Source organism: Hermetia illucens, chromosome 1, assembly GCF_905115235.1.
Source record: "Hermetia illucens chromosome 1, iHerIll2.2.curated.20191125, whole genome shotgun sequence".
NCBI lineage: Eukaryota > Metazoa > Arthropoda > Insecta > Diptera > Stratiomyidae > Hermetia > Hermetia illucens.
Genome location: NC_051849.1, coordinates 169,486,820 through 169,608,715, shown reverse-complemented (window position 1 = coordinate 169,608,715; position 121,896 = coordinate 169,486,820). Strand labels below are relative to the sequence as shown.

Sequence of the window (121,896 nt, the reverse complement as noted above, 5' to 3'; positions counted from 1 at the left end):
TCGAAGGATTTTAGGACTTTTTTCAAAGATTAAAATTACGCATTTTATTCTATATAAAATACGCTACGCTAAGATTAAAAATACATAAATGAACGAAGAACTTTGAGCACGTTTTTTCCGGCACTGTACGCCTATAAATGTGTCTTCAAACTATTCCAGCTCAAACCCACAATGGGCGCCATTTAATAATATCATTAAGTTGTCGCATTTTCCTTCTTTGGGTGTCGAGCGAATTCTTCTTAGAAGCTGAGTTAGGTTTCGTTAAAGTATTCTATCTTTTGCAAAGTGTCATCATCAGTTCTCATCGCAAATCAGTTGAACGTTGCGTTAAGGCTCGGTTTTCCCAGAATAATATTCATATATGTAAATATGGACATAAACACATACTAATTGGAGTTATTCATGAAATATAATCGTTGCTTCCATTATAAAAACATTTATTAGATGCAATTTCCATTTCATGTGCATATCCAGTGTCTGCATAAACTAACTAGAATCAAATTTGCAAACAATTATGTGTGCGAAGGATCATCTGCATTTGTGACAAGAGTTCCTGGAAAAAGATACGGGAATAGAGTCGCTGGCGGTTGCATATTAATGTGGAATATGTCCACGCCAGTATATTGATTATCATGGAAGAAGCTACTAGTTCGATCCTCAGCTGTTAGATTGGCTCTCAATTACCGGAAGCTGTTTGGGTCATCCTCTCTAAATAAGGCAATGCGCTATCATTCCTGTTTTCGAGCCTATCATAATGACTTCGTCATCGATCATGGAATGTAAGTTCCCATTGTGCATTGGCGATGACTACGGATACGGATGCTTGAATGAAAGTGGTAGCCGCCCAAGGAGCGGCTATTTAAAAGATGATGATGACGTGTGTTGTTGAGAAAACATCTTGTCTGAGTAATAAGTAATCACCAAGACCCAGCGCGGTTCTACTTGGGTCGTTTCATCGCACTTGGGGCACCCATTCAGGCAGTCTCAGACTACAAATCGACTTGAGAACGTCGTCGCAGTCGTAGCGTGGTTTTGTCGCACGAACCGCGACTTCACGGTACAGATCTCTTGTTGCCGGCTACAAGATCGAACGTATTTATCTCGTGGAAAGCATCCCAGCATCTTGAGAAGAAATTTCGTTTTTCTTGGTCAGCCAGTCTTAAGAAAATTTAGATCGGTCTCGTTGGTGTTCACGTCGGAGCGGATCAGATCACTTTGATCACGTGTTCGGAATTGTTAAAATGAATTAACCGTTGCCGCTTAAAAATAAATTCTAATTAAACTTTGCGTACTCGTATGATCGCGATGTAGGTGAAAAAAAACTCCTGACGGTCGCTAAGTCGTTAACCTCGCGGTGCATGTTCTTCTAGCTTGTCACAAGTAGATAGATAAGACTATGCAAAGTTTTAATTGCATCTGTGCATTTTTATCTCAACATAAAGGTGAACAATTTGGCCTCTCGAGAGTCGACGAAAAGTTGCAAAGATCGATCCCACTATAGATGAGTTTGTGAAACAAAGCCTGTGCACAGGCAATTTAATTGCACCGACAAGTTAATTAATCGCACTTGCATACAAGAAGTGCATCCCGTTTTTACCAGTTTTTGAATGAATGTGGTTAACCACCAAACGACCACCAGTGATGTCATTGGTCGTACAGAATAACTTTTCTCTTTAGTGTTGATTGAAACTCGGCTACTGGATGTGCGAAACTGAAACCGCGAAAATACTTTGGGAATTACTTCCTACCTGTCCTTTTGGTGAGATTCCAGCCCTTTCTGGGTCAGCCGTTGGGACAAGATTCTTATTGCAATTGCGGACCAGCACAACGGGATCGTTTAAGACTGTCAGGGAAGGCCATTAACCTGTTTGGAAAGGCGGGATATTTTCTTTTACTTCCGGGAGCCAAACTGTTGATATCAGTGTTTTACATCCTCAGCCTTTCCTTGTGTAAAGTGAAAAAGAGGTGCGGTAGGGCATGATGGAAAATAACTAGAGGAGTCACGCTTGTTTCCAGGGAAAACGGACGAGTGTGATATAATGTAATGTATCCCGTAGGAAGGTAAATGCACGATAAAGGCAAAGGAAAGTATTTTCGTTTTTCCTTACTCTACTTGAAAGTGCTCGAAACAAAGGTTTTGAATCGTTCAGGCATTAAGTGCAATTCTACGACATTTCGTATATTTTTCTATTCGTTCGTTAGGTGTGTGTTTTTGTATACAAGTGATGTGAAATCCTTACGAGGTTAAGCGGGCTATAAAAACCATTCGAGCATCTAGAAACGGGTTGACGCCAACAACATGAATTCCTTTTACAAACGTTTCAGCCTGTGCAGTGTTTTATGGTATCTGAAAGTGAAATCGTGTAACATGAACCCTTTCCTACGATTACATGTTCTCTAGACGAAAAGAAGGATATTGCACTTACTACCATATACCCGACCGCCTTTTTAGTATTACGGACATAAAATCAGAACGCTGAAAGGAGACATAGATTGTACGTGTAAGAAGTTCGGTAAGGAAAATTCTATAAAATATTGCATCATTCATAACATATTTGAGAAAGTAACAAAGAGATCAGAGCATTCAAGTATCTGATCGGTGTGAAATGATATTTATAGTCATGTCGCTTCTTTGTAACAAAAGTGTGCACATGCAGATTCAACAAAGAAAAAACCCTTTCTCCATGAAAGAATCTTTTATTTTACTTTAATTTTATGTACACATTTCGGGAACTAGTTTTCCCTGATTATGACTGGCCCGAAAAAGTGATTACTTGCTCTCAAAGTGAAGTATCTGCAAGGTTTTAAGTTTTTAACTTAAACAAAGTCATTCTAGTGACTATTTTGAAGTCTCTAACTGTGTCAGTTTTACCTATATATTACTGTGTTTTAAAGGCGTACTCTGCCTATCGTAGATATTAAGTAGAAAGTTTATATAAAATGATACCGCAGGCTGATACTCCGACCCTGTCAATGAGGGCCAATAGTATACTTTTACCCCTACGTATGATGAAACAAACTAGAATTATTAGACTTAAAAAAATTGCCAATTTCTATAATTTATTGCTCATAGGCTAGCACCTCCTAACCGCCTCTTAAATTCTGATATAGTTTTCGGCTATTTTTTAGGCTCAATAAAGATACCAAGTTGTGGTTGTTGTTCTTGTTTTAGTAGAAGGTGAAATAGGAAGGTTATTGTAAATTTTCATTATCATAGAACAATGTGCTGTTGTGAGTCTTCAGAATGTTTCGAATAATACCCACTATGCTTCTTATTCCTTAAGAGTCATTTTTCGTCAACGGTGAAATAAAGCCGCGGCGTCCGGTCTGGGTAAGGAATTCGAGTTATTCCAGTTTTGCACCGAGGTCGGCCAATTCGATATCTCTAATAGCTGGCTGGGGTCGTGACCTACGCCACCACAATATGTCAGGCAAGGTCTGCTGCGTTTTCTTTTAATACCATAGATATTGACCTTATAGAATTCTCGGACTGGATTACCTTGATCCATATGAGCTAAGTGATCCAACAACTGCATCCTATTTAGCCTGATTTTCACCACAATACGGTCGTATGCATTTCGGTGAACTTCTACTCAGGTTGCTCATCTAATACAGAACACAATAGGATCTTACAAGCGCTGTTTCCTGGCGAGGCTGAGTGTCGAAAATTTATTTAATTCGAGCGAACAGTGTTCAATAAGGGACACTTCGACGAAAATTGCGTGTCTCTGGCTATTTAGCGCTACTTTTTTTTTACCTTTTGTTGCGTTCGCAAGCGGAGTCAACTCGTCGTAATCGGTTGCGCCATCTTATTTTATTAAAGGCCTGATCTGGATGTAGTCGTGAAGCCTTCAAATCACCATGCAACCTGTCAAGTTACCGTTGTTTCGGCCGGCTTTTTGATCGCTTACCATTGAGTTCGATTCAGACCAATATTAGAAAGTGAACTCACCCACCAAAACCAAGTGACTGTGGAGAACCTCCTTGTGGTGGCACTAGGAAACGTTGTACTCACTTTGGTGTGCTAACCATAATGCAGTAGTCGAATGCTTCATAGCCTAATTAGGGCGATCAGACTCAAGTCTGCATGGGGACCCATCTGAAGTTGCTTCACTCACAAAACTTTACCAGGGGTATAATAGTACCTTGGGAACCGGGATAGCTACTGAATTCCCATGTTTCAGGAGAAATTCTGGAGCACGTGAATTCAGCGCGGTAGGTGGTAGCTTTATGGGGGCTGTGTTATTGCAGTTCAACATGGGTGCGGTAGAGATTTAGATGGGTCTTGCATCTAACAGTGTGAATAAACTGAGCCGCACACTCAGCATGGACTAGTACCGTTGTGCTTGTCCCAACTGGCCCCTGATTGTAGTCACAAAATCAATCCGTGGGATTAAGTTCACTGGACAGATGCTCGCGTAAACCTCACAGAGAGAGTAACTATCAAGACGCGTCTCTTGGAATTTTTCCACGATCGGTGCAACCTCATATCGATTGCTGATATCCTCATTTCGGATATGATTAAGGCGTGTTATGCCACAAGTCCAATGCAACATCTTCGTCTCCATTACCATAAGACGCCGTTCATTGTCTCAGAACCATAGAGGGTGGAGGATATTGCAGTATACTTTAGATTTAAGACGTTCGTTTACACGTCGATCATAATGAAAGCCAGTTGTGTAATTCCATTTCATCCATATTGCGTTAATACGTGAAGTAATTTCATTTCGCAGTGCATAGGGCGCAAGACGTTGGATATCCCTTATGAAAATGTCCATAACCAGAACAACGAGGAGTGGTAAGAGAACGCTTCCTTGATGAACACCGAAAAAGACACGAAGCGGTTTTGATACAACCGCCATACTTCGAACTTTACTTTTCGCATGATGGTAGAGCAACTGGACCCAGCGCACGAGTTCCTCTGTTGCTAGATGTTGCCATAGGGCATACCAAATGAGTTCGTGCGACATACAGTCAAATGCCTTCTCAAGATTCAGAAATGCAATGTAAAGAAGGCAATATTTCTCACGGTATTTCTCCATGGGTAACCACGCAGCGTGTATTGCGTCACAAGTTCCACAGTTCTTGGCAAACCCTGCTTTCGGTCTGTCGCGGGACCTGTCACTAAGAGAGATTAGGTAGGAGTTAACGTATAGTGGAATAACTCCAACTTTACTTAATTTATCCATTTCCGTAATCTCAGCACTTTATGTTTGTTTTACTGAGGATAGTACAAAGCACGTTGTCCAAAACCCTCCTCCTTTATCTGGGTTTGGGACCATCGTAGTATGTAAATAACTTGGCGGATTTGGTTATTTAGCGCTACTAAGTAAGAGTAACGTTTTGAAGAGGCTCTTATGATGCAAAGGGAATGAAAGATTGAAACAATTCTTTGACTCTATTTTATGGAATGTAATATGGGATGCTTGGCACTCGCATTGCGGAGTAGGTAAGAGTCAACGGCCAAACTGTGCCGGGTGCAGTAAAAGACGAGGTGTCAACGTCATAATTATAATAATAATCGTTGGCGCAACAATCTATATTAGATCAGGGCCTTGAAGTGTGTTAGAGCACTTCATTCAAGACCGAAACGGTACACTACAGTACACTGTCGGAGGCAATGCGGTCAGCATTGCGCTCATGTAAGGTAGGCAAAATACACTGTCGGACCTCTTCCACAAGGTTACTAACTAAAATACCTTTTCCTCCAACTGTATTTTTCATCCCAAAGCCGTTTTCACATTATTTCAGGGCGGTTCCCTTTCTTAGGTCTGTCGTGCCTATCCATTCGAATCTAACTCATTAACCATTAACCCATGTCTAGGTTTACGCTTGTCGTCAAGACTTCTAAAACTTTGATGTCTCCGTAAGGGCTGGACTTTCCAGTTTCACCATCTGCAATGTCGTGCCATCAGTCTTGGTTCATGGCTAATTCTAAATTGTCTGTCTGTCTGTCTGTCACACGCACTTTTTTTCAAAATGGCTAAACAGCTCCAAAAAAAAAATTGGTGGGTATATGGGAACTATAAAATCCCACGCATTCGGTGAGTGACATAAATTTTAAGGTTTAAAGAGGCCCTCCCCAAACATGGAAAGGGAGGATGTAAAAAATTGGTCATGTCGGGTATCAAATGAAAGGTCTAGTACTTTCTTGAATCTGATATTAGTTTTGACATGAATTGTAAAGTGCGCGAGTAAGAAGTCAAAATGTACACACTTAAGGTGAGACAGGACTCATTTTTGAAAATCACCTAACCCAAAAAGCCGAAAAAAATCAGAAAGGTGCGCTTATATGAAATCCAGGCCTCAAAATATATTCCATTGCGATATCTGCTCAAATAAACTTATGAATAATATATTACCAACTTTTAGAAATCGACTGAAAAACCCCCCTAAGATTTATCCTAAGAGTACTAAATTTTGCATCCAGGACAGTATTGCGCATACGTATGCTAAGTTTCATGTAAATCCGGCTATTAGTGTCAAAGTTATAGCATTTTCATTTTTTTGTGATTAATTAACTGTATCCTAAGCCATGCAAATAAGATGCTGACATCATAATTAATGAGAATAATTGACGAGTGAAATATTAAAATTCCATTCATGAAGAATCTACTTCTCCCCAGCCTTTTTTAAGGTTTTGTGCAGAACCGAAACGGAAGAAAAAAATCAGAAACGAAAAACCAACAACATCAAATGCCACTGGTCAAATGAGAACACTAAAAATATAAGGCTACAACGTTGATAGCATTGATAATTTCTCCTATCTAAATCACAACCAATAACAGCTATGACCACGAAATGCGTGCAAAGTTATTGCCAGCCAACAGAGCCTATTTCGGCTAACAAAAACTGTCCCGCTCAAAACTTTTCACCATACCTCTTACCGTACAAGAAAATGATCTTACCAGTCCTTATTTGTTCTTTGGAGACCTGGGTTTTTAGCAAGAAAAATTGCGAACTCTTGACCGCGTTCGAGAGACGAATCCTCCGAAAAATTGTTGGCTCCTTACATGAGGGTGGACGATTCCGCAACCTCTATAATGATGAAATTTATGAGCGATACCACGACCGTCTGATTGTGGATAAAATCCGACTCAACAAGTTACGGTGGGTGGATCACCTAAACAGTTGTGGTGAAGATGATCCGGCCCCGAATGTCTAAATGAGTAATAATATTTATGGTAGAAACAGAAGCCAATTTAGCAGTCTTGCCCCAAATGTGGAAATGCGATTATCTTAACACGAAAATCAAATTAAATTTTTTTTGTGGTAATGTTGTTCCTGTACTCGTACGCACTGTGATCGGTAGTGGATAAGCCCCACATAAAGGAGGAGCGACAAATGCTTTGCTGGCGATGCAATGGAACCTAATCTCCCAAGATGGCAGCGAGTGGGTCAGCTCAAGAGTACTTGATGTAGAACAGTAGAGGAGAAGTGCGGGCCTTTCAGAAAATCGGTGGTGGAAACGCATTTCAGCGATCCATGAGCAATGGCGCGTGGGCGTGGTTGTGTGGACACCCCAACAAAAGGTAAATCGCAACTATATGTATGTATACGTCGCCCTTGCAACCAAAAATTTCATCCTTGCACTGTCCTGGTGAGACCTCAAATGCAAGTCACTTTATCACTTAAGCAAGTCTTCGTATGTGGTGTCCGGATAGCTCAGTGGTTAGAGCACAAGGCTGTCGTACGGAAAGCCACGGTTCAAATCTCATTGGTGGTAGTGGAACTTGTATCGTGATTTGACGTCGGATACCAGTTAGCTCAGCTGCGAATGAGTACCTGAGTCAAATCAGGGTAATAACCTCGGGTAAGCGCAATGCTGACCACATTGCCTCCTACAGGGTACTGTAATCTCGCTCGTCTCAACTGTAGGCATATGATGGGTAGATGCTATCTCGGTGACCGCAATAACAACAGTGCAAGGCTTCTGGCCTCGAAAAAGACTTGAATCGGATGCTAGCTTCTCCTCGATTATTTGTTGCGATTGCCTCTATCTGTAGGGAAGGGAGCATCGGCCTCAAATTCATTCCTTTATTTTTTGCCGTAAAACATCGTTAAGGGCGACAAAAATATACCCCAACAGTCTCTTAATCTTAAAGAAGAAAGGCCTCGTCTGTAGTGTGATACATGTGTGCTCTCTTCTGGTCGAAAGACCAAAAAGACTAAAACAACCATTGAACAAGTTAGAAGGCCGATCAGTAAAGAAAAGGTTGGTCTCCGACTTAGATTTAGAGAAAGCGGTAAGGAGAGGTACAAAGGTAAGTTTCCAGTTGGACGGGTAATTGCAATCTTCATATCTACATCAATAGATGGAACGTCAAAGCTTCGAACAATATATACACCTTGGCTGCACTGTTTTTTTTCGTTAATTGTGGGGGTCCAAATCTGATACACGACAATTTTGCATTTCCTTTTTCTTACAATATCTAACAATGCATCCCAATCAATGCTAAGCTGAAGCTATTCCCCTTTAATGCAAGGTAAAAGAAAGTGACCCCCACTGACAATACCGCCAGCAGAAGCTCCCGGTTTTTCTTAAGTTTTGTTTATGTTGTACCCTTTAGGTACTCTCACCCAAAATATCATCACACCAAAGACTATAGCGGCGTGCCGGCCAGATATCCCGGTACATCTCAAAATATTTACGGCTTGGAGATACCTACCGGTGGAGGATTAAAAGGGAGTTTCACGTCATCCGAAATACCACCATTGGTGCTTGGTCGGTAGATAATTAAAGCACTGAAAAAGGAATCCATTTCAGATTAGTCGAGCTTCCTTTCCATAAGAAAGGACAAATGTCGTAGTTTGGATGCTTTCCGCTTTGGGTTTGTTATACCATAATACAGACAGCGTGATTATATAAGGACGCCATGCTATAACATGGTTGCCTACCTAAAGGTCTACCAATTTGATATAGAATAAGGCTTCTTCAGAACTCGATCTCACAAGCTACTATACTGAAATAAATTTAAACTTTAGGTGAAGCCATAATTACAACTTTCAGTCAAATATTCAGTGCTGCAATCGGTAATAATTACTAAAATGAATCCCTAAAAGTAAGAACAGATAACCCTTTTACGGTTCATTTTTTAATTCATAGCACATAGTCAAATGTTAAACTTAAGAATTTTAATCAGCATAAAATCCACTATGTGGTGCAATAGTTTGATTCATGCATTCTATCAAGTTCAGCCGGGTCGATAATTATTCCACTTTCTTTGCTTGTCGTAGATAAGAACGTATTGTCTAGTCCGCTTAGCGACTTCCCAGAAGAGAATGCTTGAAGTTGGTGATAATCTATACATTTGAATGTACATTTTATAGATGCCTATAATTAGACTAAATATAGATTGATATAATAATTTATTATTCCATTTTTATCTTTTCAGAAGCTCATCTCATTCAGAAGAACCATATAGTGTGGCAATATCGGACTATGTCATGCCCTCGAAGAAATCATCACTTACTTCTTTTCTATTGTCTCTTCGTGCTTGTTCACGTTCAGCAAACTGTTAACTCGTTGCAGAATGGATACCACCGACGTCCGGTGGACACACATCATCGCTACGGACACAACCCACTACCGCCAAGATATTTTGAAGAAGGAGTAAAAGTCGAAAACCCTAGGCGAGGGGATCATATGATAAATGGAGCAAGCGAAGAGCAACAAGAACACCATTATCGCCATCAACACTATCGTCAGTTGCATCACCGCCAACAGCCAAGTGCAAGTATAAATTCATTAGGAAGTGACGAATTGCAGGGATCCCATTCTGTGTCACCTTCGCAGAAGAAACTGCATCTACGTTCCAAGAGTAGGAGGATCGTGGAGGCTGTACATGCCTTCCAGGCCTCTTCGACTCCTCGTCCAGCCTCGTTGCATGGACATAACCCACATAATCGCTATCATCCCCATCATCAACCGCCGCAGAGTCATCAAACTCCTTACCATCCTATGCATCACCAGACACCTAGGCCTCGACCGGACAATAGCCTCGAGTCGCGTAGAAAGTCATTACCGTGGGCAGTGAATCGTCATCGGGGATCGAGTGTCATCAACGGCTTTGCCACAGCCTCGCCTCCAATTACAAAAGCGATACCCACAACCAGCCATAGTGTACCAAGCCTTACCTATCCTAAGGGCGGTAGCGAGGGAGCAAGTCCTCAGCGAAAGCATTCTCATTCGAAACACTTGGATGCGACGGAAGATGATGACAATGATAGCTATGATGACGACTACTACGACTATGAGGAGGATAATGGCAACGATGACGACAATGAAGACGATGATGACAATGGGCATGCAAATGAATATGCGAATGCCTATGGCGGCATGGATGCAGGTTTCGATGCACACGGATATGCGGAGCCAACAAAAAGTGCAGTGGAAGGATTCGCAACAAACGACGAGAACTCGTCTTATGCGCTCCATGAGAACACAATGGATTACGACGACTATGTGAGTAAAAGAATGGAAATGAGTACCTTAATTTTTGCTTTCTATGTATATTAATGTTGATACAGGGTGATGTGATAACTTGATCCTTGCCGGCAGCATTTCGTTTTCTTGTGGTCTTGGCTTTATCCACTTTTACAGGCACAATTTTCATTTTGCAAATCGGGAATTGGAATTTAAATGAACTTTTTATATTAAAATTGACAGGGATGAAAGGAATACAATTGCCCTGGAATATTATGACTAGAAATAGTTTATAATGTAAAATTCGAAAGGACGTCTAGGAGGGACTTTATGGTACTCATTACATTAATTCTGGCTGATGTGAATTCATACTTTATATGCATATTAAAAATGCAACAAAGCTGTTTCCCTTGGTCTATTTAAATGACGATAACTGGCAGCAAAAGATTTCGCCAAAACGCCTTTTGACGGAAGTCGTTTTTATTGTAAATATCCTAGAAAAAATGAAAACAAGCCGGAACCTGGAAGCTCTGCGCTTCAGATGTGAAAGGCTTTGTTGACTTCCGTTAGACATTTCGATATCCAATTCCATGTGGTACTGACATATTATCTCTAAAGGACTCCCAATTTGACGCAAAAGAGGCAGCTTTGACCAACGGTAACTCTGTTAACAATAGTAAAGATTTCCACTAAACTTTCCAGTACCACTTAGTAGGTTACTTCATATTAAAGCCTATATTAGTGCAAAGAATGAACTTAAGAGAGTTTCTCGGTAAATTTTGAAAGTATATTAGATGCGCAAGTAAGTTTTTTTTATAAAAATGCAACTTTATTGTGAAAAAATAGTTACATGCAAATCACTGAAAGGATTGCCCATCGCTAGCAACAATTTTTCCCTATCTTTCTGGCAGAGTTCGAATCTCTTATGTCAACGACAAAAGTGTTCGTTTTTGAAGCTATTCGGATCTGGCCGATCGGCCAGACGATGTGCCATCGAACGGAATAAGTTATAATTGAACGATGCAATATCTGGGGAATATGGCGGGTGGGGTTGGACCCGACCGGACCTCGGCTGTGTCTCTGCTCGCATTATTACCGCATTATGACCGTTCTCGCTCAACTTAGTCGCATTAATTAGAGTCGATACCATTCCTCAGTGATATTTTCGTTCGGTTTCAACACCTCATAGTAAATATTATAACACCAAGCAGGTCCCACGAAATCAATACCATAACCTTGCAGCGTGTTTATTCGAAAGAGCCGATGACGTAGTAACATGACGGGGCAGTCCACATGATTTTCTTTTCTTTGGGTTGTTGTAATGAATCCATTTTTCATCACCCGTCACGACGCAGTGATGAAAACCCTTCCTTTTTCATGGATCCTTCCTTTCGGTTTGGCATGGATCCTAATCGAATAATTCCTCCAATTACAAGGCTTCGAAGACTTCCTTCCTTCACGTAGACAGTCATCAACATCGAAATCACCGTCTCTAAAGCGACGGAAGCAATCACCTAGAGCATAATTTCTGTAAACTTTTTGTAAAGCTCGATGCGCACCAGCCGCCGTTTTTTTTTCAACGAAATAAGAAAAATAATGCTTTCCGCATATGACTATTATTTGGCACAAAACCAGACATTTTCACACAACTAAAATGTATGACGAAACCATGAAATCACTAATATGATAAATCGGTTTATTTGACATTTATCTCAGCTTGGTCCATAGCGTTTCAAATATGTCAAAATCAACCAGTACTTACCGCTCGAGGCATCTGCTGACAAACGACGAGAACTTGATTGCACACCTAATATTAATATACTATTATTAATTCCATTGGAACAGATATCGATATGGAGGGTGTTTTGGAGCCTAGATATCGTATGTCATGTTGTGTCATGATTTTTTCAGTTTTTTGTAATGGGTAGTTTCTGAGAATGACACCTTAATGACCCCTCACTCTTACGTTTTGAAATTGTCTTCAAAAGTAAGACCTGATTCGAAAAGTATTAATTGAGACCTTTCATTTCATATGAGTGAAAAATTGTACTCTCCCTCTTTTGTGGGGGGAGCGGGGGGGAGAGGGGCACCCCCCTTGGATTCAACGTAGAATAATGTTACTCACTGCATGCGTCTGCGTTCACAGTTGCCACCTTTCCATCCAATTTCATATCAATAGGTGTGACGTATTCTGAGAAGAATGCGTGTGACAAATGGACAGACAGTAAACCGATTTTAATGTGGTTGTGTTTTCAACAAATCCTTAAAAAAAATTAAAAAGCTTTCAATTTCATTACCAAATAAGTACTTCACTTTTAATAATCTAGATCCAATAAAACCCGCGGAAGTCAAATTCATGCCAGAGGTGATTACCGAGTTATACAATTGAGGAAGTACAAGTAGTCTCTATAGTCGGCTGGCGATGTATTTATCCGTTTTTAATGGCTATTTTTGAGAAGATCCTACCTTAGAATGGCCCAAATTCTGAGCGTATCTATCAGCACTTCTACGGCCAGTGCTGAAATTTATGAAGTTAAAAAAGTCGCAATTGTCCCCTCAGCGGAATATGTTTAAATTGCCACATTGTCCTTAGGTCCTTAAAATTCAAGGAGCTCTATTTATTGTAGTTGGATATGTGGTCTGATTATATTATTAAATTTGGTGGTTTGTATTTCATTACGGGGTTTCGATAAATAGGTCCAGTTTCTCCTCGCAATCTATTGTAATGATCACTTCTTGTTATACGACCGTCGTGGTGTATGGATTATAAGGTGTTGCTGCATCGTTATTCATTAACAACCTATGCTGAATTTTCGACCTCAACTTATTCTAATACGAAATTTTTCAGGTGACAAACTGCCATTTTCGCCTCAGAAATATTCAAAACGAAACATCAACCTATCCTAACTAACGCGCTACTTACCACCAGGGTTGAATGGCAGCCATATATGTATAACGTGGTACTTAAAAATATCAAAGTATACCGTGACATGCACAATAATATTTTGAATAATAGCAGTAGCAAAAAAATGATCCCGCTTTCTTTAGGACGCAGAAACTTACCTCTCCTTCTTCTTTAGCTTTTGTACCGTTCAGAAACGGGGTGACTCGTCCTCATCAGCTGCGCAATTTTTCTCAGTCAGAGGCCTGATCTGGGTGCAGTCGCCAGGCTTTCAAGTCAGCATCCAGCGTACCAAGCCACCATTGACATCATTGTTTCGGCTGGCTTTTGGTCGTTTTCCATTGATTTCGATGTGCAGGCCAATTTTGGCAACTGAATTCTGATTAGCGCGAATTACGTGACCATACCATAGAAGATGCCTCCTTTGCAATTTTTCCACGATCGAATCAATCCCATATGGATCGCGGATATCCTCATTTGGAATGTGATCATGGGGTGTTATACCGCTGGTCCAACATAACATCTTCGTCTCCATTACCGCGAGACGCCGTTCATTGTCCTTTATAGTCAGCCAACAACCAAAACAATAGAGGGCGACAACGCGGACGAAACTGCAGTAAATATTGGATTTGAGATAATCTGATAATTAAATCATTCAGTTCTGGCATTCAGGTCGTTGCGACCAGTCGTCAAAAATTCTGTTTTATTCAGATTTAATCATCATTCGATTTTTGAACAATTTGCTTGAGATCAGCTTTGCTAGATATTTGGAAAACATCATCCGCATAAACCAGTGTATAGAGCGATGGGTGTTGGATGTCCCGTGTGTCTATAGCAAGAGTAAAGGGGAGTGGTGTGAGGCGCTTTCTTGATGAACACCAACCAAGAAGCGGTTTTAATACACCCCCCACATTTCGAACTTTACTTTTCGGATCGTAGTCGAGCAATTTAACCCAGCGGACGCGTACTTGGTTTCGCCGTAGGACATACCAGATAAGTTCGTGGCACACGGTTAAATGCCCTCTCTATATCCAGAAATCCAATATAAGAAGGGCGATGTTTGTCACGGTGTTTCTTCATGAGTAACCGCGCGGTCTGTATTGCGTTAGAAGCTCCACAGTTGTTGACAAATGCGCACAGATCTCGGGAAAGCTTGAACCCTTTTATAGTGTACTACTTAGGGTGGAATAACAAGCTCTACTATACCGCAAATTTGTGTTATAAGTCGATGATGCGAAGATCGAATAAATGAATAAAACAATTTCTCCAAAGATTTAAAAACGAACGTGGGGGATCATAGTTTAAGGTATTTTGTCATCTGCAGCCAGTAAAATGAAAGCGACATTTGAAGCTGAAATAGGTTATTTCGAAGAAGCGCACATTATTCATTTATTTATTTAAGAAATCAATAAACATAGAGAATCCAAATAAGTATTTCCTCTAGAAGGGAAGGCAGTTGGATTACGCTTAAAGCTATAATAGGAAGAAGAGTCCAATGGACCAGTTACAATCCGTTATATCATTGTCTCTGAATCAGGAGTGGAAATATAGTTCTAGCTGCGAACATTTCTACACTACGCGTGCTATTTTAAACCGTGGAGTATGCGATTTAAATTCTGGTTTGCGGTTTGGTTGAACATGTGTGTTACGCATTTCGAAATGCCAAGGCTGCACCCAGGCTCGTAGAAAGGAAATCTAGACCCTGGATTAAAGTGATTGGAAAAAATTGAGATCGTAGTGAACATTATATTGGTCTGAGGTGAAAATTATGCGGGCCCTGTTTTTCCTGATAAACTTGGACTAATTGAATAGTCGGGTTTGTGGATTTCTTTTGCAAACCGGGCACGACGGCTGTGAAGATGTTAGCCTTACTTTTTCGTCTATCTTTCGTACTTGCTTGAGTAGATGTATGTAAGAGTTGTTGTTCGCCTCATGTGTTAATGTGGGTGCATGCTGCCATCATTAGTTAACCCTAATCTTCAAAAGACTTGACCTAACAATCTGTACTTCAAAAGTGTTATAGTTGATTACACACTGGCGAGTGCTATACGAGGTGTCACTGCCAGATCGCCGATATCTAGAATTCAATCTGACTATTGCGGGTGAACAGTCTGCAGTACAAAGGCGGAACCCTAGGAAAACAGATTGGGCAAAGTTCAATGAACTTCTTGACAATAAAGTACAGTTCCGTAGGCGACTAAGGACTCCTTTGGCGCTGGAAGAATTGAAAACTCTGAACTGCACACTTTTAGAGTGCTATGAAGAGGCTTGTCCTATTTCCCGAGGCCAAAGCGGTAAAACGGTTTCTTGGTTGAACCGAGAACTGCAAAAATTCAGGAAATCAACCAGGCGACTTCTAAACCGTGCTTGCAAAAGTAACAAGAACAAAGACTGGTTAAATTTCAAGAACTCACAGCGTGAATATAAAAGGCTCGTTAGGTGTTCGAAACGAGACTCTTTTAGAGCGTACTGTGAGGAACTGGAAGGCGAAAGAGAGACTTCAAGGCTGTGCAGAGTCCTCAAAAGGAATGAATCGACCAAGTTGGATTCTCTTAGAAAAACCGACAGTAGTTTGACGAGCTCCAGACTGGATTCAGTACAGACCCTCCTGGAAGTACACCACCCGGGAGAACGGGTGAGAGAAGTGACAGGGGGAGAGCTAACGGTTCTTGCAATCCCTTCAACACGCAAGTGCTGCAAGGGGAACACTGCGAAAGCATCAAAAAATGAGAGCTGCCATACTGTCCTTTGAATATTGCGTGGCGTGGGTGGCATCTATCCGGCAATGCTAAAGGAGGGTATGGAGCATTTAGAGCGACCTCTAAGAAATATTTTTCGAGGATGTCTTGCTCTGGGCTACGTGCCTTCCTCTTGGCAAATGGTTAAGGTAGTCTTCATACCGAAACCTGGGAAAGGTGACTATTCTAATCCAAAGAGCTTCAGACAAATCAGCTTGACTTCCTTCTTGCTGAAATGTTTGGAGAGACTGGTGGAGCGTCACATTCGTGGAAAGTCGTGTAAGTCTACTCTTCATTCTTTGGTCACAAAGATACAGGATGCAACTTTGAATGGTGAGTACGCGATGGGGGTGTTCGTGGACATTGAAGGGGCTTTTGACTGTGCGTCTTTTCAAAAACTTTGTGATGCTACCAGAGTGCATGGTGTTGATGATGCTATAATTATGTGGATCCATGCTATGCTAATGCAGGGATTGCTGTGCGCTGAGATGGGTGTCGATCGCCACCTGACTGCAGAAGCAACGAAGGGCTGCCCTCAAGGAGGTGTGCTTTCGCCACTTCTGTTAAGTATGTTGATCGTCTCACTACTATGCGAACTTCAAAATTTGCCAATACACGCTCAAGCTTATGCTGATGATGTGGCTGTGCTTGCTGTTGATCGGGATCTTGGAACGGTGTGTAGGAATATACAACGTGCCGTTAATTTTATAGAGAGCTGGTGCTTATTGGCTGTGCAGACAGACCTTTGCCTCGACATGGGGACTCAGGCCTCATGTAGAAATGTGGATATACGTTGCCATTATTAGGCCGTTGTTCGTATATGCATCCGTAGTGTGGTGGGTTAAGGTGAGACAAAATGACAAAAAGTCTCCGGATGTCTCAAGTGGTTAGAGCGCTGGGCTGTCGTAGCGGAAGGTCGCAGTTCAAATCTCGCTGGGGGCAGAGGAATTATCGTGACTGGATGTCGGACAGCAGTCGACTCAGCTGTGAATGAGTACCTGAGTCAAATCAGGGTAATGATCTCGGGCGAGTGCAATGCTGACCACATTGCCTCCCACAGTGTACTGTGGTGTACGGTTACGGTCTTGAATGAAGTGCTCTAACACACTTCAAGGCCTTGATTCAAAATGGATTGTTGCGCCAACGATTATTATTATTATAAAATGATTTTCACCGTAAACTAGCTGCACTGCAAAGACCTGTGTGTCTGGGTATCACTGGTGCCATGAGCACCACATCCAGCGCAGCTCTGAATGCACTACTCAATTTGCAGCCCCTGGATATATTTATTCAATGCACTGCAATGAAAACAGCTCATAGACTAATTCGATTAGATCTATGGGGAAACAACGTATGTGGGGGGCACAGAGCACTGGAAGAGTTACTAGGAGGACTGAATCCAGTTCTTACAATGCCTTCCGATTCTCGTGTCCCCATACATCTGTTTGGTAGAAGATATGAAGTTACCCTGAAGCGTAGAGAGAACTGGGAATTCGCAGAGGAATGCGTGGCGAGATATACGAAAATCTTCTATACCGCTGGCTCAAAAACAGAAGAGGATTCTGGAGCCAGAGTCTACCTCTCGAATAAATGAAAACGAGTAGTAGGCTTTTCCTTTGGGACAATATGCAACGGTTTTTCAAACCGAAGTTTATGCGATCCTAAGGGCGGCAAACTGGGTGATTGACGAGCATCGCAATCTGCAGTGACAGCTAAGCTGCATTGAGGGCATTGAGTAGTCCTTTGATCACCTCGAAAATCGTTCAGGAATGCAGAAACCGTTTGAACTCTATCTCTAGATTCAATGCGGTGGAACTACTCTGAGTACCTGGTCACTGTGGCGCAGAGGGAAATGAAATCCTGGATGCTTTAGCGAAAGAGGGGTCGATCTCCCCTATGCCGGGACCGGAGCCAGCAATTGGAGTATCAGTAGCATTGGCTAAGTCTGTTTTCAAATAGGGAACAGGCTTCTCACAATGACAGGTGGCAGAGCCTAAATGCTGTTCGACAAACCAAACTTTTCCTGCCGGAACCGAACATGCTTACCGCAAAGTTTATCCCGTCGAAAAGCAGTAGGACTTGCAGGTGTATTGTGGGCATTCTGACAGGCCATAATTCACTAGCTGGGCATATGTTCAGAATAGGAATTACTCAAGATGAGACGTGTCCTTCCTGTAATGAGGAAGCGGAATCCACGGCGCATTTAGCAACAGTTAATTGGCCAGGCTATGACATCAGTATTTTCGGATGTGCATGGTATAATATTCATCGACTATCTTGAGAATGGACCATCAACAACGACAACGAATATTACATAGCATTAAGGAAGCATTTAAAGGATGCAATCGCGGAAAAACGGCTCCATTTGTGCTGTTTGCCATCAAGATAATCTACCGTGTGACAAATCACTGAAAATGATACTAAAATTACATGAATTGGACTTCGAATTGGTTCCGCATCCACCGTATTCTCTAGATCTGGCCCCGCGAGTTTTTCCTGTTCTCAGACCTCAAGAGCATGCTCGCTGGAAATTTAGTGCCGATGAAGTGGCAATCGGCGAAACTGAGACCGTCGTTGAGGCTATATTAGCCTGCGAACTTTTAAGTCCACCTCATACAACGGTCTTTTAGACTGAAGTATAGATGATCTTAAGAGCAGCAACTTGAGCGATTGATGAGTGATTGAAGGGCAAGCGCATCGCGATCTATAGCGACTATCAGGTTGCATTGAAGACGTTGAGCAGTCCTTTGATCACTCCAAAGATCGTTCAGGAATGTACAAATCGATTGAACTCTATTTCTAGATAGAATAAAACTAATAGCAGTGGAACTACTCTGGGTATCCGGTGGGATGCCCTAGCGAAAAGAGGTTCGCTTCCCCCACAAACGGATCGAAATCCGCAATTGCAGTATGAGCAACATTGGCTAATCCTGGTGCCAATACCTGGGACAAGGTTCCCATAATGACAGGTGGCAGAGCCTAAATTCCGCTGGACACGCTAAACAAATATACTTCAAAGTTCATCTAAAATGATACGTGTTCATCCTGTGAGTCCTCAGAGGCTTCCCTCTCCCCCAACTCATATACATACATACGTTAAAGTTGCCATGGCTATACAAGTCAGCCAGTTCAATGGAAGTTCAATCTCTTCAAACTCTGAGGAGACGACAAGCTTTCAATCAAGATGCTCCTCCTAATATCTCTGTCAGAACAGAAGCAGTTGATTAGCTTACGTGAATTGACAAACATGAGGATATTATCTTACATTTGAGTGTTTGATCAATGACTTAGGAACTACCCTGACTAATTCCACCTTTATTTAGTTGTAGAATTTATTTCTTTTCTAAGCTGTCTACACTTCTTTTATGTTCACCCTTTTTCATCAGACGTAATGCATTCTTGGCGTCTGTGTTCACCTATCTATGTTTTCATAATCTTTTAACCTCTTATCTTCCTCGACATATTAACATTATTAGAGAAAAACCTCCGCCTTCATCGTGAGTGTATTTTCATAAACGTGATAGTACTCATGGTAAAAACATTTGGCACTTTAAATGATGAGCATGTTTTTGGTTTTTGCCTTCTAGAGAATGTCATTTTCACTCTTTGAAATTTAGTATCTGAAATGTAGATGTGCCAAGGTATAGAACGTAGCGAGGTACAAATTTTTTACAAGATTCTGGTAGGCTAAAAGCAAAATTTTTCACCTGGAACGCACACCTTAATCCCGTGGTGTGCAGAATTTTCGTCACAATTCATTCTTCTCAAAAGCGTTCCGTTCAGAAAATAGAGTGAATGAAGATAGCATTTACATTTACAAACACGAATGTACATATCTGCCTACATATTTAATATATCTATGTACATATAGGTATAGCTATATGAATGATTCATGCACGCAGAGCTTCATTTAATGGCATTCATTAAGCTGAAGTGCATTGAGCGTCGCCGTCTTATCTATCTATAATACTTTAAGAATCTCATGGCCTCTAAAACCAAGAAAATACCAACTTGAAAGATGGCATTTCCTGTTTGTAAAGGTGTCAGAATTGAACTATAGCTTCTAGGTACATGCGTGAGGTGGTTACCACGAAAACGACGACTTCCTCAAAATCCGCCTTATTACAAAACTGCCTAATTTGAGGTAAGTTCCGGTCGTACATATATGTAACAGCTTTAAGACGATCACCAAGATATGTCATAAGATAGTAATCCTCCCTTCCTACTACTCAACAAAAGCAGTATATATTTTATCTGTAACCCAACAGAAAATATCTCGTAGATGCTTCCTCTGTAGAAAGACTGGTTGTGTGAAAAAGAATTTATCTGATAAGAAGTAAATTTCTTGATAACGTTGAGATAATGCATTTTCGTATCGTACTGCATATCTGGAAACATGTGTAAAACAAAAAGTAATAGAGATGTTGATTTTAATCGTAATAAATGTTAACGACACTTTTATCCAGTTTATGGCTCACGCAGGGAGATTACAAGGTAATGGGAATACTGCACTTTTGGTAAATATCTTCATCTCTTTGAAATTGAATAGATTTAGATGCGTAGGTGTGAAGGTGGTGTAGTATTTGAATTGTAAGAAATATCATGTTTTTCAAGTATTGAGTAATTTGAAAAAAATTTTCTATTTGCTTTGTGTATATGTTGCTTCGTATTTTCCTAAGCTCAAGGCAGCCTAAGGCAGATGCAACTTTGTGAGTTGAACTCTCCTCACAATAAGTTTACAAAAACGATAGTTCTAGAGGATATCCTTTTTCATTTACGAAAATTATACTTTGATACGTTCACTATTTACAATAACAGGCTTTTCATACTTAAAACATTATGAATGCCCAAATAAATGCGCGAAATTAAGCCACATTTAATTCTGATTTCAACATGATCAAATGATGTTTATCTTATGGAAAAGAAAATGTTAATCCATCGTTTGAATTAGCAGAACCCAATTTTCCATGATTTGGTGGCAATGATCGAACTGATTTGTTGCATCATTGATGATGATGAATTTTCCATGACATCGTATAGCTCCAGTTTCATGATGGTCACATTGGTGATTCAGCTGTAATGCGTCAAATGCTTCTGGCATTATTGTACAGGCAAGTGGTTCTGGATAATCTCATAAAAAATATTCAAATGGAGCTAAATTACATTTTTTCGGAAAGCAAAGACGTTTTAATTGGAAAATTTAGACTTAATGTACATTTCGACAATGTCCAATGTCCAAATAGATGGATAGTGGATTCAAAGCCAAACAAAACCACAGTGGGTTTAGAGAGTCCCCTTGGAAGATGCTACGTCTAATTGGTATCTCTCCTGATGTTTGTGAAGATACCGGTTGCTTCGTGCTCCAATTCTTCCTCACTGTTTTCAGGAGAAGACCGACATTCGGGTTGATTTGATGCAAGCGTGATTCTCGCAGTAATCACGAATGTGATATGGAGTCAAAGGCTGATTCATAATCGATATAGGCTGTCGAGATATTTCGTTGCTGGTGGAGAGCCTACTTCACAGCTACTGTCTCTATTATATGCTGCTCTTTACAGCCTTTTGCGCATCCTGTTTGCTCCTTAGCTATCAATTTATGAACATTAACATGTTTTAAAATGTTCATGCAGAGAACTGAAGTGAAGACCTTGTAGGTAGGAAGGCAAGTAATTGGTCGACATTTTGAAGGGCAAGGGCCTCATTTAAAATTGGGTCGACATCCCCAGTTATTAAGCTTTTCCTGATTACTGGGTTCAGTCATTTAAGCGAAGCGTGGCCAGTTACCACTTTGAACGTTGTACCTTCTATGTATGCACTAAATTTGCGCATTGCCAACGCTGCCAAAAATTCCTAATCAGTGTGCGTAGTTTCACTGGGACAGAGTAAGCTTCTTCGAAATATACGCTGCAGGAACTTCATCTCCCTCCTCTAACTTCTGCATCAGCACCGCTCCTTTGCCATATTGACTTGTATCATAATGGAAAGTGAAAGGTTTAGAGAAGTTCAGGCTGTACAAGCCCGGAGCCGAAAAAAGACTCCTTTTTAGAGTGTTAAAGAGCGAGATGGTTTTCTCAGACCAGCGAAACTGATGCTTCTTCTTAAGGATGACTATCAACGGTGTAGTCAGCGGAGCGTAATTTGGCACAAATCGCTGATACCATCCACACCTTTCAATGAACTGCCGTTTTCTACCGGGGAAAATCTTTGATGGCGCGCACTTCGTCGGGATCGGTACAAATCGTCCCATTACCAATGATGTGCCCCAAGTATTGAATTTACTTCATTGCAAATTTTCCATCCAAACGTTCAAAGTCAAGCTAGCGCGTCTCATACAGGGAGCCACTTCCCTTAAGAGCAGCAATTGCTCGACGAAAGTCCCTGTGATGATGGCGTAAGTGGACAAGGATGACTTTTCCCATCAGTCGCTACATGGTTTAAGGTGGTCGCCCAAGAACAGGGAAGGACGCCTCATCCAGTGGAATTTGCTAGATCACATTCTTCAGATCTAGACTCGTAATATATTAATATATTTAGCCTCCAGGAGACGGTTGAAAATTCTTGACGAAAGCCAATGGATAAGTAACCTTCATGATGGGACTATTCATCTTACGCGCATCAAGGCAAAGCCGGACTTTAACAGGTTTCATCATAAGGGTAACCGGCGAAGACCAGGTGCTTTGCGATTCCTCGATGAGCCAAGCCGGCGTTCGATCAATTTTTTTATAGAGGAGCTTTTCGATAGCGCACATCAAGCTTTCCTTGTTAGTGACTCGTCAGCCGATGTTGGTTGACTGTGTCGACATTGTCTAGGGAACAAACTGATGGTGCAAATAAGTCATGTGCGAGTCTGTACTTGCGGTCAGTACCAAGGTATAAACGCTCTGCTACTGGGAAAATCCATTCTCTGGCCACTTTGTATTGTTGCAGCTTCATGTACATACAATGGCCTCAGAACCAAAAGGATCATTGTCCTAGGAACAATAAGTGATGGGAGCAAATCCGGGTACATATTATTATATTATCCGCTTTAATACTGTAATTTTTGGAGTTACTGCGGAAAACGCCTTCGCAATGCCTTCTTGCGGCTCTGTTCTGGAACTCGACAAGCATTACGGAAGATTTTCGCTTCTTCCGAACAGTCTTCGAACAAATGCCCAATTTGGATTTCCTGAGATTCACTTCAAGTCCACCTCCTCTCCAGATTCAGCAGAATATCTGGGCATTTGGTTAGAGAGCTTGCTTGAGAGGAACTCCCCTAACACTTCATACCGTACTAGCCAGAAAGAAAAAAAAGCTGCCTGTGAACGTTGCGTCTCAGCCCACTATGTAGCAACTCTACCAATTTATCTTGTGTTAAGCAATTTTCTAGCCGATTGGCTAGCGAACGCACAGCTTACTAGTAACTGTCGAAATCTTCGGATGATTCTTGTGTGCGGCCTCGTATCAGTTTGAGGATATCTCAATCATATAGAGATTGATGAAGAGGTTCACTCAATTCGTCCGATAGACTTGTGATAGTTCCAATACCATTTTATTGGCCTAACTCTGAATAGGCTTTGAACATAAGTACACAGGAGACCGAAATCCCACTGTAGGGTTGAGTGAGTCAAAGCCTTCACGCGGAATAAGAACTGATTGATTGGTAAAGACGTTAGTGTTTCATCAAATAGCTCCCAGGATGTCATAATTGCGAGGACATGATCTGCTGACATAACATTAAGCGGACTTACCTGGCATATGTAAGACGTGTCATCATCGTCTGAGTCATAAAAATCGTACACATATGTTAGTCAGGTCCGAATCTGTCGTCGTGTCCGTAATAGTTATCGGATCCGGACCAAAATTCTTCGAAAGATTCTTCTCTCAAAGGCGGTCAACCGTTCGCAATTTTCTTGTAGTAATAATTTCTTGTAGTAATAATAATAATTTCTTGAGTAGTACATGAGGACTGGCAAGATCATTGTATTGTACAGTAAAAGCTTTGACCTTACGGTGAGACGTTTCGAGTGGAACTGTTTTTGTAACCTGAAATAGGCTCTGTTGGCTATTTCGCGGATTTTTTTATCGGTGGTGATTTTCCACCCTAGATAGGAGAAATTATCAACGGTCTCAAAGTTGTAGCCTTCTATCTTTTTTATTCTCGTTTCGCGATTTTATGTAGTTGGTTGGTTTTTTACGCTGACGTTCTCACCATATATCTCGTCTTGCCTGCATTCATGTGCAGCCCAAGATCTCAGACCGCCTGCTCGATCTGAATGAAGTTGATACGTCTCGGGTTGTTCTTCCCATGATGTCCATATCAGCAGCTTAGGCCAGTAGTTGGGTGGATTTAAAGAGGATGGTGCCTCTCACATTTACCTCAGCATCACGGATCACTTTTTCCAGGGCCATGTTAGAGAAGACGCATGATAGGGTCTTAGACCGTTGTTGATGTCGAATGATCGCGAGAGAGATCCTGCTGCCTCAGCCTAGTCAGTCATCAATCTATTTCGTCGGGATACCGAATGCCATCTTGACCGTGTATAGTTTATATGGTTTATATAGCTTTATTCAAACCGATGTCGATCGAATCGTCGTAATTTTTTTAATAAATTTCAGTAACTTTTCCCTTTCTAACTATTTCCTCCTCCTTCCTTTACAGCTGATGCTACAGCTAATATCAGCCTCGGAAGATACTAGTCCATTTAAGAGGGAAATTTACACCCCCTTTTGCATGTATAAGGTCCCCTTGAGCTCGACGTAAAATGATTCCATTCACTGCAAGCAAGTCGGCTTTCCACCAATCTTTTTGTGAATAGTTACTACAGTTTCTGCGAAAAGTGAGAGAGTTCAATCGGTAAGAACTATCCGTTAGCTGATGAAAAGGTTCTGGGGACTATTCCTATTCCTCTTGTCGTACTATACTTCTCTACTCTAGAAAGCATAAAGGTAGCAGACGCGATTCCGAGGTTTTCTATGTGCAAAGGTGGCATTAGGATCGTGATGGATGATTCGAATACCAAGGTGGGTTCGAAAAACCCCATATAATGGGGAGGCATGGTTTTGCTGAACAACGGCGAAAGGGGACAACTTGCGGTTTTATTCAGGCACAGACGACTCATCAGACGCTATCTCACTTCTGGCCCGGGAGCAGCGTGACCGAAGTGATGAAAGATGAGGCCACGCAGGATTATTTCAATCCCAAAACAAAAAATACTGCTCTAACCACTAGCACTTTATTCCTATTAATTTCTAAGCCTACTAATATTGGTTGATTGAATATTGAATTAAGATATTGAAAAGATGGCGAGAATGCTGACATTCCTAATATTCCTTTGTGAATTGTAGTTCTTGTCCAAAATTTTCGGGTTACATTTTGATATTTTTCTCTCGTTTCGAACATCCTTTTTAGTGTTACACTTTTCAAATTTAATAGCAAAACGGCATGATTGTTTTTGGGAAATCTCTGCGGGCTATAGGAACACGACATTTGAATGTCCTAGGTATGTCTAGTCACTTTACAAACTTTGAAATTATCTTCCATTTCTAAATACATATATATCCATTGTCTCACTTTTCTGCAACATTTCTCTGTTTGACGGGAGACAAAGTTTTCCGCAATCCTACAATCACCACCAATTTCTCTTAGCAGTGGTGAATAATACATAATACAATTTTGGGACTTCAAGTGGAAAGAGTTTCCTTCTTTTGAAATAATTAATATCATTTTCGTTTTCCATTTAAATTCATTTACAAATATGAAGAGTGATTTCTGTGCAACTTTGCCTTGCTTCGAGTATGTGCAGTGACTCAAATTGCAATTTTGTTTGATCAGAATTGAATCTTCAGAGTAATTTCGCATTTAATGTGGTTGAATTTCTTAAATGACTGGCACTAAGCCCAATGGGTCTGTTCCCAGTTTTCATATGTGTTTACCCAATCAGTCATCATCTCGCCTGCACGATGATATAAAAAGTTAATAGTTAGGGGCGCAACATCGTGAACATTTGAAATTATTACAAATGAACACAAATTGCCACAGATAAACTTTCTCCATTCTAATCGAAAAGATTTATAGCATTTCTGACATTGAACTTAACCTGTTGCTATTTATTGGCCGACATGCCGACGACTAAATCCACTTCAAAATTCCAGACGTTCGCCGGCCGTTGGATTGATTTCCCCCTAAAAAAATTTAATATCATATAAATGAAGATAAAATACTGTCTCGCAGAATATCAACGTTTTAAATTTAGATCAAAGATACTTCTTCAGAACTGGGTAATTGTGTTAATTTTTACCATATGTCTGGTTGGTGCGAGATGGCTCCAAGCCAATTGAAAATAATTTAGTAATTGATATACTTTTGATATGGGGGAATTTCGCTCCATAATTGATTATAAATATATTGGGGAATTCACTTTGGGAAAATTCAAATCAATTAATTCAATGGAATATTAACTGGAACCAATCAAATATGGGAATCCCAATGTTGTGAAGTTAAATAGGGAAGATCAGATTACATTAACATATAAGCACTATATAACCTTATCATTGCTTGGGAACTTTGTGCACAGAGATCAACTATTGTCATCTTTTATGAATAACACATTTAAGTCAACAGGCAAGTCATGCGTGTGTTTATTAAAGATACGAAATACCTAAAAGTAGCGTATTCCAGTTAACGTTTGAAATTTTAAACTAGCATTCGTAAGAGCCATTCTTTCAACAGACAAAATTTAAAGGGTTCATCCTGTGTGAAGGCCGTTATTTGCTTTTTTAGAAATTTTTTGTGAAGAACTGGATAAAGCTACAAATATGAGTTTTTCACCATATATTTATTAATATTTTGAGCATGCGTAGTAATTTTCCCAACCCGATAGCGTGGTTCATTATTGAAATACTTTTTCTTATAAATTTTGATGTTTTTTCAAGGATTCTTTAGGAATATGTTCTTAATAAGTCATGAAAATTTCAAAGAATTTTGCTGGACAGATTTTGGGCTATGGTGGCAGTAGATTTTCAACTTGCAGTTTCAAGTAAAAGCATTTAAAAAGTAGAATGCGATTTTTAACCATAAAATCTTAATTGACCATTAGTCTGGTATACCTAGTCCATAAACCTTAGGTTTCTTGAAGAAACACATGTAAAGCCTTGACTTCAATTCTTATGAGTTTAGCGAAGTCATTTGAACGTCATTCGGACCACAAAATTCGCGCTTTATTGCGGCGATCGACGTAAACCTGGCATGTGACATTTGACCCGTTTAACACTATAACTTCCGAACGATTCCGAATATCAAAAAACCACTTTGCCTATATATTCGACACTATATCTAGATAAAATTGATGTAAAAAAAAAATCGATTCCTCGGATCCGACACACGGTTTTCCCCACCCCCTTAAGGCTGGGGAGCGGAAATTACTGTTCATCTTATCGGTAACGAATAACTTTCTGCTTTGGTTTTTATGTAATTTAATGTAATTTAATTTAAAGTATTTTTACGTAGAAAATCAATTGTGTAGTATTTTTAAGGACTTGCTTAAATACTAGATCTGTTATCTGTAATATTGAAAATAGCTTTGATAGTTCGCTACTGATCCTGTCGCCTGCCATAAACATGAGAGTCGCTATTTAACAAGCCTGGAGAATTAAGAAATTGTGTGAAGTTCTAAGCCTGCTATCAACTGCTGTAGGAATGCAAAATGTTATTATTTATATAATCCACAAAAATGACGGGTCCTATGAACTAAAATTAATAAACCAGTTTTGTGTCGTGATTCTAAGTGAGGCTTCATGACAACGAATCCTCAAGACAGATACTTTTATTTCGTCTAACATTTGTTAGGGCCAGACCTCTGCAACGCTTCCTACGATAGTCTGCTGAGACTCGATATGCTCGAAGAGTCGTGCCTGGTCGGTTATGCAGATGACGTTGCGGCACTTGTTGCCGGACGCACTGTTGAACAGGCGCAAAGCAGACTTGGCATATTGATGCGACGGGTAAGCGGATGGATGACCGCTCACGGTTTCAACCTTGCGCTGGAAAAAACCGAAGTAGCCATCCTGACGAGAAGGAGAATCCCGACCCTGCGTCCCATATCGATCGGCAAGTTGACTATAGAGTCAAAACCAGCGATTAAATACCTTGGTTTAATGCTCGACTCGAAAATGAGCTCCTTTGAGCAAATCAAAGCAGCAGCGGACAGGGTTACAGCTGGAGTCGCGGCCTTGAGTCGGCTAATGGCGAATGTCGGGGGCCCTATATCAACTAGGAGACGTCTCCTCATGGGAGCAACGCAGTCCGTTCTTCTCTGTGGTGCGGAGGTATGGTCTGATGCCGTTGTCAAGGAGATACATCGTAGACGCCGCACTCAAGTGCAGAGGCGGGGAGCTTTGCGAGTGGCGTCTGCTTATCGCACCGTCTCCGAACCGGCTGTGATGGTGATTGCGGAAGTGATCCCCGTTGCCCTCCTTGCCAAAGAGCGCAAAGCTATCTATCGCCGTAAGGGCGAAAACTTAAGGGAAGTGGTTGCCCGTGAAGAACGTCAACGCACCTTTAGCGAGTGGCAACTTTCTTGGCAAAATGAGCCAAGGGGAAGGTGGACTGCGCGGCTCATCGACAAATTAGACCCATGGTTAAACAGAAAGCACGGTGAGATTGATTACTTCCTTACCCAACTTCTAAGTGGGCATGGAGGTTTTGCAGTCTTACCTGTACAGGATTGGGAAAGCGCGATCTCCTGATTGTGTGTTCTGCAATGGAGTGGCGGATGTCACTGAACACACCTTTTTCGCTTGCGAGAAGTGGGACGGCCTCCGCCAGCAGCTTTATGCAGACGCAAGGGAGTTCTCTCCAGACAACATTGTCAGAGAGATGCTGAAGACCGCTGGCAGCTGGAATCGTATTGCGCATTATGTTCGAGCTCATCTTACTACGAAGAAGATTGAACTCGACCGGCAGAGGGATCGGACGGTAAGGGGTCCCTGAACTAACAACAACTCTCTTTCTCCCCTCCCCTCCCGTTGGTGAAAGGAATTTCCTGGCTTCAAGGCTCCCAAAGCCGGGAGACCGGGAGGGCTAGCCCGAAGTAATGTGTCAAACGGTTCCAGGCTAGCTCTCTGATGACAGGGAGGTGTTTAGTTGGTAGTCCGCCAGCGTGCTGTTGCGGGAGTCCAACACCCTGTGCGTAAACGCAATGACCTACCGTACTCAGCAAAAAACAAAACATTTGTTAAACAGTTAAAACTTCACATATGTATGATCCATCCGGATACTGGTTGTTAAATAAGACTCAATTTAACAGATATGTACAACATATCGGCATCAAACAGTCTTTCAGGGCAAGGCAGGCTAGGGCTCTTAGAAGCGCAAATACTAATGATAAGGAAGGTCTGCGGGCGTATAAGGTGTGATCCGACACCTAGTTGAAATATACAGCATTGTAGAAAAAAAGGTACTCAAAGTTTTTAAAGACGTTTTCTGATAGTGATCACGTCGTCCTGAATTGCACAGATGAATCTTTCCGTCCCAGCAAAGAGCTCCCCAACACACAGCCATCTGTTCGACAAATGCAAACCGACAAATGGCTGCCAAAGACAATTCACGTGTTTACCGTGCACTGGTTTTGACTTCCATTCATCGATCCGCTCTTGGTTCACCCCACTCAGGGGATTGAAAGATCGATCCTTGAAGCTAAATGGAATCAGCCCACAGTCTGCTTTACAGACGGCAGTCGCATGCAAGGGACACGCCTGCTCTTTGCTGTAGAAATAAGCACGTAGCGAGTCGACTTGGCGGAACAAACCTGTTACGCAAAATTATAATTCGCGAAGAGGACAATCAAAGAACGAACAACATCGAATCGGCCTGGTCAAACGAAAACAATAAAAATAGGAGACTACAACTTTGAGACCATTGAAAATTTCTCAGCTATGACGACGATTAATCCGCGTACGGTTGTTAGCTGCCAACAGAGCCTATTTCAGCTTACAAAAACTGTTTCGCTTGAAACGCCTGGCCATAGCGTCAAAGCTCTTACCGTACAAGACTATGTATGATCTTGCCAGTCCTTATGTATTCCTCGGAGATCTGGGTTCTCAGCAAAAAAATTGCTAACTATTGGCCGGGGTTCGAGAGAAGAATCCTCCGAACAATTTTTGGACCCCTACATGGGGATCGATGATTCCGTAGCCTACATAACGACGAAATCTATGATCGATGGCACGACCGTCAAGTTGTGGATAAAATCCGGCTCAACAAGTTGCGGTGGCCGGGTAATATAATCCGTAGGATTATGTGACCATAACTTTAAAGGATGGTGAATGGTTGGACCTCGGTGCAAAACCGGAGTTTCTTATTAAGGCAGGCGTAAATCGGATACTGGTTGTTGATCCGTTGATGATGATGATAAAAGAGGACATTGAATGTCAAATGCTGGAAGACATTGAATGTCAAATGCTGGACCGCCGTATCTTATGGTTCGTCATGTGCGACTACCTTTTAGAAAACATTCTAGCGTCAAATTCAGACTGCCCGCGGTTAAACATAGAGGCGTATCTATCGTGGCGCGGTCTCGTTTTTCTCGTGATGCAGTTTGTCCAATGTTTAATAACTGTAGCCAAAATGATTAGCATCTAGGTAACCTCATTCTTGCGACAAATTGGGCAATGACTGGATTTTTATATACAACAATAATCCGAAGCTTTTGGCTCGAATGATAAAGAGTAGGCTTGCCGACGACTGTGTAGACGCGTTGCAATGGTGTGCACAAATCACTGACTTGAATTGCATCGAGCTTCGTTTGAAAATTGGTGACAAAAAAGTCAGGGAACATAATTTCACAAAAACAGTTGGTCTACACATTTTCAATGAGTAAGAGTGGGTGGGACTAATTTTTTGGCTTGTTGGCTCCATGCTTCAGCGCCGTCGTGCAGTTATGACTGCGAACGATATGCGACAAATTATTGAACGTTTAATTCCCATAATTGTACATTTTGTTTTGTTTTACAAACAAAACCTTATTAAAATCGGTTTACTGTCTGTCTGTCTTTTTTTTTTTTTTTTTTTGTTGAGGAGGTGGAAATCTTCAAAAAGACACTGGTCTGGACACACCAGCGTGTGGGATTTTTACCCACTAAAACCACCCCCGACTCCCTCCCTGCCCCGTGGAACCACCATAAGGTATTACATCACGGGGCGGAGTCAGCTCACTCTAGCTTTGTCACCTTTCTTCTATACGCGGCGCACGTGACCGCGCTTTTCCTCTGCTTTTCGCAATTTATCTTGAATAGATGCGATCATGGAGTTGACCGCATCCCAATTCTCTTGATGTGCTAGCATTTTCGGTACCAGATTTTCTGGTACCAGCGCCTCTCCTAGAGTCTCCTCTAGATTCCTCCTTTCTTCCACAAATCTCGGACAGTGGAAGAATACATGCTCTGGGTCCTCTGGGACTCCATTGCAATTTGGACAATCGGGTGATGTCTCCAATTTAAACCTGTGAAGGTATTGGAGATATCCTCCGTGTCCCGTGAGAAACTGGGTGAGATTATAATTAATCTCACCGTGTCGTCTCTCCAACCACTCCTTGATGGCAGGAATGAGCCTGTGCGTCCACCGGCCCTTTCCCGAGCGTTCCCACCGCTCTTGCCATCTATTTATGGATCTCTCCCTCTCAGCGTTCTTCGTCCGTGATGAGGAAGAGGTTGGCTTTGCATTGTATATATTCGCCATCTCATCTGCCAAGATGTCAATCGGCATCATTCCAGAGATGACGAATGCTGCATCATCTGAGACAGTCCTGAAGGCAGAGCATACCCTCAGGGCTGTCCTCCTGTAGACTGAACTCAGTTTGGTAGCATTCCCTGACATCCACAACGCCTCCCTCCAAACTGGGGCCGCATAGAGCATGATCGAGGTCACCACCCTGGCTATAAGCAACCTAGAGGTATGCCGTGGCCCTCCCACGTTTGGCATCATCCTCGCCAGGGCCATACTAGCAGTGGATGACTTATCACAAACATCCTGTAAGTGTTGCTTATAGCTGAGCTTCCTGTCTATCACCACCCCCAAGTATTTGATGGTCGGCTTGGAAGTGATGATATGATTCCCGATTCTAACACAGGCGTAATTTCTCTTCCGGCGCTTAGTGATGAGGACCGCTTCTGTTTTTTCCTCCGCAAGCGTCAAACCAGAGCTCTCCAACCAGCATTTGACAGCACTGATTGCCTCGCTTGAGTATAACTCAGCATCTTCAAGATGCTTTGCGACAACAACCAGCGCTATGTCGTCAGCGTAACCCACCACTGTAGCTTCCTCCGGAAGGGGAAGATTAAGTACATCGTTGTACATTATGTTCCACAATAGTGGGCCCAATACGGAGCCCTGTGGGACACCGGCGGAAACAACGTACTCCTGCGGTCCGTCATCAGTGTCATACCATAGCCTCCTTTCAGTTAAGTAACTATCGACGATAGCAGCGAGATAGGGGGGAATACCAATCTTCGCTAGGGATTTGCGTATTAGATTCCAATTGGCCGAATTGAATGCATTTTTCACGTCCAGGGTTACTAGCACGCAATATTTGCTGGTACTACCCTTTCCGTGAATTGCATCTTCGGCCAAGCCAGTAACCAATTTGATGGCATCAATGGTTGATCTGGCTTTTCGGAACCCAAACCGCCGATCTGAAAGGCCGCCTTGGCTCTCAACAACCGGGAGTAATCTATTATAGATTACCCGCTCTAAGATTTTCCCCACCGTGTCCAAAAGACATATGGGTCGGTATGACGATGGTTCACCTGGAGGTTTACCAGGCTTAGGCAGAAGTACCAACTTCTGCCGCTTCCAAGCCGCCGGAAATATTCCTTCGGACATGCACGCTTCAAACAGCTCAGCGAACATGTCCGGCCTGGATTTCACGGCAAGCTTAAGGGCCTTATTCGGCACTCCGTCCAAGCCCGGCGCTTTATTGTCTCCTATTCTGCTGCAGATCTCCAGCAGCTCGTCTCTGGTGACTGGAGGAATTGCCGTCACATTCAGAGGTGGTTGGAATATGTCGGTGCTCTCCTCTTGCTGGGGGAATAACCCCTGGATGATTTTCAGCAAGAGGGTGGGACACGTGATCTGCGGAGAGGAGCGGCCTCTGAATCGTCCCATCACTATTCTATAAGCACTCCCCCACGGGTTGATGTCCGCATCTGAGCAGAGCTCGTTAAAGCATTTTGTCTTACTTCGCTGGATGGCGAGCTTCAGGGTTTTGCGGGCTGCCTTATAGGCGACTGTCTGTCTGTCTGTCCGTCTGTCTGTCTGTCTGTCCGCCACACGCATTTTTCTCGGAGACGGTTATAGCGATTGACACCAAATTTGGTAGAAAGGTGGGAACTGTGAACGCTCATGCATATAGTGAGTTACATCCTTTTACGGCGAATTTAAGGGGGGGGGGGGGGTCCCCATACATGCAAAAGGGGGGTGTACATTTTTTTTTCATCAAATATAGTCATGTGGGGTATCAAATTAAAGGTCTCAGTCAGTACTTTTCGAAGCCTGTATTAGTTTTGACTTTTGCTGAAAAGGTGGGGAGCGCGGGGGGTTGAAAGTGGTCATTTTTTTAACGAACCCATTCTCAGGAACTACCAAACCGGAAAATCTGGAAAAAATCAGGGGGCTGCCACTATATGGTGCCTAGGCTCCGAAATACCCTCCATATCGATACCTGTTCAAATAAAGTTAATAATAGTACATTACTATAATTTTTAGTAATTGACAGGAAAACCCCCTTAACTTCACCCTAGAATCACAAAGTTTTGCAGAAATGTAGGCTACAGTATAGAGCATGATCCTGCCAAATTTAGTGAAAATCCCACTATTACTAACAAAGTTATACTAGGTCAAATCTGCGCTCCTCTGCAAATTCAAGACTATGAATGTCAATATCACTTGAAAGGGGGATTTTCACATAATATATGCATATTTTACGTGCTACATGCTAATGGGACAAATTCACACCCAAATCTCTTTATAAAAGAAATACACAAAACCTTTCATACCTGAAGCGTCTAGCTTCCGGTTTCCCGACTTGTTAAGGTTTAATTTGTAAAACAAAACCTTATTAAATCGGTTCAATGTCTATCTGTCTGTCTGTCACAGAAACAGCTGTACCGATTGACACGAAATTTGGTGAGAAGATGAGAACTGTGGACCCCCAGATATGCAGTGAGTAATATCCTCCTACGTTGAGATTTAGGGGGGATCCCCGTACATGTAAAAGGGAGGTGTAAAAATTTTTTTCACCAAATATAGTCAGGTCTCGATTAGTACTTTTCGAAGCCGGTCTTAGTTTTAAGATTTGTTAAAAAGGCGGGGAGTGGGAGGGATCGAAAGTGGTGGTTTCTTTAACGGACCCATTCTTAGAAACTACCCAACCGAAAAATCTGAAAAAATTCATGAAGCTGCCTCTATATGTTCCCCAGGCCTCAAAATACTCTCCATATCGATATCTGTTAAAATTAAGTTAATAATAGTATTTTCCCATATTTTTGGGGAAATTAAGTAAAACCCCCCTTAGGTATATCCCAGAGTTATAAAAGTTGGTAGTAGTATAAAATATAATATGAAGCATATTATCTCTAAGTTTTATCAAAATTATACTATTAGTAACAAAGTCACAGTAGCTCAAAGTTGCCTTACCGTGTAAATTTACAACCCGAAGTACTAAATCGGATATGCTAAATGCATAGTCTTAACGGGCTACGTACAAATGGGATAGTTCTACACTCAAATATACTCACACAAGAAACAAGCAAAGCCTTTCATACCTGAAGTGCCCAGCTTCCTGAAGTGCCCAGCTTCCGGTTTCATTTCTGTTGAAGTATTTGGTAAATATATCAGCTTTTAAATGAGTGAGCACATCTTTTTTTTTCGCTCATCTAACGTGGCATTTGTCAAGAATTCTTGGGGTTTGTGCTCTCAGCCCGATTATTGACGGTTAGCCCCTTTGTAGGAGTCTCAACTGGTTGTGTCCATATCACGGGCAAAACTCCTTATGGGCTTCAGTGTGGAGTTGCGCTGTACCCCTAAGCTGCGACGGAGGTAGTGATAGGCCTCTCAAGCAATCCGTAGAAACCGGTACTGTTGTGCGAATCTCGGCGGGGTTCTGATTGTGGTCTGCAAATAAAAAAGGACTGTAGGATTAAGCCTACACGACAGGCATTTACGTTAAATTCCCTGGAACTTCATGTCATTGCACCTCGAATGTGAGTGTGAAGTTATTATTTGCTATATTCGTATCTTCAAATGATGTCCCTTGAAAGCATGAACTGTATTTCCGAATATACTGTAAATAGTGTTTGGATACTTGAGTGGTTCCATTAATATGAATTAGAATTGGAACTGACGGGTCAGTCGGTGGTGGGAAATTGACCTTGCCAGTGAAACAACGCATTGCACACGCAGCACATTATAGCCATTAGATCAATGATGACATTTCCACGCTTTTTACACAAAACAAAATTAAAACTAATTAAATTAAAATCAGTTCACTGTCGTTTTGCCCGTCTGTCTGTTACACGCCTTTTTCTCCGAGACGGATCTACTGATAGTGAGTGAGGGAACTGTGAACGGTTACGAATATAGTGAGTTACATAATTCTACATAGAATTTAAGGAGAGTCCCCATACATGCAATAGGAGGGTGTAATTTTTTTTTAACCAAATATAATCACGTGGGGTATCAAATCAAAGGTCTCAGTTAGTATTTTCCGAAGCCGGTCTTAGTTTTAACATTTGTTGAAAAGGTGGGAGTGCGGGGGTCGAAAATCATCATTCCTTTAACGGACCTATTCTGAGAAGCCATCCAACCGAAAAATTTGAAAGGAAAATTAAGAAGCTCCCACTATATGGTACCTAGGCTCCGAAATACCCCGCCTATACCGATATCTGTTCAAATAAAGTTAATAATAGTACATTACTATTATTTTTGGTAACTGGCTTTAGAACCTGAAGCGTCCTGCTTCCGGTTTTCCGACTTATTTTACTCTACTAAAAGCAATCATTATAATATACTGCTTTATTAGGTTCGATTCTCAATCTTGAGCCTGTCATCAGTGCTCAGCTCCATGTCGTATGTCTTGCTCTTCTGAAATTGCAGCAAGCGAGCACTTTTGTAATTCGAACATGACCCTGTTGAGATGTTTCGGCAGCCCTTAAAGTGGCAGCTCAAACTTGCATGTTGTCAAATCATGTATCTCGCTTGCCCGATGTTTCAGTAACTCTGGAAGTAGAGGCTCTGAATTGTTCTGTTTTCAGTCGCGAATCTCGTTTTTCAGATACTTTTGCAGCTCTATTGGCTGGAAGTTGCAGTGCATGTTTGGTTGATCTTCAAATATTCGGTTTTTTGAGTGGCATTTTCAATAATTTTCAGAAATTAACGTGCCACCAATCATAGCCATTATATGTCAGGGACACAGGCAGTGTTTGCCCCACTAATTGGGATGAGGAGTGCACACAGTGCTATTCCTTTTGTTTGCATGGTATCCCGTAATACATCCGATGTTAGGTAAAATGGTATGAAAGGCTTGAAGTGAAAAGGATCCTTTCTACCCGCTTTCGGAATGAGGATCATTTCCCCGCCTTCAGGCTCTAGGTATATATCCCTAAGTTATTCCCACTTTTCTAAGATACCCTAAGATGATTTCTAGCGCTCTGTGGAACATTGCTGGGTGATTCCATCTACTCCGGGTGATTTCAATGGCTTAAAGGTTTTACACCTTACTCTAGCTTCCGAGCATACCTCTTTTGTTAGTTTCCAGTTACCCTTTTCCCCCTTCCATTCGTGGTTGGGGTGTCAACCGGAATGTCGTCACCCTCCGCCGTGGTGTAGGGCCCCGGGAAATGAGTTCTGTGAAGCAGACTTTGTCTTCCTCATTCTCTTGCTATGTAACTTACATTCTTTTCCATTGTACCTTAGAAACGGTAACTAATTAATAGAATTCTGTATATTTAACTACATATGGCTAAGACATTTGCCCCGCATCAGCTAGTCAGAATAGAATGGTGCCGTCAGTTCACTGGAAGTAGCTGTAAAATATTTAAGATGCCATTTTTAACATAGTTATTGAACACTGGCGTAGTAGGAACTTTGAAAATGGAAAGAATTTAAATATGACATTCCCCAAAAAGATCCATTATTATCCCAATGAACTTGCCGGAAGTAGTAACATTGGCCTATTGACTTCTGACACTTAGCGTTGATTATTTACAATAAGAGGAAAATTAAGTCAACTATAATATAGTGAACTACCCATCCTCACATCCTTTTTATACAGTGCAATTTTACTTGATTTTCGAAGCAAGTATGTATCATGAAAAAGAAATTTGAAATTTAAATGGATTGGCCATTGTCATTCCTTACAAATGTTTCAAGGAATTTTTAGGATACAAGAGTGATTCAATATCAAACTCTTATGGTTATTAGATTTGATGATATCGACTTGTTCATATGTAGTAGAATCCATACTAAGGTTAAATAATTCCAGCTGATTTCTACATACAAACGATCGGCTAATCCCCTTTCCGAGATAAAAGACCTTTAAAGAAGTAGTAGAAAACTTATTTAAACTTAAGCAATTAAATCACTAATTTTCTGTTACAACATACATAGTTGATTTATAAATCTTAGGGTAACACTTTTGCCTTTAATAAAAACTCGATGAAAACTGTTTACCTTACTTAATTCGCCGTCTGCGAGTTTAACAGGCAAACAAACACCTTTTGTGTTGACTGTAAAATACCTAAAATAACTGAAAGGGTTTTAAACCGACAAGTTACCTAGGAGATATACACAAAAAGTACACCATGCCAAGTATGCAGCATATTATGTAAACCGGAAGCTACCCATTCCTAGGATTTCTCATTATTTCATTATCAGTCACGGTACAATAAAGCTGTCTGTTCAGGTGCAATTTATCAGCATAATTTCACAAAAAAGAATTCTCACAGGAATATCATATACATACACACAGACAGAATAATTTGAATATAATCACCCTACTGACCATCCTGAATGATGATAATAAATGATTCGTCTTTAATATCGTTGATATTTCATAGCCCGGTGGTGACATTTTTAACAATGAGAATTTTTCATTTTTCGTCCTTTTGTTATGGAAATATTTCTCCTGAATAGGGAAATCAGGACAGGTGCAAAGTAATGGAGGTTGACAAGAGAATGATATTGAAATATGGACGGCTAAAAATACTAAATATTGAATTATGGTATGGTGTTTCGATGCAGAAAACCTGAATGAATCGTTTGTTAATTTGGAATTTAATTTTTCTTTCAATCAAATACAGTTAATATAGAAAAAATTGGAGGCGAGAATGTTTTGGTAATATTCCAGCGTTACAATTCAGCCCTCGAGAAACAATTCTACAATTATCGCTAATATTAAATAGTAAGAACCTGTTCTGCTTATGACTTACTCCTAAATTGGTACTAACAAAACTGTAATTGGTTATCGGCATTTTGGATATACGATGGAATCCTCTATATTCCTGGCTCTAATACTTTCAATGCACTAAACAACTTCTCTTCTTTGTTATGTACTTAATTAATAGGTGATACGCAGTCTAACAATATCTACCAACCACAAAGACAAATCTGTTGTTTTGCCTATAATATGAAAGTCTTTAGCAAGAGTATGTTATCTGTTGGGAGTGGTCAAAGGGTAGTATAGCTCCCAGGACGAAACGTGGATTTGTACCCACGATGGAACATAAAACCTGGGAAATGCCTGCTGAATCAACACCAACAGCTCTACTACCAAACCCTATCTCCACCTCCACGTGGTGACCGCTGGGAGCTCTTTCTTAACGAAAAGCTGCAGACGGAGAAGGATAAAGACGAGTCTCCCGCGCCTAAAAACGGGACAAACTGTACCAACTGGTCCTCCTGGTTGGGGGTTGGGTAGGGCTAACAACACTACACGGAAAACCGATGTTACGGAGCCACGAAAGGAGCCTCGGACCGGATAGACTTTAAAACGACGGGCCCGGCAACGACAACGGATTAACGATTTGCGCATTTTCTGATGGAACGTGCGCTGCCTGTGCAGAGATGAAGCTGATGAGCAGCTAGCCGATACCCCGTCCCAATATAGGGCTGATATAACAGCGTTACAAGAGACGCGATGGACAGGGACCGGTTTCCTGGAGAAGAGCTGCTACACCATATATTATAGCGGTCATCCAGTAAACCATGTGCTCGGAGTAGGTTTCTTAGTCAGGCAAAAAGTGAAACCTGCTGTTATCGGCTTTAAAAACATAAACGAACGGCTATGCACTCTGCGCTTGCGAGACAAGTTTAGAAATATAAGCCTCATAAACGTTCTCGCCCCTACAGAGGCGGCTGCAGAGTCGGAGAAGAATACCTTCTACGAGGCAGTAGAACGAACCCTCGAAGCCTGTCCCAGATATGATACCAAAATCATACTTGCGGATTTTAACAGCCAAGTAGGCAAGGAGCCCATATTCAGGCGATACGTTAGCTCCCATAGCTTACACGAAAAAACAAATGATAATGGACTGCGGATTATTCAATTAGCAGGGTCACACGAAATGGTTGTTGGAAGTACCTGGTTTGCGCGGAAAGCGGTCCACAAACATACGTTGGCCTTTCCAGACGGGATCACTTTAAACCAAATTGACCACGTGTTGATCGAACGTCGCCACTATAGACTCGGATCACTATCTCGTTGGCATGGTGCTCCGAGCTCAAATAACAATACAACCTAGAATCCCCTCTGACAATCGGGTGAGAGTGAACACTGAAGCCATCCACAACACAACCCTCCGCGGCACCTATAAGAGGGAAATGGATGCCGCAATAACTGCAGTCAACAGAGGACCTGGAGATGAAGCATCAACAAATGATCTTCACAGCCACCTGAAGAACGTTATCATGGATACGGCCACAAACATACTTGGCCCCAGCCGGAAAAGGAGTCGGAACGGCTGGTTTGACGATGAATGTAAGCTAGCAACCGAACGAAAGAATGCCGCATACCGAGTAATGTTGCATTCTCAAAGAACGCGGGCACGCGCAGAGACTTATCGCGACTTCACAGACGGAAAAAGGAAGCCCGGGAGAACCAACAAGTCTGTGAACTCGAAAAGTAGAGGGAGCAACCGCACCAGGCGCGGAAGTTTTACCAACAAGTCAGCAGGATGAAGCCTTATACACCTCGATGCTCATCCTGCCGAGACAAAGCGGGAAATCTGATTTCCGACAGAATTGAGTATTGAGTACTTTGATGAGCTATGAACAACCAGAACATCGGCGAGTTGGAGGTCCCGCCAACTGAAGACGACGGACAAATACTGCCACCACCAAGTTTAGGAGAAACAGTCCGTGCAATTCATCTTCTAAATAATCATAAATCGCCAGGAGCCGATGGAATTATAGCCGAATTAGTTAAATATGGAAGCGAGCAGTTACACCAAGTGGTTCATCAACTTGTGCTCAAGGTATGGGACAGCGAATCAATGCCAGACGATTGGCAAAGAGGCATTATCTGTCTCATACATGAAAAGGGAGATATCACACAGTGCAGCAATTATAGAGGTATCACGTTGCTGAGTACCATCTAGCATAGCCAGGGTAAAACTGTACGCGATCATGAGAGAATCCGGTATCCCGACAAAATTAATAAGATTGACTAGTCTGACCCTGACCAATGTGCGAGGCCAGATAAAAGCAGCAGGATCACTCTCAAGACCATTCGACATCAACAACGGGCTACGAGAAGGGGATGCCCTATCATCGTTCCTCTTTAACCTGGCCCTCGAAAAAGTGATACGAAATGCTGAGGTAAATGCAAGAGGTACAATCCTCTTTAAGTCCACCCAACTACTGGCCTATGCTGACGATATCGACATCATACAGAAGAACCACCCGAGACGTACAAACTGCCTTCATCCAGATCGAACAGGCGGTTTTTACCTATGCGTCTCCAGTGTAGGAAACTACCTCTCAAATATAAAATAAGAAGTGGTATTTTCTTAGGGGCAATATATAACGTCCCTTCAGGGTGAAGTATATGCCAACCTTAGAATGACAGCCTGGGAAATTCACCAGCAATTGAAAGACAGCTGTTAAACAAGTCGAAATACCGCAAGCTCGATATTTCGCGTGTAAGTGTTTTGTGTTCATCTTATGTGATAACTTTCCATGCAGTTCAGCATAGTCCTCCATATATTTCCAAACTGCAAAATATACACACCAATTTAAAATGATTGTACACATCTGCATACTTCCGACTTATTCCGCATGCAAATTGAATTGAATACTGCAGTTGCTAGTGTACACATATGTACATGCGTCTGTTTAAATTGGCACCACGTGCAACTCAATTAGTACATATGTGTCTCTGCCTCAAGTAATTGATGCTGATATAGAAGTAACCAAAAAGAGCTTTTGCATATATAGAGACCCTCCCTTACATTCGTAGGACAATGTATGTGTGGGCGTTCCTACAATTCCCACCCTCCCACCGAATTCGGGGTCAATTGGTAAAACCGTTTCTGAGAAAACTGCGTGTGACAGACAATTACACCATCAGGTGCCACCAGGTGAGACGAACTGCCTAGAGGGCGGTAGGTAGGATCGATCAGGTGCAAAAAGAGCATGCATACAAGGAAAATCGCAAAAGTCTCAAAAGGAAATGCTTTAAGGAACTTTGCTCTGAGGCGCATGTAAACCCGTTTGGAAGCACCTGTAGAGATATGATTTGACGATTCAACGACCAATCATTTACGCAGATATCATGTGCTACTCTTTTGTTGACAATCATCCAGGGGTTATTTCCCCAGCAAGGAAAGGGCGCTGACACCATTCAGAGAACTCTGGATGTGACGGTGATTCCGGCAGTAACCACAGTCGGGACTGGACGGAATACCAAGCCCACCGGTAAATCTAGACTGGACATCTTCACGGAGTTGTTCGAAGCCTGCAGGTCCGAGGGAGTATTCTGTACAGCATGAAAGCGACAGAAGTTGGTACTGTTGCCTGAGACTAGCAAACGTTAGGTTAGCTATCCTGCTATATACCCATTATATCTTTTAGACAGTGTGGGGAAAATGTTAGAGCGGGTAATCTATTATAAATGTTCCCGATCGTTGAGGTTCAAGAAGAATTTTCAGATCGACAGTTTCGGTTCCATAAAGCTAGATCAAACATTGATTCCATCAAATTGGGTACTGGCTTGGCTAAAAATGCACTTTATAGAAAGGCTAGCACCAGCAAATATTCTATGGCAGCAATCCTGGACGTAAAAAAAGCATTCAATTTGGGTCATATACAGAAGTCCCTGGCGACGATTGATGTTTCCACCTATTTCGCAGTCATTGTGGACAGCTACTTATGAGAACGTACGCTCTGGTATATGGGTGGACCAATTTTAATAATAATAATCGTTGACGCAACAATCCAATGGGATCAGAGCCTTAAAGTGTATTAGAGCACTTCATTCAAGACCGTAACGGTGCACTACAGGATTATAGTACCTTGTAAGAGGCAGTGTAGTCAACATCGCGCTCGCCCAAGATTATTACCTTGAGTTGACTCACATCTGAGTCGACTGCTATCCGACCTCAAATCACGATACAAATTTCACTGCCAGCAATAAGATTTGAAGCGCGACCCCCGGTAGGACAGCCTAGTGCTCTAACCACTGAGCTCTATTGATGATAATGAATCTTAAGAATCGTCTTTTTATGAAATTTAAAAAGAAAACATGAAAGGTTTGACTTCGTGGGCACTGTGTGCCGTAAAAGGAAACATTTGTGAATGAAGATGAAGATCCTCGCGTAGCCAGATGAAACCATCACTTAGAAACATTCCTTAGACTAGGCATCTAAAATTAAAACTAGAATTGGAATTGATTCTATTATTTTTTTTCGAAATAATAAAATAACTGGAACAAAGAGATCTTAGACATTTCTTACTTGTCATTCCCGCTATCAAAAATGTCCAAAAAAGCAATTGACAGTAATTGTATTGGAGGTCAATTGGTGTACCTAGTAATCTAATCACTACATGAACTGTGAACATTACACCTGTTCAACTGTCAAAAATTCTTACCTCCACAAAAAATAAATCATTTTTCGGTGATTTCCACTAAATACCTAAATAATTACTACGACCTTCTTTACATAGTTTGCCCTTAGTATACTCATCCCTTCAGGCACTCATCTGCTTTTCCAGGTCTTTTAGGAATGCTTTGTGGTAGGTCCCTGCCGCGCAGATGGTGTAGAATGTGTGCGTGCCACTAAACATGTCATTCTTTGACATGGCATCAACCACTAGAGGAATTGATATGATTAATGGTTGAGACGAAAATTGTCTATGGCGCCTTATCGATTAATGAAGACGTTCAATTGGATCTTTTTTGGTGGCGGTCGGTTCCTTTTATGATTGCATATAAAAATTAAGGTAGGTTAATCAATCAATCAGATACTTGAAGGCTTTGATTGGCAATTAAGGTTTGGGATGATAAGAATGACCCAAAATGGAATTAATGTCACAAATTAAATCAATTTGGGTATAATTGTTGATTATGAAATTAAATGTGAACATCAAGCTGTGCTTATTGCCTGATAATATAAGTTTTCCTTATTAAGCAATTAATGGAAATAGTAACGGAAATCTTGCAACCTTACACATTCCCAGCCTCTATACTCTCGAAGTACGTTAATGATAAAACTGGCTGCTGCCTATACAATCAGAGAATAATTAAAGGAAGATATCTAGTATAAAATACGCTGCATTAATCTTGAACTAATTAAAAACGAATTTAAACCGAACATGTCATATAACTATTTCCTCCAAGCCCATGCCATCCGAGCTCCAGCTCTCTACCTACCGCAGTTATTACAACAAAATTGCCTCCTTGGAAATTTTCTGTGGTAATTACAACTTTATAGCAACAATACCGGGCGTGTATTTAGCCCCGTGCAACATTATGAATCGACCCACCATCAACAAAGCCATGAAACAAATGCAATTTAGCCTAATACCAACCAACACATTAGAGCCTCGAGCCTTTAACGGCTTGTCTTGAACTAAAAACAGCGGGGGGTGTTTCCTCAGAATTTTATAGTACATTCTTAACCATTTCTTAAATTGCATCTTCTGAACATCTGCCGTTGTTGGTACAAAGAGTAAAATACAAAAAAGTAAAGAGAATTGAAGGAGTGGTGAAAACTGAGTTAGTTATGGGAAAACTCACGGAATAGCTTGGTATTGTTTCAAATTTTTTGCATGAAAAAAGTATTTTTAGAATTGTTGTAAAGAAAATCGCTCTGCACAGGAGAAGTCAACAGAATGTATGATTTACGGGCGCATTTTTCACGATGCCAACATAACTTCAATCTGGAAAAAGGAGCAGCAGCACAGATGCACTTGCTCAGAGGCAAGTGGAAAATATTTCCGGAAATGGTCATGAGCTACGTAGATATCACTTTTTTACTGACATTTCAATTAACACATTAATTAATTAATATATACGTCAGTCAAAACCAGGACTTCATCTCCAGGAAGGGTTACTTTAAACTTACTTTATTCTTCTGCTGGTAGCACTTTATATATCTTATTAACCTTGGTAGACATGGAAACAACTACGACGACATTCAAAATCTTACAAACAAATAAAACGCATTATTCAGTCCTCCCAACAATGAAATGATTTCTGCGTTGCTATATGGGTGCGAGACACGAAACTGGCAGTAGACCCCCTTTCAAGGAGTCATTGCACGAGAAGTTTCAAAAACAGTAAGGAAGGATTCAGTTTTGCTGAGTTGTCGCAACAACAGCCCAGCGCTCTAACGACTAAGCTATAGGTGTGTCGCCTTCCAAAGCCCTCCACTTGCAGAAGGATTTGTTTTGTGGCTTGATGTCGAATACCAGTTGATGCCGCTGTTAATGAGTACCTGAGTGTTTCTGCTTTCCTCTCACCGGGCATTTTAGTCCTGTAGTTTGCTGTTACGATCTTAACTGAAATGCTGTAACATGTTTTAAGGCTCTGATCCAATTGGATTATGGTGTCAATAATATATTATTATAAATGGAATGTACAGCGATTGAACTGAGAAGACCCAAGGCAAGTATTTTGAAGGCCAAGAACCAATTTGATCTGCCGAAGTACTAAGGAAGAAGAGAGGCCTAAATAGACAATAAAAACAGATTAAGCTTTAAAGTTTTCTGCGTTCGAACAAGACTTTAACGACTCTCTGGCAGGACACGGGAAATTATATATAATATATATATGATTTCCATTCTCCCCTTGGTGGAGCATAGCACATTACCCACACCTACTCGCCATCGTTCACGGCTCGCTGAAACACGTTTAAAATCCCCCACGACTTCCCGAGATGTCCGCATTTCTCCTCTACTGTTTTGCGCCATGTGTCCTTGGGGCGACCCATTTATCGGCCAATTTAGAAAAGTGAGACTCACTGCATGGCATAGTCAGCAATACAATTGTCGCTCCTCCTTAATGTGTGTGGAAGCCACATCGCCCACGGGTCATTATCTGAACGCTGACCAAGTTCTTCGTTCGAGATAGTATCAGGCCAGCATATCCCGATGGTTGGTTTCAAATAAATCATGAAGGCTTAGAGCTCTTTAGTAACAGTTCATGTCAAAATTCCGCATAACAATACAGGTAGAATATTAACACCGAACAATCTCAACTTGATCTTGGTGTTGATATCACTGCATTTCCGGATTTTAGACAAGGCAGTAAAGGGGAATTAGAGCGACTTCCAGTTCGGTGCCATCGAAAACCATGCTAGCTATACAAATTGGTCGATGCCTCCGATATTCTTCCCATTAACGCTGCTGGGACAGAATCACCCGTCAGGCTGAGAATTTTGGCTTTGTTGGTGATCCTCAGGATAAGACAGCCCAAAGAACTTCATCGAGAAACAAGACTCTACTTTGCACCTCAAATTCCTCTGAGATTTTACCTCGATGCAGTACGTGACATTTTACGCCATCGTATGTTGTTCTAATAATAGCTGTTAGTTTCTCCGAAACGCTTCTGTCACGTGGAACACGCCAGATACATTTCCCATTCACGTTGCCGAAAGCTTTCACGTAATCGATGAAGAGCACGTGAAGCGAACATCTAAACTCCGCACACTGTTCCTAAATGATGTGCGCTGCCTTTACCTTTCAACTCCTCACGTCTTTCAATCCACGTCCACGGTGTGGTCAGAAACAAAAAAGCACTTTTAAACCGTTCGAGTAATCATCACTATCCTGAACAGCTCCCCGAATACTACTCAAGATGTGTGTCGCCCAGTCGGAAAGATGGTTCTCTGCAGTACGTGAATAAGTAGTCATCTCTCTCGTTGCATGGATCCAGAAGATAACTCCTAAATCTACTGCTGATCGTATTGTGTTCGATCTCATTGCATGTTCCAAACGTCACACCCCGTTTGTATGTAGCGCTATACTATTAGACTGTTCCTGATTCTAGACTTGCACCTCGCACTCAGGGTTTTGTCTAATCCTGGAGACCAAAACATATAGACGCAAAGCAGTTCGCGTTAATCCATCGCTGCATTCACGGCAAGCTTTTCAGAGTACAATAATACAATACCGCAAGAGAGTGAGGAGCTCTCTGCGGACATCCATAATTCTATCTCATTTATTCCCAGAATGTCCAACTTACACAGCTGGAATTACCCGGATAAAGCGACTATTCTGGAGGGTTTCAATGCCGTTGTCTAGGAGTAGTTGACCATTTCAATGCACTCTCGAAAATAAAAAGTCATGGCCGAAGATCTTAATCATCGGAGGCATGGTTATCGTTTCTGTAATATAAATGTAATCTGAAAATTGAATATTCTACAATGGCTACAAATCTATATCCTTTTTAGCTTCTTTTTGTTGCCAACCGAAAATACTTTGAATGAATTCTCAGCTCCCATCTCAGAAGAGTCTCACTACCTCACTGATGTATCTACTACTTCAATACCGTTCACCCGGTGAGAAGTCTAGTGCTAGACGGCCATTCAGACTATAATGACTCTTTCCGCCTCTTCTCTCAAGCGCGGTTGGAACCATCTATGGTGGCAGATTAATTGGAGTATTTTTGAATTTCTTTCGGCGTAGAGGGAAGTCCAAGTTCCTACCCGTTTTATGACAGATAGTACTAATTAAGAAGCAAGTGTCTGCTCATTTTTGTCCTTGTGTAAAATGTTCTGAAAAAGTTTGGGGTTGAATATAATTCGCAGACATAAAGTATTTTCAAATACTTAACGAGTCGAAAACCGAATGCTCGACGCTTGTCCCATTTGTACGTCTGCAGTGCACATGTGTATTTAGCATGTCAAACTATTTACTTTAGTGTGATATTAATATTTAATATTTTGGGTTGCAGTAAAATTATATGGAAAAGCCAACTTTGAGCCACTGTAACTTAATTAGTGTCACTTTTTCCGAAGTGGAAATGTTCCAAAGGCACTGGGGTGTGGGATTTTTACCCACTAAAACCAACCTCTAATCTCTTCCCCGCTGAACCTCCGCAAAGTATTTCATCTCGTGCGGGACATGAATCTAGCCTCTCCCTTCGTTCATAGATTGAATTTGAAACCGCGCCTTTTCCCCTCCTCTGCCTCTGTCAACCTGCACTGAGTCCGCCTCACCATGTCGTTAATTACATTCCGTTTCTCCTAGCGCGTTAGCACTTTTCCAATTATACTTTCCGTTGCTTCTCTCCTTCCCACTGTCTCCTCTAGACGCTTCCTTTACTCGGCGAATCTAAGCAAATGGAAGAAAACAGGTGAGTTAGGTGAGCTGTTCAGTTTAAATCTAGAGAGGTATTTACGATATTGACCATGTCCCGTGCGTAAGATCATAACTGTCTCACCATGCGTTCTTTGTTTGCGTCCACATCTTGATACTAGGAACCAACCTGTGGGTCCATCGACCCTTTTCCGACCTTCCGCACCGTTGTTGTCACCTGCTTAACGATTATCGCCTTTCGGCGTTTTTCACGCGTCGATCAGGGGAAGAATCGACTCCATTATAGATGTGGGTCAGCTTATTCGGCAAAATGTTAATCGGTATCATTCCGACTACTGCATAGGCCAATGGTTTCCAAAACCACAGAAGTCTGCCTGCTTGTCTGACTGTGTGTCTGTTGCACGCGCTTTTCTCAAAAACGGCGATACCGATTAACATGAAATTTGAAAGGGTGGTGGGAACGCCGCACTTTTGTTGGGGGTCTCCATACATGCAAAAGGCGGACGCAAAATTTTTTTTCATCGAATGTAGTAATGGAGTTGTAGTTGGATATCAAATGAAAGGATTAGTAGTTTTCGAAGACAGTGTTAGTTTTGACATTTGTTGGAAAGGAGGGAAAGGAAGGGGGTGGGGGTTGTGTTCTGGAAATCATCGTCATTTCTCAAACCGAAAAACCTTGAAAAAATCACAAAGTTGCCTCTATATGATGGCCACGCCTCAAAATACTCCTCATATCGATATCTGCTCAAATTAAGTTAATAATAGTACATTACCCCGTTTTTAAGAAATTGACTAGAAACCCCCGGGGCGGGCTACGGTCAAATGAGATAGTCCTGTAGTCAAATATACTTATATAAGAAATAAACAAAACCTTTCATACCTGAAGCATCGAGCTTCCTGTTTTCGACTTGTTTTTTCTTTGTTTGGCTCGTTTGAGTCGGGTTTGCTACCTCTCTCGGTCATACATTCAGTCCAGGTGGAATCAAATTGTTTTGAAATTCCCATCCCGAGTATTGATTCAGCGCTATTTTGATTCATTTGTCGCTATTTCGATCAATCTCTGGGTAATTCCCATAGACTTGACTATGCAGACCAATCTTGACTAACCATATAAGGTAATGGAAGCCATGCTGCTTCTAAATTGCATTGGCTGAGTCGGCTCTTTCTACTACTTTCCTAGTCGGAGCTAGTGGAAATTCTATCAAATCCCCTTTGAATGTTGTCTGTTTTTGCTTCAGCACATTGAGAATTTCAGTGACCGGTATTTACAGGCGCGTCGATTCCTTTACCTCAGTTTACGAATTTGTTTAGAAGGATTATTCCACAAGAAAAGGACGTAAAGGGAAGGAAAACACAAACAGAGGAAAACGTTATATTTCTCTACGGCCATTTATTTGGAGGATTAACCTGCTGTATTTGTAGCTAACCCGGTGGGTCATGTCATTATCCGCAACCCAGAGCAGAGAAAACAAGTCGCGTTTATCATCTTCACCCACGGCACAACAACAGGTGTTGGGTCTAGGCCTTCCTTAGTAAGGGACTCCAAACATCCCGGATTTGCGCCGAGGTCCACCAATTCGATATCCCTAAAAGCTGTCTGGCATCCTGGCCTACGCCATCGTTCCATTTGAGGCAGGATCTGCCTCGTCTTCTTTTTCTACCATAGATATTGCCCCTGTAGACTTTTGCGGGTTGGATCATTATTACCCGTACGAATCAAATAACCAGCCTATCGCCGCCTATTTAGACGGATTTTATCCACAACTATGGTATTACTCAATAAATTTCATCGTTATTTAGACTTGATTGTCTATCTATTGTAGAGAGTCAACATTTGCGATCCTATATGGTCGCCGGTTACCCCTTCGTGCAGTATAGCGCATCAACTACACCTACGCCCCGTTGCTGACGGTTACCGTGGTTAGATGCGCTTCAGCTTCCCCCACGACTTCCCGAGACGATCGCGCTTCACCTCTACTGTTCTGATCCTAGTGCCCTTGGGGCGACCCACTCGCCGGTCACCCTGGGAGAGCAGATTCCACTGCATGGTGCCAGTGAAGCAATTGTCGCCCCTGTTTAATGTGGGATGGTGAATTCACCGACACTTCCACCTTCTGGTCAAAGTGCGTAAGAGTGTCAGTTCTGTACGCCGATCAAGTTATTCGTTTAAGATAACGTCAGACTAGCGCACTCCGATGACACGACGCAAAAAACTGGTAACAAAAGCTTGTGTTTTTGGTAACAGTGGAGTCCACTTTTCATGTGCTATTTCATGTGCATATAGCAACACGGAAAAAACGCTAACACAGAACAGTCTCAACTGGATCTTGATGTTGAGATAGCTGCATTTCCAGATTTTAGACAGGATAGAGAAAGCGGATCTACCACTATTAATGCGTTTGGTAACATCCATTCCAGTCCTTTAATGCAGATAGGTAGAATTCAAAGAATCATCAAACTGAGAACCTTGGTTTTATTAGTGTTTACCTTCAGTTCAACTCACTTGCCTCTCTTTTCACATGACCCGGTGAGAGAGAAAGCAGATGTCATCAGCGTAGTTGAGGTGTTTGAGGAAAGATGTCATTGTCCATTCAACCCCTCCACGTCCTCCCGACAAGGCAGTATGAAAACATTTACTTATCGGTAGAAGAAGAAATAATATCTGTGCAACCCTGGCAGATTCCCCTTTGGACCTCGAAATCCTCCGAGGTAAATGTCGCTCTGACAATAGCTGTTAGGTTCTCTGGAATGCTCCTCCTACGTAGAGCGCCTCAGATACACTTCCTATTCACACTATCGCAAGAGTTTCGAAATTGATGAAGAGCAGATATAAAGAAGATCTAAACTCTACGCCACTGTATCAAAATGATCCGCAGGGTATTGATGCGAGAGGATCCGGCGCGAAAACCAACCTACTCTCTGTCGATTAAGCTTTCAAGATGTTCTTTAATGCGTTCCAGAATGTTTTTAGCTATTATCTTTGCAATGGCAAGGAACACGCAGATACCACTCCAATTATCAGACCCAAAACAGGTCGCCTTCTTTGGCATCTTGACGATCATCCCCTTTTTCCTCTCTTTGGAAAACGTCCCGAAATCTCAAAATTTCTGTACGAGCGGGAGATCTGCGGGGAGACCGTCAAGCCCAGCGGGTTTATTTCGTTTAAGTGCATTGGTGACTGAAATGATTTCTCTTCCGCTTGGAGGAGCAGTTCCTGTCCGCATATTACTGTGACTAGCCATTTCACCTAAAGAGGAGGAACTTCACCGGATGTGATAAGGTTCAAAACCATGGTGAAGTGTCCTTTCTACCTCTTCTGTTATTCATCATCGTAGATGAGAAGTGGATCGTTGACGTCCTTCAGAGGAGGATCAAAAGCATGCAGGATTTTTCATGATGAGGTATATAGTTCTGAAGTCATTGCGATTTGCGGCATCTTCCGGTTCCACGACCAGCGCAATAGTAAATTCTCTCTTATCACGGCATACACTACTAAACTTCTCAGGATTCCTCGGGCTATATGCAATAGAAATCAGAAGCAGCCCGACACAGGATTCGCGTCTGGCTTTCGAGAGTAAAGCACATTGCTGCAAGAGGAAGAGGAGTACTCTTCAGAGTTCCAGCATCCTACTTCGTTTGGGCCCTGAATGTCCAACTTATATCCCCGGAATTCCCGCTCAAACTGAAGAAAGCGAGCATTCTAAGGTCCCTCGTTACCGTTGTTGAGGAGCGTACACATATTCCAGAAACCAAACATAGTCCGTTTTAGATAGCCAAAAGTCGTTACCATGAGATCAGCCCCTATCCGAGGAGCTGTTGATGTTTCGGTAGCAGTAAAGTTTCACAACTTGCAAGTTGCTACCCCATAAATTTCTTTCCCTTGGCTCTTGTCACGCAGTCTAACCAGATTTTATGTAATATCACGGGAACAGGAATAACCCTCTAAAAGCATATGCTCCAGGAGAAATCTTGGGGAGTGTGCTTTCAGCCCGATTATGTACGGTTGGTCCTTTTGTGGGAGCTTCATGCTTGTTGTGATTACGCCCATGCCGCGAGCAGAACTTCTCGTGATCTCAATGCGTGGTATTGCGCTTTATAGCTCATTGACCATACCCCTAAATTGTAGCCGAAATAGGCTTCGCATCCACTTCGAATCACAGCATGGACTCTGTTTGTGGCCTCCAAATCAATCCGTGTCCGAAGGGGGCCATGGAATTATGCCTACACAGGAGGTACTGATGTAAAACTCTTAAACCTTGACCACCCTTTGGATGGCTTGAATCATATGATATGAAATATAATTTTAACTTTATGATCAACATAATGTAGTATTTCACGATATCACAAGTAGCTTCAATACTAAATGTTAGTCACCTTAAGGTCAATGTACTAACCGTGGCACCACACACACTTTTGCTATGTTATAATCCTTGAAACCTCCGTTTCGATAGAGAGGAATCTTTAAAACTTATTATTTGCTGATTTACTGGTTTTCATGTGCCTGAGTCAGTATGAAAATAACTGTGTGGCTCAAAACTTTTTGATTCCATACGAAAGATATAATTTTGTTGGTACGAACACGGGTGAATTTACATGTTATATTTAAGTTCAAACCAATTTTCCATGCGATATAGAAGCTTATGTCTTACTACATGCTTCTTCTTCTTTTTCTTCAGCCTTTGTCCCGTTCACAAGCGGGGTCGGCTCGTCGTGATCGGCTTCGCCATTTGGCTCTATCGAATGCCTGATCTGGGTGCAATCTCGAGGCTTTCAAATCCCCGTCCAGCGTATCAAGCCACCGTTGCTTAGGTCTGCCTTTTGGTCGTTTACCATCGACTTCGATGTTCAGACCAATCTTGGCAAGTGAATTCTCGTTTGCACGAATTGCGTGACCATACCATCGAAGACGCCTCTCTCGCAACTTTTCCACGATCGGTGCAACCCCATAACGATCGCGGATATCCTCATTTCGGATGTGATCTAAACGTGTGACGCCACTAGTCCAACGTAGCATCTTCGTCTCCATTACCGCAAGACGTCGTTCATTGTCTTTTATGGTCGGCCAACACTCAGAACCATAGAGAGCGACTGGACGGACGACATTGCGGTAAATTTTAGATTTGAGACGTTCGTTGATACGTCGATCACAAAGGACACCAGTTGTGGAACGCCACTTCATCCAGGTTGCGTTAATGCGTGAAGCAATTTCATAACGCAGCTCTCCATTGGCTGATAGCGTTGACCCGAGGTATTTAAATCGCTCAGTTCTGGGCAGATCACTGCCGCTGACAGTGATTGTGCCTGTTTCATGGGGATCGGTCGTCAAAAATTCAGTTTTGTTTAAATTCAATCTGAGACCGTGTTGCATGAGGCGATCATTCCATTTTTGAACAAGTTGCTCGAGATCATTTTTGCTATCAGATGCTAGAAAAACATCATCTGCATAAAGCAGTGTGTAGGGCGCTGGACGTTGGATATCCCGTGTGACGGTGTCCATAACAAGGACAAAGAGGAGTGGTGAGAGGGCACTTCCTTGATGAACTCCAACAGAGACACGAAGCGGTTTTGATACACCCGCCATACTTCGAACTTTACTTTTCGGATCGTGGTAGAGCAATTGAACCCAGCGCACGAGTTCTTCTGGCACGAAGTGTTGTCGTAAAGCATACCAGATGAGTTCGTGTGGCACACGGTCAAACGCTTTCTCAAGATCCAGAAAGGCAATGTAAAGAGGGCGATGCTTCTCACGGTGTTTCTCCATGAGTAACCGCGCAGTGTGTATTGCGTCAGTAGTTCCGCAGTTCTTGACAAATCCGGCTTGATTCACGGTTATTTCAACGATTTCGCGAATACGGTTGTCAAGAATGCGTTCAAAAATCTTCATGGTATGGGAAAGTAACCGGATCGGACGGTAATTTGAACATTCTGCTGGGCTACCTTTCTTTTTCCATATTGGAACAGTGGTACTTTCTTGCCAGTCAGATGGTGTTCTTCCTTCCTGAATAACCCGGTTAAAGAATTCACTGAGCCACGGTGTTGGGTCCCAGCTCTTTGCTTTCCAGAGCTCAGATGCGATGTCGTCAGGTCCTGTTGCTTTCCCCGATTTCATTTGTTTTATTGCCTCCTCGACTTCAGTTACGCTGACTGGTGGAACTGCTCCAAATGTCGGCAATGATTGTGGAAGTGGAGGATGAGCAAATTCTTCAGTTGAAATCTGCTCAAAGTATTCTCGCCATCTATCCGTCGCGGCTCGACGATCAGTAAGCAAAGTACCGTTCTTGTCATTAACACAACAGAAGTGTTCGATATCCTGTGTGCGTTCATCACGGCTTTTAGCAAGTCGGTACAGATCTCTCTCGCCATCCCGAGTGTCCAGTTTATCGTAAAGATTTTTGAAATGGTTCGCTCGGGTGACAGCGACCGCTTTCTTTGCTTCCCGGTTGGCATTCTTATAAATTTGCCAATTAGCAGGCGTTTTATCGTCGAGAAATTTGTGGTAGAGGCGTTTCTTTTCACGGACCTTCATTTCAACATCATCATTCCAAAGCCAAGTATCTCGGTTGATGTACCGCTTACCCGGCTTGGTGACCCCGAGGGTTGCAGAGGCCGCTTTGTGGATCGTGTCTTTCATTTGGTTCCATGATTCTTCCACATTCGTAATGGTTGGCAATCGTATGAGTGAGACCGTTTCTTCGTTCTTCTCACCAAATCGCCACCATTTAATGCGCGGCGGGCCAGTGCGTTCCTCACGCCGTTTTATCGGTGGCTTAATTCGCAGGACAGCAATCAACGGCCGATGTTGAGGTGCGATGGTCTCATAGGGAACGACTTTGCAATCAGTGACAGTGGTAAAATGTTGGCGTCTTATGAGAATATAGTCGATTTGCGTTTTATTGTTCCCACTATAAAATGTGGGAAGATGAGACAATCTTTTGATGAACCATGTATTCATAAGTACAAGGTCATGGGTGTCCGCAAAATCGATTATACGTTCGCCACCTTCATTGCGCGCTCCGAACCCCTTTCCCCCATGGCACCTGCTACCGTCTGCCTTTTCACCCACATGACCATTAAGGTCGCCGGCAATGATTATGTAATCATCAGCAGGCACGTGACAAGTCTTTTCATCGAGAAGTTGCCAGAAGGCATCTTTCTCGGCATCAGGTCGACCTGTCTGTGGTGCATACGCGGTGAAGAAGTGAATAGTGCGATCAGCTGATATAATGGTGAGCTTCATCAGCCGATCATCAAATCGTTCGACTTCTTTAATGGCATCACGGAAACCCTCTGAGATGGCAATGCCAACACCATATTGAGTGTGTGGGTTACCAAAATAGAGAAGTTTGTAGCCATTTTTACCGCGTTCGCGTTCAATGTCGCAGCTTTTGGAACCAGACCATCGGGTTTCTTGCAGAGCGCAAATGTCAATGCACCTTTTCCGAAGGGCTCTTGCGAGTTCCTCGGTCTTTCCAGTTAGGGTACCAACATTTAGCGTGCAGACACGTATTTGTTTTGTTCGTTGTGTGCGGACTAACTTGCTTACGTCCTGACGCCGTCCATGCGTCAAGAACCCTTGCCCATTTCTCGACAGGACCGGGGCCCGTCCTGCCGCGTCGACTGAGGTGGACGCCCTAGCATTTCTCCGAGGCCTCTGACTTAATCCGATCATCATGTTTGTAACGACATTCTATGCATTTTCTTGGTCGACCTGTCGCGGGGCCTGTCACCAAGAGAGATCAGGTAGGATTTTGCATAGTAGAATAAATCCAACTATACTCTATTTATCTCTTTCCCTGATCTCAGCATTTTATTTTTGTTTTACTGAGGATAGTACAGAGTACGTTGCCTCAAACCCTCCTCCTTTACCTGGGCTTGGGACCAGCATACTATGTTAATAGCATGGCGGAGTTTATGTCTTACTACATGCTAAGTTATTCATTTGAATATCCTGAATGTAAGGCCATCACATGGAGCTTTTAATATTCGAAATGCAGTGGTAAAAATTACAAATTTTGGAAAAGAGGGTCCGTTTCGAGCCTTGACTTCCCGAGTGCGTAGCCTTCATTCACCTTTATATCTCTCCTTATACTCTCGCCTGTTGAGTAAGTCCACTCATTATTTTCTTCCCGACCCGACTGGAGCCCCCAGGAAGGCTAGGCGGGAAGGAGAGGGCAGTATCCTTCTTCTATTCCTAGAAAAACCAGTAAAATCAGATGATCTAACATCTATCAAAAACTATCTCTATATCTCCCCCCATGGAATCGAATATGTAGCCTGAATTATTAATGGTTCGAAACTCAAGCTCTTAAATTGCCACTGAATCAAAATTCGCCCGCCTACAAAATAAATACTGTTTTATTAACTCCATTCACTGAGAAACATTTTATTCAAAAATTTCATTTCTAAAGAGCCAATTAGGTCGCTGGCTATTACACGTGATTCAGCTTTTCAATAAAGTTCCGAAAAAGCTGTATCCAATTGCGGACCCACCATTCATCGCTCTGAAGTAATTTTAAATAAGCTTAGTGCGAAAGTATCGCTAATTGGCCTTCCCATTTCCAAAGAATAATGGATATGGGAAATTTCCTGCCCGGAAAAATTCAATAGGTCAAATTTCAATAGAAGTACTTAGTTGCACTTCATTAACGCAAAAACTTTTGAAATTTTCACCAATTATTTCCTCCTCTTATTTCCATTTGATTTTTTTTAACGGTTCATTTCAAATTCATTCTCAATTCAAACTAAGAGGGAACTTTCCATGCTCACTTCCAGCAGGGAAAATTTCTACTTATGTTTTCGCTACGGAATTTGCTAAGCATGTAATAATAAAATCGACAATTTTATTCGTATCTTCTGTCCAAACTTCTGCTTAACTTTTGTCAAGGATCCTGAACGAGTTTTTCCTTGTGCTGTGTTTTCCCGCGGCAGACATTGAAGAGCTCTTTAAGGTCCCCTTTTAGTATGGCACATTGTGGTCGGTTATTATGATAGGCAGGAGTGGCGGAACTGCAATAAGTTTTTAATCCTCTGGGTAGCATTTGTATATGGGACGGTTCTTGCAATACTCAAAACTCTGCGGCCGACGAAAAGTGTCAGAAGGATTATGATGAAATTTAGCTTGCAGGAAGGAACCACGTAATTGGGCACGGAAGAGAATTTTGAATAATATTTCTTTTTCTATGTAGGCTTGGATGATATTTCTTTTTCTATGTAGGTCGTCTGTGAACTTAATTAGTTGGACCATAAATGTAGATTTTCGTTGAGAACTGCCACTGGGGTTCAAAGTTACAAGTGCACTTCAGGGACTTTCTAGAATATAATGGCGAACTCCGCCGTTTCGAATTGGATAGGCAAAGAAATGTTAGATTAACTTGACTTTCAGTAAGAACGATGGCACTTTGATTAACATCAAACACGGACAGAACTTGAAAATATTTTCCTCTCCTTTTCAATCTATATCAAAATTGTGAATGTGTGTTTCCAATTTTTCTTGCAGAGTTTCCTCGCCGACGAGCCGATTGATGAGCTAGGAAGCCTCACCGAGCAGAAATGGCGCAACTTTTCAACAAGAGAAGGCGTCGAAAAGATGGCAAAGGCAGAAAATCCCAACAGTAAGTGTTCCCATCTGTCCCTCACGTAGTCATAGAGATTAATTCTTACTTGCTGCATTGCTAAATGTCTGCACTTCGCTGTAAGTGATATTATGTTTGTTGCATACCACACGCGCCGACTGGTCGTCCAAGTCTTCTTGGACACCATAATACCCTTTAACCAAAAGCACGTGCTTCCGATTTATTAATGACATTGCAATTTTGCTTACGAGACATATCTTCGTCTTGGATGTTATTGACTTTGAGGAATTCAAGATTTGCAAAATGCATTCTCAGACTAATGGGCTTTGTAGCCGGCAATCATGCGAATCATCAAGATTCGATTAGAGAATCACTTGTGATTCTGATCAGGCATCATTTTCTTGTACAGCAGACGCAAGTTGAAGTTCATTAAAATGTCGTGTAATCAAGTGACTACAGAAGAATGCATTTTGCATACAATGCGGTTTTCATGTTTCAGAGGTAGGCATACAGGCTAGGCTTTCCGCATTGGTATAATGCTTTTGATGGCAGAATACACGGAGACAGGAATGTTACTGCGTTTATGCAGTGAACATATTAGCAGATGTAGACATAAGGAACAGTTAATAAAATTGAATAGAATCAAATAGTTTTCTTGACCTTTACAAGAAATGTTTGAATAGCAGCACGGTGCGTCTAATCAAGATGGTATTGACCGTGCCCTTGAGGTAAGGTGATACTTGTCAAATCAATGGCGTCCTCAGAGTAACAGGGGATGTTGTACAGTTAAAAATGCAGGCACCATCATAATAAAATCCGTGACACAACAGTCCAATTTGAAACCAGACCTTGAAGAGAGTTGGAGCCTTTCATTTACAGGCCTTAATGGTAGGTTTGGGCATGTGGCCAGTCTTGTTGTATGTAATTGATGATCAAGAGACTATCCGAAATAACCAAGGTCAACTAGGAAAACAGAGCTACTCTAAAAATCTAAAGAAATTGAGAAATTGGCCATGAGGGCTAAGCTTCAGTAAAGTGCCTCGTCAACACGTTAGGGTTCTCCCATGTCATTAACGATATTTTGCATGTCTTTGATTCGATGCGTTGGAAAAACACTAAACCTGAAATACAAGCACGAAGCTAAAAACGGAAAATTAAAAAAACTGACTCAACCGACCCAAGATCGGGAGGAGAGACGGGTCACATCCTCAACCGATGTTTCTCCTTTCCCTCGGATCTTTAGGGAAGCACATCCTTTGGGCATCCCCAAGACATTTATAGAGCATGCCTGTTTGTTTTAATGTAACTTCTCCGGAATTCATACTCATGTTTCTAACAAACCGTAGTCGAGATCCACGGATCATGGATAAAAACAACAAATGGCGTTTTTAAGGTTTTTTGTAAAACAAAACCTTATTCAAATCGGTTTACTGTCTGTCTGTCTGTCTTTTTTTTCAGGAGGTGGAAATCTTCAAAAGACACTGGTCTGGGCACATCAGGGTGTTGGATTTTTACCCACTAAAACCGCCCCCGTCTCCCTCCCTGCCCCGCGAAACCACGATAAGTTATTACATCACGGGGCGAAGTTAGCTCATTCACCTTCCTTCCACACGCGGCGCACGTGACCTCTACTCTGTCTTTCGCAGTTTGGCTTGGATAGATGCGATCATGCAGTTGACCGCATCCCAGTTCTCTTGTTCTGCCACCATTTTCGCCAAGGCGTTTTCTGGTACCAGCACTTCTCCTAGGGTCTCCACTAGATTCCTCCTTTCTTCCACAAGTGAAAGAATACATGCTGTAGGTCCTCTGGGACTCCATCGCAATTTAGGCAATCGGGTGAGGTCTCCAATTTAAACCGGTGCAGGTGTTGGAGATATCCTCTATGCCCTGTGAGAAACTGGGTGAGATTATAATTAATATCACCGTGCCATCTCTCCAACCACCCCTTAATAATAATAATAATCGTTGGCGCAACAATCCATATTGGATCAGGGCCTTGAAATGTGTTAGAGCACTTCATTCAAGACTGTAATGGTGCACTATAGAACATTGTAAGAGCCAATGTGGTCAGCATTGCGCTCGCCCGAGATTATTACCCTGATTTGACTCAGGTACTCATTTACAGCTGAGTCGACTGTTATCCGATCTCGAGTCACGATACAAATCCCGCTGCCACCAGCGAGATTTAAACCGCGGCCTTCCGTATTGCAACCCAGTGCTCCAACCAATCAGCTATCCGGACAACCACCCCTTGAAGGCAGGAATGAGCCTGTGAGTCCACCGACTCTTTCCCGAGCGTTCCCAACGCTCTTGACATCTATTTATGGATCTCTTCCTCTCAGCGTTCTTCGTTTGCGATAATGGAGGGATTGGCTTCGCATTGTGTATATTCGCCATCTCGTCTGCCAAGATGTCAATTGGCATCATTCCAGAGATGACGAATGCTGCATCATCTGAGACAGTAAAGGGCAGAGCATACCCTCAGGGCTGTCCTTCTGTATACTGCACTCAGTATGTGAGTGTTAACTAACATTCGTAACGCCTCCCTCCAAACTGGAGTCGCATAGAGCGTCATTGAGACCACCACCCTGGCTATAAGCGGCCTAGAAGTATGCCGTGGCCTTCCAACGTTCGACATCATCCTTGCCAGGGCCATACTTGCAGTGGATGATTTGTCGCAAACATAATGCACATGGTGCTTATAGCTAAGCTTCCTGTCTATCACCACCCCCAAGTATTTGATGGTCGGCTTGGAAGTGATGATATGATTCCTGATTCTATGATAATACAGGCGTAATTTCTCTTCCGGCGCTTAGTGATGAGAACCGCTTCCGTTTTTTCCTCCGCAAGTGTCAGACCAGAGCTCTTTAGCCAACTTTTAACAGCACTGATTCTCTCGCTTGAAAGAGACGGTTTGAGGATGGTTCACCTGGAGGTTTAACAGGCGTAGGCAGAAGTACCAATTTCTGCCGCTTCCATGCCGCAGGAAATAGTCCCTCGGACATCCACGCTTCGAACAACTCAGCGAACATATCCGGTCTGGATTTCACGGCAAGCTTAAGGGCCTTATTCGGGACTCGGTTCAGGCCCGGCACTTTATTGTCTCCTATTCTACGGCAGATCCCCAGCAGCTCATCTCTGATGACTGGCGGAATTGCCGACACATTCAGAGGTGGTTGGAATGTGTCGGTGCTCGCTTCTTGCTGGGGGAATAACCGCTGGATGATTTTCAGCAAGAGGGTGGGACACGTGATCTGTGGAGATGAACGGGCTCTGAATCGTGCCATCACGATTCTATAAGCACTACCCCAGGGGTTTACGTCCGCTTCTGAATAGAGCTCCTTAAAGCATTTCCTCTTGCTTCGATGGATGGCAAGCTTACATTCTTTTACGTCGAATTTAAGGGGAGGTCCCCATACATCAAAAGGGGGGTGAGGGTCCCCATACAAGCAGAAGCTGGTCTTGTTTTTGAAATTTGTTGGAAAGGCGAGTAGTTCAGGGGGTCGAAACTGATCATTTATTTAACGGAGCCATTCTCAGAAACTGCCCAACCAAAAAATCTGGAAAAAAATCAAGAGGTTGCCACCATATGGTGGCTTCCATCCCTTCAAATAAAGTTAATAATAGTATATTGCTATAATTTTCAGTAATTGGCTTCAGAACCCCCTTAAGTTCATCCTAGCACCACGAAATTGCAACAATATAGGCTATAATATAGAACTTGATCCTACCAAGCTTGGTGGAAATCGCACTGTTACTAACAAAGTTAGCTTGGGCCAAAATTACCACTTCTTTGGAAATTCAAGATTTTGAATGTCATTATCACCGGAAAGTGGATATTCTCACGTACTAATGGGGCAAATTCACACTAAAATGTCTTTATAAAAGAAATACACTTTCATACCTGAAGCGTCCAGCTACCGGTTTCCCGGCTTGTTTTTTCAGGCCAAAAATTCTTCGGGTGATTTTTCTCTCGATCGCTGCCAAGAGTTCGAAATTTTTTTTTTTTTTTGCTAAGAACCCAGGTCTTTGAGGAATGCATAAGAACTGGCCCTTGTCTTATGCATTAAGAGGTTGATACGTTTCGAGCGAAACAGTTTTTGTAAGTTGAAATAGACCTTGGTGGCCGCCAACAACCGTGCGCGGAAATAAGAGGAATTTTCAACAGTCTCAAAGTTGTAGTCTGCTATCTTTATTGTTGTCGTTTGACCAGTGCGATTCGATGTTGTTCGTTCTTTGGTTTTTGGCGCTGACGTTGCCACCATGTACTTCTTCATTGATGTGCAGCCCAAGATCTCGCACCACCTGCTCGATCTGGATGAAGTTAGACTTTAGAAGTTAGACTACATTTCGAATTGTTCTTCCCATAATGTCATTATCGTCAGCGTAGACCAATAGTTGGGTCGACTTGAAGAGAATGATGCCTGTTGCATTAACATCTGCATTGCGGATTATTTTTTCCAGGCCCAGGTTAAAGAGGACGCATGATAAGGGATCCCCTGTATTAAACCATTATTGTTCCATCTCACTGTGAATTAAGCTAGCCCTGAAAGTTGGGGGTTAAGAATACAATCAAATTCTTCCCTGCTTGTCGTCAAAAGCACTTAAAAGTAATGGAAATTTGTGGGCTAGCAACCTGAAAATTTCGAAACTATACTACTACCGAAATGCTAATAATTCCTCGAATAAGGACTTACCTCATGCTTACGAACGTTGGCTTCCGAATTATGATTGGTTTCTGGTCCCCAGGGTGGTCAGTTTCTCCAACTCGAGCAAGAATTTCAACGATATATATATGGTGGGACTGTGGAGAGGGTTCCGCGGCAATATGCTTTTGTATCCTAGAAAGACACGAATCCGATGTCGGCTTCTTACTGACAGCTACCGCACTTTGGAGTTGTTTCCTGACAGGATTTTGGCTGTAAGACCTTAGCACACAATTCAGGGGAGGCGTTTCAAAAGGAAAATTGTGACCGTGATGAGTGATCTGAATGCCAAGATGGGGTTTGAGAACAATGTGCTTGGACATGTAACGGACTTGTGGGTTTCTGCAACTTCCACCGCGTCATCGTTAGTGGCACATTCGAACACAGAGCTTGCCATAAGGTCATTTGGGTTTCAACTGACGTCGCAGCAAGAGTTGTCTTCTTCATGTGCTTATCAAAAGAAGCAGTGACATCATCTTCGAAAGGGATGATGGTTGCTTATGTTCGCTTGTGTGTTGCGGCCGCCACTTCTCATAGGACTCGAGAGTGGCGACACTGCAAGTTCTACATCTATCGGTTATACGATCCAGTTGCCACTCAAAAGTGGGGCAGCTTTCTTGCTGATCGAATGGCAGATATATTGAATAACCCGTCCGAGAAATTCGATGAGCATTGGCCCACCTTTTTTCTCGGATGAAACGCAGGGTGTCGACCACGAAAGGACGCCACATGATCTGGCTGACTACACTATCGTGGAAGCGGATCAATTATCGTACGGAACTGAAGGATGATGAACTACGGATGATCGCGGGCGTGCCTCGTTCGAACACCGATACCGAGGGAAACCCTGTGAAGTTCAACGTATTGAGCGTTGTATTAATTCAGAAGTTTATATCACGAAAGAACTTGCAAGTGGTCGCAAACCTTTCGATTGTCCTAGGAGAGACCTTAACGGTCGACTTCTCATCCACGATGGCGGGCATCTGAGAAGGTAGAAGGAAGATTTCGCCCTGGCTCTTAACCGTATCACACCGCAAAGGCATTTATAGTTGCACTTGCGGTTTCTACAACTCTGGTGCTTCCATTCGTGACCTGTCCCAGGAATTGGAAGAAATGGACGACCGTTAAGTTGCCAAAAAAAGGGACCCGTTTGATCGTGACATTTGGAAGAGTATCTGCGTGCTCTCTGTTGTTGCAAAGGTAATAACTAAAATAATCTTGGAAATTATCAACAACACCTCGAAAGCTTGATCGACGGCTGTCTTCTTGAATTGACCAGGTCAATCATCCACGCGGTGCACTGAGGTAAAATCTCGGCAGGATATGTCTTAGCACCGATATTATTTCATCTTATCGTTGACGTTCTTTATGTTACATAGGAGAGTCCCCTGAATCAAAGCTTGTTTACGCACCAATATAATTTCCCCCGAATCCCAAGTATCGAGACTGGCTAGCGAGAAGGATTGTTTCAAGTATTCAACCCTATGTCCTGAATGGTGCTGCATTCTGATATGAATTAACCTTCATAATGATATTATGGAACTCAAAATTTGGCACAGTTTTCATCTTCAGCATAGCCGGTCGAATTAGCACTCCCCAGTTGCATTGCGGATGGGTTAGGCTGTTCCTTCAGTTCACTTGACTTGTCAATTTCTAAATTCTAGCTCCTTAGACACCAATCGCCACTAAAATACTATATACTTATGTGTGTATATATATAAACGGGAACATGAAACGAACTTTCAACAAAGGTTTCACGGATCGTGCTTTAAACATGCAGGCGCCTTCCGCCCAATCTAAATAGCCCTTCACCTGACAAAGCTCTTAATTTGGACATATTTCATTGAGTTTCCGCTCCGTATATTTAAATGTACATAAATTCACAAGTTAGGACAGAAAAGCGAAAGTGAACCGCTCAGAGCAATACAAGGAAACATTGAAAGTTAATTTGCAATGCAATTACTTTAACATCGCAGCTACAAATCGATCACAATTGCTTAACAACTTTAATTCCTATCTTCTACGCTCAAGATCAAGAAATCATCAAAGGTCCGTGACTATTTATTACCGTTATTTCGTTCCAAGACATTATCATCTGAAAACAAATAAAATAATTCATTTTACAATTAGACTTGAAGTGTTCGAATACGATTATTCAACGTTATGACTAACATGGGAGGTCTTTCAACGAAATACATAACTTCCTGCACCGGAGGGCTCGAATCTACGAAGAGAGTGTCTAACTTCTTTCGAAAACTTTCCTCAAACGAGAGTGTGCATCATTTCTATTGCCCAGGAAAGTTAGTACGCCACATTCAACTTGCATGCACTCTTTGCGATTATATGCAAATTTATACGAAATGGTCATGGGGGCGTAATTGTATGCGCACGAGCCATGACCCCCTGGTGGAAATGAGGGAATGTATGCTCTTGAAGCATTTCAATCTCCCTTTTGGCTTTAGTTAGTGATGCTGCATTCCTTCGTAAATGTTTCTTATTGATGAACTATCGATGGAATGATCGAATCAAGCTGACTCTATCATAAATGCCTGGATTGACTACCCATTACCTCTTGTGGGAGCTAATATTCAAAAACTTCAAATGAAGTGAGGTTGCAAAACGAAGGATCGGATTTAACCTTGTTTTAATGGGAAGACCTCAGAAACACTTAACAGTTTCTTACTGGGAATGCGCTGCAGCATCGTCCCATTACCCATGTTTCAATAGATTTTCAAACGAGCTTTTTACAGTCTACCCAATGATGCACTTAACTTAATTGCAGTGCATTTTATATTACCTGAGGGAGTCACCGTAAGAGCTCACGCTTACGTACCCTTAGTGCAGGAGTTAAAGTTTATAGAATTTAATGGTCTCATGATGTACATAGCTGCAAGAAGTGCACACAAGAACCTATGCACGTACTCAGACGGGAGGTATGATGTGCACATATAATAAAGCTATTAACTTTTGTCCCGCACAAAAAAAAATCATACTAAAAGATACTCTGGATTTTTTTCTTGCTACTTCCTTGCTGTACTATACTCGCGCTGCTGTCGTTAGTTTTGTGTGCAAGAGTCTTTCTTGCGGGATTCACTAGGGAAAAGCACTCACTATCCCCACTTCACTTTAGATGTTTGGTATCTGGGAATATCAGTTTATGATACCATTTGATATAAAGATGAGAGCATATAATTGATTTACGCATATACTCATATTGAGAAGGACATGAAGTGTTAATAGAGCAAACCATCAGCGTGATTGGAAACACTATTAAGTCAGTTTCGCGTTCATACATGGGTACACATCGCAGAAAAGAGGATGTGTAAATTGAGAGATCTATGTGCATTCGAGGCGCGTACTCTGATTGTTGATTAAGATCCACCCTATGATTGCGTCATTATTTGTAAAGAATAAAGATGACGCTTAAAGGGCCAACCCGGCTGCCACTCAAGTTGAAAGTTGTTACTTTTTTCCTAAATAAATTAAATGAAGAGGACAAAGGACCAAACTGCAAGCGGTTGTATTTGTGTAGCATTCTTGGCACATGGGAGTAACTGCAGCTTAAGAGTTCCGTGAAAGCAACCTGGAAAGCAATAGCATTTTGGACGCCATATAAAGAGTTCTCCACTTTCCGCCCATTTTCCGAGCACCAAGACCCTCCAACCTATACATCATTTCAAAAGTCTAAATCTCCTCTATACAAGTGATCACGAATTAAGCTCCTTTTGGTGAAATTCTCAATATTAACGGAACTGAATTTCCAGGCTTAAACAGCTGCCCATTAGGCTGGTATAGTTTATAAAGGACGCATTCATCAGCCAGAGATCTGCGCTGTGATCAGGCAACATGAACAGGACAGGTTCTTTTTAAAAAGCAGAGAGCAAGTAAACTTCCTCTGAACTGATTCTAGTGCATGACAATCGTGGCACACTTTAGAATATTGCGGATGAAGAAGTTATACATCAGTCTGAGGAGCGAAAAACGAAACCAGATATTCTCTAAGCTCCATTGAGGATGTCAACATCATGAAAATTATTATAAATGGAAGCTGGTTGTTGAATGTTACCCTAAAATCCTTATAAGGGCAAATAACTAATGACTATGACTAATGACGTATTCGCGAGTCAACGCTATCAGCCAATGGAGAACTGCGTTATGAAATTACTTCACGCATTAACGCAACCCGAATGAAGTGGTGTTCCACAACTGGTGTGATCGACATATCAACGAACATCTCAAATCTTTTTGAAAAGTTTGGGTGCAAGCCCTAAGCGAGGGGTCCGTTGACCAGAAAAGAGGAAGTAAGTTGCTCCCCATTTGGTCCAGTCCAGCATTAAGTTGATGCGGACTTAGGACCCCATCATTCTCGAAATGAATAAAATTTACCGCAATGTCGTCTGTTCTGCCGCCCCCTATGGTTCTAAGTTTTGGCCGACTATAAAAAACAGTGAATGGCGTCTTGCGGTAATGGGGACGAAGATGTTGCGTTGGACTAGTGGCGTCACACGTTTTGATCTGATCCGAAATGAATATATCCGCGATCGATATTGGGTTACACTGATCGTGAAAAGATTGCGAGAGGCGTCTCCGATGGTATGGTCAGGTAATTCGATAGAGCCAAATGGCGAAACCGATCACGACAAGCTGACCCCGCTTGTGAACGGGACAAAGGCTGGAAAAAAGAAGAAAAACTAATGACTGTCCATCCAAGTGATAAACAGGTGTCAGGAGATTTCAGGGGAAAAACAAACATTAAATATTTACTAACATTTGTGCCAGCCTTGTGAATTGGGGTTAAAATTATAATAAAAGCTTTCCATGCTTGTAAAGGCGACTAAAAAGGATAGAAATCTGTGGCATCAATAACGGCTTGGATAGGAATTGACCTCACAGCTACCACTTTCGGCTATCGAAAACAGACTATGATTGGCTTCTGAAATATGTGCACGCTCCTCGACAGCGGTAGCAAGGGCCCTTAGAATGCTGCCATTCTCTAACTCGGGTGGAAATTCCAATCATATAAGCTGGACATTCTGTGCCTAAGCGAAGTAAGATGACTCTGGAGAGTATTCCTCTCCATCTTGTAGTTTGAAGACTTCTACAGCTTCCACCGCCTCGTCATTGGTGGCACATTTTTCGATCGCACAGCCTGCCAATAAGGTCGGTTGAGTTCCAACTAACCGACACCATATGAGCACTCAAATTGACCTCTTTGCATCAGCAGTAGATTTAGAAATTATCTCCTGGATGTGCGTAACAAGAGAGGGCACTGACATCGGCCCCGAAAGGGATCAGGATCCTATAATCGCTTATGTGCGTTTTCATGTTGTGTTCGCCACTTTTCACAGATTGGAGCTGTAATCCCCCCATTATGCAGTTCCCGCTCGACAGTGCGAGAGCTATCTTGCTGATCGGACGCAAATGTATTGAGTAACCCGCCTGAGAATATCGATGGGCATTGGGTTACCATCAAAAATTTTCTTTTCTCAGGTGCTACGCAGGCCATCAGCCACGTCCTGAAGGGCATCATAATGTCTAGCTGTTGGTGGAACTATGGAAGCAGATCAATGAACGGAAGGGATTGAAGGCTCTATTGACCGCTGCGAGTAATTCCAAATGAATCGTAGTCTGTGCCGTGACCAAAGGGAAATTGTTATTGCGCTGGTCAGGAAAGAAGAAAATGCCTCAGAAGTGTATACCGCATCACGAAAGATCTTATATTTGTCAGGGATGGCTGTTAAGAGGCCAAAGAAGGGGATTCGTTTTAAGCGTGATAATTGCGTGCTACCTGCCCTTTGCAAAGATAATGGCGAAAATAATCCTGAAACGGATCAAAAAGCATCTCAAAGGTTTGATGCCCGGGAGCCTGCAAGTTTCCGTTCCGGATCCTCAGCATTGAACACATCAACACCCTGCGGATCATTTTGGAACGGCGCGTGGAATTTAGGTCTTCGCTTCACCTGCTCCTCATCGATTTCGAGGAAGCCACAGAGAGTGTATCTGGAGTGCTCAACGCAGCAGAGGCATTCGGGAGAAAATACCGGAGAAACTAAAAGCTATTATCTTATATTATTATCGAGTAAGCATCTGCGGAGCATATGAAAGCCTGGTTCCTAGCTAAATTTTAGAGGACTGCGTTGCAATCAACTGAGGTAAGAAACCCGGAAGTCGGCTTTATGAAAATTGGGTTTTGAACCTTATATATTAGCTGTACGATGGATCAATTAATATAGAAGTCGTCTTCAAGAGGGGAATGATGAACATCAATTTTAAGATAAGCCAAGAACTAAAAACCGAAAGTAAGGAATTTTGAAAACCTAAATCGATTGGTGGTTATTATGGTTATATTGGATATTAAATAGTAGGGCCAAACAGGAATTCATGAACTCTATAACAGCTAGGAACGGAGGAGTGATATGTTTGGGACAGACGAGGGGACTGTCAAAAGTCGTCCATTCAGTTGAGGGAATTTAAAGTTTCCACCGAGAATGAATGCTTAATTCGGATTTTCAGTTAAGAGAACATCTGCTAGGTGTGTTTAACAAGGTGAAAGAAACCACAGGAATATGTTATTTCGCGTAAACTAAAAGACCTCTGCCTATGAGTTTGTCCGAAATCGACATATCGCAAACTAGAACCCATCGATAAGCTGAGAGTTAAAAAAAATTACTATCGGGCCACATTTCAGTAAGGCAAAGGATGTCCTGCAAAGGGTATGCTGCCAATATCCCCAAATCTAGCAGCTTCGTCCTGAGACCTCTAAGATTTTGTATGTATAATATAAATGCTGAGGACCGCGCTCTCTCTGGAAATTTTCGAGGCGGTTCTGGTGATTGAAATCTCTGATAAAAATGCTTGGCGAACAGAGTGACGATGGGGTCAACCCAGCAAGCTTGTGTGGGTTTATTATTTTAAACGACATAATAACTTGCCCAGATTGTTGCCTTTAGTTAGTTTGTTACAAGTAAATGGTGAATAGAACCTCAGGTTTGGTTTACCTAGTAACGATAATCGTTCATCTCACGATCTCCAGTACTCAAGATCTAAGAACTTAATGATGTTGTTGATTCATTTGCTTAATCGGTGGTAAATGAATTGCAACTTAGTTAGAAACCAGCTTGTTATTACATGGGCTCGTTGATCAGGCGGATTACATAGTCTGTCCACCGCACTCTATTAAGGCGGATGTTATCCAGAACCAGGCAATCATCCGTATCGCTCATAAATTTTTTTTTAAGAGCATTCTTCCCACCGAAAGCGACTAAGATTCCGCCTATTTTCTTGCTAAAAACCTTGATCGGAGAGGAATACAGGTACTGATAAGGTCATTGTCTTGTGTAGTAGATGCTTCGACCCAATGGTTAGACATTGCGGACGGAGCACTGTTATCGGCTGTGGTTTTCGACCCTAGATAAATTATCGACCCAGCACAAGATCTGCCGCCAATCTCCACATACTCAGTTCATGTGAAGGCAGTTTGTGTAACTCGAGTTGTTTTACCCATCCTGGCACTATCGCCAGCATTGACCGGTAGTTTGAAAGGCTAGTGCCTCTGGCATTCACATCAGCATCACGGATTATTTTCAGAGACCAGGTAAAAAAGCATGTATAATAGCGAAAGGTCTCACCAATGATCCACCTGCTTTTATCTGGCCTCGCAGATTCCTTAGGAGCAGCCTAGTCAGTCATGGCGCGGCCTAGTAAGATAACGGACGATATCTTATAGATGAGTATTGATTCGCTGTACCACATTTCGAACATACACTGGTGAATCACTAGGGATGTTCAATTGGCTTCATACTTACTTGTTAAGTATGAAGCCTGGCTGTAATTCCATCTCTTATGAAGATGATCATGACGATTTATAATTTTGAAAGCCACCCCCGTCCGTTTGCTCCATACTTGGTGGTGCCGGAATTTACCCATCGACTTCAGTTATTTTCAGTTCATGAAACTACTCAACTCATTTCTCTATATGTACATACAATTAAAAATCAGCTTTCCCTTTGTCTCTCGGCCGCAACAGTATAGGGGTGTGTATAGCTTCATCCTGCTAACTTGTTGATAAAACTGGCGCGCCTGGATTTCATGGGTTCACAGAATTGTTGGTGCTCCCGGGTTTTCTTTTCCTGTCTGTGAAGTTGTTACCTCGCTCGACGGAGTAAGTGTCTGCACGTGCTAATTTACAATCGTCATCGCATCAGTCATTGTGAAAATTATTATTATTATTATCAAAAGTGAGTCATTCAAGTTCAGGCAGTGTTGTTATTCAAATCCGAAGTTTCATACCAACCAGATATTGATCTGGGTATATATTGGCCAGCTATGTACTCTGACATTCCTTAGAAAGGTGTCGGCGTTCGATTATCACCTGATCAATTTGGTTGAAAGTAATCCTGTCCGGACAGATCCATGTTATTTTTTAGGACCTCTTTCTGCATGAACTTGGTAACTCCAACAACCATTACGACAATACTAGCTGGATAATTAGCTGTAAGTTGTCGTTTTTAATTTCAGGCAAGTTAGGATAGTCGGTGTATCGCCTGGATATAGACCGGGATAAGGCTGTAAAACTTAAATGCTTCGAAATTTGCCTTGCAAGCGCAGAGTGCGTAGCCAGTCGCTCATGTTTCATAGCCGATAACAGCAAGTTTCATTTTGGATTTGCTAGGAAAGATCCTCCTAACATATCGTCTGGCCTGTACAGGGAGCGCTGTTGCCCTGGGCACTCGTAACGGCATGCGATATCTGTATCGCATCAAAAGCGAATACCAATACAGCATAATACATGTATATGGAACACTTCTGTTGCGTTAATGACAAGAACGGCACTTCGCTTACACATCGTCGAGTTGCAAATATTTCGAGCAGATTTTAGCCGAAGAATTTGTTCACCCTCCACTTCGAATTCGAGGAAGCAATAGAACAAATGAAATCGGGGGAAGCAACAGAACCTCACAACTTTACACCTGACCTCAGGAAGATAAAGAGCGGGGACCCAACATTGCGATTCAGGGAGTTCGTTAAACGGGTTATTGACGAAGGTAGAAAACCATCTGACTGATAAGAAAGCACCACCGTTCCAATATGGAAAATGTGGTTGTAGTCCAGCACAGTGTTAAAGTTACCGTACGATGCAGTTGCTATCCCATACCATCAAGTTTTCTGAACATATTCCTGACAACCATGTTTGCGAAATCGTTCAAATAACCGTGAATCAAGCGGGTTTTGCCACTAACTGGAACTACTGATGCAATATACGTTGCGCGTGCTAACGCCAAAGAAACTAGTGCTCTACCGCGTTTCGAAGAGTACAATTTGAAGGGTGGGGAGTATAAGATAACCATTTAGTGCCTCCGTCGGGCCTCATCAAGAAAGTACCCCCTCACACTCCTGTATGTTCCTGTCATGGCCGCAACCACACCTGACATACAATGTCCACATGATGCTTTCCTAGCGTCTCATAATAAAGCTTATTTCGAGTAACTTGTCTAAACAGACAACTTGCTATCAGACTCGATCTCAGATTGAATCTGAATGAAACAGAATTTTTGATGACGGACCCAAATGAAATAGGATCTATCACTGTAAGTGCTAAGGTCTGCAGAGAACTAAGCAATGCAAATCTCTCCAACCAATCTATTAGCCAATGGTGCATTGCGTCATGGAATTGCTTCACGCATTAGCGCAACTGGGATAAAATGGCGTTCAGTAACTGGTTTGACCAAGCTAAATGGTGCAATCGATGAAAGCGTGTGTAACGCAAAACCTTGTTAAAATCGGCCAGATGTCTGTCTCTCTGTCATACTTACTTTTCCCAGAAAATATTACACCGGTTGACATGAAATTTTGTAGGTTGGTCGAAACTATCAATGCTCATACATGTATTGAATTACATCCTTCTTCCTTCTTCTACACGCCAAAGGGGGTGTCATTTGCCAAGAAAGAGCTGTCAGGTCTCAAAATACCAATATATCATCAAATTAACTTCATAATATTACCATGCTTTTGAGAAATTGACTGGAAAGTTTATTCTAGAGTCATAAAGGTTGTAATATAGACTATAGTATAAAGCATGATATGCCTAAGTTTGATCGAAATGGTACACTACTGGTATACTACTATTACTGACAGAGTTAGGTGGTTCGGCTCCCCCATGTTGATGTTCTCTCGATTTCTGTATTTCTGCCTGTCTGGGCTATGCGCCTTGTCTTCCTCTCTTTCTCTTGTTGACTCCACTGATTGCTGAAATACCTCTAACTTGCAAATTGAGTCACAATATTTAAGCCATCTTCAGATGGCATCAGCTCATCATATTTTAACGGATCCGATTTTTCCAAGGACAAATTAAAGAGAGTTGGGTGTGTTGTTGCATTGGTACCCCTAAACAAAATTGTCAGCAACTTGGCTGCATTCTAATTTGGAAATAAATAGTTGGGGGGGCGATTAGCGTCGTTACATTTTCCTGCTTTCTAATAGTGTAAATGATAAACGCTTATTTTCCAACCATGATTTTTCTTTCAGTTGCTGCTGCAAGACATTTGGAACTTGTCAAAAAGGAAGGACTTTGTAAATATCCTCATCCAAAAGTGATACGAATATCGAACAATACATCGAAACGCTTCATTCCACATTTCACAGTTTTACATAGATGCGGTGACGACACAGGATGCTGTTGGCCCGACACCAAAACTTGTGTTGTGAAAACTTCTGTTCCGGTTGTGCTATATTTTTACGTAAGTAGCGAATCCCTAGTCCTAACTATAATTAGCGTACGAAATAAAGGTTGTTAAGTCCCAAGAGTATGTACCTTGCATGCGAAGTAAATGCTAACATTACCACCATTGGCTTAATTTAATATTTCAGTGCGGTGTGCATTAGTCCGCTTTGAGAGCCGTGCGTGCACTCAAGTTCGTCTGTAAATTTCATAAGCACTCAACCGTAATTCCTAGAACGGAATTTAAATTAACATACTTTAGCTTGGAACTTAATCCTGGGGAACGTGTTCATTGGCGATTTAGGTTTAACCCTCGAAACTGAGTGCGAGAAATTCAAACGTATTTGCTAGTTTATAGGTGCTAGATGGATTCCTCTCCACCCACAACACACTCGATATAAACAATCTAATTCTGAATGTACTGATTTAGTCTATATCTTTAGTTCTAATTTCAATGAATACCAATTTGAGCTTGAAAAATCACTCGTTAGGTACAACATGAATTGACATCCTTCTGGTGTTAAGATAGATAAAAATTCTTGTAGTCCTTAATCCCACCATTGTTCACTGCATTCGCTGTACTTTGCTACCAAATAGCATTGTTCTTGCACGTATAGACCCACCAAAGTAAAACTCATTTAGGTATGCACTTTAGATTCCTACCCTGAACCTCTAATTTTCTGATGAAATAAAATGTTCCAACTTTTTCACGTAATGACCGGGTTTGAAAGCAGAACAAAGAATTTCGCGGATGAATAATTGTGTGCACTTTCCAAATTGTAAATTTACAAAATTCACTGGCAAAGTAAAATAAAAATTGAGCCAGAAAGTTGCTTTGCCAACCACAAAAATTTTTCGAAGTGGACCTGGATGTTGCCAGGGTATACGCTGCAGTCTCCCTTCAAGGAAACCACGGATATGCCAGCGCATTAATTCGGATTTGGAAATATTTTTCTTGAAGTTTTCATTTTAAAAAAGTTAAGAATTACAAAACGGGTCCCTCGATCCTCGCAGTCGGGGTCTAGTCATTAGTGCTTGTGCTATTGCTTTGAGAACCATTTGATCAATGTATTGATACCGAAGCTGAAGGACAGTTCCATTAAAGAGGAAATAAAAAATACCTCAAAAATGAAACTTAGAAGTCCTAAGCTGGGCTGGGCGATGGGGCATGTATAAGCAACTTTTTTATAGACATGAAGAAAAGCAAGGGCGATAAGGCTTAAGGCAAGTGAATGGGACCAGATCTTCCTAGATGTCACAACCTCGCCAAATACCAGATTTTACTTAACTCTAGCACTAAGTGCCAAGCACTTAGGCTCGAACGATCGTACATATTTGAAAATGTATAGGGGCTAATGGGGAATCCGTCGGGAACTCCCCGCAACATCGTATGCGGAGTGGTGTATTTTTGCATGGTTTGAATCAGATTGTGTGAGATTCCTTGGACATTATTTGAGATTTGGGTACAATGCCTGTAGTTGTCAATATTATGGGATCTAAAACCACCCTCTCCAAACACCAAATTTCTTTACTTTCCCGAACCAATAGTTCAAATTTCACTGAGTCACAATATTTAAGCTTCCTTCTCGCATACGTTCAATGCTACCATTATGGGGGAAAGCAACATCAATAATATACGAGGAGCGATCCATCTTGTCAAACAACAGCATGACAGGCGTATTCTGTGGTGTATGGCGGTCAGTTAGAAGTTGCCGGTCCCAATACATGCTGGCCCATACCGGTAAAGCGGACCTGTTCCCGTGATCAGCCCATGATAGTATGTAAGGCACTAATAAATAAACAAATGCACTGGCACCAGAACAATACAACCAGAAATGAGATGATCCAATGTCTCCAATGTCAAACCACACATTCTGCACTGATTGTTTTCCACCCGCTTTTTCATTATGAACTTTCTATAAGCATGAGTGGCGACCACGCCTTCTTGAATGGCACAAGAAAATCCATCAAGCTCAGGAAAAAGTTCCCTAGCACACAGTCATCTGTTCGACAGATACTGGTCGGCAAATGGCTGCCAAAGGCAATTGTCGTGTATATTGTATCGTGTATATTGTATCATGGCTCCTGGTCTGGCTTCGCCCCAGTCAGAGGATGAAAAGATCGATCCTTCATGTTAAGTGGAGTCAGTCCACAATCTGCCTTACAAACAGCCGCAGCTAAGGAACTTGCTTGCTCTTTGCTGTAAAATAAGCTCGCAGCGAGTCGAATAAGCGATGATGTTGTGCCGCCACGCCAATCACGCATCTTCCTCCAATGTCCCGAGGCAGGTTCGTCTGCTCCAGATCAGCCTTCATCCATGGAACACATTCAGTGTGCTTATTTTATTTCTTACCAAGAAATATGAATTCAGCACCAGCTTCATATTTCGCAGGAACTCGGACAGCATAGCATCCTTCAGATCACCAACTCGAGCATGAGTTCCTTCCAGAATCCCTAATGGAGATTACCAATGCCGCCTTCCTGTTCGAACGAGGTATTGCCCGTCATAATCCCACGATTTTGCATTTTTGTCAATTTTTACGACCCGGGGTCGTGGATATTTTCAATTTTCCTCGATTTCGGCCAGGTCGACCGACCGCGGATTTTGCACATGCCTTCCGAGCAGGACAGTCAACCAATGGTTTGTCCAACAGTCAGCCCATGATGACCTTTACGGATGACTTAGATTCGACGCTTGTCTGATCCAAACTCCGAATAAACAGGGAAGAAAGGAAAACCGGAAACTAGCAAAAGAGGTATGCTCGGAAGCTAGGGTAAGGTGGACAGTGGGAACCTTTAAACCACTGAAATCAACCGGAGTAGATGGCATCGTCCCAGTACTAATCGAGAGAGGCCTATAAATCATCTTTGAATCTCTTCAAAGGGTGGTAAGGGAAAGCATAGTCCTAGGATATATTGCATGGGAATGCTGTCTTTACTCCAAGAGCGGGTAAAAAGAATCCTTTTCACCCTAAATCTTTCAGACCAATTTGCCTAGCACGTTGCTCAAAACGGTGGAGAAGATCATCATAACGTTCTAATGCGTGATCCCATACAACAATGTCAACACGCTTACCGAGCAGGACGGTCAACCGAAACTGATCATTCAAACAAAAGAAATAGCACTGTGTCCGTTTTTGGATATCGAAGGAGCATTTGATAACACATCGCACAAGATGCCCTAATCCGCAAGGGAATGGGAAACATCCTGACTTTCTGGATAAGCAAAATGTTAGAGAGTAGGCAAATAGAAATACCGACAGGTGCGAATTCTATTGTCATGAAGACTACTCAAGGTTGTTCACAGGGCGGAGTACTATTACTGGTTATGTGGAGTATGGTAGTGCACGACATTGTTTTAATCTGTAAGGGCAAATATGAGGATGCCCTGTGTGATAGAAACTAAACTTGATTAAGAATTACTAGTGCCTGGTGTAAAGAGACGGGCTGCGTATCAATCCAGCCAAAACCACCATAGTACCATTCACTAGGAAACGTAAGGTTAGTCAACTGAAAAAGTCATCAAATCAAATATTTGGAAATTACGCTAGACCAAAAGTTACTCCGGAAGACGCATATCGGAAACATTTGGCACAAAGCTACGAGACCCTGATGACTTGCAGGTCCATAGCAGGAAGAAATGGGGCTGCACCCCGATTATACTACTTTGGATATTCACTTTGATAGTAAGACCAATGATTACCGCAGGGGCGTTAATCTAGGCTGAAAGAACTGAACTCGGCACAACATCCAGGGAGTTAAACAAACTTCAAAGACTGGCTTGCGTAAGTATCAGTGGGGCGTGAGAACCTGCCCAACAGCATCTCTAGAGGTCCTACTGGGCGTGACTCCTCTCCATCTGCACATGCAAATGCTGGCAAGGAGGGTGATGTTCAGAATGGCTGTGAGTAACCGTGAGGCGGGGAGCTGCCTAAATCGAAGGAAGATTGATAATAATGGATGCCATCAGAACGAGGTTTCACTTCCGGAAGAAGTTTTATGTAGTTGGAGCAATAGGGCAAAGTAGGAGAGCGTGGCAGTAACTTACGGTTTAAACGAGCAGATGACTACCTGGTACACTGCCAAATTCCTCATGGTGGGGGGAATAGGTGCAAGGTGATTGGTCTAAAGGAAGCGTACTTTGAATCAATAGGTAGGGATACCAGCTTATTCCAGGCGGAAATATACGGCATAGATAGATCCATCTTCTTTAATCTCCAAAAGATCTTACTTTACATACCAGATTCCAATCTCTCGGCTGAAGACTGTATGTACCTGTCGGCCTCGAGATGAGAATCAGACTATATAATTCGATTAAGACGCATCCTCATCATCAAAGTGTTTTACCTTTCTTTGGCTTATCTAGTGGCTTCTCTAATACTTTCGACTCTCCAAATAGAGCCGCTATGCCAGGGGATGCCATCATAATGTCCATGACTTCTCGCTTCACCACGTTAAAGAAAGGGAGTTCATTACCCAAATTGAGGATCTGCAGTTCAGTTCCTAACGGATATTCCAATAGTCTCGACCCTCTCGCTCTGTTGTTGGAGCTTCCTCAGCATATATGGTGGGGGTTGACATCAGATCCTGTTATTATCTCCATGCCTTTGCTTTTGGCATTTTGGATAACCCTGATGAATATTTCACTGGGAACTTCTGCTACGTCATAGGAGAAATAAACAGAGCCCCAAAGACTGACTTTTTAAGCGTTGTGGTGTCACCATCCCATAGGTTGTTAACCCAGTTAATTTGGAGGTCTTTTCAAGCCACCATGCGCACTTTCTTACCACTAATCCATGGTTATTGTATGAAGTATATAAGTGTCTTGCAGCTATTAATGGGAAACCTGATAAGTGTGTCGCTACTTGATAATGCTGCAAATTGATTTAAAAAAAATGGTATCCCATCTACACTTCAGATTAAAATGCCGTGGGCTCCACGTCCCCTTCCGTAACTTTAGGAGCCGACACTTGCGACGGTCCCAAACCCTTTGTAAACCCGGCATGCAACCCGTTTGTTCCTAAATCTTTTTAGTATCCGATTCAAGAGCGCTACTAGTAAAGGAAGTGCTGCCTAAGCAATTGATTGTGCTCTCGCTGGCAAGGTTTAGCTGTAACATTTTTTACAAATGAATACTTAGCCGTTGCCGGCCGCGCCGCTTTTGCTGCTATTTATTTTGAAGAGTTGGGATCGTCAACGGACCACTGCCGCTACGGTTTGTCCTTAGCTGCAGCTTCCTCGGATGCTCCTTTCCCTTCAACGTTGTCACAGCCCGTGGGTTGTGGTTTGCCCAAAGGAGGCTTGCCTGGAGCCAGTTTACCCCGAATCGGTTTGCCCGGAGGCATTGTTTCGCTAAAAGGCAGTTTTCCCGAAGTCGATTTGCTGTGCGAAGGCAAATGATTACCCGTTAACAAGACTTTAGCCGGGAGGACTGACAGAAGGGGCCTGTTTGCGCTCGTCCATTGAGTACTAGGTCCCAATTTGTTTCGTTCTCACTGAAATAAGTGCAGAATATGAGTCTAGACTCAGGTTCTCCATTGATGAGCTCAAAATTGTCCCTTCACTCAGGGCAGAATAGCCACGATGGAAATTTAGGTCTGGTTATTGTTTCTTTTAGGTTTTTTGATTTGGAATTATTCATAATTGCCTGTCATGGCCTTAGTTGTACAGAGGCAAGTAAGTTGGTCTTCGCGAAATTCATTTTTGCTGAGACAAGGCTAGTTGAAACTGGGGTCGCCTGGTAACCAAAGTCTACCATTCACGGCCACATCTTAGCCATTCAGCATCAGGTGTCACCACTCGTTCCCTATGGGATCTTCCCTACTTAATTGCCTTACCACGACAAGGTAGGTAATCATCGAGAGTGCTTGAGAAAAAGTATAACTCTACGAGAAGTTCATAGATTTCTTCCTTTGGATCATACAATCAGCAACCCCTGGAAAGGCGTCGTTTGCCAAAAATCAGGCCGAGACATTATCTGCAGGAAAGTTCAAATTTATGGGCGTATAAGTTCATGCATCAATTAGGGTGAACACTTCCTGGATCCAGGAAATTGAAATAGTCCAAATATTGAAATGCAAGGATCATATGAATGGTAGGGTTCTTAGAAATTCCCTTTTCTTAGCTCTGGTCGTCTGAAGAAGTTAGAGAGTGATCTCCAATTATAAAGGCCCATTCTCAGAAGTTGCACCAGCGAAAAATAGGAAAAAATAATGGTGGTGCAAATACACTACGAGCTATGTATAAATGGAACCATCATATTAGCTCTACAAAACCTTTCATACCAGAAGCGCCGACTTGTTTTTATTTTTGCTTAGTTATTGTCTATCTTTAAAGAAGAGGCCTAAATTAAACAGAAAATGACTTCAACTTCTCTAAGAAATTAGATGGTAGGAATAAATACGTAATGTTTAGACCAAGAATCCATTCGACGGTGTTCTGTATGACGCAGGCAAAGTATCTGAACTTCCTGCCACACCTGTATGGGAAAGGAAAAGTTTCCTTATGCCCAAGAGATTTATAGCTTTCATTAACGTGGAAATGGAGAACCCAGACAATATCCTTCCTCACTGAGTTTCGCACCTTGAAATACATAGAATAAGTCGCTTCAGGTCATTCTTTCAAAGGGATTCAGCCTATTAATTTCACTTCTCGTGGTCTAAGTACGTACTCTACTTTAAACTTGCGCTAACAATCATTGAATCCACTCATATTTTTCATCGTTGATCCCACAAAAGGTTTTCAGTTTTCCATTGAATTGTGTTCTGGGTCGTTTTCCGCTGGAAATTCATTATTAAGCAGTAGTTGAATCTCGGTCATTTGTAAAGCAAACATTTCTATGGAATTTCCTATGGTGGCTGACTACCTGGTTGATACTCAGTATCTTTTATGGCATGTTTGTACAAACATAACGCAGAATGCCCAGGTGAGGACAAATGAAACGGATTTCGTCCACCTGTCGGAATAAATTTGTCGTGAACAATCAATATTCACTAGGTGGTGACAAGTATTGTTTATTTAGTGTCGCGACGCATTGTTGTTCCTATGAGAGCTTGTTGAATTATGAAATATTAATATTGTCGTATATTTATTTATATTGCCACAGACCTGGAGCCTATTTAGGCTATTTAATATTCATGTTACCGCGGATTTGAAATTGTAGCCACAAGTATTTAGCAATAGTTTGAATGTTTGTTCATGGAGAGTGTTGCATTATTGGGTTTGATTGCGATTTTCTCGAAAAGCAATAGACTTGTCTTCGTACTGATTTCCATTAATTCTCAGATTATGCGTTCATGGCACTCATAAACTGTTATTTTGTGTAAGTGCTCTGAGTCGGTAATGTATACTATATATCCTCGCATCCATTCTAACTAATATGTGTCTAAGAGCAAAGTACGAGTAATTTATAAATTTCAACTGAATTTTAAGTGAAGCTAGAGAAATACTTTTTTACGGCAAATGTGCTCTCCACATCTGTAAATATACTCATATATAATCGTTAAAAAGGGTTTTCCTAGCTCCCTAGCTTTAGGGCCGTAGAAAGTAAATTCGGGTCAGGGGTAAAAATTATGCGAAAAATCGGAGCCCAAGGATAAAATTATGTATTTCATTTAAATTTATATTTCCGGCCCTGTAGAAAATTCCAGACCCACCGGGAATTTTCCCAATCATTCAACATTCTTGATTGTTAAACAAAGAAAATCAAGACCAACTTATCAATTCTCTTTAAAAAACTTTGTGATTGCATAATTTTTCAAGAATATGACTAAAAGTAATTCACGGAAGGTACCTGTATTTCTAATCTAATATTGATTTTCCTTGTTGCTTAGTTTGACTTACATCTAAATGCCAACGTAGGCTCTGAAAACACCTTAGTCGGACATGTCATGGAGAAACTCAGTGTCCGCAACTATAATGGTAGTTAGTGTTAGTGACACATTTTTCGAGCACAGAGCTTGCCATAAGGTTAGTTAGGTTGCAACTGACCAACACCACATGAAGAATCAAATTGACCACTCTCCAGTCAGCAGTAGATTAAGGAGTACAGCCTACAGACTTGACGGTCTTTACACAGAGTTATTTGTCGTTGCATTTGCAGTTTTTGCAGATCTGCTACTTCCAATCGTACAGAAATCCGTGATGTCTGAAACTCTTCCCCGAGATTACTGAATCATCGCACTCCCACTTCCTTCATTAATAAGCATGGTGTCGAAAGCGTCGATCAATTCGTATAACCGACGGTGGCTGCAAACTGTTTCCCGAAGCATTGACAGCACAAGATCCGCTTTTATTGGATTGTCTAAAATCTACGAACGCAGTTATCTTAACACGAAGATCAATTTGAGTTTTTTTTGTGCTACTATTCTCAGTGTGTTGCTATATGGGAGTAACGCATTTAAAGCGAGCCTCTCTGAACACCTATCTGCGACGTATCATCGGAGAAAGCTGACCTGATATTATTTCGAATAAAGAATTTATAATAATAATAATAATAATAATCGTTGGCACAACAATCCATATTGGATCAGGGCCTTGAAGTGTGTTAGAGCACTTCATTCAAGACCGTAACGGTACACTACAGAACACTGTAGGAGGCAATGTGGTCAGCATTACGCTCGCCCGAGATTATTACCCTGATTTGACTCAGGTACCCATTCACAGCTGAGTCGACTGGTATCCGACGTCAAATCACGATACAAATCCCACTGCCACCAGCGAGATTTGAACCGCGACCTTCATTACGACAGCCATGTATTCTAATCACTCAGCTACCTGGACACAAAGAACAAAGAACAAAGAATTTAGTTGAGTGGCGATGGATGGGTCGATTTATGCATTTTCCCATGGAACATGCGCTCCGTGTACAGATCGAGTGCTGCTCAGCAGCTAGCCGATCCCCTGTCTGGATATAAGCCTGTTAACAAGAGATGCGCTGGACAGGGACTGGTTTCCTGTAGAAGAGCCACCACACTATATATTATAGCGGCCATCCAGTAAACCACATGCTCGGACTAGGTTTGTTAGTCAGTTCAAAAATAAAACCTGCTGCTATTGGCTTTGAAAATATAAACGAAAGATTATACACTCGGCGTTTGCAAGACAAATTTAGAAATATAAGTCTCATTAACGCCCCTGCAGAGTCGGAAAAGGATACCTTCTACAAGGCAGTTGAGCGGACCCTCGAAGCCTGTCCCAAGTATGATATCAAAATCATACTTGGGGATTTTAAATGTCAAGTAGAGGAAGGGTATTCAGGCAATACATTGGCTCCCATAGCTTACATAGGGATACCAATGATAACGGATTGCGAATTATTCAGTTACCAGTATCACACGAAATGGTTGTTGGAAGTACCTGCTTTGTGCGGAAAGCAGTCCACAAACAAACGTGGCCTACTCCAGATGGAACCACTTTCAACCAAATTGACCATGTGTCGATTGAACGCCGCCACCTCTCAGCATTGATAAATTTTCGGACCCCCTTCCGGGGCCGATGAATGTAAGCTAGTAAAGGAACGAAAGTAAAGCAATACCGAGGAATATTGCATTCAGAACGCAGCTGCGCGCAGAAACTCATCAACTCAGTCGAGCGGAAAAGCGACTTCACAGACGGAAAAAGGAAGCCTGGGAGAACCAAATGGTTTGAGAACATGGAAAGCGCATTGAGCAGCCGCACTAGGCGCAGAAGTTTTACCAAGAAGTCAGCAGAAGCTTTACCAACAAGTCACCTCGATGCTCATCCTGCCGACACAGAGGAAAATCTGATTTCCGCGAGCATGGGCATATTGAAGCGATAGGTAGAGAATTTTGATGAACTGTTAAAAAAAACAAAATATCGGCTAGTTGGAGGTCCCGCCAACTGAAGACGACGAACAAATGCTCCCACCACCAAGTATAAAACCATATGTCGATCGAATGGAATTACAGCCGAATTGGTTAAATATGCCTAACTGCTGGCCTACGCTGACGATATTAACATTATGGGAAGAACAACCCGAGATGTACGGCCCACCTTCATTCAGATCGAGCAGGCGGTGTGAGATCTTGAGCTACACATTAATGAAGGCAGGACGAAGCACATGGTATCAACCAAAGAACGAACAACATCGAATTGCATTGATCAAATGGAAACAATAAAGATAGGAGACTACAGTTTTGAGATCGTTGAAAATTTCTCCCATCTAAAGTCGAAAATCGCAACCGGTAACAGCGATGACGATGAAATCCGCACACGGATGTTAGCTGCCAACAGACCCTATATCAGCTTATAAAAAGTCTCACCATAAGGTCAAAGCTCTTACTGGACAAGATGATCTGGCTAATTCGTATGAATTCCTCGGTAACCTGGGTTCTTAGCAAGAAAAACTGCGAACTCTTGGCCGCGTTCGAGAAGAGAATCCTTTGAAGAATTTTTAGGCCCCTGCATGAGGATGGACGATTCCGTAGCCTACATAACGATGAAATATATGAGCGATATCACGAACGTCAGGTTGTGGATAAAATCCGGCTCAACAGGCTTCGGTGGGTGGGTCACCTAATCAGTATAGATGAGGATGATCTAGTCCGGAAAGTCTATAAGGGCAATATCTATGGAAGAAAAAGAAGAAGGGGCAGACCCTGCCTGATATGGAGCGATGGCGAAGGTCAGGAGACAACTTTTAGGGATATCGATTTGGTGGACCTTGGAGCAAAACCGGGGTATCTAGGATTCCTTACTAAGGCAGGCATAGGCCGGATACCGGTTGTTGCGCCATTCATGATGACGGATGGAGTGGGTTGCCCCAAGGTTACTTGGCTCAGAACAGTATGTGGAGATCCTGGGATAGTGAACAGCCCTCGTACCTGGAGAACTGCTTCGGGTTCAAATCTCACTGGTGGCAGTGGGCTTTGTATTCTGATTTGACGTCGGATACCAGTTGACTCAGCTGTTAATGAGTACCTGAGTCAAATCAGGGTAATAATCTCGGGCGAGCGCACTTCAAGACCCTGATCCAATTGGATTGTTGCGCCAACTATTGTTATTATTTTAGGGTTACACTGTATCTAACTATTTTTGTCAATTCTTTAACTCTTTTTTCAATTAAATCAAGTCGTGAAACAGAAAGCTAGACACTTGAGGTATGAAAGGTTTTGTGTTTCCCGTGTAAGGAACTTTTTCAGTAGCTATTTGCTATGGAAAGTATTCTATCGATTACAGTTAATTTCGCACTAGGAGCATGATAACATCGATTCAAACAAGTCGCGAAACCGGAAGGTGGACGCTTTAGGTATGAAAATTTTTATGTATTTCTTTTACAAAAACATTTGAGTGGACATTTGTCCCGTTAGAACCTAGCAGCGTAATGTATATGCATATATTAGGGGAGAATATTCACGTGATACTGACATTCAAAGCCTTGAATCTGCACAGTAGCGGCAACTTTGACCTATTATAACTTTCTTAGTAATAGTGCGATTTCCATCAAATTTGGTAAGATCATGCTCTATGTTATAGCCTAGACTGCTGCTTCATGATTCTATGATGATCTTAAGGGGAGTCTTGCAGCCAATTACTAGAAATTATGGTAATGTTCTGTTATTAACTTCATTTGAACAAATATTGGTATGGAGGGTATCTCGGAGCCTAGGCACCATATAGTGGCAGCTTCTTGATATTTTTTCAGATTTTTCGGTTGGATATTTTCTGAGAATGGGCCCCTGAAAAAAATGATCACTTTCGACCTTCCGTACTCACCACCTTTCCAATAAATGTCAACGTCAAATATCATAGCATTATATTTGGTGAAAAAAAATTTGCATCCCCTTTTGCCCTTAAATTCGACATAGAATGACGTATATTCGAGCTTTCATAGTTCCCACCTTCCTTCCGATTTTGGTGTGAATTGCTATAATCGTTTCCGAGAAAAATGCTTGTGACTGACGGACAGACAGCAATTCAATTTTAATAAGGTTAAAAATGGCTGGAGAGAATTAGCTTCTTCATATATAAGACTTTAATATTTTATTCGAATGTCAGTTATTCTCGTTAAATAGGACATGCGTATCTTATCCCCATGACGCGAAATTGATGAGTTTGAACTGCTAAAACTTTGATACTAACAGCCGGATTTCCATGAAAGTTTTCAGTATTATGCGGAATGCTATCCTCTATGCTGCTGCAAATTGGTACTGCTAGGATAATTTCGGAAAGTTAGTAATATCCCGTCATTAACTTTATTTGAACAGATATCGGAATTGGACATATTTTGAAGCCTTGATTTTATATAAGCCCATCGCCGTGATTTTTTTTTTAAATTTATGTGTTTCCGAAAATGAGTCCTGTCTCAATATAAGTGTGTACATTTCAACTTATGTCAAAACTAAAATTTACTTCTGAAAGTATTAATTGAGACCTTTGATTCGATACTCCACAATGGATACATTAGGTGAGAAAATTGTTTCATCCCCCCTCTTTGCATATATGAGAAGCCCTCTTTAAACTTTATATCACTTACTGGTGGTGTGCGATTTTTTAGTTCCCATATGTTCACCGAATTGTGTTTGAATCGGTGTAGCCATTTTGGAGAAAAGTGCGTGTTACAAGCAGTAAATCGATTTTAATAAGATTTTGTTGTTCTGAAAACCTTCAAAAGGTTAAAATTGACATCCCTATTTTCACACGTATACCAATTCCAGGAATTTTTCCTTAAATTAAATATGCTTAGTGCAAGGTTTTCCATTTCCCAATTTCTTTTTTTCATCGGAAACTCCTGAAACGCTACGCTAGGCCACCACCATTTTTAAGGTTTTGTGTAAAACAAAACCCAACCGAAAAATCTGAAAAAAATCAATCAATCAGGCGACTACTATATGATGCCTAGGCTCCGAAATTCCCTTCATACCTATAATATGCTCAAATATAGTTAATAATAGCATATTATTATAGTTTTCAGTAATTAGCTGTCAAACCCCCTTAAGTTAATCCTAGCGCCATGAAATTGCAGCAATATAGGCTATAATATGGAGATAATCTTACCGAATTTGGTGGAAATCGCACTATTACTAACAAAGATATAATAGGTCAAAGTTGTCGCTCCTTTGCAAATTCAGGACTTTGAATGTCAATATCACACGAAATCACGTCATGTATGTATATATTACGTGCTAGGTACAACAGCAGCACACTCAAATGCCTTTATAAAGGAAATACACAAAACCTTTCATACCTGAAGTGTCCAGCTTCCAGTTTCCCGCCTTTTTAAATAAGTGAAACTTCAAAGTGTAATAACTGAGCACTTCACATTTCAAACAGGTTAAAAAGAAAGGCCGATTTTAAGGTCTCGTGTAAAACAAAACCATATTAAAATCGATTCAATGTCTGTCTGTCCGATCCGAACGAAATTTGGTGGACAGATGGGAACTATGAAATCCTTCGCATACAGCGAGTGGCATAAATTTAGCTGGAGTTTAAAGGGGGGCTCTCCATGCATGCAAAGGGGGGATTCAAAAATTTTTTTCACCGGAAATAGTCGTGTAGGTTAAATGAAAAGTCTTGATTCCGAAACTGACATTAGTTTTGGCATGAATGGCAAAGTGCGTGAGTAAGAATTCAAAATGTACGCACTTAAAGTGAGACAAGACTCATTTTCGGAAACTACCCAGCCTAAAAATCCGGAAAAAATCAGGGTGCTGCGCTTAGATGAAATTTAGGCCTCAAAATATGTCTCATTCCGTTATCTGCTCAAATAAACTTGCTAATAGTACACTACTACTTTTTAGAAATTTATTGAAAAACCCCCTTAAATACACCCTAGGACTTCCGAATGCTAAATTTCGTAGAAAACTGGCAATTAACGCCAAAGTTATAGCAATTCAAACTTAGCGATTTCGCGCGAATTTACTACTTCCAAAGCCATGTAAATAAGATGCTGACGTCATAATTAACCGGAATAATTGACATTCGTGTGAAATATTAAAGTCGCATTTATGAAGAATCTATTTATCTGCGGCCCTTTGTGTAAAACACTTAGGTGAAATCTAACCTTCGAGAGATGTCCCACTCCGATATCTGCTCAAATAAATTTACTAATAGTATATTATCAACTTTTAGAAATTGAGTAAAAACTCCCCTCAAGTTCATCGTAGGTATACTAAATTTTGCACCGACATAGAGGACAGTCTCGTGCATTCACGCGCCAAGTTCCATGAAAATCCAACTATTAATATCAAAGTTATAGAACTTATCAATTTCGTGCTAATTAACAGCATCCTAAGCCTAACAAATAAGATGCTGACGTCATAATTAACGAGAATAATTGACATTCGAGTGAAATATTAAAATTCCATTCAAGAAGAATCTAATTCTCCCTAGCCCTTTTTAAGGTTTTGTGTAAATACAAAACCTTATTAAAATCGGTTTACTGTCTGTCTGTCTGTCTGTCTATCTGTCCGTCACACGCATTTTTCTCGGATACGGTTATAGCGATTGACACCAAATTTGGTAGAAAGGTGGAAACTGTGAACGTTCATTCATATAGTGTTAGTTATAGTTACATCCTTGTACGACGAATTTAAGGGGGGTCCCCATACATGCAAAAGGGGGGTGTCAATTTTTTTTTCATCAAATATAGTCATGTGGGGTGTCAAATTAAAGGTCTTGGTTAGTACTTTTCGAAGCCTGTCTTAGTTTTGACTTTTGTTGAAAAGGTGGGGAGGGCGGGGGGTTGAAAGTGGTCATTTTTTTAACGAACCCATTCTCAGGAACTACCAAACCAAAAAATCTGAAAAAAATCAAAGGGCTGCCACTATATGGTGCCTAGGCTCCGAAATACCCACACACCACCCACCTTAAGTTCACCCTAGAATCACAAAATTTTGCAGTTGTAGGCTACAGTATGGAGCATGATCCTGCCAAATTTGGTGAAAATGACACTTTTACTAACAAAGTTATACTAGGTCAAAACTGTCGCTCCTCTGCAAATTCAATACTATCACATAATATATCACATAATATATGCATATTTTACGTGCTACGTGCTAATGGGAGAAATTGCACATTCAAATCTGTTTATAAAAGAAATATACAAAACCTTTCATACCTGAAGCGTCTAGCTTCCGGTTTCCCGGTTGTTGGTTAAATTCTTGGCATTTGCTAATAATATTAAACTCAGAGTGTGAAGCGCATGAAGTTGACTATTATCAATACAGGGCTTTCCATCAAATTATTTATTTAAATCGCTTTCTAGAAAATAGAGGGTAATGGGATTTTTAGCTATATTACACAGAGCTGTCGTGCACTCGTCGCTCCTCACATCCTTTTCTTTTTCTTCAGCCTCCAGTTCACAAGCGGGGTCGGCTCGTCGTGATCGGTTTCGTCGTTTTATTTTATCAAATGCCTGATCAGGATGTAATCGCGAGACCTTTAAATCCTCATCCAGTGTATCAAGCTACCATTGTTTTGGCCGACTTTTGGGTTGTTACCATTGACTTCAATGTTTTGACCAATACTGGTTGTTGAATTCTCGTCAGCGTGAATTACGTGACCACACAATCGAAAACGCCTCTCTCGCAGTTGTTCCACGATCGGTGCAAACCCAAATCGATCGCGGATATTCTCATTTCAGACGTGATCAAAACGTGTCACGCCACCATTGCAATGCAACATCTTCGTCCCCATTAAAGAGAATGGCAGACGGACGACATTGTAGTAAATTTGAGATTTGGGACGTGCGCTGATACATCGATCACAAAGAACACCAGTTGGGGAATGCCACTTCATCCAGGTTGCGTTAATGCGTGAAACAATTTCAATTTTACGCAGTTCTCCATTGGCTGATAGCATTGATTTGAGATATTTACATCGCATTGACCCGAGATATTTAAATCGCTGAGTTCTGGCAATGGCAGTAACCCGCCCCTCGAAATATTTAAATCGCTCAATTCTGTCAATGGCAGTCACCTGCCCAGAACTGAGCGATTTCATTATCTCGGGTCAATGCTATAAGCCAATGGAGAACTACGTCATGCTCCTCTCATAGGAAAACACAAAACCTTTTATACCTGAAGCGTCAAGCTTCCGGTTTCCCGACTTGTTTGTGTTTTAACAGTGAATTTACCCCTTAAGTTGACGAAAATTACTGTTGCCTTGTTTACTTTTTGTTGTTGTTTCCTTCCTCTCTTACTGGCCTGATGGCATTTTTGCTTGCCATAACTCGAACAATATATGTTCCACCTAATCTAATATAACAATCACTAAATTACATGTGGCAGGTTAATCCTTATTAACCTTTCCTTTAAATTTCCATGATTGACTTTGCGAGCATAACAAACTCATGAGTGCTTGGTTGCATTTACCTGGTTGAAATTTAACAGATTATTGCCACAATAACGAAATAGATACTTTAACATATTTTGGATCGTGTGGGCGAAGCTCTAGAGGATTATTAATTGAGCTTTAACCGACAAGAAAATATGAATGCAATCCAAACTATTCCAATTCCATGTTTTTCTCATGAATGTTTTTCCATTCTGGTGCCCAGTCGGGTCAATTCCCTGTTGAATATTCAGCCTTAAAATTTAATAAACGGTTCAATGATGTCATTATGATTAGTGTCTCCGATAAAAGTAACCAAATGAGTTTACACTTTTCCCTCTGGTGCACTGCTTTCATAATTATATCTTACTTCTGCGAGGTTATTCTTTTAGATTATGAAGGGTTACGTGCAACGAAATTTTCTAACTGTACCCAATAAGGAGTATCTTGCACCTGATAAAATTATTATGTACATAACTGCTATCATATTGTATATATATCCAATTTAAAAAGCCACGATTCCTTATGGGCTGGTCAACCTCAACCTCACTTACTTCCGCGGTCAAAGCTGATAATCTGAATTAAACTCTCTTGACTTGACTTTTTCATTAAGAAATTGTACGTTGCTATCGGCCTTACTGACCGAGTTCACATAAACTATAAATTGCTCCGGCTAGACGGGATTGTTTGCTTCAAGATATACAAATACCATATGAGTACGTATTTTTCCACAATCAGATTGTCTGCAATGAGCATACTTCAGACGATTAAAGGAGATTTTACGCTTAACTGAGAATAAGATATTTTTCAGACGTGCAGAAGGTGTGACTCAGCTTTCAATAAATCGCATCAACCGTTGATTAATGCCCAATAAACCTCTTGCCCCAAGCTATCGATGCTATGCGATTGAACTGTATAAATAGAAGATTAGCCAGAGATTATCCTTGATTTATTCGACATATGATCGATGTTTCAATTTACGTGCGATGTTATTGTTTCTTGTTTGCTCGTATTGCGTCTGGTGCGGCTTGAAAAATATGTCCATGCGGCGTAGCACGGTTAGTAATTAAACGAGTGTGTAGGATTGCCTCCATGCAAGAGAAAAGTTAATAAATGGGTTTCTTTGAATGACTATCTACATCTATACAATAAACCTATGCATACGCGAAACTCAAATAACTTTCCGATCGTGGAGGAGTAATGTTTCTAGCAAGCGAAGATGCTTGAAAATTCCTCGTTTTCGTTGACTCTTCCTCCAAGTTCCACTCCGCAGGCACTGATTTATTATTGAAGGCCAATATTAGGGAGAGGACTGAACCAGCACGTTCACGAACAGCCATTAACTATTACATTCAGTAGCTTCCTCTATTTAATTTGCCTGTAGACTACCTCCTTCATTTACATATGCATGAAAAATTAGATTTCCAGTTACGCACGATTAAAATGTTTATTGAAGATCTCTAGAGTTTATTAGAGGCAATATTCCGAACTAATAACAATTTTCCATCTTATAATTTCCTTACAGGTTATCCCTATGGAGCAAACACGTTCGGTTATTGAAGCATTAACATTAGTTAATCATACAGAATGCCATTGTATAGATCGACCCCAGGTGCGTGCAATAAATAGTGCGTCATTGTCTCATGTGACGCCCAGCCCAGAACGAAGTAGGCATCGATGCGTTAAATATTTTGATTTAGACGAGAGTGATCCAGATTATATCCGTTGTGATTGCATCGGTAGAGATGCAGAAAGAAGGGAAGCCTGTCAACGGTTGTCAAGAGGTGAAGAGGGATTCATGCTGCAAGATCAAAGGTATGTAGTTTTATTCTTAGTGACTTTCTTCTTTAACACGAACACTGAATGAAATTCAAAGGAATATATATGTACACAGGTAATAAACATCTATGTTATATCTCGCGGATATCCATGAACTCCGAAATAGCCAGTGAATTGAAACTTATTCGGTTTTTTTAAGGTTTTATGTAAAACAAAACCTCTTAAAATCGGTTTGACGTCTGTCTGTCTGTCCGTCACACGCAAATTTCTCAGAGATGGTTATAGCGGTGGAAAGGTGGGAACTGTGAATGCACACGCATGCAGTGAGTTACATAGTTCTACATTAACTTTAAGGTGGGTCCCCATGCATGCAAAAGGAGGTGTAAAAGTTTTTTTCATCAAATATAGTCATGTGGGAGATCAAATGAAAGGTCTCGATTAATAATTTCCGAAGCTGGTATTAGTTTTGAAATTTGCTGGAAAGGTGGGGAGTGCGGGGGCACGAAAGTGGTCATTTCTTTAACGGACCCATTCTCAGAAATTACCCAACCGCAAAATCTGAAAAAAATTAAGAGGTTCCCACTATATAGTGCCTAGGCTCCGAAATACCCTTCATATCGATATCTATTCAAATAAAGTTAAGAATAGTATATTACGATCATTTTTTAGTAATTGACTACCAAACCCCTCTTCAGTTCATCCTAGCCCTATGAAATTTTGTAACAATATAGGTTATAACATAGAGCATGATCCTACCAGGTTCCATGAAAATCGCACTATTACCAACAAAATTATAGAAGTTCAAGTTTCTCGCTTCTCTCTAAATTGAAGATTTTAAATGCCAATATCGCGCAAAAGTGGATATTCCATGCATATATTACGTGCTACGTACTAATGGGACAAATACACACCCAAATGTCTTTATAAAAGAAATACACAAAACCTTTCATACCTGAACATCCAGCTTCCGGTTTCCCGACTTGTTATAGTTTTTTGTCCATTATATGAGTCATATTGGCTCCCACGAGACCAAACACAACTATCGGAAGCGCTATTTCCAACTTCTAATATATTCATCCTAACTTCCAAAAGGTTTCGTTATTTCAGTACAACTAGTCTATCGCTTTCTCCCGCAACGCAGTCCTTCAAAATTCGTATGGAGTTAGGACTAATTTGAATTCAAAGCTAAAAGTTGGAGTACCCAATAAATACATGTAGGGTTATAGCCTGGATTACAATAATAATCGGCCCAAATATTCTGCGCAACGAGGACATTGTTGGCATGCCAATAGATGAGTATGGAAGATAAGTATCAGTGGCCGCCCCGAGGAGCCCAATTAGCGCTGTGGGGCGCCGTTTGGATGCCACAAACAGTGCCCCGTGCAGCCCACCTAATCTTGTATACATTTGCACACGTTTAGCACAAGATCGACGTCGTGATCGGATTTTGTTATAGGCGGGCCAAATCCTTCTTGATTTGCTGCAGGTGGTGAATCTCCGCCATCTGAGGTCCGTGACTTTACCCGCCGAAAGACTGGCAAGATCAGAGCTCACCCTGCACAGTCCGTCAGCCCGCTCATTCCCCTCTATATTCCTATGATCGGGAACGCAGAGGAGGATGACCTTCGTGTGCTTCCCACACTGTTCAGCGCGCTTCTGCACTGCCTTACTAAGCTGGAGAATGTCGCCAATGGCCACTTAGCTGCCGACCAGAATGGCTATTTTACGCTTGTGGCTCGGATCATGCCCAGCCATCAATAGACTTCCGGTATCGCCAGTACTTACGCTTGGAATATACTGGCGAAATCTGGGGCACAAACGGCTCAAATAGACTACTTGTATTCGAGAAAACTCCCGCACCGACTTCACATACCATCCTTGATCCCGCGGTGAAGAATACTGTGCTATAGCCTTGCAATATGGCACCAAACTTCCAGTCTACCCTAGTTGAAAAGTAAACAGTTTCTCGTCAAGTTCAACTTGTGTATAGCATAGTCCTTGGGGAATGCCCTGATTTTCCGAAATGCTTCATCAGGATATTATTATGGTCATAGGGTTTCGCTGTCCAGCGCATTTCATACGACTGGGGGGAGGGGTGTATGAGTAAATTAAGAACATCTGTCAGGGAGAACTGCAGAGCCCGGCCTCTTTAATCCGCAGTTCTATGTTCAATCTCCATTTTGGCTTTGGATCCAGGATAACATTTAGATGCTTTACATTTAAAGAAATAACCAACCTTTGTTCGTTCGGCGCGTTAGGTGGAATTCAGGTAACCTCGGTGGTGAATAGCATCAGTTCCGTTTTAGCTCGGTTTATGCCGATTCCCTATGTTGTCGCCCATAGGCACATATTTCCCAATACTTCTTTCATGATGTCACTCATATTAGAGGGAACCACCTTCGACTCCAGTTCGTTTGTTGTGCCAATCTTAACAATTTGCCCACCGGAGAGTTTGTTCTTTATAACTTGACCAAACTTCCTCCCCCTGGGGTCTCTGGAAGATTTGGAGACCTCTGCGACGAAGTTTTGACTACAAAGTATCCAACTATGATCTGAAAGCGATCTCTGCTTCCAAGCTAGAATCCACTAATCCGTCCCTGCTGTTGGTTTCAGCACAGCGTTAGCAACGGTTGTTGCGCTCTCGACGGCTACTGTTCCCTGGCAGAATTCCAGCAGTTCGTTAACTGGTGATGCACCTGGCATCATCACCTCTTTTTCTATCGTCGGGTTTTTGTTTTTCTGATTAAGTCCATATCTTGGTCCCACGAGTAGTACGGGAAGAATGTTCACCCTGGCTAGCCCGGCCACCAGGGTAAGTGTCTTATTTGAAACTGAAGGTGCCACCATATTCAGAGTTCGAATACTAAAGACCAAACTTCCCATTGGCCACGCAGCCCTTGGCGTATGCAGTTCCACCTTGACTTGGAGTGCTATTAGCACCTTCTCCAGCGCAGGGAGGACGATCGCCGGGTTGTCAAACGATCAATTTTCGGGCTTCTCGTGTGCTTTAATTGTTCTTACCTCATCTATTTTTGTCCCGGAGACAATATTTTCATTCAACTGTGTGATTATTGTCCCCAGAATAATTACCTGAAAGAGTGATTAAGTGCAACGGTTTATAATCAGTTCTAACTATTCTTTCATGCACTTAAGCGAATCTTAAGCTGGATTCCTGTGCTCCTGCAGACGAATTTATTGTAAGTTCCCTGTGGTTTCTGAAGCGGGACAATGCGGTTGCCCAGTGTGCGTTAAGTACTATGTTGTAATACTTATTACCGAATATAAACTTAGTGCGAGTTATTTAATTTCGTCCTACCGATCATTCGCTATGGTTTTCAATCGTTAGTCTCACATGGCTATGTGTAATCTTACTCGTCATCCGTATAAGTGTTATAATAAGATTCAGGCCGATTTATGCTATTTATGAAAAGGCGAAACCAGTTTGCTACAAATTTCTGGGCTGGGATTGGGGACTATGTCAAATAAAGTTGTGACGCTTTTTATGGTTCCAAGCTCCTTGCTCAATTCAACATGCAGTTGCAACATTACCATCCAATCTGCTGCCTCAAACTACTGTCGCTGAACCTGCACTCATACGCGCTTCATGCAGCACCTCATCGATACCTACCACCGCTGAACCGCAGATCACAGCCGCCGTCATCCCATCTCGTCATCTCCATTATAGAAACCTAGTTACATGACAGGATTTGTTTGTCTTTCACTGTTGTCACTGCCGAAATTGCGCTGCACTTGGCGAGTCAAGAGGCGGAGATGTTCTGATAGCTCCTCATAGTGCCGACACCTTCCTATGCTCTCTTGGCCTACTACTCCCGACCTTCTTTTCCTGCCCAACAACTCCTCCCAAAGGATTCCTTTATTCATAAACACCTGCGCCACGCTCGAATTTAACCTTTCTAAAAATCACTTACATCGCACTCATGATACTTTTTTTTCTAGTTTTCCTACGTTGCGTCCTGCTCTCGAATTTGATGTTCAGATCCTTCACTCCCCTGTCGTGCTCAAGTCTGCTAAGTTTCGAAAGTCTGAATTCAGTCCTCAGTCCGACAACTAAGTGGGCTCCCCTCTTCTCCCCATAAATATGTGACCACCCCACCACCTCAGACCATTCTAGTCCCACGACTTCATTAGGTAGGGGGTACATATTATCTACACTGACTTTGCTTAAGCCTTCGACACTGTAAATCGCCAAATACTTTTGTCAAACTCACTGATATCAGTTATATCATGGCTTGCCTTTCATCTTTTCAACCGATCCTGCTGTGTTTCTTTTGAGGGACTCCCATTTCTGCTCTCTGAAACTACCCTTCCTATCTGGATTTATGCAGATTTTGTTTACTTCCCTCTGGTCTCATGGAATGCTCTCCCTCTAACAACATAATCTACCTTCCAGCGTCTTATGATACCCGAAGCGCAGGAGCTCTAGATCTATTCCCATTCCCCGATTTTGAGACCTTCTGGCTGATCTTGGCAACCAGCTTGAGGGCTTTGTTCAGAATCGCATCCAATTTCGTAGCCCAGCCTAGGTTCATCATGCCCATGTGCAAAACCCTCTTAGTAGCAAGTTCAAGATATTGTCATGTATGTAAGGCCCTGTGTCCAGTATCTTCATATCTAGTGGTTGACAGCACTGCACGATACAATATACCTATTTGGTATGGAGGAAGAGTGGAAGGATCATCACACATTTCCAGTAGTGACTATATGCGAAGTTTTTTTGAATTCTGTTAAGCTCTTATTCTACGCCTCACGGCTCGAGTGAACTACGGCTGCGCATATACATAGAATCATATTCAGAAGAAGCCACCCCTTCTGTCATGAGCGACTTTTAGCAAACGTAGATAACTATGCTACATTTATTAACCCGCAATTTATAGTATATTTAGTGTGCAATGTAACTTCGCATCCGGGACTGTCCGTTCAGTTGCCAGATGGTGGAATTCGAATAGCTCAACCTTAGTAGAGGATGGCATTGGCTCGGTTTTTGCTAGACTGCGTATCTAAGCAGCGTGCTCGATTACCTATTTCAGTACTGTCTCCAAAACCTTGCTAGCATCAATATCACCATATAACCTTCATAAGCTACCACCTTCACTCCGCCTCCGGCAAGTTCCCTTAGAATTTCATTGACTAATGGATGGTTAATATTCTTTTGCACACGAACTTTCTCTTTGCTTTATTTCCCTGCTCATATTTACCCATTGTTCCAGTTCGCGGATTTTGAAGTTTTCCTCCTATTCCAGTGCTGAAGCCGCAATCAAAAAAACTTTCGCAAGTATTTTTATCCGCTCAGCTTTCTTCGGTAAAGTGACTTCTTTCTCAAGATGTTATCTGCAATTCCTGTATGACTCTACCATTCAAGATTCTTTTTATCAACGGTCTGATGTAGGACAATTTGTTGCCCCTTATTAGATGCTAAATACTAGGTGAATATTCCAGCTCCCCTTGAACTCATACCATGTGTGGGCTTCCCCAGTGAAAAGAACGTTGCTGGCATCAATCCTGGGATTATATGTATTTCTTTCCGATTCCTGTAATTTTGAATGCCACAACACAACGCTATTCTCTGTTCTCTGAGGCACTACGGTTACTAGATATTGAATCGATGACCAGGAGTCTACTTACCAAGTTTCCAAAGCCCCGCACCGTAAAAAGAACTTCCTTTTTCCTACTCCATATTTAATCTACTTTTCTGGATATCTTTCCAATAGTCAATTGTTATTCCCATGTGAACATTTTATCCGTACGTAGCCGACCTGCAAAATCGCACACATCGGGCCGTACTATACGGCGATTTGAAGACGACATAACGATCTGCGCTACAAGTGTCTCTTTGACAACGTTGTGATCGTACGTTTCAGTCTCAAGTTATAGCGCGTCAAAGATGGAGTCCAGCCAGCAAGAAATTTGTCATATTCTACGTTTTTACTACCTGAGAGGTAACAATGCAACGAAAGCGGTCGAAAAAATTTGTGAAGTTTATTGGTCCGATACTGTAACGATTCGCACAGCACAGCGTTGGTTCTATCTGGTGTAGTGGATATCGAAGATACATCCCGTACTGGTAGGCCAATCGTCGTAGAAACCGATAAAATCGTCAAAATCATCCAGATAGACCGGCATGTGAGCATTCACGCGATTTGCCAGGAACCATTTGCAGAAGATTGGATTCCAAAAAAAGCTGGATGTTTGGGTGCCACACGAGTTGACGGAAAAAAATCTCTTGGACTGAATCAACGCCTGCGATACACTGCTGAAACGGAACGAATTCGACCCATTTTTGAAGCGGATGGTGACTGGTAATGAAAAATGGATCACGTACGAAAATCTCAAGCGAAAAAGATCGTGTTCGAAGCACGGTGAGCCGGACCAAACCATCGCCAAGCCCGGATTTACGGCCAGGAAGGTTTTGCTGTGTGTTTGGTGAGATTGGAAGGGAGTCATCCACTATGAGCTGCTCAACTATGGTCAGATCCTCAATTCGGTCCTCTACTGTGAACAACTCGACCGTTTGAAGCATGCGATTGACCAAAAGTGGCCAGGATTGGCGTTGTGTTTCACCAGGACAACGCTCGGCCTCACACATTTTTGATGACCCGCCAGAGCTCGGATGGGATGTCCTATCGCACCCACCGTATAGTCCGGACCTGGCACCAAGTGATTACCATCTCTTCCGGTCCATGCAAAACGCTCTTGGTGCTACTAAGTTCGCCTCAAAAGAGGCTTGCTAAATCTGGCTGTCTGAATTTTTTGCAAATAAGGAGGGGAGGTTTTATAAGAAGGGGATAATGGATTTGCCTTCTAAATGGCAACAAGTTTGCGAACAAAACGGCGCATATTTGACTTAAATCGGATAATTCTAAGTATGTTAAATAAAGCGTTAAAATTCGATCACAAATACGACACTACTTTTTCCCCAACCCAATATAAAATGTGAAAAATGTTTTAAATTTGCTGATAGACTCATGTAAGTAACTTCCTAAACTAGGCCTATGTCATGCTACCAAACGGGTTTAGGTTAGTTTCGCGGAGGTAGCAGCAGTACCGCCCACTCAGACTTTTGATTGTGTCCATTGTGCTGTCACCTTTTCAACGGCCTTCCATCTGCGACGCTTGCAGGGTTTTGCAAATTTGGAAACATCTTCTAGAGACGATATTGTACAGATTCTTCACTAAGGAAAACCTTTCCTTCGGTCTAAGATCTAAAGAGATTCGGCAGCTATATATGAAACGCGGGACCGTCAACTTCTCCTTCTCATATTGGCTACATATAACCGGGACTGCAACTCCAATTTTTCCATGAGATAGTTTAAAAGATAGTGCCCTGATAAAGCAAACAAAACAAAATAAAATTAGCACTCTGGAGACCGTTAGTTCTTTTCGGTTACGTAAAAGCTTGCAATTTCACCCTTCAGCGTGGAGGACTCCCCTCCGGAAGGTTCTGATCCCATCATTGTCGAGCTGGACCCCTAGGAAGCCAGTCTGTCAACTTCATTACTAGCGATATTCCCACTAAACGCTGTATTCGAGTGTTCCCTTCTTAAAGAATAGTAAAAATTCTTGGCTAGAGGCACAGAGTTCTTTCACGAAGGTTTTCACACATATATTATTACCTGCCAGCAAGAATTTAAATTTCTCCATTCAGCCGCATCCCACTTTACAGTTGAATACACTTCTCGTCCCAAAATAGCAGAGCCGGACCCCTGACGTCGCATTCCGCCCTCCACCTAACAGCAGTGTTCGAGTGCACTGACACCCACATCAGAAATGTTTGGTTGAGTCGACCAACTTTCACCAGCAACTGGTAATACCTTCACACCAACTTGTTCAGTATGATCTTACTATTCGATGCGAATATTTAAGCAACCGCAAGGTTAGATTTCTGCCAACACCTGCCTTCTGTTAGCAAAGTCCAGCCTCGATCGCCAGACGATGCATGCCTACATCAAAAGGGTCTTTATTATGGACGTATACATCCAGTGAACCCGTTGTATTAAAAGTCCCCAAGAGCATTCTGCGGAATTCCTGATATTACTCTTAGATATGATGCTTTCGGTAAATGTTATATCAACCCACGGGTAGCACTACCACTGTTGATATGCACCCTCATGAACTGGGGTAAAAGTAACCAAGCACAAATATTTCGATTACCGTCAGCACGAGATAACCTCCACTAGGTGTCATGATCACCGATACGGTACGTCTGGTACATTTCTGCGGAGAAAACGTATTCAAGATGCTAAGATTTTTTGCTTGTGCTTCCTTCCACTCCGGTTATCTCATCAAAAACTTCTGGAACCTAATAATGAACATATGTATTTTCACGAATAAATATTCCACATTTTTCATGAATGGAAAATATAAAATAAAGCAAAAAATATAGTTGAAGTTGCCACAAAAGATTTACTTTTAATGCCAACGCTAACACCAATTTGAATTTATTCCAAGAATTATGGGAAACGAGTTTTAGATGCTATATTAGATATTATATTAACGAACGCTACTAAATACTAATTTTCTGGACTTACAGGTGTGTATACCAGGGAGTATGCAAGCCACCGACTTGTGAATATGGCCAATACAACAGGACAATAGGAAGGTGCCCCAGCAAGGACTACAAAATTGAAGCAGCAGGGAAGGTTCTAGGAAGTTTAAAGAGCAGTACTGTCTGATTAAAGCTAAGCATGTAGAAACACTTCGAGCCGAACTCATGTTTGTATCTATGTATCTATTTAAGTAGACGTGAATGTATCGCATCATTCACGATACACCAACTTAGTTTCTAGAATTCGAAAGAATCTCTGAAATGTTACTTATTCAGAAAATCTAAATGCGGTTCTGGACCAGAATTTATTTCCATATGAAAAGAGAACTAGTCAAGTAATCAAATGACTTAAGATTCCTCTAGGGAAATGAGCGTAAAGTATACTTTTAATCAGTATTAATATTCAAGGCACAATTCGGTGCTATGAAAGTATCACAAAAAATCGTTTCCAATTTATGTACGAAAACATTTATTTATTGTATCATATAATATACGACAGTAAGCCTAAAGTTTACATTCGAAATGCGTACTTAACGCTGTTATGCTAGAATTTATGTCGAATTCACTTTTAAAATATAAAGAAGTAATCATAACTCACTGTTATCAATGTGTACGAAAAAAATTATATTTACCACTTTTTACGAAATAATTACTAATTTGTAGATTTGCAATGAAAGTAAACATTCATGAATGGCGCCATCACCGCGCCTGTCTATTTGCTGAAAAAGAAAAGATATTGTTGTAATCCATGTTAAATTGAGTCTAATCAGAAACTATTGCTAATAAATATATTTTATTATATTGATAGTTGCCATTTGTTAGATGCAATCATTTTGTAATGTTTAATATTTTTGTATTTGCATAATTTAATAATACGTTTTAAATTGTCTGTGCATTACTAGAATAGTAATGTATTTTTATAGAAAAATAAACAGGTTAGTTTTAACCGGATTTCTATTTGTATTTTCACTCATTTCAATTTTATTTAATGGTATGTTCACGAAGCGCCACAGTGATTAAAAGATCATCTGAGTTGGCGCCTGTTCATTTCAAGCACATACTATGTAGCTATAAGAAAACGGCAGATAATGATGTGACCAGGCTGACACCTCTGTACCAGTCAAGAGAAATGACTGTCAATGCTCGACGGTAAGGTAACTGGTTCGATAGTGTGGACAGAATCATGAAACTTCTTCCCCCTAAAACTCTATCCATACTACCCGACAGCTACCAATCTATATCAAAATGTACCTCTCAAGTATTCAAGTATTATATAATAATAAGAAAGACACGGTGCAGGATCCCGCAAATACAAGACCGATTACTTGCTTACCAACCCTCTATAAATTCATTACGTCCATTATTAGTGAAAGGGTCAATGCGAACCTCGGGACCAACAACATTCTCTCCAAGGAGCAGAAGAGCTGCCGAGTTGGGTCAACGCGTTGCAAAGAGCAATTCATTAAAACTATGATGGCTAATCGATGTCCCACATCTGTATCGCATAGATCCGGAACTAATAAAGTTTTTGGAGACAGTCATGGAAGGGTGGCATACTACCTTATCAGTGCGTACATCTGAGGGTGATAATACGGAGAGGCATCTTCCGGGGGGATTCGTTGAGGCCCCTTTGGTTTTGCATGGTATTTAACCCTTTTCATGGCTACTGAATGATGCCATAAAGTATGACCTACGTGCTAAGTGCGAACTGACACACTTGATGTACCTAGATGACATCAAGTTGTATGCTGGTACTAACTACCATCTTAGAAGTCTGTTGCGAATAGTAGAAATATTCAGTCGTGATATTCGGATCGAGTTTGGATTAGACAATTGTCGAATCCAAACCATCCATAAAGGAGGCGCATTCCGGACATAGCAATGGTGTCCCCCACATTAGAGCAATGATCGAGACAAACTTCTACAAGTACCTAGGAATTTTGCAAGGAAACCATGCTCGAGTTGGTGATCTGAAGGATACTCGGCTGTCCGAATTACTGCAACGTGTGAAGCTGCTGCTGAAGTCGCATCTCTCGGCAAAGAATAAGATAAACGCATTGAATGTATACGCTCTCCCTTCACTAGCTTTTGCATTCGGAATATTTCCCTGGACGAAGACCAATCTAGAAAACGTCCAGCGGCAGATACAGACTACTATATCCGAATTCTGAATGCATCATCCCAACTCTGCCGTGGAGCAGATGAACCTGCATCGTGACATCGGAGGTAGGAGCGTGGTTGACGTGGTGGCACAACATCATCGCCAAGTCGATTCGCTGCGCACTTATTTTTACAGCAAAAAGCAGATGAGCCCCTTGCATACTGCTGTCTGTAAGGCAGACTGTGGACTGACTCCATTTAACTTGAAAGATCGATGTTTCAATCCTCTTTGAGTGGGGTGAAGTCGGACCAAGTGCGAATCGATGAATGGAAGTCGAAGGCAATGCACGGTAAACACGTCAATTGATTGTCTTTAGCAGTCATTTGTCGATTTTCATTTGTCGAACAGATGGTTGTGTGATCTTTGCTGAGACGGAGGGATTCATATGTGCCATCCAGGACGGCGCATCATGAAAGAACGGGTGGAGAACGGCCAGTACAGAATGTGTGGTTAGGCGTTAGAGACGTTGGACCATCTCGTTCGTGATTGTACTGTTATGGCACCGGTGCAATACATCACCAGGCATAATGCTGTATGTAAGGTTATCCATCAAAACCTTACATACAAGCATGGGCTGATCACGCGAACATGCCCGGTTTACCGATATGACCCGCAAGTAGTGCTTGGTAGTTCTGCTTACAGCATGTATTGGAACGGCAAGTTTTAACTGGTCGCCACATTCCGCACAAGAAGCCTGACGTACTGTTAGTTGACAAGACGGGTCTCTCCGCGTATATAATTGATGTTGCTATTCCCCACAATAGCAACATTCAACGAAAATACGTGGAGGAGAAGGTGAACTATGAGCCACTGGCTCAGAGATCAAAGAAATTTGTCATCTCGAGCGGGTCGTTGTGGTTCCCATAATATTGTCAGCTACAGGTATTGTACCTAAATCCCTCACGGTTTCCCTTGATGTTCTGGGACTCTCACACATTCTGGTTCAAACCATGCAGAAGTACACCATTCTATTATACATACGTGCTCGATGTTACGGGGAGTTCTCGACGGATTCTCCCACTAACCTACCACCGGCCACTACCGCCAACGCCCCTTTAGTTTTTAAGTAAGTAGGATCGTCCGAGCACTTCGCACTTCGCGCTAGTATTAAATAAAATCCGGCGGTCAAAAGGTAGTATAGGTCCCAGGGCGAAACGTGGAGTGGCACCCACGATGGAGCATAATACCTGGAAAACGCCTGCTGAACCAACACCAACAGCTCTGCTACCAAACCCTATCTCCACCTCCACGTGATGATTGCTGGGAGCTCTTTCATAACGAAAAACTGCAGACGGAGAAGGATGAAGGCGAGTCTCCCGCGCTAAAAACGTAACAAAATGTACCAACTGGTCCTCCAAGTTGGGGGTTGGGTAGGGCTAACAACCCTACAGCGAAAACCGATGTTACCAAGCCATGACTTCAAAACGGTGTATCCGGGAACGACAACGGAATAACGATTTGCTCATTTTGTCATGTACAGACCGAATGCTGCTGAGTAGCCAGCCGATATCCTGTCCCAATATAAGGGTGCTGTAACAGAGAACGCGGGTGCGACACGCAAGTTGTTCGCTCCGCCACAACAATCTACCCCCAGCTGAAACCAAAGGGAGGTTTCAACGAGGATCCAGACGCTCTCTCAACTTGGCTGCCGCAAGTCAAAGCGGATGCATCGCGCCTATCGTCCTAGTTGCGTTTAATTGCTGGACGAAGGGCTTTAGCCGGGCCAGGGAGACCCGTTTGGTCATGCCCCGATGTTGAGGCTAGAATAATGTCGTCCTCACCTCGTCATGGTTTAGTGGGAAAAATTAATTCAAATTGAATCAAATTTTGACATTAGTTAAGTCATATTCCAACAGCTTTTGAGATTTTTTTTTGAAAAATTTAAAAATAATATCATGATTTTTGGCGCAAAAATGCAATTGGAGCAGGGCTTGAAGTGTGCTAGAGCACTTTATTTAAGTCCGTAACAGTACACTACAAGATCACAGTACCCTGTAGGAGGCAATGTGGTTAGTATTGAGCTCGCCCGGGATTATTACCCTGATTTCACTCAAGTATTCATTCACAGTTTAGTTGACTGGTATCCGATCGTCAAATCACGATACAAATTAAATTGCCACCAATGAGATTTGAACCGCAACCTTCCGTACGACAGCCTTGTGCTCTAACCACTCAGCTATCCGGAAATACCAATACCAGGTTAATGGTAAGAGAAAAGACGTCATAGTTGTCTCTGCTTATTCACCCTATGGTTCTCTGTGCCCTCCGCCGACGAAGAACTAAGAAATCTGGTAGTGTGTGCAGAATCCAGTAGCCGTGGACTTTTAATAGGTTGTGATGCGAATGCTCAGCATATTTGTTGGGGCAGTAGCAAATGCAATCCTAGAGGAGAAAAGCTGTTTGATTTTATCACTTCAGCTGGTCTAATGACCGCAAACGAAGGATGCGCTCCTACGTTCGTGGGGCTTAGAAGAAGTAAAGTAGTTGACCTAACAATCTGCACTTCAAACTTAGAGTTAGAGTTGATTAGAAATTGACGAGTGCCAGATGAAGTCTCACTCTCAGATCATCGTTACCAAGAATTTTGTCTAACTATTGCAAGCGAACAGCCTGTAATACAAAAACGGAATCCTAGGAAACGGATTGGACGAAATATTTTTCGAGGATTACTCAATTTGTAGCCCTTGGATTTGTTTATTCAGAGCTCGATTAGATCTATGGGAAAACAATGGACTTGGGGGGGTAGGCACAGAACATTGGAAGAGTCGCAATTCCTTCCGATTCTCAGATCCCCATACATCTGTTTGGTAGAAAATATGATGTTATGTTGAAACGAAGTGCAAACTGAGACGGGTGCCTGGTCACTGAAAACTCAGATGTCTTAGCAAAAGAGGCTTCAACTTTCCCCATGCGCGGACCGGAACCAGCAGTTGGGGTGTCAGTAGCATTGGCTGAAGCTGCTAACAAAAACTGGGAACAAGCTTCCCATAGTAACAGGTGACGAAGCCTTAATACTGCTAGACAGACCAAACTTTTCCTATCAGAACCAAACAAACTTACTGCAAAGTTTATCCTGTCGGAAACAGGAAGACTTGCAGAAGTATTGTGATCATTCTGACTGGCCATAATTCACTAGCTGGGCACATGTTCAGAATAGGAATTATCCAAGATGATACCTGTCCATCCTGTAATGAGGAAGCGAAATCCACGGAACATTTTCTATGTGTGTGCCCCGCCTATGGACGCATCATACATCATCTGCCTATACATGCCTTCTTCACCCGCAGTTCAATCTACAATTTAGTTTTTTATCCAAGATTACCCAGATACTTCAGCCACGGTCAGTTAAATTTTAATTGGTGATAAATAGCATCGGTTCCGTTTTTGTTGAATTTATGCCAAGTCCACATCTTGCGGCCCATAGGCACACCTTTCCCAATGTTCCTTCCATGCTGCCACCCATAATAGAGGGAAACATCCCGGCCACTAATATCATCAAGTCGTCAGCATACGACGCCACCTTCACTCCGTTCTTGTTCAATATTTGCAAAATTTAATCGATCAATATTAACCAGAGTACTGGAGAGATGACGCCACCCTGGACCATGTATATTATCTAATGCGTAAGATACCCCTCCAAAACAATACTGGTCAAGGTTTCCTTGTGGGCCTTGGTACTAACATTGAATGCTCCCTCTATATCCAAGAGCAGCTAGAGTATACTGCTTGTACTGCAGTGACCGCTCAACCGTGCCAATTACATCGTGGAGAGCAGTTTCTGCGGATTTGCCTTTGAGGTAGGCATCCTTTAGTGGATATCAGTGATGCGCCCTAGGGATTTCAACACGAAAGAGGTGAAGTTAATTGGGCGAAAGTCCTAGGCGCACTCATGGCCGCTCCTGCCTGGTTTCGCTATGAAAACCGCTCGTGCGAGTCTCCACCACTCTGGAACGTATCCCAAAAAAATACAGCTCCGATAAATCTCAACAAACCATGAGACAACCATTTCCTGTTGCTTCTGTAGCATGACTGGTAGTGTGGTAGTGTCTTCTTGCTGTCCTTTGCAGGGCACGAGACTTTAAAGGTGGCATCGAGTGCCTTTTCCAGAGCTCCGACTTTTGACTCCAGTTCATCTCTCGTGCCAGTCTTACCAATTTGCGCACCTCTGTGAAGACACTCTCCAGGGTAGTAAGGTGACAGCATGGACCTCCTCACCACCGTCTGAGCTCTCCGAGTTAAGCAAACCGACACACACCCAGAGATTTGTATTAATATCAACACCAAAAAATGACTCACCTATTTCGATGACTTCCGACTTGTTCCAAAACGTATGCTTTGTACTGGCATCGTAGTCTATAAGCGGGTTGGCCTTCTTTGCTGTTATAGTCGTCAAATGATGCAGTTTTTCTGGCGAAACCGATCGATCGGGAACCCTGAAAGCCGAGGAAATATACGTGTTCTTGCCCGACCAGGTCCCTGGAACTAAGTTCCACAAAAAATCATGCGGTACATGCTGAAGGTCTGTCCTGATAAGCGTCTTCTTTCTGTAGAATAAATTGTAATATTTGCTTTGCAGCCCTTTGATGATTCTCCCGCTTCCGATCCCTCCTCCCCCTCCTGTACTAGGGCCAATGTCTAGATCTTCCTCTAGGGGGCAGACAAGCAGATTACCCGGAGCGCTATTCTCAGGATGATCTGCTTGCGTTCTCATCAGTCCTCGTCGTACCGTCGATCCTCATCTCCTCAAACAGCGTGTTCACCTTTGCGTTCCTGACACTACACCACGCTTTATAGTCCCCCTTTTCAAGTGCCTTCAGTCTCTATTTATACGGAACACGAAACCCTTTCATATTTGCATTCCTGACTCTACACCGCGCTTTATAGGCTCTCTTTTCCAGTGCGTTCAAACTCTCACTATTTATACGGAATAGGAAAGGTTGACTGTTCATCTGCGGTTTCTCCCTCTCGTCCATTGGGATCCTGAGGTTTTGAAGGCGCAGGGGTTGGATGAACTTGTCCTTATTCATACGAATTTTTAATAATCAGATTAGAACTCCTAGGAATTTCGTCATAGGGGAGAATTTTGAACTTGATTTACGGAAAACAGCAGGTCTTTTTCCTTTTCCTGTTTTTGAGGCTTTCAAAGCTGAAATTTTTTGAAGACAAGTTAGTTAACGTTGTAGAGTAAAAAAAATCTTTACTTACCACATTCCAATTTAATATTCGATTTTCTACTTTTCTCCAGGAGCGTGTATTAGCAAATAAAACTTTTGAAATAGATAGTAACACAAATTTGATCTCACATTCTGCTACGGTTATTAGTAAAGCATTATTTTTCAATTTTTCAGAAAAAATTAATTTACTTAAATCTATAAAAGTTAACTTGTCACTTTTATAATATCGTTGCAAACGTAAAGTACATAAATTGCCTGAGGCGAACTGCGACTCTTGAAATTTTTTAATTCACTTATTTCCATGTACATTTCCATCCATACGAAACCAATTAGACTTGCCTAAATATTATCCTCCTATAATAATTCTTTAAGCAAATCCAAGAAACCGGGACAAATACTCCATTCTTTGAATTTATGCATCATTTGACTATTATTTTCCATGCATAAAACGGCAAAAGGTAAGTGTACTCAGATACTTCACTTCTTCTTAAGTCATCTGGGGAGGTCAATAGTTGCTGGTGTTATTGTCGACAAAACGATCAACCAAAAGGGATCCCAGCTGGAGTCTCTTAAATATTGAATATCATAAATGCATGAATAGAAAACATATGTATATATCTACCTTGTGTACAGATACGTAGAGCATCGTTATGCAAGTATTTTGTATAATAGTCGTTCGCAGAGGAGTACATTAAAGTTTGCATTTCTTGGCAAATTTATAGACAGAATTCATTGAAACTTTATAGAGGGTGAACTTTTTGAGCATCCATAAATTTTTCATATCCATCCATCCATTAATCGTGCATGTGTTTATATTTATCCAGATATTATTTTTTAACAAGAATAATATCATACATATATTTCCAATAAGTAGAGTTTGATTTATTGGCAAGAGTTGATGTCTATATACATACATATACAAGTTGTATAAACGTAGAAAAGCTATGGTGGCAAGTACCTAGCTGGTAGCTAATTTGGGACTGGATTTTAGGTTTCCGCCGTTCTTCAAGCACTCCCAAATGAAATACGTGGCCAAAAATCTTCTGAAGAAAAGCAGCATCAAAATTATATCTAGTAGCAGACCACATCTACCGAAGACATGAATAGGAAGCGCAAAGACCTCAAGGATGACAGCAAGAGAATAATCATACATAACACCAACCACAAGACTAATGACGACCAGGTGCAAATGCCACTTAAGGGAAGCAAATCCGGCGATAGCAGAAAACAGACTAACAGAAGCCGTAAAATCATTAATAACTAGACGAATCATTAAAGAGAAACGTACAATAGCTACGGATAATTTAAAAGTAATCAAGGAAGTTGATGATTTTCCCAAATAAGATGCTTTGACAAGCTTCATAATCTACAGGATACCCGAGAGCAGAAAGAACAATGGCCATCTGGGTAAGATTAACTAATTGGATTCAAAAAAGTAGTGAATAATTAAGTAGTTAACAAGTTAAGATTTAGGTATTTAAAGGACAAGTTGGGTTGTAAGTAAGTTAGACTAAGACTCGCTGAGGCGGAAGGCAACTGGTCTTTGGAATATTGATATAGAAGAAATCGTCATCATCAACGGCGCAACAACCGGTATCCAGTTTAGGCCGGCCTTAATAAGGAACTCCAGATATCCCGGTTTTGCGCCGAGGTCCACCAATTCGATATCCCTAAAAGTTGTCTGGCGTCCTGAGCTACGCTATCGCTCCACCTCAGCCAGGTCTGCCTCGTCTTCTTTTTCTACCATAGATATTGCCCTTATAAACTCATCGTCCATCCTCATGTAAGAGGCCAAAAATTCTTCTCTCGAAAGCGGCCAAGAGTCCGTAATTTTTCTCGCTAAGAACCCAAGTCTCAGAGGAATACATGAGGACTGGCAAGATTTTTGTCTTGTACAGTAAATGTTTTGAATCCATGGTGAGACGTTTCGAGCGAAACAGTTTTCGTAAGCGGAAATAGGCTCCGCTGGCTGCCAACAACCGTGCGCGGATTTAATCGTCATAGCTGTTATCGCTTGTGATGTTCGACCGTAGATAGGAGAAATTATCAACGGACTCAAAGTTAAGTCTTCTATCTTTATTCTTCTTGTTTGACCAGTGCAGTTTGATGTTATTGGTTGGTTGGTTGGTTTTTGGTGCTGACGTTGCCACCATATACTTTGTCTTGCCTTCATTGATATGCAGCCCAAGATCTCGCCCGATAGCCGCCTGCTCGATCTGGATGAAGGCGGTTTGTACGATGAAATGCCTACTCTTATCTGACATTATCACACTTATGTTAAGGCTGTGCAAATGGTACGCCTACAGCAACAGGAGGGCACAAAGATGGGCGATAAACGTCCATGGCCAACCAAGATTTGAAACCGGAGTAACAAGATCAAGAGAGTTCTGTAAAGTTTCGTTTTGGTAGATATATATTTATAGTAAAAAAGTAGTTTTTGAAAAAAAGGGGACATTGAAAGAATATGTTTATTTTAACATAGAGAAAAGCTTTCAAACGCTTGATTTGGAGATTTGCTAAGGATGTACTCTGGTGCCAATTAACGTTGGAACAGATGGTGGCTCACTATTCAATAAACCAATAAGCTCTTTATCTAATTTCATTGGCTGAAATGAAAGCATTTTTGAAATCGTTACAGCTGAACAGCATTTATTGAATGACATCGTGCCGTGAGACAGTTTCAAAGGCATGCCTATATTGACGATCGCTGAGTAACTTTTATGAAAATCAAATTGTCGCTTCGGAAGGTCCAGAACATGTGATGTTTCACAGCCCAAGGTTCACAATGGACAGTGGAATCTAAACCAAACTCTGGCTGGCCGGGAGCCTAAACCTGGGAAATATAGGTAGTTTCAGAGATGCTTAGGTTGGAGGAGAGTCAGCTTTCCGTTTTCTCCATAATCGGAGCAACAGAAGTTGCTGAAGAAGGAAAGAAGATGGGTAGCAGGAAACAGTTGAAGTACAAGTGTCTAAACGCAAACCGACCGCCTTCAGTGAGTGTCATCCGCTCTGTCCCGCTAGTCCCCGAACTCTCTCGCCTCGCGGAGCCTTCAAATCAGGGAATTCCTTTCACCAGCATGAGGGGAGAGAAGGGAGGGAATTTTCAGTTCAAGGAACCCCCTGTATCCGGCTCCTCCACCGGTCGAGCTCTATCTTATTAGCAACGAGAGAGAGCTAGGCTCACATCACCCCATCGACATCGACAAGGAATTGTCGACGGTCCCGGGGATTCCCAGTGTTTCCCGGTGGGTATCGGCCATTAGCAGTTCACTCTTCAAAGAGAAACTTTCTCGAGGCTACTACTTAGGACGCAGGTATTATGCCAGCTACGTGGTCAGAATTACTTGCTCAGGCACCTCGGGGACACCACTCTCCGTATCGTAAGCGACCCCGTAAGGATCATTGACGACCCCTGAGGAACATCGGTATAGACACGTTGATTTTATACAAATGACACGTGAGGGATCAAAGCACTCAAACGACCTCCCCCCCCCATATTCTCGAGCCTGGCTAGCACAGAGGCGTGTAAAAACGCGTCAAAAAAGCGCTTTGATAGAGCTTCAGTATTTTCGGGGCGGACCTTCACGGTCATTTCGCGAATTTTCTAAGTTTCTAGGATGGCTCTTCCCTCTCTATTTCCTTTGGGTTCATTATACAACCTCGAGGATGTCACCGACTGAAAAAATGAAAAGTTACCCATGGTAACCGGAAAAACGGCCAGAATTCATCAGGAGGCGTATTGACTCTCCTCTTTCCTTTTGGAATTTAGTGATTTGCAGCGGGGATTTAAGCGGGGAGTTGTGGCACTGAAATCAATCATTGTGCAACAATTTTGGGCTATCATCAAGTAGGGGTGAATGCAGATCCCGAAGAATGTATGCGAAAAACTTGTGGTCTCTATATAACGACAACGTTTTGTGGTAATTTCACAAAATGGATATCCAACCAAATATCAAGTAAGTAAACAAGTTGCATTTTCATTTATTTTCATGATTTTTTAAAATTGATTAAATACTTTTCGCTTTTTCTTTCAGGAGTGTTGATACCTTGATTCGGCTTCTTCTACCTTTATTTTTGTAAAGAATATTTTCGAGCATGTATTCCCTGAACTAAAACCAGCTTTATTTTCCAAAATGAAGTTAGAATATCAATAAAAAAAATATGCAAGTTTTCAACAAAATCAAATGTTTGCTATATGTATTTATTCTGTTTTGTACGTCTTTAGGAGCACGCACTAGGGTATGGTAATTAGCGTGCCACCCCTGTACAAGTATCACCCAAAGGACTCAAACTACTGCCTCCTGCCTCTTTTCATACGATAAGAAATAAAATGCACTACCCCAACAACAAAACAATTTGCAGGAAACAATAGTGTTTCAAAACTAGATTTAAAAAAAAAAAAACTTTGTTCAAAATATGTCTCTTTCTGACAAAGTCCATATACATATTATGCATATATTGCTCCGCATATGTGAATAGTTTGAAGAAAATTCTTTGAGCGACACACCTCACCAACTTCTATTTTATTTGCATATGAATGTTGTATTATTATTTTGGAAGTGAAATGCATATTCAATATTTCATCCAAAAACCTCGCACGGGTAGTATTGCTTTGGGGCCCACCAAATTATTCACGTGGGAGCAGTCATTTGTCGATGCATTGCTTTGAAACATTACCCGACCTTCAAACAAGTCACGGGGAAAATGTAAGATGTCTGGATATAAATATTGATCGCCAGATTCCGACTAATACAAATTATTCAGTATTATCCAACGTAAGACTTATGATTCAGTGGAGGAATTCAGAATTATAAATAAGTCCAATTTATACCTTAACTCACACCAAAATAAAATCGGAGAACCTGAAAGGAAACTCAACTTGTTATTTAATTTAGTGCTGGAAACTTTGGCATGACTACAATGCACGGTTTACTGTTATGTTAAGTATGGTCTCGTTCAGATATAAATTGGAAATCTAGTTGAGGGTTGAGCTTTTACCTATTGCAGTTGCAACAGATTTGGTCTAAGAAATGACAACCACCGCGTGTTCTAATTTCAGGTCAGAATGTCGAAGATCAGTTCAACTATTTGATTTATTGCACTTTAATGCATTCAGGTTGCACCATAAAGTTATTAGCGAGTGGTTGTGCTCAATCGAGGGGTATATCACCGTTCATGCAAGTAAGAAAATGTATGCGATGCACTTTGCTTTTACTATATAAATATGTGCGTCAATTATTCCGCTAACATTAAATTCATTCAAGTATAACGACTTTCATTTGGAATTTATTGGGCTGGCAGAACATAAAAGCATCTATGAGAATATATGGCAGTAATAATAAAATACCCGATTATGGACTAACAAATGTAAAAATTTTATAATTCTAAAATATTGATTTGCCACTGAAACGATTCAATTAGATTGGTATCATTTGAATTCTCCGTGTCTATTATAATTATTTCCCAACGCATTAATGGAAAACGAATGACACCGTTCTGGGGAAGCTGACAGAGTTAGTCAGAATTCACGACTCTATTAACCAAGTTACACATGCTGAAAAGGTTGCGTTTCTGTCAAGAACTGTTACCTAATTACGCATGTTGATAGGAACTTACAATGTTTAGCGTTCCCACTGAATACATGGACTATATCTGCAACTACTGAGCAACTCGGTTAATGTAGATGCAGATTTATGAACGGCTATCGCAATAACGCGATGAGTGCCTGATCAATTACTTATGCATATGTTAACTAAAGCAGTAGTTTGTGGAGTAAAGTGTGAAATAACCGGATCATTGGGAATCGTGTGGGCAGTAATTATTGGAAATCGATAACTATTCAATTATGCTGATCAGTATTTCCCAGATAATAGTTGACAGGGAGGAGAACATCATGAAAATGAGTGGTGAATGGGTACTTGCCAATATTCTACACAAATAAGTTTAGATGAATTGTAAGGTGGTTTTCTAGGTACTTTTTAAGGTTTTGTGTGAAACAAAACCTTATTAGAATCGATTCGATGTCTGTCTGTCCGTCTGTCTGTCTGTCTGTCTGTCTGTCTGTCTGTCTGTCTGTCTGTCCGTCTGTCTGTCTGTCTGTCTGTCTGTCTGTCACAGCCGATTTATTCGGAAACCGCTGAACCGATTGTCACGAAAATTGGTAGGAGTATGTGATCTGCTGTTCCCTTTACATGCAGCAACTGACGTCATTTTGTGTTAAGTTTAAGGGGGGGTCCCCATACATGTGAAAGGAGGGTGCACAATTTTTTTTCACAAAATGTGGCCATGTGGAGTATCAAATGAAAGGTCTCAATTAGTACTTTTCTAAACTGGTTCAATATTTGATATTGGATGAAACAGAGGGGAGTGGGGGCTCAAATTATGACCCCCAAAAAGTGTAACAGGTCTCGTTCTCAGAACCTATCCAACCGAAAAATTAGAAAAAAATCTCAGTAGTGCATCTCTACGAAATCTAGGCCTCAAAATATATCCGGTTCCGATATCTACACAAATAAAGTTAATAATAGTATATTTCCACATTTTAGAAATTTACCCGGCACCCCCCTTATGTTCATCTCAGAAGTACAAAATTTGGCATACATATAACGAAGAACATAATGCACAATTTGGTCAAGTTTGAAGAAAATCCAACTATTATTAACAAAGTTATAGGGGGTAAAACTTTACAATTTTTTGTGAATTTCGTGCACTCTACAACCTGCATGACGTCATCATCACGTATCAATTTGTCAATACCACAACGAAGTAAGTTCGTATGAATTGGTTTGAAAAGAATTATTTTGTTTTATAGTTCTTTAATCATTTGGATATGAATATCAATTATTCCAACGAGACATGTGTGTATGTAGGTATATAGTATATGCGTGCTAATGAACTTTGCGGGTAGAGCCTAATTCAGATAGATATAAGAAGTAAATCGGAAATATGGGTACGATCAATTTATATACATGCCTATATGTGTACAGTATTCGAAAATAGGCAGTTTGTTTGTTTGAGGTGAGCGTAACATCTACGGCTGTAATATGTACGTATGGCTCGTAATTTTGTAGCTGTATACGGGTAGAATAATATGCGATAAGATGAACACAAAACCTTTATACCCGAAGCACGAGCTTCCGGTATTCCGACTTGTTTCCATACTTCAGTATTGCATGTCATCATTTAAGAATGTCTAAACAATTCTTAAAATTTTTCGTTATTAACCTGAATTAATTTGAATGTACAAATGCGATTTCTTAGTCAACACGTTGACTGTTTGCACCTACAATCCAAAAGGCTATTATAATCAGGTTAATATCGTATACCAATGAGTAAGTCCGTTGTTGTGAAAATAAAGGAAGTGCAAACTGTATCCTTACGACTGGTAAGTAAAATGTAAAGTTTGTCACTATGCGCAGCAGGAGAAATGGGCTTAGGAAGTTAACTTCCGTACTCAATACTTGCTCCAAATAATAATGTGCGCAGAGTATACACTGTGTATGCAGACGACCATAGGGTCCTCTCCAAAAGGCTAAAAATGGAAAAAATTAAATAGTACACATATGAAGGCAAAAACGATAAGCCTTCACCCAACATGCCAAAAAGAAAACATCGTAGAAGACCTAAACGAAAAAGGCTTAAAGATCCTAGACACCGTGAATATATTGAAAAAATAAACAAGTCGGAATACCGGAAGCTCGTGCTTCGGGTATAAAGGTTTTGTGTTCATCTTATCGCATATTATTCTACCCGTATACAGCTACAAAATTACGAGCCATACGTACATATTACAGCCGTAGATGTTACGCTCACCTCAAACAAACAAACTGCCTATTTTCGAATACTGTACACATATAGGCATGTATATAAATTGATCGTACCCATATTTCCGATTTACTTCTTATATCTATCTGAATTAGGCTCTACCCGCAAAGTTCATTAGCACGCATATACTATATACCTACATACACACATGTCTCGTTGGAATAATTGATATTCATATCCAAATAAACAAATAAAACAAAATAATTCTTTTCAAACCAATTCATACGAACTTACTTCGTTGTGGTATTGACAAATTGATACGTGATGATGACGTCATGCAGGTTGTAGAGTGCACGAAATTCACAAAAAATTGTAAAGTTTTACCCCCTATAACTTTGTTAATAATAGTTGGATTTTCTTCAAACTTGACCAAATTGTGCATTATGTTCTTCGTTATATGTATGCCAAATTTTGTACTTCTGAGATGAACATAAGGGGGGTGCCGGGTAAATTTCTAAAATGTGGAAATATACTATTATTAACTTTATTTGTGTAGATATCGGAACCGGATATATTTTGAGGCCTAGATTTCGTAGAGATGCACTACTGAGATTTTTTTCAAATTTTTCGGTTGGATAGGTTCTGAGAACGAGACCTGTTACACTTTTTGGGGGTCATAATTTGAGCCCCCACTCCCCTCTGTTTCATCCAATATCAAATATTGAACCAGTTTAGAAAAGTACTAATTGAGACCTTTCATTTGATACCCCACATGGCCACATTTTGTGAAAAAAAATTTTGCACCCTCCTTTCACATGTATGGGGACCCCCCCTTAAACTTAACACAAAATGACGTCAGTTGCTGCATGTAAAGGGAACAGCAGATCACATACTCCTACCAATTTTCGTGACAATCGGTTCAGCGGTTTCCGAATAAATCGGCTGTGACAGACAGACAGACAGACAGACAGACAGACGGACAGACAGACAGACAGACAGACAGACAGACAGACAGCCTGTGAGGAGTGGCCAGATCTCCCATCAGGCGCGACCCCAGCTGGCGGATAGGGGCATACCTATTGATGTGTAAATATGTGTTCATGCACTTTTCTTTTTTGATTGTGCATGGGCTAATGTTTGCTCATCTCTGGTGCGCGGACCAAAATGGCTATGGGAAGGATACCCAGAACATAAAACCACCATGGAAGACGAGAGAAGGAGGAAACTTACGGTGCAGGGACTCGGAACCCCAGTACCGGCGGCTTTTGGGAGTGAGCAAGCGGGCTCCCGGTCGTCGATATCCCTCGACCGCAGTGCCTCGGTGGTGGACAACTTGGCCACCTCGGCATATAATGCTACAAGTGATTTGGATCTGGAGAAGGAAGTATTCAAGCGAAGTACGACTTTACCGAGAACACCAATAACAAGACCAAACAAAGATGAACTAAAAGCAGCTTTTTGGACAACAAAAACCGTGACAACACCCACCGCACATGTTCAAGTTGTTCGACAGCAGGAGGTGCTCCAGGAACAAGGAAGAGATCCATTCAAAAGAAGCTCATCAACTTTGAGATCTCCACCAATGCCAAAGACGATGAAGGACAAAGTACAGGCATGGTCAACAAACGCCAAAAGTGAAGGACCGTGTAAAAGGGGTAACCCTGCCGGGACTTATAGGGAACAGAGTCCTGATCTGGAGGAATTACCCTTCACCCAGCTTGGGGCAAAAATAGTTGAGCTGTCCGAGTTTATCAAGGACAAGCACAACGTGCACCAAGCCATAAAGAATATGGTGAGGGCTATTAGAGTTCTCTATAATAGATCACAGATGGAGGAAAAGAACGATAAGAACACGCCGAACCACGCTGTGCCAACAGTATCACAAGCGACCCAAGTGACGCCTAACCGTACTACCATCGAATCCCAGCGAAATAAGCGAGTACGTGAAAAAGAGGGGGATCCTTTAAGTAATCAGCAGGCGCCTAAGAGAAAAAAAGGCGGACAGGACATCCGGAAAACCAACACCAACAGGTCAGAAGGAGGAAACCGTACAGCAAATCTAGGAAACTCGATCAGCGTTGCGAAGCCTAAGACCAGCGAAAACGATGGATGGACTAAAGTAACCAACAAAAAAGCGGAACGAAAGGCAAAAGTGCGAACTCGTCCAGATGTAATTGTTATCTCCAGTAAGGGCAATCTGTCCTACGCGGAGATACTCAAAAAGGTCAAAGCGGATCCCGGCCTAAAAGATCTGAGCGGAAATGTAAACCGAATCCGAAGAACCCAGAAAGGGGATCTCATGTTCGAGCTGAAAAGATCCAGCGTGGGCAAAACTGATGACTTTCGCACTCAAGTGAAAAACTCACTTGGGGAGAATGCCGCAGTGCGTGCCCAAAAACATGAGATCTACCTTCAATGTAAGGATCTCGATGAAGTAACATCGAAAGAAGAAATTTGTATTGCTCTGAAGGAGCAATTCAAGTTGAAAGAACTCACCGAGGAGTCTATTATGGGCTTACGAAAAGCCTATGGTGGTACTCAAACGGCCACAATACGAGTACCAGCGGAGGCAGCACAGATGTTATTGGCTGCCGGAAGGGTTCGGATTGGATGGGTTGTCTGCCGTTTAAGGGAACAAATTTCACTGAAGAGGTGCTTTAAATGCCTCATGTTTGGACACTTCGCGAAGGCATGCACCAGCAGCATTGATCGATCCGATCGATGCAGAAGGTGTGGGGAGAAAGGCCATATTGCCAGAGAGTGCAATAGGGACCCCAAGTGCCTATTGTGCGAAGTAAAAGAGGGACAGGATAACCGGCATATTGCCGGGAGTGGTAAATGTCCAGAATTTAGGAAGGCGCTCACTGCAATGAGAAAATGAGGTTTATTCAAATAAACCTGAATCATTGCAGGGTCGCTCAGGATTTACTTGAGCAGGCCACGTTCGAATCTGAGATGGAAATCGCCATCATAAGCGAACCGTATAGACACCGTCACGGTGGCATATGGGTCAAAGATTCGACTGGTGGAGCGGCGATATGGGCTTGCGGTCGACAGGCCATACAATGTACTGCAAGTCAGGCAGGCAGTGGCTTCGTGTGGGCGAAAATAAGTGGTGTATATGTTTACAGCTGCTACGCCCCGCCAAGTTTGACACTGTCTGAATTCGAGCAAATGCTTGATAATCTTGTTCTCCACGCAATAGGACGAAGTCCAAAGGTGATTGCTGGTGATTTCAATGCTTGGGCCCTAGAGTGGGGTAGTAGGGAATCAAATGCTAGGGGGCGCAGTTTATTAGAAGCTTTTGCGCAGATGGACATAGTTTTGGCTAACGAAGGTGCTGTAAACACCTTCCAGAAAGGGGGATCAGGCTCGGTTGTAGACCTGACCTTTGTCAGCCCTTCGCTGGCGCGTGGTATGTCCTGGTGCGTCAGTGAACGCTACACCCACAGCGATCACCAGGCAGTTTTCTTTGAGACATGTGTCGAACCTCAGGGCAAAGAGCTATCATGCCCGAAACCGAAAAAGATTTCAGGCTGGTCTGCAAAATCTTTGGATGAGCAGAGCTTCCTAGAGGTGTGGTTGGATCAACCTGATATAGCAGGCGCCTCTACGGAAAGAGCTGTCCATCTGGCTCAATGCATCGCCAAAGCATGTGATGCGTCCATGCCTAGGAGGTGCGCATTCCCCCGTAGAAGACCAAACTACTGGTGGAATGATGAACTGACCGGCCTTCGATCAGCCTGCCACCGAGCGAGAAGAGCGGCTCAGAGGGCGGTAGGTAGAGTAGATCAAGGGCAGAAAGAGTGCGCCTACAAGGCAGCCCGCAAAACCCTCAAGCTCGCCATCCAGCGAAGCAAGAGGAAATGCTTTAGGGAGCTCTGCTCAGAAGCGGACGTAAATCCGTGGGGAAGAGCTTATGGAATCGTGATGGGACGATTTAGAGGCCGTTCGTCTCCGCAGATCACGTGCCCCGCCCTCTTGTTGAAAATCATCCAGGGGTTATTCCCCCAGCAAGAGGAGAACACCGACACATTCCAACCACCTCTGAATGTGACGGCAATCCCGCAGTCACCAGAGACGAGCTCCTCGAGATCTGCGGCAGAATAGGAGACAATAAAGCACCGGGTCTGGACGGAGTACCGAATAAGGCCCTTAAGCTTGCCGTGAAATCCAGGCCGGACATGTTTGCTGAGTTGTTCGAAGCGTGCATGTCCGAGGGAATATTTCCAGCGGTATGGAAGCGGCAGAAGTTGGTGCTTCTGCCTAAGCCTGGTAAACCACCAGGTGAACCATCCTCATACCGACCCATATGTCTTTTGGACACGGTGGGGAAAATGCTAGAGCGGGTAATCTATAATAGATTACTCCCAGTAGTTGAGAGCCAAGGCGGCCTTTCACATCGGCAGTATGGATTCCGTAAAGCCAGATCAACCATTGATGCCATCAAATTGGTTACTGGCTTGGCCGAAGATGCAATCCACGGAAAGGGTAGTACCAGCAAATATTGCGTGGTAGTAACCCTGGACGTGAAAAATGCATTCGATTCGGCCAATTGGAATCTAATCCGGAAATCCCTAGCGAAGGTTGGTATTCCCGCCTACCTCGCCGCAATTGTCGATAGTTATTTAACTGAAAGGAGACTCTGGTACGACACTGATGACGGACCGCAGGAGTACGTCGTTTCCGCGGGTGTCCCGCAGGGCTCCGTATTGGGCCCACTACTGTGGAACATCATGTACAACGATGTACTTAATCTTCCCCTTCCGGAGGAAGCCACAGTGGTGGGTTACGCTGACGACATTGCACTGGTTGTTGTCGCAAAGCATCTCGAAGATGCTGAGTTATACTCAAGCGAGGCAATCAGTGCTGTCAAATGCTGGTTAGAGAGCTCTGGTCTGACGCTTGCGGAGGAAAAAACGGAAGCGGTCCTCATCACGAAGCGCCGGAAGAGAAATTACGCCTGTGTTAGAGTCGGGAATCATATCATCACTTCCAAGCCGGCCATCAAATACTTGGGGGTGGTGATAGACAGGAAGCTCAGCTATAAGCAACACGTACAGTATGTTTGTGATAAATCATCCACTGCCAGTATGGCCCTGGCCAGGATGATGCCGAACGTGGGAGGGCCACGGCATACCTCTAGGTTGCTTATAGCCAGGGTGGTCACCTCAATTATGCTCTATGCGACCCCAGTTTGGAGCGAGGCGTTGCGGATGTCAGTTAACACTAGCAAACTGAATGCAGTCTACAGGAGGACAGCCCTGAGGGTATGCTCTGCCTTCAGGACTGTCTCAGATGATGCAGCATTCGTCATCTCTGGAATGATGCCGATTGACATCTTGGCAGATGAGATGGCGAATATATACCATGCGAAGCCAATCTCTCCCTTATTGCAGACGAAGAAGGCTGAGAGGGAGAGATCCATAAATAGATGGCAAGAGCGGTGGGAATGCTCGGGAAAGGGTCGGTGGACTCACAGGCTCATTCCTGCCATCAGGGAGTGGTTGGAGAGACGACACGGTGAGGTTAATTATAATCTCACCCAGTTTCTCACGGGACATGGAGGATATCTCCAATACCTTCACAGGTTTAAATTGGAGACCTCACCCGACTGTCCAAATTGCGATGGAGTCCCAGAGGACCCAGAGCATGTATTCTTCCACTGTCCGAGATTTGTGGAAGAAAGGAGGAACCTAGAGGAGACTCTAGGAGAGGTGCTGGTACCAGAAAATCTGGTGCCGAAAATGCTAGCACATGAAGAGAATTGGGATGCGGTCACCTCCATGATCGCATCGATTCAAGATAAGTTGCGAAAGGCAGAGGAAAGCAGAAAAGCGCGGTCACGTGCGCCGCGTATAGAAGAAATGGGATTAAGCTAGAGTGAGCTGACTCCGCCCCGTGATGTAATACCTTATGGTGGTGCCGCGGGGCAGGGAGGGAGTCGGGGGTGGTTTTAGTGGGTAAAAATCCCACACGCTGGTGTGTCCAGACCAGTGTCTTATGAAGATTTCCACCTCCTCAAAAAAAAAAAAAAAAAAAAAGACAGACAGACAGACAGACAGACGGACAGACATCGAATCGATTCTAATAAGGTTTTGTTTCACACAAAACCTTAAAAAAGAGGTAATATGTAACACAGGTCTCACTTGGTGACTAGGTCGGGCTCTCGTAATACACAGTACGCCGTCAAAACCGCTAATCGTGAGGCGGTTCGATGTTTAGGCGTCACGATTACCAGAAGCAACAACTGCTGCAACAGTTTCGTCATAAACTGTGGCGACCACTTCATCAGGTTTACGTATGCAGCGGATGAAGTGGACTGAAGAAACGAACCTCTTTATCATCCGCTCCTAGTCTAAATAACATCTTACCGACACAATCCCGGCCATGATCAGAGAGCATGCTCGACTCGAGGTCATCGTGGAAACTATTGACCAAGTGTTGATGGAGGCAGAGGGGGCGTCATCAACAAAACCACGCCGCACTGCGGGCAACAGTTTCAATACTCGCCGAAACACACTTCTTCGACGTCCAGTTGAAGTCTGCGCTGAGGTTTGAAAATTCTATCTAAAATCAATGATGAGATTGCATCTCGGCTTTGTGCTAAACATGGGTTAATGATGTATGTAATATTACAAAGGTTATGTCACCTTAAAGTGTAATATCATATCAGCATCAACGAGCGCGATCAGAGCATCGCCAATCATTACAGCATCACGGCATTATCTAGCATTATCGCATCACCTAACATCAGCGCATTATCGCATCATATAACATCATTGCATTATAAAAGTGATGACGATATTACTTCTCTTAAAAGTAATGATTTGCAATATGATGTCAAATTACAAAACATCACCGCTCTTCGTAGCACAAGTGGCGGCGGTTGTTGGCGGGGGTGAGGTGATCCCGATACCGAGCATCGCTTATGAATCAATTTTTGTCATGATTGCTTGTTCTCTTGGTTGCCTTGGGTTGGCTTTGCGCTTATTATTAATTATTTCGCGTGCAAGTGAATACGTGGATGCAGATTCTTTGCTTCAAGTAAAACTAATCCGTAATATTATTGTTCCGCTGCTGATTGATGTGCGATCTAATGTAGGGTTAAGCAAGGCATCCGAGATCAATACAGTGTTTTTATGATATGTGCTGCCCAAGTTTTCAGGGTCTTATCTATTAAACTTCACGTTTCTTATCGAAGGTAGAATCCTTGTTTATGGTACATATGTATATTCTATCCATAATTTACATCCCATTTCTATTGGGGGGTTTTATTGCATCCAAAAAATTCTTCCTTACTTTAGTTTCA

General features: G+C 42.0%; 2 protein-coding genes across 3 annotated transcripts; one reads left to right on the top strand and one right to left on the bottom strand.

The window, feature by feature from the left end:
- The first annotated feature begins 983 nt into the window (after positions 1-983).
- Positions 984-100,436, top strand: LOC119661602. 2 transcript variants are annotated; one of them, XM_038071003.1, is made up of 6 exons: positions 984-2,495; positions 9,396-10,465; positions 57,352-57,466; positions 72,658-72,869; positions 90,669-90,958; positions 99,471-100,436. In XM_038071003.1, the coding sequence occupies exons 2-6, from the start codon at positions 9,443-9,445 to the stop codon at positions 99,610-99,612; spliced, it is 1,782 nt and encodes a 593-aa protein (XP_037926931.1). In that variant the 5' UTR covers positions 984-2,495; positions 9,396-9,442; the 3' UTR covers positions 99,613-100,436. The 2 variants fall into 2 exon arrangements, with proteins under 2 accessions (XP_037926931.1, XP_037926930.1); XM_038071002.1 differs by having other exon boundaries at positions 984-2,513.
- Positions 100,070-106,396, bottom strand: LOC119661603. The gene is made up of 2 exons (XM_038071005.1): positions 105,943-106,396; positions 100,070-100,204 (listed from the first exon to the last, which is right to left on the bottom strand). Exons 1-2 carry the CDS (start codon positions 106,355-106,357, stop codon positions 100,185-100,187), a joined length of 435 nt encoding a protein of 144 aa, XP_037926933.1. The 5' UTR covers positions 106,358-106,396; the 3' UTR covers positions 100,070-100,184.
- Positions 106,397-121,896: the final 15,500 nt, after the last annotated feature.

Coding starts and splice junctions, on each gene's coding strand:
- LOC119661602 (XM_038071003.1), top strand. CDS start 9,443: ATGTCATGCCCTCGAAGAAATCATCACTTACTTCTTTTCTATTGTCTC. Junction 10,466..57,351: donor CAATGGATTACGACGACTAT/GTGAGTAAAAGA, acceptor TTTTTCTTGCAG/AGTTTCCTCGCCGACGAGCC. Junction 72,870..90,668: donor CGGTTGTGCTATATTTTTAC/GTAAGTAGCGAA, acceptor ATTTCCTTACAG/GTTATCCCTATGGAGCAAAC.
- LOC119661603 (XM_038071005.1), bottom strand. CDS start 106,357: ATGAGAACGCAAGCAGATCATCCTGAGAATAGCGCTCCGGGTAATCTG. Junction 100,205..105,942: donor GTCGGAAGTCATCGAAATAG/GTGAGTCATTTT, acceptor TTTCTTTTTCAG/CAAATAGACAGGCGCGGTGA.